We start from the raw sequence: 122,304 nt of genomic DNA, 5'->3' as shown, positions 1-122,304 counted from the left end.
AGGGCATTTGTGCTGACCACCGCTGCCACTGCCTCCCAAGTCGGCCTGGTGACTTTGAGGCCCATCCTGCAGCCAGGGTGGGGGTAGAGCACATCCCGGCGGGCCTCCACGGCATCCAGCAATTGCTTGAGGGACCCGTCATTGAAGTGGGGGCTGCAGTCTTTTTTCCTTTGCTGGCCATGTCTCCTGGGCAGCAGTGGTGAGCTGGTGATGATGAATGCTTTGCTGGTGGTTGCCTTATAAAGATGGCGGCCGGCGTAATGCAAGTGGGGTGATGGCAGGTCGGCAAATGAGAGCCCAGCTGCCATGGAAATGGCGTATTTTGCAAGAGTGAATAAATAATGAGGTGGGCTTGGGACGATATGGTGTGAAAGCCCGCCAGTTTCCTTGGTGGGTTGGACTCCATTTTACTTGCCCGCTACTGCACTTAGGGCAGGATTTTCCCAGAATTGCACTAAGTCTTAGGGAGGGGTCCTACACAATCAATCATAACCCTAGTGAAAGGCTCTTCAAATGTTGGTATTGGGATTAAAGGCGCCGGCTTAATCACTGCTTGTAGTTTCTCTATCACCTGACATGTGTAACGTGTTCTACAGAATTTGACTACAACCCTATGCAATCCTGGCCAATAAAAAATGTTTCTGTACTTTTGCCTGTGTCTTCCTAACTCCTAAATGTCCTCCCATTGGAATTTCATGAGCAATCTTCAGAATCTCATTTCTAAACCCTAATAGGATAACAATCTGATGTACCTCCCTCCAGCTTTCATTTGCTGAAACATGATTCAGACTCCAGTTTCTCATTAAAATATCACCCTTAAGGTATTAACATTCTGGAATACATTTTGCCTCTGTTTCTGATTAAGCTATCTGATATAACTGTTTTAATTGCAAATCCTTTTGCTGCAACTCAATTAACTGCCTTTACTTAAACACTTCAGCTGAATTGTCCTCTCCTGTGCGTTCTGAACAATGTTATCAAACACAGTGCCTGCTAATTGAATTTCAATACCTTCTTCCTGCCTTTGAACTGCCTGGCCTTCTTGTTTTTCTTGCTTCAATCAGTGTGCCTGTGATCTCGTTATCACACAATCTGGAAACATTCCAGGATGCTCCTCTTGTAACACCTCTGTTGAAAACACTTCTACAGGCTGCTCAACTACCATAGGCATCACCAGCATTTGTGATCGAGTTATATCATTATCCAGAATAAATTGAACTGCTGCAATGGGCAATTTTTCCACCACCCCAACAGTTACTTTGCCAGTTTTCCACTTACTTTTTAAATTTACCTTCCTCAAGGGAATAGGTTTAGCATCTCCATGAACCCCACTTATTATCAACTGTTCCTACAATACTCCCTCTAAACAACAAATATCACCATCCCACAACATTACAGATTGACTAGTCCCTGTGTCTCTTAAAATTTTAACATCTTTACCTACTCCACCTGTACCCATGGAAAGACTTTCCTTTCACACACAAAATCTTTAAACCTTTCTGTAACCTGCTCCTCAGAATTCTCTTGGGTAAACTATGAACACATTCCCACTTCTTTACCTATCACTGATTCTCCCTATTTTACTTGTACACAAACAACTGTTTTTTTTTTCCTGTGCCTGAACCTCAGAGCCCACAGTACTTTTATTTCCAGAACTTTTCTGCACCCTGCAATTTTCAGCACACTGACTTTGTATGCTCCACTTTATTACAATGAAAATACCTCAACTTTCGAAAGTCACTTCTACCCTCAGCACCTTCCTTTTTAATCTGAGAAAAAACTGCCTGTGAATTTCCAGCTACTCTTTCTGTTCCCTAATTACCCACCTTCCTTTCACCTTCCCACTTTCTAACCTTTTTGGATTTAAAAGGGTGATGAAGGAAATGTTTAGCTCTATGAACTAACTCATAATCATCAGCTGTCTCTGCTGCTTGCCTTACAGAATCAACCATCTGTTCTTTCACATGAGTTCTCACTACCGAAGGGATTGAATCATTAAGTTCTTCCAAAAGAATTACTTCTCTAAGAGCTGCAAAGGTTGTCTCTATTTTTAATGCCCATATCCACCAGTCAAAATTACAGTGTTTTACTCTCTCAAACTCAATATGAGTTTGCCCAGGCTGTTTTCTCATATTCCTAAATTTCTCCCTGTATGCTTTAGGAACCAACTCATATGCATTCAAAATAGCCTTTTTTACCACGTTATAATTCACTGACATTTCTTCTCATAGTGAAGCATATACCCTGTGCTCTAGCCACCAACCTGCATTGTAACAATAATGTCCAGTTCTCCTGTGGCCATTCCAACTGCTTAGCTATCTTCTCAAATGAAATAAAGAATGCTTCAATATCTTTTTCCTCAAACTTTGGAAGAGCTTGTACAAATTTAAATATCTCCCCATTGGATTCTACTCTGGATATAAGTCCTTCCTCACCTACTGGCATCTGTTTTTTAACTGCCAACATTTTCAGTTGGAATTCTCTCTTTCCTCCTTCTCTATCTTCACAATTTCTAACTCCCTTTCCTGTCTTCTTTCTCCTGCCTTTCTGCCTGTTTCTTTTGGAATGCCCTTTCTCTTTCCTTTTCTTCCAGTTCAATTGTTTTCATTAACAACTGAATTTGAGCCCATTCCAATGAACCGCTCCTTGGAGAGCTCTGTCTCTCAGGTATTCCTCCCAATTTCAAATGCTGTGCTATCACTTCAAGTAACCTAGCCCCCGCAGGTAACCCCAATTGTAATTTATCCGCCAACTCTGTTAACTTATTCTTGGATACTTTCTGTAACCCAATCAGAGTTATATCTTCTACTTCCACACAAGTCTTAGCAATTACTAAAGCTATCTTGCAGTCTCACCACTTAAAAAAAATCTCACCAACAGCTGAATTCAAAGTGCCTCTTCTACTCATAACCTTAGGATTCACCAATCCAAAAAACCAAGGAATTACAAATATATCCTGGATGAACCCCCAATTACTATGACACAGCCAATAGTAAAGGCTGAGTTGTTCAAATCCCAGAGGGATACTTGAAACAACGTTCAAAACCCATTTTTGCAAGTTGTATGTTTCGAGATGTAGGCTTTGAATTCATTAGTAATAAGACCACCGGGTCTCAAGAGGTTTATTATGAAACTAAATTAAACATTTATTAATACAAGGAAGATTGTAAGCACATACATATGTCTACAAAATTACTACTATAATAACTACAAAGTTCCCCTAATTAATCTGACTCTCAATTAGACCCCAGGTAAGGCAACAATAAAACACATATATTTAAACAGACCCCTGGCAAAGCACACCCCGGACAGTAACATTCAAAATGAGTTTCTTTCAGCTCTCGGTCTTTGCAGACAGACTTGAGGCTGACAGGCTGGGGACTTTAGATCTTAGAATCCCTCCTCCTTTTACCAACAGCCTACTTTTCCTTTATACATATTTTCCTTTTTGAATGCAAATTCTCATTGTGACTAGGTTATTTTTGGGCAGAATTTTCGCTTGTCAGGCGGGTGCATGCCTGACCTGACCGAGCGTAAAATGATACGCAATGACGTAGGGCGAGCGTTCTTCCATTAATTAAGAGGCCAGTTAAGGCCCTGGACAACTCAATTGACGGCAATTTAACGCTGCACATGTGATTTTTTTTGCTCATCACACTGGCAAAACAGGCAGGCCAGCAGCCCACAATTTGAAAAACCTCATCCACGGGTGGGATAAAAAAGGCCAGCAGCATTGTCAATGTGAGTAGTGAGGAGTTCTGGAGATAGTTTGCTACTGGTTGCTTCTCGGTACTTGGCAGCTTAATCTCTGATGGGGGCTTCATTCTTAGCGTTTCCACAGGTCATTTCAGGATTCATTGGTGTTTGCAAGGCCCCCTGAGGATTCAAACCTTGTGGACCCTTCCACGTATCAGGCGGCCTTCCAGTACACTGGTAATGGGGATTGTGGTCTCCGTTGGAGGCGCCTCCTCTGAAGAGGAAGAGAGGGGCAGAAGGGAGAGGAGGCCATGTGTCCCAATGCAGTTTCCAGGGGATGGACCTGTGGGAGAAGAGCTGCAGGCACAAGGGGCATGGTGCCAGCAGGTAGTCCAAGGCGGAAGGAGCTGCATAAGATGCCACTATTCTGCTGCCATGGTTTACAGGCGGCGATGCAATTACCTCAATATGTCTGACGTGCAATGCCGAATGAGGCTCCATCTCTCCAGGGAGACCGCGGCCTCCCTTTGTCAGATGATCGGGCCTGAGATCAGCTCCGACTGTGTGGGTGGACACCCCATGCCAGTGGCTCTGAGGGTCACAGTGGCCCTCAATTTCTATGCCTCTGGCCCTTTCCAGGGGTTGTTGGGGAATCTGTGTGGAGTCTCCCAGTCAGTTGTCCACAGTTGCATCAAGCTTGTGACAGAAGCTCTGTTCAGGCGGGTATTGACTTTCCTTCATTTCCGTATGGACAAGGCCAGCCAGGCTGAGCGAGCAGAGGCTTTGCAGAAATTGCTGTGTTCCCCCATATCCAGGGTGCCATCGACTGCACACATGTGGCTATCATGGCGCCAGCGGGTCAGCCGGGTGCCTTCGTTAACAGGAAGGGATTCCATTCTGTGAACATGCAAATAGTGTGTGACCATAGGATGCAGATTCTGCAAGCCTGTGCAAGGTACCCTGGCAGCTCCCATGATGTGTACACCCTGAGACACTCCCAGTTTCTGAGGCTCTTCAGTGCTCCAGCCCGACTGGATGGATGGCTGCTGGGTGACAAGGGCTATCCATTGAAACGGTGGCTCATGACGCCTCTCTGCCACCCAAGAACAGAGGCAGAGCAGCGGTACAACAGGAGCCATGCCTCTACAAGGGCGGTGGTAGAGAGAACCATAGGTCTTCTCAAGATGCGCTTCCGATGCCTGGACTGTTCAGGGGGTGCACTACAATATCCCCCAGAGCTGGTGTCACTGATAGTGATTGCATGTTGCGCTCTCCACAATCTGGCACTGGCAAAGGGGGGACCCACTGGAAGAAGAGGATCTTGACACAACTCTACAGGCCACAGATGATGAATCCAGTAGTGAGTCAAAAGAGGAGCTTGGTGAGGAGAATGCTGAGGGCATGGAGGCAGACCTTGGTAACCTCTAGGGAGGCAAGTACTCCTTGATCAAATGGTCCTTCAGCTAGGCTGCCAAATAAATGCTACCACCTCATGCTAGGGCTGCCACCACCATCCTGGATCTCAGAAATGACACTTTCCTTTGCCCCCAAGATACACTCAGTGCCTGTTCAATAAAGTTTTGAGCCACCCAGATCTTGCAGTACACACTGGTATACCCTGCACCTACAAAACAAATGAAGCACACTCAGGCCAATAACACAAAAGCGAATGTAATAAAATGTTGGCACTCGCAGATTATGAACAGAACAATGTCAGGTGTTGATGGTCACGCCATTGAAAAAAGTTTAAAAAAATGGGAGAACAAAAGATCACCTGTGACCAGTCCCTTTTGTGCTTAAGGTGCTTTAAAGTTATGTTTACGGGTGTTATATCTAGGTGTACCCCTTCGCTAGCACCGGCATTGGAGGCAGCCTGCTGATTCTGCTGCTCTTGTTGGCCTTGATGACCTTGCTGGTCATCCTCTGGCCAGTGGAACCTGTGATGGCCCCACCTGGGAGGAGTGGCCAGTGCCATGACTGACATGTCCCCAGTTGCCGCAGTCTCATCAGATGCCACGGTCACTGTCAGAGGGGTGGAGGAGCTGCTGCCGTCATCCACAGTGCCTTGAGAGGAGCCTGTAGAGACAACAAGTAGCTTGTGCACCAATTTGAGGTCGCTGTGGACCTCCCTGTTCGCCATTGATGGATGGGCACCTAGCAGGGATAATGGATGCATCATCCATCTCACACGCGGACACTGACCACCTGAAGTCAGTGCCTGTATGAGGGCTTGCAGGTCCGATTGCAACCCCAGGAACCCCTGATTCTGTTTCTGGAGCAGTCTCTCCATGAGAGTCGCCACTCTCTCCAGGGAAAAGGCGTAGCACTCGGCCATGAGGGTCAACACAGTGCTGATGCCCCACAGGGACTCCTCCACAACGGAGGCCATGGCATGCATACCCTCATGGATTTCCACCAGATCCTTCTGCACACCCCCCCTGGACATCTGTTGCCTAATGGACAAAGCACCATCCTGGTCTTCAGCAGTCCTCCGACTGGGCACTCTCTACCTCAGCCTGCACCTCAAGTGAGTGTGCAGTGCCATCACCAATGTGCACCGAGATACTAGCCATCGAACTAATGCCCACTGAGGCACTCGTATCTGCGCTGGTGCCTGGTTCAGAGAGTGGGTGTGATTCAGGTGCTTCGGGAGCATGGTAGTCCTCTGGTGTCAGGGGTAGCTCCTGGAGATCCTGCGCTTGGCTGCTTGATGGCAGGTCTAAGGGAGAAGAAGGACATGTCATCAGTTAAAGTCATGAAATTGTCACTGTGCATGCCAGGCACCCTGGTAAGACAATGGAGAGCTCCATCATGGTGACATTGTCTCTCAATGATCAGTGAGGAATCCAGTCTGGTGGCGCCCATCAATGATGAGACTGCACAAAATTGTGTGCAGCATCTAAAACTCTCACCTCAGCGCACTGCATTCTTATCTTCGTCTGACACCTAGCCTCTGCATGGCTGGTTGACCGAGGTGCATGGCATCTCTCGAACTCCAAGGCCTCCTGCTCATATCTGGAGAGGATGAGAAAGTGTGGGGGTTCTCTGCCAGTCCGTGGCTCTCAATATTGTTATGGGATGTCTTCTCCTGATAGGACAGAGGAGCATTGATTACTCTCTACCTTCAGCGCCATTGCAGCCTGGCCAACCCCACCTGAGGAGCACCATGCAGGGCATATCCGGGTTGTGGCCCTCGAGGTGCAAGGCACTCAGTCAAAGTAGCCAGGGCTCACCCCCTTGGCCAGCTCTGGGATCATTGCCATTTGGCACTCAGACTCTAACACCCCTGAGCACCACGGGAGGATGGCCAGCCCAAGACACTTCAAAACACTGACCCATGCCAACATGGTACTCACCCATCCTGAGTGCAGCAGGTGATTAAACCTCTTCTGGCACTGCACCCAGGTGTGCTGCAGCATGTCGTGGCTGCTTACCTGGGCTGTCACTAGCTCCCATGCCCTCTCAGTGAGGTGGCCTCCTTCTCCCATCTCTGGGGACAAGGGTGTCCCTTCTGGCAGCCACCACCTCCAGGATGGCTGCGAGGCACTCATCAGAAAAAGAGACTGCCGAGTGCCCAGCCGACCTCACCTCCCGCCTGGCGTCTACATCTTCATTTGCAGTCATGTCATTGCAGCAACTCCGACATGGGCAGCCTCCCTGGAGCTGTCTGCGTGTTTTTGAACCAGCTGCTGGGTCGCCATTAGACCCGGTGGCCAACAGGCCCCCACCCCCACCCCCACCCCCACCCGCCCCATCTCGAACATTCTGCAGCCGGCATTAATGCTGGGCAGGCCTTAATTGGCCCACCATCGTGAAATCACGTTCATGGCCCGATTACGGGCGGCAGTCGTATTCCCTTCATTCTGCCCCTTTAGTTTTAAATCTTCTAACAGTAAAACCTTTTCATAATACCCACTTTACTAGTAAGCTTTAAAGAATATACCCATTGTTTCTGAGCTTCACCTGGTTAGGTGTAATATTTCACCTGCTCTTTTGCATGGTCTATTTAAAAATACAAATTGCCCTTTTCACACCTCAGCTTCTATTACCCTATGTTTATCTAATTACCATTCCAAACCTACTTCTCTTCTATACATCAAAGCCTCTGGACCAGCTGGTTTTAATCCAATTAAGACACACACACATACACACAAATAGACACAGAGACCACTAAACTCTATTTTAAAATGATTTCCAATAACATCTTCTTGACAATGTATGTGTGGAAATATGAACATCATAGTGATGAAACTCTTTCGAGTTACCAACAGTCATAGATTGCAACTTCTTTCGAGTACAATCACAGTCCTTGGTTTTCCAGGAGTGGGACATGAACCCACAACCCTCTGATTCAAAGGCGAGGGTGCTATGGACTGAGCCACAGCTGACTCCTCATCATAGTGATGAACATGATAGTGGAAAGTCCCTTTAGTAATGGGATTTGTGAAAGACATCATGCAGGAATTGATGAGATGCTTCACAAAATCTTAGCTGACCAAACAAGCTGTAAACTGACACCTGACCTGCTGTGGGCAGTCCATGCAAAGAACTCATTTCAAATTGTTGGGGCTACATTCCCTATCAATTATTTTATGGAAGAAACCCAAAAATACCTTTGGTAATGTGGGATCATCTTCCCAGCCTTGGAAAGGACTACAATTAGTCGAACGTTTTCTGAGCATTTGAATGCCCTGCATGCAGGGAGAAAGTCATTTATCAAGGCTGAGGTTTTGGAGAAAATTTGGCAAGTTTTACGGCAATGCATAAGGCCATCAGAAATACAGATTAATCCAGGGGAGATGGTATATTACAAAAGAGAAGGACTGAAAGAATGGAAAGGACCCGTTAAGATAGAGGCAGTGATGGAAAAACAGTATTTTTAACAACATGGCAATCAAACTGTTAAGGTACATTCCTCGAGTCTAATTGGCACTGATTATACATTTACAGATTTTGAGCAGGCCATAGAAAGTGAAGAGGCACTATACACTTCACATACGCATATGTTGGACAATTACAAGAAGCAGATTATAGCAGATAAAGGGATGACTGAAAATGAACAAAATGACACTGAAGTGCAAGGTAACGCAATTTATCCCAAAGGATAACTACCCAAAGTTGGCACTAGAGTAACATATATGCCAGTAGGGGCCAGTGTGTGGAGAGATGCCACCATTGGTGAGAGCAGGAAAAGCCACTGCCAAATGCAAACATTGGCTGAATAGCAAGATAAGTTGGGAGTGAGCTTGAATCAACAGTCTTATTTGGAAAACATCAATCGCATCCCAATAAATTGGGTTAGGTCCTCACAAAAAAAGGATACTGTGTCCAAGGGAAAAATAGACCAATTACGAAGTTTGATTGCACAGTTGAACTAGTTGTACACTCAGACTACACCTGATGCTAGTTATGATGTCTTGGAACTGAGTATTTTGATGAAACATTCCACAGTTGAGGGAGTTCTGAAAGAAGATAAAACAAGCGAGAAAATAAATTCAGAGAAATGCACACTCAAGTTCCCAGCCTTGGGTGATTCAGAAGATATGAGGTTAGTCATTTTCAGTGATGCCTCACATGCCAATATTCAAGATGGATATTCTAGCACAGCAGAGTTTATCATATTTTTGGTGGGAAAGAATAATAAATGTTGCCCATTGGCCTGGGAAGTGAAGAAAATAAAAAGGGTAGCGAAAAGCACCTTGGTGTTAGTAGAAGCAAGAGATATGGGGTGTACATATGTAATATATTGAAGAAAATACAATACAAGGGACAATATGAGAAAATTTTGCCCATAGAATGCTATGTGGATTACTGTTCTCTTTGGGGCAATGTTCATTCAATGAAGGGCGTCACTGAAAAAAGGTTGAGAATTGATCTTGCTAGCACAAAGGAAATGTTGGAAAGAAGAGAGATTTCCAAAATAAAATGGGTGGTTGCAAGTCACCAGTTGTCAGGCTGTTTTACAAAGAGGAGCTTGCTCCAAGAAATTATTAGATGTACTGGAAGAGGGACACCTTGTGTTATAATGAGGATGTGAAAAACTGATATTTTCTTCGATTGCTTTGTAATTATTTATGTATGGTAAAGAAGAAATTTTTTAAAATTTTCTACACGTGTTCCGGAAGTTAGAGGGTCACCTCAGTGTAAGAAGTCAATGAAAGTTTAAAGAAGGGGGAATGTGGGATCTATTAGTGGTTGGTTATAGTATAACGTGAGACATAGAAGATGGGAAAATACATATAATTTTGTTTCTTTTCAATTAGTTTGAAAGATTGATATTGAGTTTTCAAAAGTTTTAATTTAATAGAGAAAAGGGGCATCTGTCAATGTCTTATTAGTTACATTGTTAAGGTTTAATGGCAATTACATTGTTAAATGGGTGATGGGTATTTGTACACCTATAAATAGGGATAGCTGGGACACTGGGGGGTTGGAGTAGTGTTGATTGTATGAAATAGGTCAATAAACTCTCTCCAGTGAAGAAAATTGATGTATCTTAGTTCAACTACACCAACTGGCCCGGATCCAGTTAATGTCTAAATATCATATCTTTTTGTAGCATCAAGATAACATGGTTCAATTGACTAGCATTAAGGTAAAATGTTCAGTCTTTGTTGTTAAAGGGGAGGTGAGGTGAGAGTGACTGCCCCTGACATCATGGAACAATTTCTGACCAAGTGTAGTATCCAGGAGCCCTAACAAAATATAAGTCAATGGGAATCAGGGGAAAACTCTTCACTGGTTGGAGACCTAGCATATAGGAAGATGGTTTATGTTGTTGGAGACCAATTATCTCAGATCCAGGACATTGCTGCAGGAGTTCCTCAGAGTAGGGTCTGGGTGAGGGGGTACACAAGGTGAAAAATACCAGGGCCTGTGCTCTACAAGGGCCCGGACATTCTCTACCATCACTCCCAGCTCCTCCATTGCTGCTTTTCTCTCTCCCTCCGTGCTTTACACCACTACCTGTCCCACACTGGAAACAGCCCATACTGGCTGCTGGGAATTGTAGTTTCCCAGGGTTAGTTGTCAATTCTGCACGTGTTCTGGAAGTTAGAGGGTCACCTCAGTGTAAGAAATCAATGTTTGAAAGTTTGCACCAGTTAGGTATGCTGACAATTCCACACCATCCTGTTAGATTTACTCCCTTGTTTTATGTGCACAGTACACCTTATGTTTGCTAACAATTCCTCTCCGTTGTCCACATGTAAACATCCCTCCAGTCCAAATTCCAAGAAGCCCTTCTCGAGTGTCAAATCCGGGTTTGTGGAGAAAATTATTGGAGAACATCCTAAGCAGAGGATATCTCTTATGTAAATATGATTTATTTCAAAACTATGATCAATGACCATTTCTAATTATATTGCTTCTTTTACATTTTCAAAAAATTTGTTCAAGATAAGTAAACGGAGAAATGGACAGTGAACAAGGAAGGGAAAGATTCAGAGAGGTAATTGATCAAAGAAATTGGTTTTAAAAAGGGTTTTTTTATTCATTCATGGGATGCGGGCTTTGCTGGCTGGGCCAGCATTTATTGCCCATCCCTAGTTGCCCTTGAGAAGGTGGTGGTGAGCTGCCTTCTTTAACCACGGAAGTCCATGTGGTGTAGGTACACCCACAGTACTATTAGGACGGGAGTTCCAGGATTTTGACCCAGTGACAGTGAAGGAATGGCGATATATTTCCAAGTCAGAATGGTGAATGACTTGGAGGGGAACTTCCAGGTGGTGGTGTTCCCATCCATCTGCTGTCCTAGTCCTTCTAGTCGGTAGTGGTCATGGATTTGGAAGGTGCTGTCTAAGGAGCCTTGAAGTCCTGCAGTACATTTTGTAGATGGTACACATTGCTGCTACTGTGTGTCGGTGGTAGAGAGAATGAATGTTTGTGGATGTGGTGCCAATCAAGTGGGCTGCTTTGTCCTGGATGGTGTCAAGCTTCTAGAGCATTGTGGGAGCAGCACTCATCTAGGCAAGTGGGGAGTATTCCATCATACTCTTGACTTGTGCCTTGTAGATGGTGGACAGGCTTTGGGGAGTCAGGAGGTAAGTTACTTGTCACACGATTCCTAGCCCCTGACCTGCTCTTGTAGCCACAGTATTTATATGGCTAGTCCAATTCAGTTTATGGTCAATGGAGGAGGCCGAGATGGATCATCCACTCGGCACTTCTGGATGAAGGTTATAGCAAATGCTTCAGCCTTATCTTTTGCACTGATGTGCTGGGCTCCTCCATCATTGAGGATGGGGATATTTGTGGATCCTCCTCCAGGGAGTTGTTTAATTGTCCACCACTATTCACGACTAGAAGTGGCAGGACTACAGGGCTTAGATCTGATCTGTTTGTTATGGGATCACTTAGCTCTGTCTATCACTTGCTGCTTATGCTGTTTGCCACATAAAGTAGACCTGTGTTATAGCTTCACCAGGTTGACACCTCATTTTTAGGTATGCCTTGTGCTGCTCCTGGCATGCCCTCCTGCACTCTTCATTTAACCAGGGTTGATCCCTGGCTTAATGGTAATGTTAGAATGGGGGATTTGCCGGGCCATGAGGTTACAGATTGTGTTCAAGTACAATTCTGCTGCTGCTGGTGGCCCACAGGGCCTCATGGATGCCCAGTCTTGAGTTGCTAAATCTGTTCAAAATCTATTCCATTTAGCACGGTGGTAGTGCCACACAACATGATGGAGGGTATCCTCAATGTGAAGGTGGGACTTCGTCTCCATAATGACTGTGTGGTGGTCACTCCTACCTATACTGTCATGGATCTGCGGCAGGCAGGTTGATGAGGATGAGGTCAAGTATGTTTTTCCCTCTTGTTGGTTCCCTCACCACCTGCTGCAGACCCAGCCTAGCAGCTATGTCATTTAGGACTCAGCCAGATCAGTCAGAAGTGGTGCTACCGAGCAACTCTTGATGATGGACATTGATGTCACCCACCTAGAGTACATTCTGCACCTTTGCCAACCTCAGTGCTTCCTCCAAGTGATCTTCAACATGGAGGAGCACTGATTCATCAGCTGAGGAGGGTGGTACGTGGTAATCTGAAGGAGGTTTCCGTGCCCATGTTTGACCTGATGCCATGAGACTTCATAGGATCCAGAGTCAATGTTGAGGACTCCCAGGGTAACTCCCTCCTGACTATATATGTGCTGCCACCTCTGGATTTGTACTGCTATTGGGACAGGACATACCCAGGGATGATGATGGTGGTGTCTGGGACATTATCTGTAAGATATGATTCTGTAAGGATGACTATGTCAGGCTGTTGCTTGACTAGTTTGTGAGACAGTTCTCCCAATTTTGGCACTATCCCCTAGATGTTAGTAAGGAGGACTATGCAGGGTCGACAGGGCTGAGATTACAGTTGTCGTTACAGGTGCCGAGGTTGGTGCCGGGTGGTCTACCTGGTTTTATTTGTTTTTTGTGACTATGTAGCGGTTTGATACAACTGAGTGGCTTGCTTGGCCATTTCAGAGGGCATTTAAGAGTCAACCACATTACTGTGGGTCTGGAGTCACATGTAGGCAAGACCAGATAAGGATGACAGATTTCCTTCCCTAAAGGATATTAGTGAACCAGATGGGTTTTTACAACAATTGACAATGGTTTCATGGTCATCATTAGACTTTTAATTCCAGATTTTTATTGAATTAAAATTCCACCATCTGCCATGGTGGATTCAAACCCAGGTCCCCAGCGACAATGCTACTATGCCATTGCTTCCCCATAAAGAAGAGAGAGCTGGAGAGGCAGAGGGAGGGATTTGGGAAGGAATGCTAGATAATAAGAGGCAAGATTGCATAAATTATCACTGACCAGTGGTGGCCAAACATGACTGGAATAACAATAATTCATGTATTCTTCATTAGAAGGATCTGCAAAACTGTAATGATTTGGATTTTGTGTCTTTGTCAACATATTAAAGATCTTCTTTGTAAATGTGCAAGGAAAGAGAGACAGAGATATGACTATGTTCAGGGGGCACACTCCCAAGTTGGGGAGATAAGGAGCTGGGAACCAGAAGAAACACCAGGGCCCATGATTTCCCTTCCTTGCCTCAGGGTAATGCCCTATGCCCAACCATCTTCAGCTGCTTCATCAATGACCTTCCCTCCATCATTAAGTCAGATGTGGTGATGTTTGCTGGTAATTGTGTTTTGTAGTTTGGTCTCATCGCTTAATCTGTATTGGGAAGGTTTCCCTCTACTCTTGAGTAACTCTGGTATGACTCAGGTAGGTTACTTCAAAACTACCTTATTAACAGTAGAGAATAGGCTAAATAAGTACATGTTTCTTGTGTGCAGACCAATCCATTTTTTTAACAAGTGTCTCTAGCGCATGACTGCTGATATCGCTATTGCATCCATGATACACATCATTATTCTCAGTACAATAACTATTAATCCATCATACTACACCTCCCCCCAAGTATAATGTCATCTTCTTTAAGAACAATGTTAAACTATTTCTTAAACTATTTTCTGAACTTCTGTAACCTCCTTTACTGTTACAGGTTCTATCCAACTCCTATTCCTACTCTTTCCCCGCCCTGAAGTCACTGTTATGAGGGATTCAATCTCCCACAGTGTTCTCAGCTCTCTGGGAGGACATCTTGGATACACGTGGCGTCCATCTTCACCACAATGGTGAAGCAGCTTTCCAGGACTGCTGGAAATTAGACTGATCTCAATGACAGCTAAACTATAAGGATTTTATCTCTACCTTGTAGCCTTTTTCGATTCCTTCACCCCACCCCACCCCATCTAGGGCTATCTGTACCTTGCTTGTCCTGCTTTCTACCCTTAATTAGCACATTCCTTAGATAATATCACCACGTTCAACACCTCTTTGTCCTTTGTCTATGACATCTTTTGGCTATCTCCACCTATCACTGGCCCTCTATCCAGCTCTACTTGTCCCACCCCCCTTAAACTAGCTTATATTTCACCTCTCTTCTATTTTTATTTAGTTCTGTTGAAGAGTCATACGGACTTGAAACGTTAACTGTGTTCCTCTCCGCAGATGCTGCCAGACCTGCTGAGTTTTTCCTAGTATTTTTATTTTTATAAGGATCGTAGGACCTTTTCAAAGAAAGACTGATCCAAGAGAGAAGACTGAAGGACATTGACACTTGCACTTTCTTGAACAGGAAGAGGATAGACTACCATTTGCTCAGGAATCTTCGGATCCCTCTTGGCACATTGGAGAAAGGCCTGAGAAGATGAAGTATCTTCAACTCCATTGAAGAATTGTACAGCTGTATCATTCATTGTTGCATTGAGGATGAAAAGGTATTCAATATCTGAGATTTGAGCAAATCTAGACAACTAGAAGAACAATAAAATTCCTCTAGGCACTGCAGAAGATGAAGAAGATGTGATTTCCTGACAACATTTCAGAAACTACATTCACTTTCTGTGGGCTGTGGCAACGTTGTCACACTTTCTTCAGTGCTCGGCTGTGGGCAATGGGAAGACTGAGTTAGCGTAAGGAGAAAAGACAAGACTATTTTCAGCAACAGAATGAATCTCCAGAATGAAATGGAGACAAAATTCTTGTACAGGACTCTGAAGCTGAAGAAGCTCTGAAGGTTTGGCCTCTGCTTCTGTGCTGAATGATTTTAGTGGAAAGAAGATTTTGAGATTTAAGTGTGGGCATCAACCTACTTTCATTCAAGCTAATAGGCTCTAACAAGGTTCTGGCAGCGTGATCCTCTCTGGAATCAAGCATTTCATTCTCCCTGGACAACTCTCTTTGGTCAGCCAGTAATATATAATACATCTCATTGGTGGGTTCAGTGGGATGAAGATATGAATTCTGCTCTTCCACAGCATACACAGCTCACACCTGAAAAAAACACCAAAGACTTCATATGCTTCAGCAATAGATTCAAGTAGCGTACCAACCTCTAGGACCTCATCTTACAATGGATCACTCAGTTGTACAATGGCTTATTTCTCATAACCTTCTTGAGGAAAGAGCCAACCTAAGTTCGGAAGGTCTTCTTGTGGATGGCCACTGTCTGCTGCAGTGCCTCCTGTGTCCACTTCCTCCAGCCTATCTTCATAAAGAACTGAGATCCACCATCTCAATCTCCTCCCAGAGTCTAGTGGATGAAGAATGAACCACTGCTCAAGGAATAACCCTCACCAGCTGCTGTCGGAGGAAATCCATCAGTTGTGCCCATGACTTTGGAGATACTTCCATGAAAGGCATCCAGTCGTCCTGTTGTAAGTTGTCATCTACTTTTTCCAGAATGCCCAGTTGTACATGTATATTTGCACTCATTAAAGATCTGCTTTGATTGAGCAATCTTTCCATCATTGCTGTTTCTTTACGTCATGGTGCAAGCACCTCAAGATGGCTACTGTAGGGTTTCCTGCCCTTTCACACATTTTGGCAGGCATTTGAGTGGCTTTGTCTCAGGCCTACCCAATTGATGGAGTCATCCAAAATTTCGGTGTCTCAATGGATTAGAGATAGATTTAGTTCCCTGAGTTTGACCTCCCTAGCATATTGAACCGTTTGATCGAATGTTAGGTTGTCTTTCATCTGTAAAACACCTGACAGCTTTTTGTCACAGACTCCGACAATGCAGTTGCGAATAAGTTCATCTTTCAATGCATCGCACCCGCAAGAATTCTAGGCGATATAGGTCAGTAAAAAACAATTCAACGATTCCCCTGGTCTTTAGGTTCTCTGAATCGTGCTTGCTCAAATATGAGGTTTCATTTCAGATTAAAATATGTATTGAACGCTTTTGAAACCGCTTTGTAGTCTGTGGTTGTTTCTTCTACCCTCTGTCTCAAGAGGACATCATCAGTGACAGGTCCGACAGCATAGAGGAATGAGCTAACCTGGTGCTTCTGTTCTTTGGCATGCAGACCCAATACTGCTCGATACCTTAGGAAGTGTTTCTTCCTTAACTCTCAATGTTGGCCTCTCTGTGGATCCTCGGTTTTTGAACGACCATGGAAGGGGCAGTGACTGCTTGACTGGTGCTGACATTACTACCAATTCTAAGTGTGCCTCTCACCAAGGTAAGTTTTCAAATTCTTACCAAGTCTTCTTGCCCTTTCACTCTGTGTTCTATCGATTGCACCAAAACGTTGTTAGATTAGTGTCACCACTGCTGTTACTGTGTTTTGTGGTTTGGTCTCATGGCTTAATCCATACTGGGAAGGTTTCCCTTTGCTCTTGAGTAACTCAGATCTGACTTAGGTAGTTTACTTCAAAACTACTTTATTAACACTAGAGGATAGACTAGAAGGTAAGTGCATCTTGTTTATGTGCAGACCAATCCATCTTTCTAACAGTCTCTAGCACATGACTGCTGATATCACTGTTACTTAATAACACACATCATTATCTTGTTACTATAACTATTAAACCATTATACTATCAATTGCACAATATTCAGTACCATTTGCTATTCCTCAGATACTGAAACAATTCGTGTCCACACAATGTGCAACAAGACCTGGCCAACATTCCAGCTTGGGCTGATAAGTGACAAGTATCATTGATGACACACAAGTGCATCTCCAGCAAGAGAGGATCTAACTATCTCCCCTTGACATTCAATAACATTACCATCATTGATTTTTTTTAAATATTTGTTCTTGGGATGTGGGCGTCACTGGCTAGGTCAGTATTTATTGCCCATCCCTAATTGCCCTCATTCAGAGGGCATTTTTAAGAGTCAACCATATTGCTGTGGGTCTGGAGTCACATGTAGGCCCGACAAGGTAAGGCCGGCAAATTTCCTTCCCCAAAGGGTTTTAGTGAACCAGATGGGTTTTTACGACAATCAACCAATGGTTTCATGGTCATCATCAGATTTTTAATTCCAAATTTTTATTGAATTCGAATTTCACCATCTGCCGTATTGGGAGTCGAACCCGGGTCCCCAGAGCATTAACCTAGGTCTCTGGAATATTAGTCCAGTGACAATACCACAGCCACCACTTCCCCTTAATCTCCTACTATCAAGTTCTCCTACTAGAAATTGAACTGGAACAGCCATATAAATACTGTGGCTACAAGAATAGGTCCGAGGCTGGGAATTCTGCGGACAGTAACTCTCACCTCCTGACTTTCCAAAGCCTGTCCATTATCTACAAGGCACAAGTCAGGTTTGTGATGGAATACTCTCCACGTGTCTGGATGAGTGCGACTCCAGCAACACTCAAGAAGCTCGACACCACACAGCAGCCCATTTAATCAGCAACCCACCCACCAACTTAAACATTCACTGCCTCCACTATCGATGCATGGTGGCAGCAGTGTGTACTATGTACAAGATACACTGCAGTCATTCACCAAGGCCCCTTTGAAAGCACCTTCTAAACCTGCGACCTCTACCACCTAGAAGGACAAGGGCAGCAGATGCATGAGAACAGCAACACCTGCAAATTCCCCTCTAAGTCACATGCCATCCTGACTTGGAACTATATCTCCATTCCTTCACTGTGACTGGGGCAAAATCTTGGAACTCCCTTCTTAACAGCTCTGATGGAATCTGTCCTGTTTGGTTTGTGGATTTTCCAGGTGGAGGTGAGGACTACAATTTCTGGCATGTCTGTGAGTTTTGGAGTGAGCACAGGCATGGCAAGAGGGACAGGCCATGCATATACCAGGTCAACCTGCTCAAAGGGTGCAAAAACCCAACCATAGGACCGAGCTCTTCGAGCACAAATAGGGACCTATGTGATGAGAGGATTCCGAAGCTGAAGATGCAGCTTGCCAACTCCATGCAGATGAAGTGCTGTGATTAACTCCCTGCCGTTGGGGCACAGAGGCCCAGGAGCAGTAGTTGCTCATTGCAGTTGGGGAGATTTGGGCTCAGGGAAGCCCTAAAGCAGTTGGCAGCAATGTGGCTGAGAAGCTGGTACTATGTCTGTGTTTAGGTACTGGAGTGTAGCATGGCTAATGCAGGGGGACGCAGGCTTGGTGGTAGGTCAGCTCAGCTGGAAATGAAGATCTAGAAGGCTGGACCCATGGCCAGGTTTTAGAGAGATCTGTAATAGTGTATCTTTTGGGTGAGGATTGTACCCATAGAGCTTGGGTGGAGTAGAGCTGCTGTTGGCTGGGTGGGGGGTGGGTGGGTGGGTGGTGGAATCAGACTAGCTCTTTGAGGGAGAGGAGCTGAAATTCTTTGAGGAAGACAAAGAATTTAAAGAATTTTTGTGACTCAGTGATGTTGGATATCTGGGTGGATTTCTGAGACCCGTCTTGGGTATGTCTGCCATTCTAATGTGCAGTTTGTGGGGTGCTCAACCACAATTTGCCTGTTAATTCATATTTACCTCATGTTAATTTGGGATGTTGCAGTAAAGATATATAGTATTGACTGTTAACTTTGTTGACTCCTGTAAAATAAAATTTATTTTTTGTTTGTAATCTTGTAGCTTTATTATCTTTGTAAGCAACTGGGATTTCTAATTTTGTCTACTTTAAAACAAAAGTTGCTGACCCCTAACCAAATCGTAACAAAATTTGAGGGCCTGGTCTGGGATCATAACACAGCACTGTAAGTGTCCTGTACCACATGACTGCAGTGGTTCAAGAAGGTGGCTCACCACCACCTTCAAGGGCAATTAAGAATGGGCAACAAGTATTGGCTTTGCCAGCAACACCCACACCCCATGAAAGAATAAAAAAAAATTAGTTCAATATTGTAAACACATTGCAGCTTTGTCATCCAAGTCTGCTACATACATGACAAATTTTGTATTTTGATGTATGTCAAAATTGTTTTCCTCTTTGAATATCTGTGCTATTCATTTTTCAATATTTACTGATAAAAGTCAAAATACAACTCAATAATTTTCCAAAAGACCAAAGCTGCTGTCTCCACACCACTTGCAGCTTAAATCCAGGATATGTACTTCAGCACTGTCAGGCCCTGGGAGCCTTTTAAGTGCTGCAGGGGCTGGATTTAGTCCTGCTGTCGCAGCACTCACCGGTGGGACAAGAAGTCATCAGAGATCTGATGCAGGTCAGTGGGAGTCAGCTGAACTCAATTATATAGTGGCAAACTCATGAATGCAGGCTTGCCACCGGATCACATTGTGGGCAGTGGCTCTGACTTCAGGAAACTCACAACACCTGATGGCTGTGCAGGAGCTGATGTCATATTTGAAGGGCAGCCACCCCCATGTTAGAGAAATCATCTTGCAGGCTGCTCTGCTCTTTAAATCTCCAGCACCTGAATTTCTGTTGCTCCAGCACAAAAAGACCATTCAAGACTCCTCTGATATTGAAGAGGTCCCTGTCCAAATGCAGCCAGACCTGGACAATATCCAGGCTTGGGCTGACAAGTGGCACGTAACATTCGCGCCACACAAGTGTCAGGCAATGACTGCCTCCAACAAGAGAGAATCCAACCATTGCCCCTTGATGTTCAATGGCATTACCATTACTGAATCCCCCACTATCAACATCCTGGGGGTTACCATTGACCAGAAACTGAATTGGATTAGCCATATAAATACTATGGCTACAAGAGCAGGCCAGAGGCTAGCAATCGTGTGACGAGTAACTCACCTCCTGACTCCCCAAAGCCTGTCCACCGTCCACAAGGCACAAGTCAGGAGTATGATGGAATACTCCCCACTTGCCTGGATGAGTGGAGCTTCCACAACACTGAAGAAGTTTGACACCGTCCAGGACAAAGCAGTCCACTTGATTGGCACCACATCCACAAACATTCACTGCCTCCACCACTGACGCGCAGTAGTAGGTGTGTACCATCTACAAGATGCACTGCAGGAATTCACCAAGGCTCCTTAGACAGCACCTTCCAAACCCACGACTACTACCACCTAGAAGGACAAGGGCGGCAGACAGATGGGCACACTACCACCTCAAAGTTCCCCTCCAAGTCAGTCACCATCCTGACTTGGAAATATATCGCCGTTCCTTCACTGTCGCTGGGTCAAAATCCTGGAACTTCCTCCCTAACAGCATTGTGGGTGTATCTACACCACATGGACTGCAGCGGTTCAAGAGGGCAGCTCACCACCACCTTCTCAAGGGCTGGGGATGGACAATGAATGCTAGCCTGGCCAGCAAAGCCCACATCTTGTGAATGAATAAAAAAAAATTTCAAAGTCCAGGGAAAAAATTCCTCTGCGTCATATAGGATCATTCAGTGGCATCATTGGGTTCCACTGAGGTCTGAGATGTCACAGTCCAGCCAGCGCATCCCCTCTAGTTCTTGAGGATGAAAAAGGACAGAGTAGATGATTTCCATACTGCCACTACCTCCCCTTTCCTTGCAGGCAGCCTCCTTTGTGTCCTGTCCTTAGGGACTTAGATATGTGATGCCACCTTAAGGGATGATCCCTCAGCACCTCAGTTTTGCACTGCCCCTTGAAATTTTGGACCCAGTACTTCTGGGTTCTGAACTTCCTGCCTGAGGCTTCGCCCCTCAGTGTCAGCTCAGCATGTTTTACACAGAGAAAATGTCTCCTAGATCAATCCAGTTCACTGTGACTCAGTCTCCTGGAAGTCCAAAAGCAGGATGACCAACTGCCCTGTGTCCCTGTATTCAGACAGCCCATGGGAGGCTAAGCCTGGGAGCCGCCTTTTGCTTTTTTGTGTCCTTTATCGTTTTGTGAGCACCCCCACTGTGGCCATTGGCCACCAGGGGGAGTTTTGGTGATTTGAGTGGCACTCAGTCTGCCGGTCAGCTAGCAGAGAGATGATAATGTTGTGACTCCACACAGTATGTTCGAAGTTTTGTTTGCCTTAAACGTCGCTGCTTGCGCCACTCTTATGGTCATCCGCACCCTACCAGCTCCATACCAGTCCCATGGTCACCTGCATCCACCACCCCTCCCCCACACCCCCACCCCTCAAATTACTTTGTTTCGTAAGAGTTAGGACACTCAGTGAGTCAAGGAAGCCATATATAAGTACCAACTTTTCATTAGGCTTGTTGCTGAAGGCACAAGAGTCACGAGTTTCAGTAAATTGGGGAAGCTGGATTAAATGACATCGAATTTAAAATATATGTAAGTGGTCACTTCAATGATCTTCCCACCACTGACGGGTGAGGTTCTCTTTTTGTTACCTTCCCGCTGCTGACTTAAATGCTTATAGTTTTCCCACATTCGGGAGAATGATACGCAGCCCCCCATGCAATTCTCTGTGCTCGCCCACTCTCTTGTCCGGAACAGTGGATTCCACAAATTCCTACCCCAGGGCTCTGCTGTTCTGCTATGTCCAGGTACCGAAGTGATTTAAAACCCAGAACCCAAAGCATTGTGTGCCAAACCTCAGAACATCCCAGTTCTGAAAGACCTCAGCCTGAAATTGTTTAATGAGAAAACAAATTCAGCTAGGTGGAGCAGGGTGGTGGTGGTGGGTGGGTTATAGTTGGGCTTCCGTTCAAGGAAGAAACAGAGGGCCCTGAGACTACCCTGGTGTGGATGGAGATGTAGAGGGATTGGGCAACCATAGACCGGTTAAGAATTTGAAATTGTTGAAATGATGTTGGCATCAGAAGAGTCACAGATGCAGATGGCAGAAATTGGACAAGAGGAGAAAAAAATAGAGTCTAAGCACCAGAAATGACAATAACACACCCTGTCATGTCGACCCTGCAAAGTCCTCTTTACTAACATCTGGGCTTGTGCCAAAATTGGGAGAGCTGTCTCACAGCCTACACAACAGCCTGACATAGTCATAATCACTAAAACATACCTACAGCCAATATTCCAGACATCACCATTCCACCAGCAGAACAGGCCCATCAGAAATGATAACAGAGTGGTATACAGTCAGGAGGGAGTTGCCCTGGAAGTCCTCATTATTAACTCTGGACCCCATGAAGTCTCATGACATCAGGAAAACATGGGCAAGAAAACCTCCTGCTGATTACCACCTACCATGGTACCATGATGAATCTCCTCCAGTCCAGCAAATTTTCTATGTTTCTATGACAATGGGTTTTTGAAAAAGAGGGATAATGATAGCTGTTTTAAAAGGGAAGAGAACAGTGCCTGAGTTGCTGGTACAGTTTTCAACATTGATTTGCATCGGCACCAGAAGGAGAGGTTTACCAGCAGTTTAGTAGGAATGGGGTTATGTGAATAGGGACTGAATTTTGTGAAGGCATGAGGGGAGGCAAGTGGAACTAAAGAAGATTCAGGTTCAGGTCCAGGACAAAGGAGCATCTAGAGAAAGTCAGAAGAATATATATTGTGCAGTACTGAGGAATGGCATGCTGTGTTCAAGGTGCCGTCTTTCAGATGAGACATTAAACCAAGACCCCATCTGCCTGCTAGGATGGATGTAAAAGATCCCTGGCACTATTTTGAAGAAGAGCAGGGAGATTATCCCTGGCACAAAAGCAAAATACTGCAGATGCTTTAAATCTGAAACAAAAACAGAAAATGCTGGAAAAACTCAGCCGGTCTAACAGCATCTGTGGAGAGAAAAAAAAGTTAATATTTCGAGTCCGTATGAAGAAGTTGAATCTGGAGAAGAGTCGAAACGTTAACTGTTTTTTTTTTCCTCTCCACAGATGCTGTTAGATCTGCTGAGTTTTTCCAGCATTTTCTGTTTTTCTTTCTGATTATCCCTGGCGTCCTGGCTAATATTTATCTCCTAATCAACTTAACAAAAACAGATGATCTGGTCATTATCACACTGCTGTTTATAAGAGCTTGCTGTGCACAAATTGACTGCTGCATTTCCTACATTACAATACTGACTACACTTCAGAAAATAGCTCATTGGCTGTGAAGCACATTGCTGCGTCCAATGGTTATGAAAAGTGCTACATAAATGCAAGTCGTTCTTATTTACCATTTATAATACAAAACCCTTGTAACTACTTTTTCACACATCAAGGCTATTCTTGAGGTGCCAATTTCTTTGAAACTATTGAGCAGTTTTGACTATTTTTCTGAATTGGGGCTATTTACATCTTCATTTCACTTTAAGCAAACAAAAAGACTAATTTTTCAGCCATGTGTTTTGTGGAGCAACAATGAACAAACCACTGGCTATGTTGTGAACAGTAGAAACCATTGCGATGTTTACCAAACATCTGACACTTCAGCTCCCAGATCACTTATACCACTTCCTGTCCCTCAGCCACTCTGCGGAAGTAATGTACCTCGTGGCGCCAATGGCGCATTCCTATTGGCCAGGAGCTGCTCAGGAGATGTCTGACGCTGTGGAGCAACCGAGTCAAACCAAAAAGAGATAAGGATATGGAGCAGTGATCGTCAGTAGTTGCAAGCGGAATGTAGAGAGAATTAAAGGTCTCTTCATCGGATAGGTAATGTAAACTACCAATTATACTATTAATTTATAGTAGTCCGCGCCACCGCGTTGGCAACTAAATCAGGTTCATGAGAATTGTACAAAACGGGGGATTCATTGTTGCCGAGGTCAAACGGTGTGAGAGAACCAACTGACAAGGGGAGCGCGAGCGAGAGAACCAACTGACAAGGGGAGCGCGAGCGAGAGAACCAACCGGCACAAGGGGAGCGCGAGCGAGAGAACCAACTGACAAGGGGAGCGCGAGCGAGAGAACCAACCGGCACAAGGGGAGCGAGACATCAGAGCGTGTAACCAGGAGGAGAGACAGTGGAGGGAGGGAAATGGAACGTGGGCTGTATCTATTTGCAACACAACTGGGATAGACCGGATTTCTGATTCCTCCTCTTGGAGGATGGCACCCTACAGTTTGTTCAGAATGCGTAATTTGATCCTGGCTGCTGTAGAGTAATTCAATGTTCTCTGCCATGTGTAATCTGATTCAACCATTTTCAGGCAGGTTATAGAGTTCAGACAAAGCACATAATTGGAATGAGTCCTTTGGGAGGGCACATGGTGCCCATGATACAGACGTTTGTAGAATACATGGTATTCACCTGCTGAGTTCAGGCAGGAAGGGGATGCCATGGAGGGATTTCAACATGAGGATAAACATTTTAAAATTGTGTTGGCTTGTGATCCACCAGCGTAGCCTAGGGAGCACAGGGGTGCTGGGTGAACAGGACTTGCTGTGAGTTAGGATATGCGCAACAGAGTTTCAAGAACATAAGAAATAGGAGCAGGAGTAGACCATACTCCTGTAGATCTTACAAATAGACCTTGAGCCTGCCCTGCCATTCCGTACGGTCATGACGGATCATCTGCCTCAACTCTACTTTCCTGCCGGCTCCTCATATTCCTCGCTTCCCTGAAAAATCTGTCTTATTTCAAGCTTGAATACACCCATGATAGAGCATAAGAAACAGGAACAGGAGTATACTTGATGAGCTCAAGTTCATTAAGGGCGGAAGATAAGAGGTCAGACAGGATAATATTGGAATAGTTAAGTCTTACAACTATCACGCGTACAATTTCTTGTATACAGGTAGGACCAATATAAGGTACGCTTTCATTTAAAAAAAATATATTCATTGCTGAACGCAGGCAAGGCCAACGTTTATTATCCATCCCTAATTGCCCTTGAGAAGGTGATGGTGAGCTGCTTTCTTGAACTACCTCAGCCTGTGTTCTGTAGGTACATCACAGTGCTGTTAGGTAGGGAGATCCAGGTTTTTGACCCTATCACAATGAAGGAACACAATATATTTCCAAGCCAAGATGTTGTGTCACTTTGGGGGAAAAATTGGAGGTGGTGATGTTCCATGTACCTGCTGCTCTTCTCTTCTAAGTGGTAGAGGTTGAGGGCTTGAGAGGTGCTGTCAAAGAAGTCTTGGCAAGTTGTTGTAATGCATCTTGCTACACATGCCATTGTGAACCAGTGGTGGAAGAAGTGAAAGTTTGGGCTGCTTCGTCCTGGACGTAAATCACCTGGCAAGTGGGGAATATCCCGTCACACTCCTGATTTGTGCCTTGTAGCTTGTGGAAAGGCTTTAGGGAGCCAGGAGATGAGTAACATGCTGGAGAATTCTCAGCTTCTGACCTACTCTTGTAGTCACAGTATTTATGTGGCTAGCCCAGTTAAGTTTCTGGTTAATGACACCCCTTTGACTGTTGATAGTGGGGGATTTGGCCATGGTAATATATTTGAATGTCAAAGGGAAGGTGTTGAGAGTCTTGTTGGAGATGGCCATAACCTGGAAATTATGTGACATGAATTTTTTTGCCACTTAACAGCCTAAGTATGGGTCTAGGCCTTGGTCATCCTGCATGCGGGTATGGGTATTTAGTTATCTGAGATATTGAATGGAATTAAACACTGTGCAACCATCAGCAAACATTCCCAATTCTGACCTTATGATGGAGGGAAGCTATTTGTGCCCAGGGCATTGCCCTGAGGAATTCCTGCAGCAATGTCCTGGGACTGAGATAATTGGGCTTCAACAATAACAACCATCTTCTTTTGAGCCAGTGGAGAGTTTTCCCTGATTCCCAATTTTACTGTGGCTTCTTGGTGTCTAACTCAGTCAAAATGCTGCAGTGATGTCAAGGGCAGTCACTTTCATCTCACCCCTGGAATTCTGCTCTTTTTGTTCATGTTTGGCCAGGGCTGTAATGAGTTCTGAGTGGTGCTGGTGGAACCCAAACTGAGCAGAATATTGGTGAGTAAGTGCTGCTTGATGGCACTTTTGATGACACCTTCTGTTACTTAGCTGCTGATTGAGAGTAGACTGATGGAGCAGTAATTGGCAGATTGGATTTGTCCTGTTCTTTTGTATACAGGACATATCAGAGCAGTTTTCCACTTTACAGGTACTAATGTCTACCTGACACTGTAACAACTTGGATAGAAGTGCAGGTAGTTATGGAGTACATGTTTGCAGCACCACAGCTGAATTGTTGTGGGGGCCTCTAGCCATTGTTGTATTTGCCGTTTCTTGCCATCACGTAGAGTGAATTAAATTGGTTGAAGAATGGCATCTGTAATGGTGTGCACCCCAGAAAGAGGCCGAGATGGATCATCCATTTGGTATTTTTGGCTGAAGATGGTTGTAAATGCTTCAGCCTTGTCTTTGGACTCATGTGCTGGGCCCTGCTCACCTGCGGGGTCCTGCAGTGTCCTGCAGTTGTTGAGGTTTGGAACCTTTCCTCCTGTTAGTTATTTATTTGTCCATCACCATTCATGAGTGGATGTGGCAGGACTGTAGACCTTTGACCTGATCCATTGGTTAGCTCTGTCTATAGCATGTAGCTTCTGTTGTCTAGTCACTAGTCATCTCATCCAAATGGGATGCATCCTAGGTTGATTACGGAAGCTAAGGTGGAGATAGCTTAAGTTCTGACCACAATCTTTAATCCTCCTTGAATATTGGAATGGTGCCAGAGGGCCAGAACGTTGCAAACGTTGTTCAAAATAGGAGCGGGATAAACAGGACAATTGGTCGAACTTCAGTGATGGGAAAACTACTAGAGAGTGGGTGGGGGGAATAAAGGAAGGTGATTCATCTTCCCATCTGGATAATGTTCCCCCTCTTATTCACAACCCCTTTTAAATCTGGATCATATTCTCCTTTTCCCCTAACCCCCACTCCACAGCCCTTCTGATCTCCTCTCTTATCTCCCCTCCCCCTCTTTTTATCCCCTGTTATCTTAGTAATCAGTGACTCACATGGGAGTGGTTGGGACAGAGAGCATGGGTACAATTTCCTCAGGCAATGCGACCTTCTAGAATCTCATTGAAATGGCCATATCTCAGCCGTGGCATTACCTGTCAACAGATTATTTAATCGTGGGGTGGAGTTCTATCAAAGTGAAACCTATTTATATGTGAAACATCCTGCCGAAATAACACTGCTGAATTCAGAGTGTGCTGATGTGTTACAGATCACTGAAGGAGTCCAAGTTGCTGTAGGAACATACACATTTACATGCATGCTGTAGTCTACGAATAGTGATGGTAGAGGCTCCAACTTTTTTCCATCACATGGCTGACCAGGAATCTGTCCTGCTCTTAATGCTTGTCCTTGACATGTGTTGGAAGGATTTGCAGGTTGATGATCAACCTGTTTGGCACGTTATGAATGTACCTTCCTTGGCCATCAAGTCTTCCGGTGGGACTGGAACCTGGAGCTTCTGGCTCAGAGGCAGGAGTGCTTACTCTGCCACAAGACATCCTCCATGAATCTAAAGTAGATGCCCATAAACTGGCCCAAGTGAGAAATTTGCTGACACTACTATATGAATCCGTCTAAGTAGTGTGATGGTTGAGAAATTTGAGGTTTGCACTTAGCTGCCAATGTGTGTTACTTAAGGGGCACAATTCAAAAAGCTGTTATTCTTTTAATTATGCCTACAGGACAAATGAGCTTGGAAATTGGTGCATCAGAAGTTCAGAATGAGTTTTATGGTTCATCTTAAAAGAAAAATGCGTTTAATCTTTTCTGAGAAGCTGAATATAATACTTAGCTCATTATGTCGAACAGGGCTATGATCAGTAACTGCTTTTTTTTAAAAGAGTGAATATGAAATGGATGATTTGCCTAAGCTGGTTGTGTAACAGAATCATAGAAAGATTTACGGCACAGGAGGTCATTCGAACTATCGTGTCCGTGCTGACTGATTAAGAACTATCCAGTCTAATCCCACTTTCTAGCTCTTGGTCCGTAGCCCTGTAGATTACAGCACTCAAGTGCATATTCAAATATTTTTTCAATGCAGTCAGGTTTCAGCATCTAACACCCTTTGAGGCAGTGACCATATTTTAATCCCAATGAGAAACTTGATTTCAGAGAGCCAAGAACTAGGAGCAGTTCTTTAGTTAACCATTCTGTCACTGTCGAGCATTGAAATTGGTTCAAGTGTACAGGTTTTCTCTGAGTTAATAAAAACAGAAGTTGCTGGGAAAACTCAGCAGGTCTGGCAGCATTTGTGGAGAGAGGAACAGAGTTCATGTTTCGAGTTTCAAACTGGTTCTGAAGAAGAGTCATATGGGACTTGAAAGGTTAACTTTGTTTCTCTCTCCACAGATGCAGCCAGATGTGCCGAGTTTTCCCAGCATGTTGTTTTAATTTCAGATCTCCACTCTCCACAGTATTTTGCTTTTATTTTCTTAGTTATGAATAGGGTTAAAACTTCTTGCAATATAAACAGTAGAATCAGCTTAATAATGTCCAGGTAGATTGGATATTTGGTTTATGTTTTTAGTTTTGTGTATTAAGCATTGCTGAAATAAACATACAAAGCTGAGAAATCAAAGGAGAGTAACATTACTGGAATATAAGATCCATAATGCAGGAAATTGACGTAAGCAATGGAATTGTAGCAAGTATATTTGATCGCCGCATAAAGACTGATGTTTGCAGAGTATTATCCATTTTCGATGATTTCTTTTCATTCATGGGATGTAGGCATCACTGATGAGGCCAACATTTATTGCTTTTGACAAGGTGGTTGTGAGCCACCTTCTTGAATACAACTGAGTGGCTTGCTAGAGGGCAGTCACCAACATTATTATGGATCTGGGGTCACATGTATATCAGATCATCTGAGGATAGCAAGTTTCCTTCCCTCTCTCTTCAGGTACCATGCCCTAAGAGGGCATCTTCATTGGTGGTGTGACTTATCCAAGATATCTTCATTATTGGCCTCCAAAACCATAACTCTGAAGCCTCAATTCTTCTCTACATTGCTTCATTGGCCATCCAACACTCGTTCCTGTATGTCAAAATTGGTGTGATGTAGCATTTGAGGATTCTCAGCTTTGTTTTCATGGTTGATTTTGAGTTGATCATAATCTTATTAATTTTTAGAAATGCATCTTTGGCCATTCCAATCTTTCATCTTATTTCTTGATCGCGCTTTCCGTCCGATGTTACCTAGGTAACAAAATTTGCCCAACTGTGTGACTTTTTCATTTTTCACTGTGATCTTACATTCTGCTATGATTTCCTTTTTGGACACTACTAGACATTTTGTTTTCTTCCAATTTATGCTCAACATACTCATCAGTTCTTCGTGTTTCACCTTATCAAACAGCTTTTATAATCAATAAAACACATGATTATGTCTGTTTTTATTCCAATGGCTCTCTCTGATAGCACACATACCATAAAGATAGTATTTCTCGTTCCTCTATAAAACCACATTGAAGAGCTGAAATTTCTGGCTTTACCTTATCCCTGGCCCTGTTCACCAGTACTCGAAGAAGGATCTTAGTAATGTGACTCATCAGACTGATCAGACTTTGTATCTGCCAGATGTACACCCAACTTTTCCTGTGATTTCCCTAATGTCTTTATGCATTGTTCGTGAGTCTGTGTTTTTATTTTTTTTATTCCTTCACAGTTTTTGTTCAGCCAGTTTTCCTTCTTTTCAACACATTTTTGTTTAATCCTTTTATCCAATTCCTGATATTTCCATTGATGTATTTGCTTTACCTGCCATCAGTTCTCCATCAGGTCCAATATTTCATCTGTCATCCATTTTTGTTTCTTTTCTTTAGTTGGAATGGTGATTTTTTTGATGATTCTAGCACTAATGCTTTGAACATTTTCCATGTTGAATGGTTTCCTTGGTCTTCAAGCTGTTTGAAATGGTTTTGAACTTCCACTTTAAATTTTTCTTTAATTGAGCTCTCTGTATTGAGCAGTTCATAATCTAGTCTCTTTAATGTCCCTGTTTTTTTCAACTTCCTCAGCTTTATTTTGATGGTGCAAACTACAGGTGCATGGTTGCTCCTGCAGTCACTGCCTGGGTAGGTCTTTATTTGTTGAACTGCTTTTTGGAATCCACTGTTTATTGTCATGTTGTCAATTTAATTTCTGGTCATGTCACCAGGACTTGCCCAGGTGTATTTCCTTCTTGAACTAGGTATTTAGAATAACCTGATCACTTGCTGTACACCAGTCAATCCACCATTAACCCTGTTTCATTGGGATCACCAACTATATTGCCTTTCCTGATAGAAATAATTTTGTATTTAGATCACCCATTGCAAAAATCAGCTCATTTGTTTTACATTAGTGATTGGATATAACCAGGTCTTCATAGAATTGATCAGAATCCTCTTCTTCACTGTCAGATGTTGGTGCCAGACTTGGATGATGGCAAGATTGAGAGATTGGGCTTTGATTTTTACTAAAATCACTCTGGTTGAGATGGCTCAGTGACCCAGCACATATTTTGAGACTTCTTCATCTAGGAGTATTCTGACACCCCCTCATGCTTTTGACCCCCTGAGTAGATGAATGTGATACCATCTGATGTAAAATTACCTGCATCTTTCCAGCATGTTTCACTCAAACCAAGAATGTCGACTTTCAAACGCCTCACTTCATGCTTGACATTCATCAATTTTCCAGGTTGTAACAGGGTTCTCATATTTTATGTTCCGATGTTAATGCTTTTTGAGTGCTAACAGTAGCATGATGACGATCCAGTGTCAACTGTAGCGCGTGACTAACCGTACCGAGCGAGGCATTCCCTCCTGGATTGAAGGGATCCCCTTGATGCTGTTGTGACTTTTATTTGATTTGTATTGGTCCATGGTTACTGTAGATAACTGTACCGTAGTGGTTGCCGTTGCCTTCTGAAGTCTGCAGTGCTCAACTAACATCAGCTTGAATCGGTTGTTGTTACACCAGCTGAACCAGGTTTCTGCCAGCCATGAAGGTCCACCACCCTGCTTCCACAATGGCTTCACTGTAACCCTGGCATGGGACCCTTCCAGGGACTGTCAGCTGAGCCAGCTGAACCTGGAGCTCACAGAAGGGATGGGTCGACTATACCTTGGGGGCTCTCCAGATACCCTAAAATAAAAGCAAAATACTGTGGATGCTGAAAATCTGAAATAAAAACAGAAAACACTGGGAAAACTCAGCAGTTCTGGCAGCATCCGTGGAGAGAGAAACAGAGTTAACGTTTCGAGTCTGTATGACTCTTCAGAGCTCAATCTAGTAATTTCATCATTTATTCATCATTACTGATACTAGCTTTTTTATTCCAGATTTATTTAATTAACTGAATTTAAAATTCCCAGGTGCTATGGTGAGATTTGGATCATTTCTGGATCATTAAGCCAGGCCTCTAGATTATTAGTCGAGTAACATAACCATGTTACTAGTGCATACCCTGAAATAATTAGAGTTGACCACACAAGTTAATTAGCTTGAAACACCTGTTATGATTCTTGGTCATAGTTATTGGTAAGATCTGGTTAGCGACCAATAACATTTGTTTAAAGTAGGTAAAGTTTGAGATTCAAGACATTTGCTCAGCAAAGAAAGCCACAAGTTTCCACAGGTTTTGAAGAAATAGAAATAAACTTTACTATACAAGGTCAGAAAGATAAAACAATTTGCACTATCTATCTTATTCTCCTAACATTCAGGGTTATAATGAGATACATATGAATTAACAGGCAAACACACCACACTGCACAATAAATGGCAGATGTGACCAAAGCAAATTCCATGTATTTCTTAACAACCCAACCAGACGTCCATAATAGAGAGTCAACTAATTGCACTAAAATACTGTCTCTCCCACGAGGGTTTCCAATCTTCAGCTTTGAAGATCTCGCCTTGGATCGACATCTGGAAAGAATTCCAAAGGGGATGGCTTCAAAGACAGGCCACCTCGCAGGGTTTCAATCTCGTCTCCCGAGATTCCGTTCGCCTGGATTCCTGAATCTACGCTCTGACACCAAACTACAAGTACAACTTCAGCTCTTCGGCTGTGCCGAGCAGAACACTACTGCTCCAGAGGGGTACCTTTGCCCCAATGCCCGCAGCACAAAGTCACCAACCTTTGACTGCCTTCTTGTATCTTCAGGGCTTCTTCGATTACCAACTCTTCTTATGAGCCCACTTCACTTAAAGTCTGCTCCCCATAGCTCTTTCTCTAATTGGAACCTGTTTCTCTGTTCCTATTTTTCTTAACTTAACAGGGACCTGTTTCTGTCCCCTGTTTTTGTCCCTTACCTGGACTTTCTTTTGGGACCTCTCCCTGTCTCCTGCCTCGGACACTAGTCTTTTATCATGCACCACACCTGGTCACTGACCTGGGTGTTTTGCGCCCTTTTTTTCTGTCTATGCGCAGGCATGCGGGGCCTGTCCTGGGCCCAAAGAACATGAAGATGCAGAACTGCGCATGTGCAGCCCACTTGCAGCGTGCATGTGCGCAGAAAGCCTGAGGTCTGTTGGGAGTTGAAGTTCCCGACTTCCGAGCTCAATGCTAAGGTGAGCTTGGGTTCCGTAACAACCCGAGAGCCAGTAAAATGAATTTTTTTTTTTGAGAAGCTTGTACTACAAACGTGATTAGATTTATCTGACCAGTGATCATTCAGACCCATTGATCAACTTCTAATCTATAATGGCAGTGTGGACCAGTAATTTAACAAAGGTTCATTATGTTTATGTTAGTTCATTGTACAAGCTAAATCCTTGTATTGTGTGTGTGTGTGTCTGTGTTAAATTTATTCATTTCAACATTTCCTCTGGGCGTAACTTAATGCAGTCCATTTTCTGAAAATTTGTCTTGGGAAAGGTTAATAAAATTTATTACCCCTATTGACTGGAGCTCATAAATATACATTGCAACCCAAAGACCTGCACCCTGCAGGTTCTTGCCCAATTTTACTCCCAACTTTTTTTGTCTAACTTTTGTACAGTTGTTAGAAAGCACTTAACAACCTGGATAACCAAGTGAGGCATTATTTGGTAATGACTTGTTTGTGAAATAACCTATTCTGACATTTTGGGCTGAATTTCCCCCCCCCCGTCCGGGGCGAAGTTGAAGGGCGGGCGTGCACAGGCGTGCTTCCGATCAGGCGCCATTATACATGGGCGGGCCAATTAAGGCCCGCCCAGCTATGCACTTCCTGTGCGGGCGGGAATCCCAAAATCGAGAGTGCGCTCTTTCGTGTATGCGCACAAAAGAGCGCACTCATCTCCCTGAGGCTAGTGCAGCCTCGGAGATCGGCTCTAAATGTAAAAAAACTAAAAATAGAGAACTAAAATTTCCCTAACATGTTCCCTCATGTGACAACGTCACATGAGTTGGGACATGTCCATAATTTTCACAAAAACTTTATTAAAATTTTAAAAAACCTACATGAAACTTCATCCTGCCCGTGGATGAGGTTTCACGCATCTTCTAATTTGCGCCGGGGCTTCTGGCCTACCCACCAACCTTAAGGTTGGATGAGCAGGTCGTTTAATTACATAATTGACTCAATTGGCCAATGACAGGTCGGCGGGCGCACAGCTGATTTCGCTGCGCGTCCACCTACCTGAAAATTTAAATGGGACGCGGTGACATCGGGAGTTCCCCCTGACGTCACTGCGTGTCATTTTACGTGTCGGCGAGCAGGCCCTGCCCCTGCTCACCGACGTGTAAAATCCTGCCCTTTGTGTGGAGGCTGTCTTGTATATGATAGCGTAACAGACATATAAACAGCAACAATTTCTATTTAAAATGTCCCAAAGTGTTTCACAGGAGCATTATCACAGAAAAAAATGACACTGAGCCACATAAGATATTAGGACATATGGCCAAAAGCTTTATCAAAGAGGTAAGTTTTAAGGAGAATCTAGAAGAAGGATGGAGAGGTAGAGTGTTTAGGGACGAAATTCCAGGGCTAGGGGCCTTGGGAGCGGAAGCACATCCATCAGTGTTGGGGCGATTAAAATTTAGGGTGCTCAAGGCACCTGAGTTGGAGGAGCACAGGTAGTATCTCAGAACATTTTAGGGCTGGAAGAAGTTACAAAAATTAGGAGGGTGAGACCATGGAAGTATTTGAAAATAAGGGTGAGAATTTTAAAATTGAGGCATTGCTTGACTGAGAACCAATATAGATCAGTGTACACAGGGGTAATGGGTGAATGGGTCTTGGTGCAAGTTAGGACTCAGGCAGCAGAGTTTCAGATGACCTCAGGCTTATGAAGCTGGAAGATGGGAGGATGGCCTGGCTTGTGTTAGATTTGTCAAGTCCAGAGGTTAGAAAGGCATGGATGAGCAGTGTACAAACTGAGGTAGGGCTGGAGTCAGGCGATGTTACAGAGGTGGAAATAGATGGTTTTGATAATGGTGCAGATATTGGGTCAGAAGCTTTTCTCAGGATTAGATACGACACCAAGTTTGCAAATGGTCTGGTTGAACCTCAGCAGTTGTCAAGGAAGAGGATGGAGTTGGTAGTTAGGAATGGAGTTTGTGATCGGGACAGAAGATGATGACTTCTGTTTCCCAATATTTAGTTGGATGAAATTTCTGCCTATTCTGTACTGGATGTCAGACAAGCAGTGTGACAATTTGGAGACAACGGAGATGAGATAGAGCTGCTGTCTTCAGCTACATGTGGAAATGGGAGCTGTATATTTGGATGCTGTTGCTGTGGGGCAACATGGAAGTGAGAAATAAGAGGGAGCTAAAAATAGACTTGTGGGACACTAGAAGTAATTGTGTGGAAGCAAGAAGAGAAGCCATTGCTGGTGATTTTTTGGCTGTGACTGGATAGGTGAGATGGAACTAGGCAGGGACAAACTCTCACTGGATGACATGCAGTTACCTGGGTCTATTGTGAAGACGTGATGTGCATTAAAGGTGTAATAAGTGTTAACCTAATAATATAGCACAATTGACTTTCATTCTGCACATAATACAAGAATAGTTTAACAGTTTTGAGTTAGATTTATAATTCGACCAAATGGCCATGGAGTCATGCACTACTTGACTATCAAAAGCTTTAGCAGTGTGTAATTGCTTTATTGCAGAGGACAAACTGGTTTAGGTAAGATATATTTTAATGTACATATATATTAGCAAAAAGGTCTTTAGTGAGCATGCTATTGTCTAACCTGGCTATGATAAACCCAATATAGCACACCCCTACCATTATGTGAGCAACAAATCTTTTGACTCATTCTGAGCACTGTAAAGGAGTCTATTGTAATATATTAAAAATCTTGCCATTTTAAAAAATTATTTTATTCATCACTGGCAAGGCCAATATTTGTTGCCCATCCCTAATTGCCTTTGAACTGAGTGGCTAAGTAGGTCACTTCAGAGGGCAGTTGAGAGTCAACCATATTGCTCTAGGCCTGGAGTCATACGTAGGCCAGACTGGGTAAGGACAGCAGATTTTCTTCCCTAAAGGACATTGATGAACCAGGTGGGTTTTTACAACAATCGATGATAACTTCATGGCCACTATTACTGAGTCTAGCTCTCAATTCCGGATTTATTAATTGAATTTAAATTCCACCAAGCTACCGTGGTAGGATTTGAACCCATGTCCCCAGAGCGATTGGCTTGGGCCTCTGTATTACTAGTCCAGTGACATTACCACTACACTACTGAGACAAATTTCCCATCACTTCTTCTCCATTATGAATTCCAGCATGCACATTTAAAATGGTAACTGCATAGTAAACATTTAGAATGAGAATTTATATAAAAACAGTCTCAATGGGAATCCCTTTGTTAACGGTCCCTATTGCACTGTGTTACTCTCAAGAGGCTGAGTAATCTGAATTAAGCTCCTGATCAAGCAGGAGCTCTGATGAATGGTCGCACCTGAAGCATTTAATCTATCTATTCTTCTTTAGATGCTGAGGCATGTACTGTGTATTTTTTACTTTTATTTGTTTCAGTCAAACTTGGTGTAGTGTCTGTAATTTCTTGATGCTTCTTTTACTTTACTAAAATATATTAATCCATACTTTGGAAAGACCATTTTAACCATTGATATTTAAAGGGCTAATGATACTACCACGACCACTTTTGAATGATTTTTTTAGATATTCTCAGTGCTCCTGAGTTCTTTGATGGCACTAAAGTAATATTTTTTTTTCAGTGGGGCAATATTTAGCAGTGGACCGATAGATTTTAAAAAAAAGTTTGGAACAGCAAACAGTTGAAATTAATAAGCCCATATTGCAGAGGAGGGAATAGGGCTGGAACTTTAAACCTTTTTCAAGTATCAAGAATCAAGTATCACACATTGGAGTATGGCTGCAATTTTATCCCTAGGGTTTGATGAATCCGCATTTGAAATGGAAGCAATGGGCAGAATTTTGCTCTCAGATGACGTGCGGGCCCCACTGAAATGGGGCCCGCCGCCATTTTAAGTGGGTGATCCAATTAAGGCCTGCCCAGTGGCATCCACGACAGGAAGTGCTATGCACTTCCTGTTCTGGGGGGGAGGGATTCCCCATCTGTCAAAGTGCGCGAAAGAGCGCACTGCTCCCTGAGGCAAAGTCCTATCTCAGGGAGAATACTGACAGTGCAAAAAACTTTAAAAATAGAAGCATTAAAAAATTATTAACATGTCCCCCTCATGTGACAACGTCACACGAGATGGGACATGTTAATAAAAACACATAAACTTTATTAATTTTTTACAAAACGGACATGAAACTTCATCCCGCCAGTGGATGAAGTTTCATGAATAATCTGGGGCTCCTGGCCTGCCCGCCAGCCTTAAGGTTGGACGGGCAGGTCTTTAATTACTTTAAATAGCCTGTCAATGGCCTCAGTTGGCCATTGACAGGTCGGCGGGCGGACAGCTGATTTTACTGTCCGCCCGCCTTCCTAAAAATTAAAAGGGACCGGGATGATGTTGGGGATTCCTTCCGACGTCATCCCGCGTCATTTTCCCGTCGGCGAGCGGGCCCCGCCCCCAAATCGCCAAGGGGAAAATCCTGGCTAATGTATGGGGAAGTAGGTAAAACACCCTTTAAGGCAGCTGGCCAAAGTGTAAACAGCAGGACAACATTTCAAATTTCCTTTTCTAGTTGGAGCGAGCAAGAGTGGAGAGTAGTTCGTGACTGGGCCAGATTTAAAGTTTTTTACGTTGGTGTGAACACAGACCATGCCTATTTTGTGCACTTGAGTGTGTTTTTTCCACAGGTACAGCAGCCTGAGTCCATGATGAGGCCATAATTTATATATTTTTTCAAAGTGGGGATCGGGGCTGAATTTCTAAAACACTTTATCCAGAGGTACCAGGACATCAGGACCAGGCTTGGAGAAGAGCGAATTTTTTTGAAGTTTGAAAGATTTTAAGGAAATAGTCGGCAGTGAATGGGCTATAGGATTCAGTGAGAAGGAGCTGAATGGTACTGTGGAGGCCTGAAGTAGGTTTTGTGTGAAGAGGTAACTGATCAAGTGCTGGTCCCCTGGCTGGAAGTAACCTCTTTCTAAAAAGCAGGGTATGGATGGACAGACAGGGCTTAAATAGAATCAGCGTTGGCGGAAAGTGGGTCAGGAGAGAATGGCCAGATGTGTACATTGTTTGGAAGAATACTTACAGGTGAGTGGAATGGGAGATTCCGGGCCAGGGAGCATGACTAATGAAAATAAGCTAATCATATATATTTAAAAGTGATAATGAAGTTAAAATAAAATTTACCTCTGAAATGATGGCAAAAACAAAATGAGAGGAGCTATGCAGCATGGTGCCACTGGTGGTGGGAGGTTTGTAGCTATGTTGTGGTATAGGGACTGTTAAAAAAGGGATTCCCCCATTGAAACTGTTTACATATATATTCCCATTATAAAAGTTTTTGGAAACAGTTTCTATTTTAAATGTGGATGTTAGGATGAATAATGGATAGCTGATGGGTAATTTGTGAAAATGCAAGCTTTTTAATATTACTGTTGATTCCTTTATAGTGTTGCTCAGTGAGGCAAAAGACCTGTTGCTTATAGAAGAGTAGGGGTGTTGTGCCATGCTGGGAGTAACATAGGGTCACTGATTTACGGACAAATTTCATTTTTATATTTTGGTATTTTTATTGATATCTTGGGGTTTGAGTTCCTACTAGTCTTATACTCTTAAAAACAAAAATGCATCAATGGTGTTTATGTTTCATACTGATATCTATGTATTCTATTTTTAACCCATCCCATATTTAAAGTTGAGAGTACATAGCAAGATGATATGCAAGATGAATTCCATGGAAGGAGATATCAGATATTTAGCAGTATTTGTGATAAGAAATAATGTTTAGCAGTAAGGAATTGCTGTATGGTTTGAAAGCTCGCACTGATGGAGTTTGTTTTCATGGAAGCTCCTTTGATCTTGCATCACTGTGGAGGGGAGCCTAAGCTTTGGGAGAAGAAAAGAAATTGAGGTTTTTCTTGATAGATTCTCAGCATGTCTCTGCAGTGAGGCAAGGGGTGGTCACGGAACTCAAAGTAGTGGTTGCCTTTTGGGGAGATTAAGTGTGTGACAACCTTGGTTTATGATTTCTAATGCATCTCCATAAACATTGAATTTGGTGTTTTGTGATTAGTTCCTCAATAGCTGCGTTTGCGTTTTGTCGTTCTTGTTTTTTTCTAGTGTAATGGAAAGGCATGTTGATTACAGGTCCTAGGTTTGATTCCCAGTCTAGGGTGAGAAACCTGATCTCCTATGGGATGCTACATTTAGCTTAACTGCCTCTAGGATAGGTGGGAGGAAAATAAGCAGGGTTCTTGCCACCAATTTCTATCGAGTGATCCCTGTTAGAAAGTGCGTAAAGAATCTGCCATGCCTTCCAAAGGTGCACTAATATGCTGATACTCAAAAAATATGGCAAAGTACCAGTACACCAATTGAGCAGTAATGCAGCAAAAATTGGTGCCTTTGAGAGAGGAGGTTTGGGAATAGAGACTTTTTATAAGGCAATGAATTAAACTCACTCAATAATTTGGATCCCTTCATCACTCTGATGGATAATGTCTGAGATGTTTATATTAAATTCAGTATTTTCTCTTTTCTATGATTAGCAAAAAAGATTGCCCCAATACCAGTGCAGTATTAGCTTGTAATAAGAATGCAGAATAGAAAATTAATCATCTACTCTTCTTAAACAGGTTTTTGAAATCAACTGCATTTCTGAACAAAAAATACACCAGTTATTTTTAAAGAACAACTTGACACCGTTAACAAACTGGAAGGCCCACGCTTAGACGATAACCTAAGCGCAAGCTTAAGGAATCGGAGGGAAGGAGTAAGAAACCCAATGTCATCTCAAGAAAAACAGTGCAGCACTCCAACCTCAGAGTTAAATGACGTGAATCCAATTGTGAAACATGAACCTGACTTGCTCGATGTAAGTATAAAATGTAAATTGATAATATTGTAACTTGGTGTTTTGTTAGTAATATGTATCATTTTATATGACGTTTGACCTATTAAAAAAACATAGAGAATTTCAAATATAACATTATATGGCAGCTTACTTGTTGGTTGGCCAAAGGTTTAGGAATTGCATTATCCTGTGTTGAGTAATTGGTATTTATGAGACCTATTTATCAGTATAGCTTAATATTGGAGCAGTTCAACAAGAGTTTTCTTATCTTATGATTGAAATGTTCTTTTGAAGTTGGGAAATACTGAGCTGACTGACTCAATGTTGCATCCTTTATCAGTTGTTCAGTGATTAAATTTTAAAGCAACAGACAAATCTGTTTACATGAAATTGGGGTTTGTTTCTAATGTGTTCCCAAGTGTAAAATTAGATAATTTAGAATATTTTAATTGAATAAGGAATTATACTAACTGCATACCAAGTACATTGTAGTCCACTGAAAACAAATGATTCCACTTTGTAAGAGAAGTTTGGGTGGAGCTGTACTTTTGGAATACTGTCATTAACAAAGTAACAAGTGAATTTATAAATAAGTATATATTATACATTTATTATAGTGAGAATATTTAAGCTTTTCGTTGAATTGCCGAATTAATTATTTCACAAGATTTTGGCCTGAATTTTACCCTTGGTGGGCGGGCACGATCGGTGGGCCCCCAACCGGTTGGGAAATGAGCTGCTGTCTGCGATTTCACGCTGGCTGGCCAACTAAGGCCTGCCCAGCATGAAACGTGTCTCCCCAATGGCAGGGAAGGGGCGGAGGCCTGTTGGCCACCGGGTCCAATGGCGACCTGGCGGCTGGTTGAAAAACGGCACAGTCAGCTCCTTGAAGGCTGCCAGGGAAGGGCATATCTTCCGTGTTGTCAAAACTGAAGTTATGGCATAAAGTGCGGCTGGAGACACCAGACGGGAAGGCAGGCCGGGTGGGCACTTGCGCCGCCACCCCCCCCCCCCCCCCCCGGCCCAAACTCTGCTTCTGGACGAGTGCCTCGCGATCCTCCTGGAGGAGGTGGCTGCCAGAAGGGATACACTTGTCCCTGGAGATGGAAGGAGGAGGTAGCAAAAGTCAGCAGCCATGACGTTGTGTAGCGCACATGGGTGCAGTGCCACACAAGGTTTAATGACCTGCTGCGCTTGGGAAGGGTGAGTACCATGTTCATATGGATCAGTCTGGCCGTCCCTGCTGTGGTGCTCAAGGGTGTTAGAGTCTGAGTGCCAACTGTCAGTGATGCTGGAGCTGGCCAAGTGGGTGAGCCCTGGCTGCTTGGACTGAGTGCCTTGTGGCTTGAGGGCCGCGACTCAGATGTGCCCTGTGAGGTGTTCCTCAGGTGGGGTTGGCCAGGCTGTAATGGCGCTGCAGATAGAGAGTGGACTGATCCATGCTCCTCTGTCCTTCAGGAGAAGATGACCCATAACAGCATTGAAAGGTCGCGGACATGTGGAGGCTGCCCAAACGTCCTAATCCTATCCAGATTTGAGCAGGACGCCTTGGAGCTGGAGAGGCAATGAAAGACGGTGGCATGATGATGCAGATCTCCATTGTCTCACGAGGGTGCCTGGCATGCACAGTGACAGTGTGATGACTTAAACTAATGACCTGTACTCAATCGCAGGACCCCGAAGAGCCACCCCTGAAGCCAGAGGACAGCCAGGCTTCACATGTACCTGCGTCACACCTGCTCTCTGAACCAGACACCGGCGCATTTACCAGCACCTCGGTGGGCGATAGATCCTCAGCTAGAATGTCGTAGTACAGCACAGCATTCCAGAGGGAGGAAGGAGTGCAGAGAGGGGAGGGTTTCTGGGAGGGAGGAAGGAGTGCAGAGAGGAGAGGGAGTTAGGGGGGAGTAAGAGAGAACTTCACGCTTGCTTGAGGATCAGGCGGAGGCAGAGAGTGCCATAGCGCCGGCAGTCGGAGGACTGCTGGAGACCAGGACGATGCTCAGTTGAAGGCAGATGCTGAGTCCCTGGAATCGTCCATTAGGTGGCAGATGCTGGATGTCCAGTGGGATGTGCAGGAGGATCTGGCGGAGATCCATGAGGACATGCGTGCCATGGTCTCTATTGTGGAGGAGTCCATGTGGAGCATGAGGACTGCTTTGACCCTCATGGCTGAGCACACTGCCTACTCCGTTGACACAGTGGCGGCTCTCATGGAGAGGCAGCTCCAGGAACAGAATCAGGAGTTCCTAGGGCTGCGCTTGGATCTGCAAGCCCTCACACTGACCACAGGTGGTCAGTGCCAGTGTGGGAGATGGATGAGGCACCCAGTATCCCAGCTAGGTGCTCATTCGTCAATGATGAGCAGGGCGGTCCACAGCGACCTCATGTTGGCGCACAAGCTGCTTGTCGTCTCTGCGGGCTCTTCTCAGAGCGCTCTGGATGATGGCAGCAGCTCCTCTGCCTCTCTGCCAGTAACCGTGGCATCTGAGGAGGCTACGATTACTGGGGGCAGCTGTGGCACTGGCTGCTCCCTCCCAGGCAGGGCCAGCAGAGGCTCCACTAACCAGAGGACGACCGCCAAGGTCATCAAGGCCAAAAAGGCACCAGACTCAGCAGGCTGTCTCCAGTGCTGATGAGGAGAGTGGGGTGGTGCACCAAGACGTAGCACTCGCAAATGTAAGTTTAAGGCATCATGAGCACAAGAGGGACTGGCCACAAATGATCTTCTGTTGTGTAATGTTTTGTTTTTGTTTTCTGGTCTGGGAATTAAGACCGGAGAAGGTGATATTAATTTTTTTGGATTGCCAAAATGAGATAAATTTTGTTTTTGCTCTAATGGTCTGAGTATGCTTCACCTTTGTATGTTTTTGGTGCGGGCATGCCAGTATGTAATGCCGGACATGAGTGGCTCTGAACTTTATTGCACAGGCACTGAGTGGACTTTGGTTCAAATGAAAGGGTCATTTCAGACATCCGGGATGGAGGTGACAGATGGAGGTGGAAGCAGATTTTCAGTAGCCTAGCTGAAGGAGCGTTGGATCAAAGCATCCCTGATGTTCCTGCCTCAATGCCAGAGCGTTCTCCTCACTGTGCTCCTCTTCTGAGTCACTACTGGATTCATCCTCTGTGGCCTGTGGAGGTGCCTCAAGATGTTCTTCCTCCAATGGGTCCCCCCTTGCCAGTGCCAGATTGTGGAGAACGCAGTAAGCAATCACTACCAATGACCCCTGAATGGTCTAGGCATTGGAATCTTCAGAAGACTTATAGTCCTTTCTATCACCGCCCTTGTGGAGATATGATCCTATTATAACGCTGCTCTGCCCCTGTTCTTGGGTGGTGGAGAGGTGTCATAAGCCACCTTTTCAACAAATAGCACTTGTCACCCAGCAGCCATCCATCCAGTTGGGCTGGAGCATTGAATAGCGTCGGCACCTGTGAGTGTCTGAGGATATAATTGTCATGGGAGCTGCCAGTGTACCGTGCACAGACTTGCAGCATCTGCGTCCTATGGTCACACACTATCTGGACGTTCATCGAATGCAATTCCTTCCTGTTGACGAAGGCATCCGGCTGACCCGCTGGCACCTTGATGGCCATATGTGTGCAGCCGATTGCACCCTGGATGCAGGGGAACCCAACAATCTGCAAAGCCTCTGGCTCGCTCAGCCTGGCTGGCCTCGTCTGTATGGAAATGAATACATGTTATTACTTGCCTGAACAGAGACTCTGTCACCAGCTTGATGCAACTGTGGACAGCTGATTGGGACACTCCACAAAGATCCCCCACTGATCCCTGGAAGAAGCTGGAGACATAGAAGTTGAGGGCCAATGTGACCTTCAGAACCACTGGCATGGGTTTTCCACCCACACAGTTGGAGGTGATCTCGGGCACAGTTATCTGCTAAATGGAGGTCTCGGCCTCCCTGGAGAGGCGGAGCCTCCTTTAGCATTGCACCTCGGACATAGTGAGGCGTCTTCTGCTGCCCCTTCTGCCTTGGACTACCTTCTGGCTCTGCACCCCTTGTGCCGCTCCCCTGGAAGCTGCATTGGGACATGTGACCTCCTCTCCCTCCTGCGCCTCTCTTTCTCCTCCGAGAAGGTGCCACCAGCGGAGAGCACAGCACCCATTACCAGGTTAACCGAAGGCTGTCTGATACACGGAAAGGTCCACACAGTCAAAATCCTCCGGGGGCCTTGGAGACACCAATGAGTCCTTAGAAAAAAAAGCCTAGAAATGCTAAGAATGATGCCACCAGCAGCAAACTATCACCGGACCTCCTCACTACTCATACTGGCAATGTTGCTGAACCTTTTTATCCCGCCCTTGGATGAGGTTTTGCAAAATGTGGGCTAACTGCCTACCCGTTTTGTCCATGCGACGAGCGAGAAATCGCAAGGGCAACGTAAAATCGGGCTCAGTTGGGTCTTTAATGGCTTTAAGTGGCCTCTTAATTGATGGCAGTGGCGGTTCCGACTCCCGCGCGTGCCTGCCTGCCGAGCTGAAGATTGCAAGCATGCGGGATGATGTCAGGACACTCACCCGAAATCTTCTCGTGCAATCTTATGCCCGATCAGATTGGGCAAGAGCCCGCCCACGAGGGTGTAAAATTCTGCCCTTTGTTTTCATTACTTTTCTTCCCCTTTAAGTCTAGGTGCGTCATTCCTTGCAGAGCAGGTGCTCGCACTGGTGCTGGACTGGCTTGGGGGCCTCGATCTGCTGGTGCCTAGAAAGTAGAAAATAGAATTTTGGTTAATGAGCATGAGCTAGGTAAGACTGCATGTGACTCACTGTGAATATCAGGATTTGATGAAGTGATGGAGCTGTGATCTGTACTAGATTGGTGGGAGAGGCTGATCTCCATAGGAGCGATCCCTGTTCTCCACAGCCAGCTTGGCTGTGGCCTCCTCAAACTCAGAGGGCAATGATATCGGCCATTCCTCTTGTGCCTGTTGTGTGCCAGCTTGGCCTGTATGAAGAAGGAAGAAGGGCATGTGATGAGAAGGAATGGAGCAGAGGTTGGGTGGGATGCATGTCCCCTGTGTGTGGTGAGCCTTCCCCAGGAAGGCCAGTGGATGGAGTGTGAGCAACATGATAGATGTGATGGTGGTGATGTGAAAGTCTTGGTTTGTGAATGAGTGTTGATATGTGCCCTCTGCGAATGGTTGTGTGAGATCTCTGAAGAGAGTAGCCATTTGAGTATATGATGCCATGATGAGAGTTTGATTTTGGAGGGATTTGAAGGATGACTTACCCAGGTGGAGCGGATGAGATCATTCATCCTCTTCCAACACTGAGTGGCATTTCAGGCACGGTTGCCAACCGCGCTGACCTGTTCCATGACTACCTCCCAGGCCGGGGAGGTGAGGCTGCTGTGCTTCCTGCAGCCATCCCTGGGATGGAGTACGTGCATTTGCACCTGCACCCCTGTCGCTGCCTTCAGGCTCTCGATCTTCCTCTTCTAGCTGCCAGACATCTCTGGTGGCTGGAGCGAGTGAGATTGTGTTGGACTGGCCTTTAAGTATGGCGTCTAGACCCTTGAACCTGCCAGCTGACAGCGGGTGGACGAATCGGCTCCAGACCTGCCAGGTGATTCGGACCAATGTGTGCCTTTGCATAATTAATGACCCTCCAAGCGCCAAATTGTGCGTGAGTTCCCTCCATTCCGGACAGTGGGTTGGGCGCTGCCAAAACCGCCTGTTAGTTTCATGAAGGGAAAATTTGCCCATTGTTTTCCACTGAAATCAGGAAAAATCTGCAACCAGCTTAGTAAAATGAGCACTTACCTTGTAGCAACTGCACTAAGGTCATGTAGAAAGGATGAGTTGGAGTGGGACAGCATGTGACCAGTCTTTATTTTAACATGGTGAGGATGCAGGGAGGATGAATGGAATGTATTTGGGGCTTGAGGGAGATGAGAGGAGAGTTTAGATGTTAAATGAGCATAGTAGTTTATTCATACATTTAAAAACAGAAACAAAAATTGTTAAAAATTGGAGGCTGGCAGTAAGAGAAGGATTTGTTTTCAGAGGCCACGCTGCTAGCTCAGTGTATGCTGTACAGTATTAACTTCCAAGCTGCTCAATTGTGCTTCCTTATCAAATAGCACTTGGTGTACAAATCATTTGTTCGCTTTTGCATTTTCATCACCATTTTAGTGTTGGATTTTTAAAAATAAATTCCGTTCCTGTTTTGAACTCTGATCTTATGCCTGAAGAAGCTAAATATAAAATGTTGTTTTGCATAACATACATAGATAACTCTCTGTAATGCCTGTTCATCTGCATCTTGTTTAGTCAGACTTTCTTTGACACAATTGAGACTGAATTGAATGTTCAAGGGCATTGGTTGAAAACTGGAATGTGGTGATATTCTTGCAAGTAGCTGAGCTGAATAGTTACTGTGCATGTTTACATTTTTAAAGCTTAAGAACCAAAGTGCAATATTACAGCATGGATTGTGCATAAAATAAGTTTAAATGGCTAAAGAGGAACGATACTAACTTCTTCCCTCAACAACTCATAACATTATAAATAAGGCAAAGATTTGAATATCTTTGCCTTATCTGGAGAGGCTTTTCTAATAGCTCTGGACACGGGGGAAAAAAGATCATCATCTGATAAGTGTTTTAAGTGTTTGATTCCATTCTACTTTTCATTTGAAATCTTTCTTTGTTGATAAAACTAAAGAATGATAATATTATGTATGGTTAGTACTCCTGTGTACTACTCCTGTGTTCCTCAGCTTCCAGTGTGTCATCATAGATGTGTTTCCCTTTTCCCCGTGTTCATGCTTTGTTAAATTTAGGCTCATTATGCTCCCAAGATGCTTTCTTGCTCTCAGGGCCACAAAGCTATGGAACTCCTCAGCCTTCCCTTAAAATATATGAGCATTTAAAGACGAGACTATGGGACTTAATCACTCATTATTATTATTATTATTATTATTATTATTATTCATATTGTATTTTCATGTTTTTTTTTCATCCTTGGAGTTTCATTTTAGGTCTGACTTTTGCTTAAATTTCACAACTATAGCAATCTTTGAAAATAATTACCAAATGTGCACTTTAAAACTTGATGGATTAAAAAAGACAATAAAGTGAATTTTACAAGGCTGTGTTCCCATTGCTGTGACTTGTCCAGACATTGAATTTCTGAAAATACATGGGTCGTTGTTTGTAGTATTTGACCAGCAGGTCCCCTTAGTCTTCCTCTCGCAGCACCACTTTATCCTTCTCAACCAGTACTGCTTTCTCAAGCTCCACAATTTTCTGTTATTTGTGCAGCTGAGATGGATGCTATGTAGTGCTGTTCAGGGTTACTGGTGGTACTGATGAGCTGAATTTCCTGGTCTACAATGATGTAGATGGGACAAAGATTAGATTGGTGGCTCCTTGATATGGACTAAAACAGAGTTTATATTGCAAGGTGTGGTGCAATATTTGTGTGGATGAATGAATGACTGTGTAAAAGTGACTGAGAAGGGGGACAAAATATTACAGCAGGACAGTACTGTTGCTCCACCTTTCCCGAACTACTTCATGTTTTGATATGCCAAAGCGTGTGTGTGGCTTCTGCCAAGGGAGTTCAGAGCTGCTATTTGTAAGCCTTGTCCCAGTTAGCATAAACTCCTTGAATTTTGTTTCATTTTATTATACAAACATGTGCAATGACAAATGTGGTCAACCTATCTGTTAGAAGTGATCGTACATCATACAACTAGGTTTTGTTATATTGGCCCAGGTCTTCCGGTCTCCGGATCAATCTCTGTACTCCAAGATGCACTGTGGGACTCCTCTGATGTCCTGATGCAACGACTGAGAATTGCCAGGAAAGTTTGAAGTTCTCTCTGCTCCCTGAGCCCCTATGAAAGAGTCGGAGACCTTGGACAGTTCCAACTTACTTACCTGGATAGTTACCCAGGAAATGTTAGATGGAAAAATCCTAGTCTTAACTCCTGGTTAAGTATACAACTGACACCCCTGACCCCGCCGCCGCCCGACTTTTTCACCTGACCCAACCTTGACACCTTACCTCCTTACCCACCCTACCTGCCTACACATTCACTCATTCACTCATACTCTCGTTTAACGCACTGAGAAGCTTTGGACATCTGATTCTTATCAGAATATGGCAGCTAGTGCATAAAAAGGGGGCATGTCTTCAGCGCAGATTCTCTCCACTGCTCCTTTTGAGATATCCTGCCTTGAGTGAGTTTTGCAGGATCCTCCAACAGAAGATTGTCTAGAAAAATCGGAGGGAGGTAAGTGGGTAGTTTTTTTTGTCATTCCGACCCTGCTCTGAAGATTTGGGCAATTGATTTGCAATGTGAAGCTGTTGAAAGATAGCAAACTTTTTAAGTTGTAGGTTGTATTCTAAATTTGCGGTCTAATATTAGGAAGGCTAATGGTATGTTGGCCTTTATCACAAGAGGGTTTGAGTACAGGAGTAGTGAAGTCTTGCTTCAATTGTATAGAACCTTGGTTAGACCGTACCTGGAGTACTATGTGCAGTTTTGGTCCGCTTACCTTAGGAAGGATATTATTGCCACAGAGGGAGAGTGCAACAAAGGTTCACCAGACTTGTTCTTGGGATGTCAGGACTGTCCTATGAAGAGAGATTGAGGAAACTGGGCCTGCATTCTTAAGAGTTTTGAAGAATGAAAAGTCTTCTCATTGAAGCCTATAAAATACTTGAAAGTATAGACTTGGTAGATGCAGGTAAGATGTTTCCCCTGGTTGGGGAGCCAAGAACCAGGGGACACAATTTCAAAATAAGGGGGAAGCCACTTAGGACCGAGATGAGGAGAAATATTTTTACTCGGGGTTGTGAATCTTTGGAATTCTCTACCCCAGAGGGCTGTGAAAGCTCAATCATTGAGTATGTTTAAAGTAGAGATTGGAATTTAGAAATCGGTCAATGACGTAAAGGGATATGGAGATAGTATGAGAAAAAGGCATTGAAATGGATGATCAGCCATGATTATATTGAATGGTGGAGCAGGCTTGATGGGCTGAATGGCCTACTCCTGTTCCTATGTTCACTCATTTATGAAATGGAGATATAGTGGCAGAGGGAAGAACCAGTTGTGGTCCACAAAGGAACCAACGACATACAGCAAAGAATGGCAGGAGGACAATAGTAAGAAATGATCTTGAGTCAGGAGATCAGGAAGTAGAATCAGTATGGGTGAAGATTAGGAATAAGAAGGATCAGAAAATGCATGAAGGAGTAGCTTATACATACTCCAACATTAGTTATACCATTGGGCAGAGCATTGAGCAAGAAATAACTGTAATTTGTAAAAAAGGCAATGTAGTAATTGTGGGGAATTATAATCTTCAGGTAGACTGGACAAATCAAATTGGTAAAGGTAGCCTGGAAGATGAGTTTGTGGAATGCTTTTGCGACAGTTTTCTGGAACAAGAGGTGTGTAATCAACTAGAGATAAAACTATTTTGGATTTAGTAATGTGCAACGAGGCAGGTTCAATTAGTAATCTCGTTGTCAAAAGCCCCCTAGGGGAAAGTATGTTTTGGGGAATATGTTAGGGGAAGAGTTGGCTAAGGTTGACTGGGTGAATAGACTAAACGATATGATAGTAAACAAACAATGGGAAACATTTTTTAAAAATTCAAAATGTTCAGCAAAATACATTCCATTAAAAAGCAAAAAGTCAGTACCAAAGATCCATCCGTGGCTTACTAGACAAGGTAAGGATGATATTAGATTAAAAGAAGTGGTATATAATATTGTGAAGAACCATAGTAAGCCTGAAGCTTGGGAGCATTTTAGAAACCAGCACACGGTGACCAAAAGGTTGATAAAAAGGGAAAAAAATCCAATGCGAGTACACTAGTCAGTAATGTAAAAATGGATTAAGAGTTTAACAAATATAAAAAAAAGAGATAGCTAAAATAAATGTTGGTCCCTTGGAGGCAGAAACAGGAAAAATTATCATGGAAATGAGGAAATGGCAGAGATGTTGAATAAATATTGTGTTTGCCTTCACAGTAGAAGGAACACATATTACATACCAGAAATAGAGAGTAGGAAGGAAATTAAGATAACTAATATCGGTAGGGGGAAAAAAAGTATTGGAGAAACTTGAGAGACTAAAAACCAGATAAAAACCCCCCTAGGACCAGATGATCTACATCCTAGAGGTAACTTCAGAGATATTGGATGTGTTGTTTATTATTTTTCAAAATTCCCTAGATTCTAGAATTGGTCCCAGCTGATTTGAAGTTAGCAAATGTGACACCGCTGTTCAAGAAAGGAGAGAGAGAGAAATGGGAACTACAGACTAGTTAGTCTGACAACAGCCGCTGGAAAAATGCTAGAACCTATTAAAGGTGTCTTAACAATGCACTTAAAATCATATTGACCCTGTTTGATCATGATTTTCTATGAAAGGGAAATTGTGTTTTTCAAATTTATTAGATTTTTTTGAGGATGTAACAAGTCAGGCAGATAAAGGGGAACTAGTAGATGTAGTATACTTGGATTTCCAGAAGGTATTTGACCTGGTGCCATACAAAAAGTTAATGTGTAATATAAGGGCTCATGGAGTTGGGGGTAATATATTGGCATGGATGGAGGATTGGTTAATGGACAGGAGGCAGAGAGTAGGGATGAATGGGGCATGTTCAAGTTGGCAAGCTGTAACTACTGGAGTATTGCAAGGATCAGTGCTGATTATTGTCTAAATTAATGATTTGGGCAAAGAGACCAAGATTTATATATCTATATTTGCTGATGATACAAAGCTAGGTCGAAATGTAAGCTGTGAGGACAAGGAGACTGAAAAGAAGATATAGGTAGTACAAGTGAGTGGGCAACAGGTGTCGGATGGAATATAATGCGGGAAGTGTGAGGTTCTGCACTTTGGTAGTAAGAACAGCAAAACAAAGTAGCTTTTAAAGGTGTGAAAATTTTAAATGCTTATGTTCAGATAGACTTGGGTGTACTCATAAAAGGAGCACAAAGTTAGTATGCAGAAAGGTGCAGAAAATAATTAGCAAGGCAAATGGCATGTTGGTCTTTATTGGCAAGGGTTTGGAGTATAAGATAAGGACGTCTTCCTACAATTGTACAGGGCTTCGGCAAGGCTACACCCGAAGTACTGTGCCCAGTTTTGGTCTCCTACCTTTTAAGGAAAGATATACTTGCCTTGCAGGCAGTGCAGTGAAGGATCACTAGATTGCTTCCTGGGATGAGAGTGTTGTCCTGTGATGAGAGACTGAGTAAATTGTGCCTCTATCCTGTGGAGTTTAGAGGAGTGTGAGGTGATCTCATTGAAACATACAAGACTCTGAAGGGGCTTGACAGAGTAGATACTGAATGCTTGTTTCCCTGGCTGGGGAATTTAGAACGAATGGTCGTTGCCTAGCACTTGTGTGGCACAAATATTTGCCACTGATCAGTCCAAGCCTGAATGTTGTCCAGGCCTTGCTGCTTGTGGGTACAGACTGCTTCAGTACCTGAGGAGTCGTGAATGGTGCTGAATCAGTGAACATCCCCACTTCTGACCTTATAATGGTGGGAAGATCAATGATGAAGCAGCTGAAGATGGTTGAGCCTAGGACACTACCCTGAGGAGCCCCTGCAGAGATACACTGGGACTGAGGTGATTGACTTCCAACAACTACAACCATCTTCCTTTCCTAGGTATGACTCCAACCAGTAAAGAGATTTCTCCCTGATTCCTATTGAATCAAGTTTAGTTAGGGTGCCTTGATGCCATACTCTGATCAAATGCTAAAATAAAAAGCAAAATGCTGCAGAAGCTGGAAATTTGAAATAAAAGTCTTGAAATGGACTTGAAACTTTAACTCTTTTTCTCTCTCCACAGATGCTGCTGAGTTTTCCTAGCATTTTTTGTTTTGGTCAAATGTTGCCTTGATGTCAAGGGCAATGGCTCTCACCTCAACTCTCGAGTTCAGCTCTTTTGTCTATGTTTAGACCAAGGCTGCAATGAGGTCAGCAGCTGAGTGGCCCTGGTGGATCCCAAACTGAACATCATTGACCAGGTTATTGCTGAGTAAGTGCCGCTTGACAGCACTTGCCATCAGCCCTTTCATCACTTGTTGATGATCGAGAGTAGACTGATGGGGCAGTAATTAGAGAGTTGGATTTGTCCTGCTTCTTGTGGACAGGACATACCTAAACAATTTTCCGCACTGTTGAATAGATGCCAGTATTGTAGCTATACTGGAACAGCTTGGCTTGGGCGTGACTAGTTCTGGAGCACTATTGCTAGAATGTTGTCAGGGCCCAAAAACTTTGCGGTATCCACTGACTTCAGCCGTTTCTAGATATCACGTGTGAATCGAATTGTCTGAAGACTGGCATCTGTGATGCTTGGGACCTTAGGGGCTGAGATGGATCATCCACTCGGCGCTTCTAGCTGAGAATGCTTGCTAATGCTTTAGCCTTGTCTTTTGCACTGATGCATTAGGCTACCCCCATCATAGAGGATGGGGATACTTGTGAAACCTCCTCCCCCTATTAGTTATTTAATTGTCCACCCCATTCACAACTGGATGTGGCAGGACTGCCGAGCTTAGATCTGGTCTGTTGGTTGTGGGATCGCTTAGATCTTTTTGTCACATGCTGGGGTATATGCTGGACCATGAGGTTATAGATTGTGGTTTTGTATAATTCTGCTGATGGCCCAGAGTGCCTCATGGATGCACAGTTTTGAGTTGCTGGATCTGCTCGACATTTATCCCATTTAGTACGGTGGTCGTGCCGCACAACACAACAGAGGGCATCCTCAATGTAAAGACAGGTCTTCGGTTTCACAAGGACTGTGAGATGGTCACTCCTACTGATACTGTCGTGGACAGATGCATCTACGACAGATAGCTTGGTGAGGACGAGGTCACGTAGGTTTTTCCTTCTTGGTTCCCTCACCAGTTGCTGCAGTTCTGTTCTTTAGGACCCTGCCTGTTCAGTTAGTAGTGGTGCAGTTGAGCCACTCTTGTTGATGGACATTGTACTTTGAGTGGGGGACTTCAATCTGTGCCCTTGTCATCCTCCGTGCTTCCTCCAAGTTGTGTTCAACATGGAGGAGTGCTGATTCATCAGCTGAGGGTAGGGTGGTTGGTGGTAATCGACAGGAGGTTTCCTTGCCCATGTTTGACCTGATGCCATGAGACTTCATGAGGTACAGAACCGATGTTGAGGACTCCCAGGGCAACTCCCTCCCAACTGTATACCTCCATGCCCCCACCTCTAGTGGATCTGTACTGTCAGTGGGACAGGACATATCCAGGGACGGTAATGATGGTGTCTGGGACATTGTCTGTTAGGTATAATTATGTCAAGCTATTGCTTGACTAGTCTGTGGGACAGCTTTCTGAATTTTGGAACAAGCTCCCAGATGTTAGTAAGGAGGACTTTGTGGGGCCAACAGGGCTGGGTGTGCCATTGGCGTTTCCAGTGTGTCGGTCGATGCTGGGTCCATGCGTTGGTTGATGCTGGGTCTGAAAGATTTCATTCCTTTTAGACTTCATATAACTGAGTGGCTTGCTAGGCCATTTCAGGGGGCATTTAAAAGTCAACCACATTGCTGTGGTTCTGGAATCACATGTACACCAGACCAGGTAAGGACGGCAGATTTCCTTCCCTAAAGGACATTAATGAACCTGATGGGTTCTAAAGGCAATCACCAATTGTTTCACGGTCACTACTGAGACTAGCTTTTAAATCTACATTTATTAATTGAATTTATTGTGGTGGGATTTGAACCCATGTTCCATTAGCCTGGGCCTTTGGATTGCTCGTCCAGTGACATTACCACTATGCCACCGCCTCCACCCTATTCATGTGGTGCAAATGTTATGTTACGATCCTTGTCCATACCCCAGGACGTGGGGAGATGTCCAGTTAGGGACCAGTAACATTTTGTTTAAAGTAGTTAAAGGTTGAGATTAAAGACACAAGATTGGAAATAAGGCACAAGATTTCACGGGATTTGAACAAACACAATAAACTTTACTATACAAAGTTTTTACATGAGCTACACGTGAAATAACAGACAAACTAGGGTGCAAACACACCATGCTACAGAGTAAGTGACAGATGCAACCAAGACAGAGTCCTTTGATTACTCAAGAACCCACTCGGGCATTAGCCAACCAATCTCACAGAAACTTCATCTCTCTCACAAGGGTTTCCAATCTCCATCTTTGAAGACCCTGTCTTGGGAATTCTCTCCACTTCCTCAAATTGACTGAAAAGTTGTTCACTATGAGTTCACTCTTCAAATCTCTGTCTCACACTTTTTGGGGATTTCCAGTCTTCGCTGCAGAATCTAGTCACTGGCACAATTCCAGCTCTTTAGCAGAACACTGAGCAGAGCACTGCTCCTGGGTTTCTCCAAGCTCTGATCCCCTCCAGTTGCACTGAGCAAATGCACTCGTGAGCCTCCCTGGGCTTCTCTGAACTCTAGACCCCTCAGCGACATGGAGCCAACGACCTTCCATTCCTGATGGGCTTCTTCTGAGCCCCGACTGCACAGAGCTAAGACACAGCTTTACTTGGCCCCCAGCTCCTCAGAACTAACAGCACTTCAGCTGTATGGAGCTAGCCACCTTCTTTTTCACCTGCTCCTGACTAACTGACTAAAATTGACCGACCCATGAACTAACCTGGTAAGCTATCAACACATTCCCATAAGTTCCATACTTGTTACTAGGCAGAAACCAATGTAACAGCATTGGAACATGCTGTACCTGTAAATGCTACAACCTCCACAGGGATACTAATCAATGGATTTTCAAACAGTTATTTGTCACTTATCAGCCCAGGCCTGAATGTTCCATGAACACTTTTTATTTAAAGTGAACTCCACACTAGCTGCAGTATAAATAAGACTGACTTTTTTTTATCTAACTGCTATTTTCTGAGCATTTGCATTATACTGCAAGTTTGGTGTCTACACTATGCAAAGCATTAAGGTACTACAATGCCAGATGCGCAGTGTAACTGTGTATAGGAAAGATGTTGAGTGAGAACAGAGAATTTTCCCCATTGCAAAGGAAATTAGTGGTGGCAGCTGGTTGATGAGGGGGACTGCCCAAGATTGAGCATATTGCTGAACGTCCTCTTGGTTTGGAAATATTGTATGGTTCAGTGGGATGTGGGGAACTGTGGTAACTGACAAGGAATGATATGCAGATTTAACTTTATCAGTCTAAAGATGTCCCCTTCATGTTTTATTGTAACAGTTTGCCAGTGTGGCTTTCTTGGTTACCCCCAGTTTCATACCATGACTTCCACCTTTGGTCTGGGTGCAGCAATGTAGTGCCAGTGTTACTGGGTTAGTAATCCAAACCCCTGGACTATATTCAAGAGTACAAGTTGAAATCCCAGTTTTGATACAATTTTTTAAAAAATCTGGAAAAAAATGCAGGTCTTAGTAAAAGTGACCATGAGGCTCTCAAATTGTTGTTAAAACCACACTGGTTTGCTGATGTCTTTCATGGGAGAGAAGCATGCCTTCCTTACTTGGTTTGCCTTATACATGACTTGAATCTTGAACAATCTGATTGATTCTTAATTACCCGTTGAAGTGGATTATTAAGCTACACAGTTGTATCAAGCAATTTTCAGAGCAACTAGGACTGGACAATAAATACTTTTCCAATGACTTCCTCCATCCCAAGAATGAACTAAAACATGTGGGAAATAGCTTGCATGTGATTCTAAACCTCTATCTTATTGGGAATTGAACTTAATGAAATTACTTAATCAGCTCGGATTAAATTGTTGAAGGGTGCTTTTTGAAACACTGCATTTTTTTGTTTAAAAGAATATGGTACTATTTAAAGCTATGCTGGTTTATGCAATCAACATGCCAGATGCAATTTGGCCATTAGCCCTTGCAACTCTGTGAACTCCTGGATAGTCCATTTTTGAGTTTTCAGCATATGCTCTAATGCTGCAACTACCCTGAGTGTTATGCCCATGTTACTCATGTCAGGAGCTGTTTTATTACAGTGCTGAGCATTTGAACTATTTTGTACATTTGTGGCCCCCCCCCCACCCCGCCATTCTCTTCTCGCTCCTAATTTTATTTTTCGCTGATGTTCCTAATTCTGACTAGTTAATGGCTCTGGTTGTTAGCTAGGCTCTGCCTGTACCCTCAGATAGACACAAAGGATTCCACTGTACTTCCAAAGAAGAGCAAGGTAGTTTGCCTAAACTATTGCATAAAAGATAAAAAAAAGCTCAATAGAGCTCGGATTAGAAATTTGTACAAGAAAATGAATCATCTTCTGAACATAAAACATAATTGTTGTGGTTAAAGACAGCATTTTTAAGTGTGCCCCTTGTAGGGGAATCCAGGTTTAAAATTTTAAAATATTCCAAGTCTACTGGGCTATAAATGTTATATATCAACTTGGTAACTAGGTTTATTTATCGACTTTAAATTAAATTGCATGTATAAAGCATTGCAGCTTCAGAAAGTAAATTGTGAAATGTGTTACTTTAGTCTTTTACTGAGTTTATGTTTAATATAATTTACTCTAGTATTTTTTATGCTGTCAAATCATTAACCAGGCTCAAAATAGTACCAGCAATATACTGCAGCCATATTTCATTGATCAAGTATGTGCTTGGAATGGACCTTTACCAACTATGATAAGTTTTAGATAATGACAGACCTTGCTCCAGTCCCATTTGTCAGTGACTTGTTTGCTTTGCACCAACAGTTTCTATTTCCCACTTCAGTGTGTTGATCTTTCCCAATAGTTTACTGAGTTGCGTCATTAAGCCTGTGATGACCTTTATACATAGTGAATTTTGTTTGAAAGAAAGAGTAGTGATGCAATCCATGTTATGTTCAGATAAGCACCAATGATGTGGATTTCATTTTGCATGTATCATTGAAGAATAGTAGCACTCAACTACACCAATGATGTCTTCATGTTCAGAAGATGATTCATTTTCTTGTACAAATTTCTAATCCAAGCTCTATTGAGGTTTTCTTTCTTTTATGAAATAGTTTAGGTGATCTACCTTGCTCTTCTTGGAAGTGCTGTGGAATCCTTTGTGTCTACCTGAGGGCACAGGCAGATCCTTGGTTTATGTCTCATCTATCATGAAGTACTATGGAGGTGCTGCACTATCAAAGGTGTTGTCTTTTGGATCTAGGATACACACTTTTCCTAACCCAATCTTTTTTTTATTCATCCCTTCTTGAGATGTGGAGGTCGCTGGCTAGTATGGCATTTATTGTCCAACCCTAATTTTCCTTGAGTTGAGAAATAATGGTTAGCCGCTGCCTTGAGCCACTGTAGTTTGTGAGGTGAAGGTACTCTCTTAAAGTACTGTTAGATAGGGAGTCCCAGGACTTTAACCCAGCACCAGTAGTAGCTTTATCACTTGAGTCAGATGGTTGCAGGTTCAAACCCTAGTCCAGGCACTTGGGAGCACAATATATGCTGATACTGAGGCCCTGTCTACCCTGTCATTGGGATCCTGTAGCACATAAACTAGCTGTTGTCCATGCCTAGAGTTAAATATAATTTATTGATTGTAAAGCACTTTGAACATCTTGAAGACTTGAAAGACACTTTATAAATTCAGTATTTTTCTTTCTACCATTTAAAGCTGGAACTCAGTGATGGATGCTTGAATATCTAAGCTATCTTGAGGAAAAACATTCTGCTCTGTGGACTCCGCTTTTGTTTACACAGATTGCAGACTAAAATACTTTTGAAGACTAATTTTTAGAGTTGGCAGCAGTAATGACTTGGGGCTGAATGTGACATCGTTGAACAGAAGGGGCCACCTCTAATATTATGTTTTTTAGGGAAATTTTATGACCACCTGTTTACTTGTTGAGGTAAAAACGTGCAGGAACAAGCAGAAGCTGTTTGTCCAGGGAGGAGAGAATTTTCATATCATTGATATAGAAGGATAGAATGTGACAGTGCTTTAAGTACAACTATTTTGTTCAGTGCAAATGCAATGTATTTAATATTATACCCTGCTGTTTCATGGTCAGTTGGAGTTGTGACTTGAACTAGTAGCAAAGTCAGAGAAAGTTGTTTTACTACTATCTGTTTTGGATAGTTTTAAACTGACTAGATAACTAAACGTACACATGCCCAGGATACTGCAGAGGACAGCACTTTCTGAAGGTGTATGTGCTTTTAAAATTACTTCAGGCATAAATAATACAACAAAACAATTTCTGTTCCTATTATGGCTGAGCTGGTCAAAACAGTGGCTGAGCTGTTGAAAATAGTGAGTAGTTGAGCATCCAGAGGAATAGAAGTGCCAGGTTTACCCTTCATTTGTGCATCTTTCTCAGACGTATTGTTGAGGTGTTACAGTTAACCTTCATGTGCTGGGCTAATGACTGGAAAATTGGTCAATGATCATAATTAGAAATGCATGAGTGGACATCAGATGAGTATAGGATTTGTCTCAGCTGTAATACCATCACTGTAATGGAATAACTGAGTGCTCACTGTTGATGGTTTGTTACGAGATCCAAACTTACTCGTTGTAGGGTGGAGGTCGGGAATTACAAGTCCAGACAGGCCCCAGGAGTTGCCACATGACTGGAGCAGGCTGTGCATGTGCAGCCTGGTGTTTGTAGTTCTTTGGGTCAAGGATGCCTGCGTAAAAAGAAATGGCACAACTGGGAGGTGAGGCACCATAATCGGAGAAGAGTCCCGGACAGGGAGAGGTCCCAAAGGGAGTCCCAGGCAGGGGACAGGGAGCGGTCCTTGAAAGAAAGAGAGGAGCAAAGGAAGAGGCTCCATGTTTTAAAAGTGCTGCAGTTGGCAGGCTTCAAGTAGTGAGGGCTCAGGAGAAGCTCTGGAGATCTGAGGGCAGCACAAGGTGGGTGATTCAGTGCTGCGGGCCACTGGGGTAAAGATAACCCTTTAGTGCAGTAATGTTCTGCTCAGCGCGGCCAAAGAGCTGAAGTTGTGCTTGAGTTGGTGCTCGAGCACAGACTCGGAAATCCAGGGGAACGGAGTCTTGGGAGACTAGATTGAAATCTCTAAAGTGTGCATTCATTGAGGTAGTCTGAGTAAGAGCAACCTTTGGAGAGAATTCCAAGGCTAGATCTACGAAGATGAAGACTGGAATCCCTTGTGAGAGAGACAGAGTTTCAATGAGATTGGTTGACTCAGTGTTTACTGATGTCTGGGTGAGCTGCTGGGAAATATGTGGGATCTGCCTTGGTCGCATTTGCTATTTAACGTGTAGTGTAGGTGTTCAACCACAGTTTGCTTGTTAATTCACTTTTACCTCATATTAACCCTGAATGTTTGATAATATAAATTGTTTTATTTTTCTGACCTTGTATAATAAAGTTTATTTTATTTGTTCAAAAATTGTGGAATCTTGTGGCTTTATTCTCTTAGCAAGTACCTTGGATCTTGAACATTGACTACTTTAAACAATAAGCAATTGGCCCCTAATCGGATCGTTCCAAAAACCTGGGGGGTGGGACAGGGGATGCGGTTCTGGCCCGGGATCATAACAGGTTGCACATGAAGAAAAGCTGCATGGGCAAGGGGATGGAAGGCAATAAGATACTAAGGAGTTGTAGTTTAGTGGGGAATTTCCTGTCTGAGTGGATCAAACAATTTTTGACTCAGTTACTTTTTAAAACATTTGTTGCTGCCCTTGAAAAAAGCCTAACTTTGACTCTGGTATATTATATATTTGAGTGTCAACCATGGCTCAGTTGGTTGCACTCTCACCTCTGTCAAGGTGCGAGGTTCAAGTCCCACTCCGGGGCTTGAGTACAAAAATCAAGGGTGATACTCCAGTGCAGTACTGAGGGACTGCTGCACCGTTGGAGGTGCTGTTTTTCGGATGAGATGAAAAACCAAGGCCCAATCTGCAAGTTCTGGTGGATGTAAAAGATCCCAATGCATTATTTTGAAGAGCAGGAGACTTATCCCTGGTGTCCTGGACAATATTTATCCCTCAGTCAACCTCACAAAAAACAGATTATCTGGCCATTATCACATTACTGTTTTTTGGGCGCTTGCCGCATGCATATTTCCTACGTTGTGAAAGTGATGACACTTCAAAAGGCACCTCATTGGTTGTAAAGCAGTTTGGGATGTTCTGTGGTCATGAAAACCACTATATAAATGCAAGTCGTTCTCTCGCTCTTGTATGGACTTCTTGGTCTTTCTTATTGTCATTTCTAGATTGGCTGGAAAAACAAGTATTTTTTCGGTAGAATGTGCTGGGTTTGTAACCTTGAAGTTTGAGAAAGCAGTTTAAATTTATGTTAATACTCTTTTTATACTGTCCGCAATGAAGAATAAAGAAAAGTTATTAACATTCTGTTTTCGTGCAGTACGTCACTTAGACATCAACTGGTTTAAAATTTTAACTTCAAAGTTATAACTTTACACACCCAGAAGGAGAAATTTGCCTTGTGCCTAACATGTGACAAGTTAGCAAGGTTATTGCTCTCCATGCTGGTTCATGCTGGTCTACAACCTTGGCCAAATTTGGCATTGGACCCCATCTGAATATATATGGTGAACTATAGGATCAAATGGATGACCTGATGAGAGTGAGCAGGCTGTTTTTTTTTAAATATATTCATTCACGGGATGTGGGCTTTGCTGACTGGGCCAGCATTTATTGCCCATCCCTAGTTACCCTTGGGAAGGTGGTGGTGAGCTGCCTTCTCGTACCACTGTAGTCCATGTGGTGTAGGTACACCTACAGTGCTGTTAGGAAGGGAATTCCAGGATTTTGACCCAGTGACGGTGAAGGAACAGAGATATATTTCCAAGTCGGATCGTGAGTGACTTGGAGGGGAACTTCCAGTTGGTGGCGTTCCCATCTATCTGCTGCCCTAGTCCTTCGAGATGGTAGTAGTCGTGGGTTTGGAAGGTGCTTTTGAAGGAGCCTTGGTGAATTCCTGCAGTGCATCTTGTAGATGGCACACACTGCTGCTACTGCGTGTTGGCGGAGGGAGTGAATGTTTGTGGATGTGGTGCCAATCAAGCGGGCTGCTTTGTCTTGGATTGTGTCAAGCTTCTTGAGTGTTGTGGGAGCTGCACTCATCCAGGTAATTGGGGAGTATTCCATCACACTCTTGACTTGTGCCTTGTAGATGGTGGACAGGCTTTGGGGAGTCAGGAGGTGAGTTACTCGTCGCATGATTTCTAGCCTCTGACCTGCTCTTGTAGCTACAGTATTTATATGGCTAATCCAGTTCAGTTTCTGGTCATTGGTAACCCCCAGGATGTTGATAGTGGGGGGATTCAGTGATGGTAATGCCATTGAACATGAAGAAGCGATGGTCGGATTCTCTCTTGCTGGAGATGGTCATTGCCTGACACTTGTGTGGTGTGAATGTTCCTTGCCACTTGTCAGCCCAAGCCAAAATATTATATAGGCCTTGCTGCATTTGGACATGAACTGCTTCAGTATCTAAGAAGTCACAAATGGTGCTGAACATTGTGCAATCATCAGCAAACATCCCCACTTCTGACCTTATGATGGAAGGAAGGTCATTGATGAAACAGCTGAAGATGGTTGGGCCGAGGACACTACCTTGAGGAACTCCTGCAGTGATGTCCTGGAGCTGAGATGACTGACTGCCAACAACCACAACCATCTTCCTTTGTGCTAGGTATGACTCAAACCAGTAAAGAGTTTTCCCCCGATTCCCATTGACTCCAGTTTTACTAGGGCTCCTTGATGCCACACTCTGTCAAATACGGCTTTGATGTCTAGGGCAGTCACTCTCACCTCACCTCTGGAGTTCAGCTCTTTTGTCCATGTTTAACCAAGGCTATAATGAGGTCAGGAGCTGAGTGGTCCTGGTGGAACCCAAATTGAGCGTCAGTGAGCAGGTTATTGCTAAGCAAATGCGGCTTGATAGTACTGTTGATGACCCCTTCTATTATTTTGCTGATGATCGAGAGTAGACAAATGGGGCGGTAATTGGCCGGGTTAGATTTGTCCTGCTTTTTGTGGACAGGACATAGCTGGGCAATTTTCCACATTGCTGGGTAGATGCCAGTCTTGTAGCTGTACTGTAACAGCTTGGCTAGGGGCGCCGCCAGTTCTGGAATACAAGTCTTCAGTATTATTGCCGGAATATTGTCAGGGCCTTCAGCCGTTTCTTGACATCATGTGGAGTGAATCAGATTGGCTGAAGACTAGCATCTGTGATGCTGGGGACCTCCGAAGGAGGCGAGATGGATCATCCACTTGGCACTTCTGGCTGAAGATTGTAGCAAATGCTTCAGCCTCATCTTTTGCACTGATATGCTGGGCTACTCCATCATTGAGGATGAGGATATTTGTGGAGCATCCTCCTCCAGTAAGTTGTTTAATTATCCACCACCATTCATTTTGTCCATTTACAGACTCATCACAAGGACCTTGGGTTGCACTGAATTCTGTCTGGCTCCCTGTAGGTAGGTCCTTGGAAAGGTGAGGGAAGTCCAAGGGAGTGGGCCCAGGCCACCAACAAACCATTACACTTTTGCAGAACAAAAGGAGCACTCTTGAAATGAACCATTCCCTTCGATGATTCAAACCAATCTAGATCATCACATCGTGACTGTCCACTTGCTTTTTCCATGATGCAATCTCTGTTCCAGCCAAGAACTGGCCCAGCTTCCTCTTTAAGGCTTGTTCAATTCTGCATTCTTTAGATTTGCGAAAGCCTAACCAAGACCAAATGAGAAATATTGCAAGCAAGAGCTCTGGAAGTAGTCTTGGGAGTTTAGCAAATGAGTGATATTTTGGAGAATGAAAGTCCAAGGATGGACAGTTGGGACTTTGAAGATGCAATTGTATGTGACCTGAAAGATTTTTCTTTTCTTGGGTTGGGTTCAGAAGGAAATTAGGTTGAAAGAATGTAAGAGAATGAGGATGATGACAAATACAAGGAAGTGATTGAATAGGCCTTGTTGCTGGTAGAAATCACAGTGGTAATGAGAGGAGAGTTGTGAATATGGGTAGGAAAGTTTGTGCAATAAGTTTGGGTTTATATTTGTTTTTTTTATTTGTTCATGAGAGGGGGACGTCCCTGGCTAGGCCAGCATTTATTGCCCACCCCTAATTGCCCTTGAGAACTGAATGGCTTGCTAGGTTATTTCAGAGGACATTTAAGAGTCGACCACGTTGCTGTGAGTTTGGAGTTACGTGTAGGCCAGACCAGGTAAGCATGGCAGATTTCCTTCCCTAAAGGACATTAGCAAACCAGATGGCTTTTTACGACAATCCACAATGGTTTCATGGTCATCATTAATTATTCTATATTATTGAATTCAAATTTCACCATCTGCCATGGTGGGATTCAAACCCAGGTCCCCAGAGCTTTACCCTGAGTCTCTGGATTACCAGTCCATTGACAATACCACTACACCACCGTCTTTCCTGTATTTTGATTACCAGTGCACCTAAATACTTGATTTCCCCAAGGCTGCCTGTGATAGCTTTTGGCTTGCGATTGGCCCACTGGTTTGCCGCCTTGTATTATAAAAGAAACAACTTCGCTCCAAGAGCCAAGAGTTCATAAATAGAGGAGATTATTGTAGAAATTCCTAGATTAACTATTGCCAAGAAACAACGTTTATAGACAAGCTTATGTTCTCTTATTTCACACCTGGAATATTTCAACATCTTTTAGATGTGATCATCTTTTGTGAAGCAAAATCTCTACTTTATTTTGGAGGAAAAATTGTTGCACTCAAAAGAAGAAGTTTATTTGAATAATCAGCAAAATTATTACTAGCAAAATATTGGCTGGTTGCAATGTATTTGATTAAATTTCTCATTAATTTGAAAAGATCTTTCTGAAGCTTTCAACTACATTGCTTCATGTCATGGCTGAGGGTGACAGCTCTCACCTTGAAATGAAACTTACCGTAACTCCACAAATTCCCATTTAGTATTATGGAAATGTTTCCATAATATTATTCTGTTCACCTTATTTACATTGCAGGGCTGCTTTGGCAACAGCTGAACAAGTGTGCATAAACACCTTGAATTGCTGAGAGGTCACAAATGGACATGTGCCATTACATATGTTCTACAAATCAAAAATTAAACTTTCCTATTATCAAACTGAAATATGATTAGAATCCTATGATTGGCTGTAGAAATTGTTATATGCCAACCATGTAGTATTTCAGTTGGAAACCACAGCTTGAAAAATTATGGAACGTTAATTGTCTTTGAAGGCCCAAAGTTGCCTGTACATTTGGGTTTGTGTTTGGCCAAAATCCACATTGGTGATTTGGGAAAATGTTATCAGGTTGCAACACTCGATGTATGTACAGGGGAGAAGAAGTAGTTACTTACAGGAATGTTTTTAAAATGCGGTCTTGTGCTATAGATTTCATACCTTTAAAATCTTATTTCTTTTGCTATTTTAAAAGGAAAATGCTGTTCCTTTTCCATTCACGCCGTAGTTTTAGAACACTGATCACTGACTGTAGTTTACATTCATTTTGCTCTTTCCTAGTTATATTTCTTTCCTTGCCCTATCCTGTTTCTCTTCTTTTCCCCTCACCCTCAAACAAAAAATGGCTGTTAAACCAAATATTGCCTTTTCAGATTTGCAGTCAAAATATTTTAAAGGTTTCTAGAGTGAGAGGAAATCCTACTTTAGTTCTGTATTTTTTCACTTCTTTAGTAGAATGCTTAGACACTTGTGCTTACCAGCATTATGAATTTTAAATACTTATGAGCTAGTGTTGTAATGAACATTTAAGTGTGTGCATTTTCTCTTCTCCACCTTTTCAGTAGGTAAATTTCACCTTTCAAAAGGGCAACACCTAGTAGGGGAACATAATGATAGGACGCTGAAGAGTTGAGACATTTAAAAAAAAAAAGACCTGGGTCAGAATGTTCACGCAGACGGAGAGACCCTCCGTCTTTGAGAATGTGATGACGGAGGGCCAGATCTGGAAGTCCTGCCCCTGAACCTGGTCTCTGCCATTTTTGCGGTGAGTGGGGGAGGGAGGAGTTGCGGCGGACTGAGGCAACTGCACATGTTAAAGGGCAGCTGCCTCGGTCAGGTTTGATTTTGGCTAGTGGGATGTCCAGGTGGTAGAAGGCCTAAAGCAGCCAGAGTTCTTTGGAGAGGCAGGGAACCCTTTTGGAGAGGTAAGATAATCTTTTGGATATGGTCCTGGGATACCTTTGGGAGAGGACCAGTGCCCCTTTGGGAGAGGTAAGGTGCCTTTTGGGATTGTTAAAATTATTCATGAGTGTGTGTAAAAGGTACATAAACCGATTGGACTTGTCAAGGCATTTAAATGTCCTGTCCTTTAATATTAGAAAAAACTCTCCAGTGTTTTTTAAAAAGTGCTTGCTATTTCACTCTGTTGACATCAGCATGTCGATTATCATTATAGGATTAGTGCTGCATGACTGATTTCACAACATTTCATTATCACAATGGGGTGCCTGTCAGTTTAGTTTGATTGACAGCTCAAATGGCTATAAACACTTTGAATTGGGATAATGAATACAAATGCTTGTTTTCATAAGTGATAAAATAAGTTAAATGCAGTGAATGGGTTTTTAATCAATGTCTTTTTTTGAAATTGTGAATTCAGCAATAGACACAAACTTAATTTAATCTCAGCATGGGTCCTGAGGTCTGCCCATAGGGACAATTTACTAGACACTTCAAAGACTGAATCTATTTGGTTAGAATTATGAAATAAAAAAAGTAGCTACATTGCTGGGTTTACTACTTACATTTACTATGGACCGTCAAATATTGAGAAAGAGATCGTGGACTGAATCTGTAGGCAAGTTTCAAAGAAATGGAAAACTAATAGAACAGTTGGAGTAGGATACTGCAAGTACCCTAATATAGACTGGGAAAAACTTGGTAATGAACAAGGAAGGTGAAAATTTCCTAAAATGTATACAGAGCTTTCTTAATCAGTATGTTTCTAGCTCAGTGAGAATGTAAACAGTGCTGGACCTAGGTCTAGGAATAAAGTAGGGCAAATGAAATAAGTTTAAGTGAAAGAACATCTGGGTAATAATGATCATAATCTAATCAGGTTTAAGGAAGCTATGGAAAGGGACCAAGATAAGTCACTGGTGAAAATGCTCAACTGAAAGAAGCTAATGTTGGAAATTTGAGAAGGAATCTAGCACAACTGGACTGTCCAACAACTTGTATTCATATCGTGCTCTTAATGTAATAAAATGTCCCAAGGCACTTCACAGGAGCATTATACAGCAAGATTAGACACTGAGCCCCATAAGGTGATATTAGGGCAGGTGGCCAATGGCTTGTTTAAAGTAGGTTTTAAGGACTATCTTAAAGGAAGAAAAAGAGGTTTAGGGAGGGAATTCCAGAGCTTGGGGTCTATACATCTACAGGTATGGCCCCTAATGGTGACGCAATTAAAATCAAGGTTGTTAAAGAGGCCAGAATGAGATGAGCTCTGATATATGGGGCTGGAGAAGATTACAGAAATACTGAGGGGTGAGGCTATAAAAAGATTTGAAAGTAAGGATGAAAATTTTAAAGTTGCATTGTTGCTTGACTAGAAGCTAATGATAGGTGACTGGGACTTGGTGTGAGTTAGGACTCAGGCAGCAGAGATTAGGATGGCTGCAACTTTATGGGGGTTCAAATATGTGAGGCCATCCAGGAGTGCATTGGAATAGCCAAGTCTAGAGGTAATAAAGGCATGAATGAGGGTTTTACCGTGTCTCTTTTTTTAAGTTAACTCATGGGATGTGGGCTTCTCTGGCTGGGCCCTCATTTATTACCCATCCCTAGTTGCCCTTGAGAAGGTGGTGGTGAGCTGCTTTTTTGAACTGCTGTAGTCCATGCGCTGTAGGTACATCCACAGCGCTGTTAGAGAGTAAGTTCCAGGATTTTGACCCAGCAACATTGAAGGAAATTAGGTATATTTCCAAATCAGGATGGTGAGTGAATTGGAGGGGCACTTCCAGGTGGTGGTGTTCCCATCTTTCTAATGCCCTTGTCCTTTTAGATGGTAGTGATCATGGGTTTGAAGGGAGCTGTCTAAGGAGCCTTGGTGAATTGCATCTTGTAGATGGTACACACTGCTGCTATTGTGCATCAGTTGTGGAGGGAGTGAATGTTTGTGGATGTGGTACCAATCAAACGGGCTGCTTTGTCCTGGATGGTGTCAAGCCTCTTGAGTGTTGTGGGAGCTGCACTCATCCAACCAAGTGGGAAGTATTCCACCACACTCCTGACTTGCACCTTGTAGATGGCGGGCAGCTTTGGGGAATCAGGAGGTTAGTTACTCGTCGCATGATTCCTAACCTCTGACCTGGTCTGGTAGCCACTGAATTTATAAGGCTAGCCCAGTTCAGTTTCTGGTCAGTGGTAACCCCCAGGACGTTGATAGTGGGGGATTCAGTGGTGGTAATGCCATTGAACGTCAAGGGGCAATGGTTAGATACTCTCTCTCTTTGGAGATGTTCATTGCCTGGCACTTGTGTGGCACAAATGTTCCTCGCCACTTGTGAGCCCAAGCCTGGATATTGTCCAGGTCATACTGCATTTGGACATGGGCTGCTTCAGTATCTGAGGAATCGCGAATGATGCTAAACATTGTGTAATCATTAACGAACATCCCCACTTCTGATCTTACGATAGAAGGAAGGTCATTGATGAAGTAGCAGAAGATGGTTGGGCTGAGGACATATGCTGCTGAATGTCGCCCGATATTGTGGAGCTGGAAATAAGCGGTCTTAGGATGCATGGTTAGAAGCTCATCTTGGGGTTAAATATGATGCTGCGGTTCTGAACAGACTGGTTTCGTCTTGGACGGTTGCTAGGGAGATGGATGGAGTTGGTAGCTACAAAACAGGGTTTAAAGTGTGAACTGAAGGCAATGGCTTCAATCTTTCCAATGTTTAATTGCGGGAAATTTCTGCTTATCCACTACTGGGTGTCAACCCCAGCTTTTCCAGTGCATTCACATAACGGGTTCCTGGGATGATGAATTACAAACAATACTCCAACTGGAAGGAAAGGGAAGATTTGCATCTATACAGCGACCCAGCCAGTGCTGCATAGCACCCCTGAAAGACAGTCACTGCTGCTATGCATGAAACACACAGCAGGCACCCTATGCCTGGCTATGGGGAAAAAGCTGGGGTGTGGGAGTAAGTTGGACAGTTCTTTCCAAAGAACTGGCACAGGCACAATAGGCCAAATTGCACTGTAAGATTCTGTGAGCCAGGCTGACATTCACTGCTGCTGTGGGAGGTTAATCTTTAAACTAAGACCACTTCTGTCCACTTCTGTCTGCTATGGTAGATGATAAAGCTTTCATGACGCTGTTTGAAGATGATCAAGAAGTTTTTCTGTTTTTTATTTGTTCGTTCATGGGATGTGGGTATCACTGGCTAGGCCAACATTTATTGCCCATCCCTAATTGCCCTTGTTCAGAGGGCATTTTAAGAGTCAACCACACCTGGAGTCACATGATGGCAGATTTCCATCCCTAAAGGACATTATTGAACCAGATGGGTTTTTACAACAATCAACAATGGTTAATTCCAGATTTTTATTGAATTCACCATCTGCCGTGGCGGGATTTGAACCTGGGTCCCCAGAGCATTACCTTGGGTCTCTGGAATGCCAGTCCAGTGGCAATACCACTACACCACTGCCTTCCCCTTAATTTGCCAATGTTCAGTCTCCCCAACTAGCACCATCAAAAATAAATGAATTAGTCATTCAGCTTATTGTTTTGTGTGAGATGTCCAAAATGGCTGCCAGATTTGCCACATAGTAGTGACAGAGCTCTGACGAGAGGTCATGTTTCTCTCTCCACAAATGCTGTCAGACCTGCTGAGCGTTTCTGGCATTTTTTGCTTTTTACTTTAAATTTTCAGCATCAGCAGTATTTTGCTCTTGTACTAATATGGTTTGTTCCTGACACTCAGCAGCCTTATAAAATGGATAAAATGTTGGTATTCAGTGAGAGTAATTTGCCTGACTATTTTATTTGCCTTGTTATTGACACACCAACATTGTTGTGAGCTCTGTGCTCTTGCTCTTCAGAGATAAAATAATTACTTCCAATAGTTACTTGTGAAGGACTCTTTTCCCATCCATTTTAGCTTCATAACAAATCAGATTTATCAAATTTATCTCCTTTCGAAGCAACAGAAACTTTATAACTGAACTCTGAAAAGTTTACCAGGAAGCCATAATACATGTTAGTTATTTTTAATTATGAAACTAATTATATGACAGGCAGCATAAATAAGTTGCTGCAATTCAAACGTATTTCTGGAAAGGTTCAGTGTTTCAGTAATTAATAGCCTAGTTTCCACCACAAAATAAATTTGGGTAATGAAGGTCTTTCCAGAATAGTAACCCTCCTGTCTATAGTAAAATTAACACAGTTGGAGGTACAGAACCCACGAGTAGCTTTCCTGAAGTACTGTGGCCTAGAGTGTTACATTTCGTCTGACTGAGTCATTGAAATAATGGTGTACATTCCATTAATTATGAAATATACCTCCTTTGCTTTGAATGAAATCTTGCTGAACAGCTTTATTGTTTCACTTTCCCCATGTTATTCTGTGCTACTTAGAGTGTGAAAGAAACAGCAAAGCATCATAGCGTTTTGAGGCCTGGTTAATATTCTATGTTGCTGAGGGAGCATTTTATATTAAAAAAAATCAGAGTCCTTAATGAGCTGGGCCTCCAATGTGTGTTGGAATGTGTCCTTCAGTAACAACGTTTGCGGTAAAAGTATAAAATATCCAGGTTTGATAAGACAACCGATTAATTGGGAACTATGATCACATAAAACAATTTTGCTAAGAACAAGATCCGAACTTCCAAGACAGGGCCATATTAACTAAAGGGTAGTTAGGAGCAACATTCTCTTTAATTTTTTGTTGTTGTGCACGGCCATATAATTTAAGTGCACATACTCTTTAAATTGTTTTGTGTGACTTATGTGGCTGTGCACTGCAGTAACTTAAAGGAGCTGACTTCTGTGGGAACTTCCGGGATGCTTCGTGGCTGTGCAGCTTAGAGCATGGGTTCCCAAACTGTAGGTAGCAACCCAAAGGTCATGTTTGGGATTGTGAACTCCTCCTCCTCCAATGCAGTAATGATGACTGTGGGGAGATGACGACCTATTCTGGAGGCTCTGGCAGGCAGCACCTGGATGCACTGGATTGATGCTGTCAAACAGCATTGGGTGGATGGTGAAGCCAAAGTGCTTTTTAACTTCCGAAACCACTTTTAGTGGCGAAGTTGAGTGGATCTGGGATGTTTGTGCACCAACTTGGCGCCGGCAGAGGCTGGCAAGTGTAACTCAGCCATTGACTGAGTGTGGGGGGAAAACTGGGAGGTCTTGCGGCTGAGCCAGGAAGTTGAGTGGTGGCTTCAGACTTTGCTGCATTTCCACTCCTGTCTGCCTGTTGTACAGGCTCCTTACCCCAGGATAGCGACACTGTTTTGCAGGCACCAGCAACTGGGCCAAAACGGGGGCAGGGGCTGGTGAGCATGTGTGGCAGGGGGGAGGGTGCTAAGAAAAGGGGCCACTGAGTGAGTGTCTGGTGGGCAGGGGGATTGTGAAGAGGGGCTGCTCAGTGAGTTTGGGAGGTAGGGGGTTTGGAAAGAGGGGCATGTGTGTGTTTGGTGAGGGAGAGGGACTGATTACAATGTGTGTGGGGGGAAGAGGGGCTTCACTGAGTCTTCTGTCACCATGGGATATTGAGAGCTTGGTTGAAACCTACATGAGCACATAAAATAAAACTTTTGCAAAGTACTTTTAAAAACTCTGATTTTCATATTTATATGATGTATTTTTTATCTATAATATGTGAACTTGAATTATATATTGAATGTTTCTATGCTGCTTCTTTTGCTCTTTTGTTTTTACTGGTATTTGGGGTCACATTAATTTTCAAGTCTTAAAATGGGAAACATTGAAAAGTGGTTTGGTAAGCAGTGGCTTAGAGGAAACATTGGTTACAAGGTAACATTTAAGCCATGCAACTAAGGAATTTGACCCAAAGAGTGAGGAGAAGTACTTCTTCAGTTGAAAATTCCATCAAAATAATATTAGTAATAGATTCACATTTTTATTGTTTTTAAAGTTACTGCTTTTCACCTTCCTTTCAACACTGCTTTCTTTTGCCATTTCTTAGAGCACAGTATTTGTGGCTTGATCATAAGCATCATGAGGTAGCTTCAAACAATCTTTTGTTTCCTGAACACATTGCAATGAGGGTTCACTAAACTAATTCCTGTGATTAGACAATTGTCCTATGTAAGGAGTTTGAGTAGACTAGGCCTATGTTCCCTAGAATTTAGAAAGATGAGAGGTGATTTAATTGAAACATATAATTTTTAAGCACTTAACAGGGCAGATGAGAGGACTATACCTGAGGCATCAAGAATGAGGGGTCACAGACTGAGAATAAGGCATTGGCTATTTAGGACTGATATAAGAAGAAGGTTTTTCACTCAAAGGATTGTAAATCTTTGGGATTTTCTACCCCAGGGAGCTGTGAATGCTCAGTCGTTGAGTATGTTCAAGACAGAGGTTGATAGATTTTGGATATTAGAGTATGGGGATAGTGCAGGAAGGTGGAGTTGAGATAGAAGATCAACCATGTTGGAAACATAGACAATAGGGTGACATCGTCCCAGATTTGCACTAAATGCGGTAGCGGGCGGGTAAAATGACGTTTTACCCACCAGCCGCAATGGTGGCTTCTCATGTTGTATTGTCTCAAACCCACCACAGTAATTATGCATTCCTGGGAAACACGCCGTTTCCATGGCAGGTGGCTCTGATTCGCCCGCTGTGCCGTCACCTCGCTGCTTCATCAAGCTGGCGCCACATTTAAAGTACAGCTGCGTGCACAGCTCTGTGCTTCCAGCCCAAGACTGCTGCGAATAAGACATGGCCCTGAAAGGCAAGAAGACTGCAGCCCCCAGGTTTCGTGAAGCGTCCCTTGTGCGCCTTTTGGACGCCATGGAGGCCTGCCATGATGTCCTCTACACCCACTCTGGCCGCAGGAGGGGCAGCAACATTGCCACTCTGGCTTGGTAGGCGATGGCAGTGGTGATCAGTGCCAATGCTGCACAGAAGAGTTGGCCATCTAATGCAAATAGAGGATGAATGATCTCATCCAGGATAAGGCAACCATCTCATCACTCTAAACTCACACACTCAACCCCGTCATACATTCATTGGCATCTCACTCACTGCCAGCTCAAGGGACATCACCACTCACTCATTCACACACACCCTTGCATCTCCATCTGGCCTCATCTGACCTGGAGACTGCCTCCTCATTGCTCACCATCTTGAAGCCACTTGCACAGATCAACTTGTGCCCCACACAAATCCTTCCGCCCCCCCCTTCCCCAGTACAGCCCTCACCCTGCAGTTTGCCCACCCCAATTACCTCACACTTTACTTGATTGAATTCTATTTGCCACTTTTCTGCCCACTCACCCAAACCATTGATATCATTCTGGTGTCCACAGCTATCCTCTTCACTATCAACTACATGGCTGATTTTTGTGTCATCTACAAATCTCCTAATCATGCCTCCCACATTTAAGTTTACTTATATTAATTTTACTTGGCCTTAACTCAATAAACCTTACAACTATTAATAAACCTTACTAGTACTTATAAATCCAGCTAATACTTAACACATTTATTTGCAATAAACCTTACTTAAAGCACCTCTCTCCCCCATGCTCCAAATTCACATGTGAATCTAATTCGCTTCTCATTCAGGCATAGTTTCCTTGTCTCCTTGTGTGTCCCTTACTGATCATGTGGTTTGAAAAGCCTGACTCTTATCTAGCCCCTGCAAGCCACCAGCTGGTTTAGCTTCCTGCTACAGTAATCAACACCAACTGAACCAACTACTTTGAGCTGATTGACAGATAACTGCCACTACCAGGCAGTTTAACAAGGTAGTCTAACTTACTTCAAGTTTGTTAGTTCTATGTCAGAGCTTGACTCTTAATCTATATTTAAACCTGAACTTACCATGCAAACCTAATTCGCAGTTCACTCGGTCTCCGTCTCACTCAGGCATTGTCTCCTCGTGTGCCCCTTACTGATCCTTGTGTACATTAAACTTAATTAGAACATTGGTTAGACCGTGCTTGGAGTCCATAAATAATTTTGTTCTCCATATTATAAAAATGATATAGAAGCACTGGAGAAGATGCAACAGATATTTGCTAGAATTATACCATAACTGACAGGATATGCTTGTCAGGAAAAGTTATACAGGCTGGGGCTCTTTGCTCTGGGGAAGAGAAAACTGAGGGGTGACCTGACAGAGGTCTTTAAGGTTATAAAGGGTTTGATAGGTTAAATGTAAAGGAGACATTGTCACTTGTGAACAAGACCAGAATTAGAGGCCATAAATTTAAGATTGTCATTAATAATAAATTCAGCAGGAAATTTAAGAGAAATCTCTTTACACAGAGAGTGGTTAGCATCTGGAACTTGTTACCACAAGGAGTAGTTCAGGCAAATCACAGAGATTTGTTTAAGGAAAAGTTAGATAAGCACATGAGGGAGGAAAGAATAGAGGATTCGTTCCTGGGACGAAGGGATTATTTTTGTGAAGAAAGATTGAACAAGTCGGGCCTAGCAGAGAGGTCAATTACCAGGGGGCACAGATTTAAGGTGATTGGTTAAAGGATTAGAGGGGACATAAGGAAAAACATCTTCACCTAGAGGGTGGTGGTGTTTGGTGGTGGAGGCAGAAACCCTCAACTCATTTAAAAGGCAACTGCATCTGCATCTAAAGTGTTGTAACCTGCAAGGCTACGGATCAGGTGCTGGAAGGTGGGATTAGAATAGGCAGCTAGTTTTTTAAAAAATGTTTTCTTTCTCAACTGGAGCAGTCACAATGGACTGAATGCCTCTTTCTGTGCTGTAACTTTGCTATGGTTCTATACCTATTGACGTTTAGAAGAATGAAAGATGATCTAGTTGAAACATATAAAATCATGAGGGGACTTGATAGGGTGGAGATCAGGAAGATGTTTCCTCTTGTGGGGGAGACTAGAACTAGCGGGCAGAGTTTAAGAATAAAGAAGTCTCCCTTTTAAGATGGAGATAAGAATTTAACAGGATATGGAATTAGTCTATGGAATTCTCTTCTCCAGAAAGCAGTAGAGGCTGGGTCCTTAAATATTTCTAAGGCTGAGTTGGATAGATTTTTGATCGACATGGATTGGAGTCGAGGGTTGTGGGGGGCAGACAGGAAAGTGGAGTTGAGACCACATTCAGATCAGGCATGATCTTATTGAATTGCGGAACAGGCTCAAAGGGCTGAATGGCCAACTCCTGCTCCTAAGTCCTATGTTCCTAGGTTAGCTTCATGAGGTTAGATGTGGAAGCTTGTGTAGATCATTAACTCTGGCATGTACCTGTTTTGTTGAATGGCCTGTTTTAATATGTTGTAATGTTTGGAGAGATTGAAGAAGATATATTGTTTAGGTCGCAAGGGGATTTTGTTGAATACTCCTGGGTCCGGATGATATAATGCAGTGTAAGTCAGTGATTATAAAAGGAAGATGCTTATGGGAGTGACTAATACCACTGAACCCCAGAAAAATCTATCTCAGATTCTTATTTGTAATTGTGGTATTTGTTGTCGTGTCACATACACTGTGATCTTTAAATCATCTGTACAACAGCTGGTAAACTTGATTTAACGTGTTTAATTTCAAACTTTGACATGGTTTAGAGTAACTTATTAAAAACTGTTTATTAAGCATTATTTTATGTAAACTTCTTGCTGGTGTGTAAGTTTTAGCATTGAAAGGAAATCTCTTACCTGTTTATGAATCCTTATGACGCCAGATATAATATTGAGCATGTAGGATAAATATATTCCTTAATACAACAGTTCCAGTGAAATAAATACAACCCTAAATGGATTAACGAATGGGAAAAATGACTTGTATAAAGTGTGAAGGGAAAAATGGACTGGGACTTGCAGAAACACTTAAAAGGGTAATCAGAAAGGCAGAGTGTGACATGGCAAAGGACGTAGCTGCTGAAGCTAATCATAATTGACAGAGGAACCAAAGGTAACATGAGGAAATACATTTTTAAGCGGTGAGCTATGATGACTTGGAATGCACTATCTGAATCGTTGATAAAAGCAGATGCAGTAATAACTTTCAAAAGGGAATCGGATAAATAGGGGAAAAATACAGGGCTGTGAGGAAAGAACAGGGAAGTGGGACTTATTGGACATCTCTTTCAGAGAGCTCCTTCTGTGCTACGTCATTCTGTGATAACAGAAAAAAGAAATTATTCAGCACTACAACAGCAAGAGGGCAGTTAGAGGAAGAGGTGAAAACTGTAAAAGATGAAAATGGGCTTGAAGCTGAAGCTAAGCATAAAATAATGACTGACTGCTTCCTCTGAGTGTTCACAAGGGAATACATGAGTAACATGTCTTCTCTAAAAAAAAATTCCCTTGTATAATCAGTGAATTCACCATTAATGACATGCAAGTCTCAGACAGGTTAAATGGACTCCAAATAAACAAAGAGATAAAAGCAAAAAAACTGCGGATGCTGGAAATCCAAAACAAAAACAGAAACAGAAATAACTGGAAAAACTCAGCAGGTCTGGCAGCATCAAAGTTCTGTTGAAGGGTCATGAGGTTTCGAAACGTCAACTGTGCTCTTCTCCGCCAATGCTGCCAGACCTGCTGAGTTTTTCCAGGTATTTCTGTTTCTGTTTTTGTTCCAAATAAACAAATACTTGAGGATTGATGGTATCTATCCCAAAGTTGACATTCTAGGGAGGAGTTCCTTTGATATGTTGTTTATGAGGGATTTAATGGAACCTTGGACTGTACCAGTAGATTGTAAATTGGCTAATGTGTTGGCTTAGGGGTGGGGACTACAGACCATTCCTGTAAAGTAATAGAATTGAATATCAGGGATAAATATGATAATCATCTGCATCAGTAACCAAATGGATTGTGGGAAGCTTAATGTGATGTGATGTACCTCGACTTCCAAAAGGCTTTTGATAAAGTTCCAGACAAATATTTTGTAAATTCAAAAGCTGTGAGGATCTAGGATGAATGCTGGGAATGGATAAGAAACTGGCTGAAAGATTATCAGAAATATTGATTAGAGGAGTTTGTTAAAAGGTAGGGGCAAAATTGCTGAATGGGCTGCCTCTTCTCTATACTGGAACTACAACTATTTCTAATTTCAAAAAAATTGTAGACCAAACTAGAGGGGCAGTGAAAGCGACACTGGAGTTGGAAGAAGCAACGAATACAAAATAGAGTGTACAGAATATGTACCCGGTAGCTAACCAAAACGATGGCAGCTGTAATTTAATATGGGCGGATGTAAAGTGCCGTGTATCTTGGAATGCCTCTCAACAATTAGTGCAATGGGATTGTCCAATTCCGTCTGCATTTTAAAAAATTCATTTACGGGATGTGGGCGTCGCTGACTAGGCCAGCATTTATTGGCCCATCTCTAATTGCCTTTGAGAAGGTGATAGTGAACTGTCTTTTTGAACCACTGCAGTCCCTGTTATGTAGGTACACCCACAGTGCTGTTAGAGGGGGAGTTCCAGGATTTTCACCCAGTGACAGTTAAGGATGATCTTATGAAGCCAATTCCAGATAACCAAAAGCACTTGGTCCAACTATTTCCTTTGCAAGAAAACTATCCTTGGTTCAGGCTGTTGTGCAAATTTGTCTTTTCTAGGTTGAGCTCAATGATTTTGAATGATTTGACCAAAAAAAAGCAGACCTCTAGCAGCAGGTGCAGTGAGGAATTCACTGCAAGTCAGTCAGAGAATTGTACAACCAGCATTCCAAGAAAGATGCCCCGGCCAAGCAGCATTCTGTGTTGTTTTGGCCTGGCAGAAACTATAAGAATTTGGGTGATATTAATTGTTCACAAAGCCAAATAGGGTAATTATTTCACATCTGAAGATTTGAAAGTAATTGCAGTACCTATAACTTTTACAAGCTCACTATTAACAATTAATGCTATTTGATACTTTCACTTTTTTCAAGCAATATCCTGTATGTTTGACTATACATTGCTGTGAATGTCTTGCCTTGAGTCCATAGTTGGGACAAATGTTCTTGGTGAAAAACAGTTGAAGTAGAAGTTTTGACTGTACAAACAGGAGCCTTCATTGTCAATTTGAGAAACAATGAAGAGATTTTGAAGGATTGGGGAAATCCCTGTTTTGCCTAATAGGCTGAACTATGCATAAGTAGGGTTTAACCAACAGCAGGGTTTAACAAAGCCCTAACTAAAAACTAGGATTTTGGTAGCATTTTTGAAAGTATGCTGTTATCTTTCAGAATAACATGGAACCTGAAGAAAGTGAAACAGTTGAAGAAGAGGGATTCATGAGCATTGCTCCACTGCTACAAGCCCATCATGCCATGGAAAAGATGGAAGAGTTTGTTCATAAGGTGAGTTAATCTAAAGGCATTTACATTCTATCATTCTGAAAGAATAATTATCATTTCTTTTGTAATTACTGTCATGAAATGTTCTTGTTGGCTCTTCTAATAAACCTATTATTAAGCCTATTCTAAATTTACCTGTCATTGGTATTATCTTCTTAAAATATTTCTGTCACTTTACATTCTTGTGTACTCTTAACAGTAAATTTGATGTTATACAAAGTAAAATATTAATGTATCTAATTCTACTTTACAATATGATGCTGTGAATGTTTTCAGAAAAATTAATTTTGCAGATGATAGATGAAAGAAAGTTTCATGTATTTTGTCACTGATACAATGTCATGACTTGTCCATGACTTGATGTTGGACAAGCAGTCTGCGGCAGTCGAAAAGTTTAGAAAAATGGTGGAGAGGTAGAATTTAGGTATCACCAGCACACAGGCTGTCTAGTCCATCCATGTGAATAATGTTGCCAAAGAAAGCATAGATTAAAATAGATCCTTGCAGGATATCAGAGGTGATATTTGCAGGGTAAGAAGAGAAGTAATTGCTGGAAATGTGACAGCTGTGCTCAGATAAGGAGGAAGGGAACGATACAAGGATAGTCCCATGGAGCTGGGCAGCTAAGGATACATTTGGGAGGAGGATGGGATGGTAAACTATATGGAACACTGTAGAAAGGTGGAGAAGAATGAGGGCGGGTAGATCACCAGAGCATGTTGCCTGTGATTTTGGCTGTTTTGGTGCAGTGAGAAGGTCAGTAATAGGCTGAACAGATTCGAAAGCAAAGTTTCAGGAGGCATGGGCACAGAGATAGGAAGCACTGATCTGTTTGAAGACTTTAGAGAGGAAGGGGAGTTGTAAACAGGGCAGTGGTTAGAGCGGGGTTAAGAGTGTGATACTGCCAAATGTTTTGAAGGAGAGGCCAACTGTGCCTGAAAAGAGTTAACTACATCAGTTTAGCATAGGGACCAGAAAGGGAAGTTGAGTGGAGAAAAAATTGAGGGAGGAGATGTTTCATATGAACAAAATGAACTTGGAAAGATGGGGGGTAGGTAGGTGGAATATGGGTAAGAAGCTAAACAAGAGTATTGATCTGTGTGTGTAAGCCTGACAGTGGTTGGAGTTTGGGAAATGGAGGAAGTGATAGAGGCATCATATGAATGGCTTTAATGAAGGTAGCTACACACAGATCAGAGGCCACTTGGTAGCCTGATGATGGGAATCCAGAGTCTGGTTGAAAAGGGAAGTTGATCAAGTGGCTGTAGTTGAGGTGTTGCTGGGAAGTCAATCTAGCTGGTGGTGCGAGGCCAGGGGCTTCTTTGTCAGTTTGGGCTCTGAGATTGCTGAGGTGAATGGTGACAAACTGCATAATAAAATATTTTTAGATGTGTGTATTTGGCTGTTTCAATTTCTGTTCCTCCTAATTTGACTAGGTTCCACACAGCTGTTCAATTCTGTTCCATACTTACAGCAGCCTATTAAATTTTTCATGGATCCAATCAAACTAAAGAAAAATTTCAGCCATTTCAAACTTTTTCAGCTCAGCCTCTTTTCCAGAATGCCTGCCAAGATGATGTCACACAATCATTTGATCCTAAATTCACATGGTTGCATTTTGTTCCAACTGTACCAAAGGAAACATTATTTTGGATAGGCAGAGAAAGCAAGAGCAGCTACTTCAAATTTGGTCTGTGGTCAGGGACAGGAGGGTGCGACTACTAGTGAGACAGGTATGGAGATCCAGAAGGTAGAATTGGGGGAGCCTCAGCCCTTGCATGTCCAAGCTACGAGGTTCTTATAACCTATGCGGATAAGCGCAGGGACTGCAAGGAGGATGAGTAAACTAACCACATCACCTCGGTACAAGTGGTGAATCAAGGTGGGGGAATAAAAAGGAATATAGTAGTGGCAGGGGAAAGTATAATTAGGAGGATAGGTACTGTTTTTTGCAACTGAGAGCGTGAGTTCTGAAGGAAGTGTTGCCTGCACAGTGCCAGGGTTAAGGACGTCTTGGGGTGGGAGAGGAATTTGGAGTGGGAGGGGAGAAATCCAGTTGTCATAGTCCACACAGTCCTGCCTCTGTTGTCGGTACATAAGAAATAGGTTCTGCTGAGGGAGTATGATCAGCTAGGGGCTAAATTTAAAAAGCAGAACCTCAAAAGGTAATCTGAAGTAATCTTAATTGCTACCTGAGCCATGAGCAAATTTTTACAGGGTCATAAGATCTGAGAGTTGAATGCATGGCTCAAAGATTTGTCTGGGAGAAATGGGTTTCAGTCTTGACCACTGGCACCTGTACTGGGGAAAGAGGAAGCTGTTCTGTTAGGAAAGCATTCATGGGAATTCTGCTGGGACCAGTCTCTTGGCGAATCATAACTAGGGCAGTGGATAAGGCTTTAAATTAAAAGTGAGGGGGATGGGGGGGGGGTTCAGGTGAAGGAAACTTAAAAATTAAAGAGAAAAGGTAAGGCAAAAATGCAGGGTAGCAATATGGGTAATGGTAATCAGAAAGAGACAGAACATGCAAACATTTGAATGCACAAGCAAATGGGGTCAGAGCAGGAGAAAAGGATAAAAAGACATAACGGCTGTGTATCGGAATCCATGCAGCAGTCATACATGATAGATGAATTGATGGCACAAATAGAAAGAAATGGGTATGATCCGATAGCCTTTACAGAGATGTGATTGCAAGGTAATCAAGGATGGGAACTGAATATTCAGGAGTTCTTGACATTTTGAAAAGATAGGAAGAAAGGAAATGTCGATGGGGTAACTCTGTTAGTAAAGGCTGGGATCATTACAGTAGTGAGAAATGAGCTTGGCTCAGAAGACCAAGATGTCAAATCAGTTTGGGTGACGATAAAAAGCAGCAAGGGAAAGAAGCCCTTGGAGAAATGATCTGTAGGCCCCCTAACAGTAGCTACATTGTAGAACAGAGTTTATATTGAGAAATAATGGGGGCTTTTAAATAGTGTACTGCAATAATCGTGGGTGACTTTAATCTTCCTTTAGATTGGACAGATCAAATTAGCAAAAGTAACGTTGAAGGTGAGTTCATAGTGTGCTTAGGACAGTTTTTTTAAAACAATACATTGTGGAATTAACCAGGGAACAGGCTATTTTGGACCTGGTAATGTATAATAATACATGTTGAATTGGTGATCTCAGAGTAAAGGATTCTCTAGGAAAGAGTGATCATAACATGAAATTTATTATTTAGTTTGAGGTGAGGAACTTGGGTCTGAAACTAGTGTCTTACCCTTGTAATTGCCTTTAGCCAACTCAGTCTTCATAAACTTAAAGTAGACTGCGGGTAAGATGGTAGATGAGCAGTGGCAGACATTTAAGGAGATATATCCGAATTCTCAACAAAAGTATATTCCATTGAGAATGAAAGGCTTTACAACAAGGATGCACCATCTGTTGCTAACTAAGGGAGTTAAGGATAGTACCAGATTGAAAGAAAAGGCATGAAATGCAATGTTGCAAAGATTAGTGTTGGGCCAGAAGATTGGGGAAATTTTAGAAACCAGCAAAGGATGACTAAAAAATAGTAGAAGGAGCAATCAGGTTGAGAGTAAACTAGAAAATATAAAACAGCTTCGACAAGAATATAAAAAGGAAGAGAGGAGCTAAAGAAAACATTCATCCTTAGAGGATGAGACTTGGAGGGGAACCTGTAGATGTGGGGTGCATGGATTTCCAAAGGCATTTGATAAGGGGCCACATCAAAGATTACTACACAAAATAAGAGCTCATGGTGTAGGGAGTAACATATTAGCATGGATAAAGGATTGGTTAGCTAACAGGAAGCAGAGAGTATGGATAGAGTATGGATGGGTCATTTTTAGGTTGGCAAGCTGTAACTAATGGAGTGCCACAGGGATCAGTGCTGGGGTCCCAACTATTTACAATTTATATCAATTACTTAATGGGGAGACCAAATGTATGGAAGCTAAATTTGCCAATGATACCAAGATAGATAGGCAAGTAAGTTGTCAAGAGGAGGTAAGGAATCTACAAAGGGATGTGATGGGTTAAGTGAGTGGACAAAAATTTGGCAGATGGAGTATAATGTAGGAAAATGTAAACTTGTCCACTTTGGCAGGAAGAATAGAAAAGCAGTATACTATTTAAACGAAGAAATTGAAGAACTTGGTGGTACAGAGGGATCTGGGTGTCCTGGTACAGGAATTACAGAAGTTAGTATGCAGGTACAAGAAGTAATTTGGAAGGCAAATGGAATGTTGGTGTTTATTGCAAGGGGAATGGAATATATAAGTAGGGAAGTTTTACTGCAGCTGTACAGGGCACTGGGGAGACCATATCTGGAGTACTGTGCATAGTCATGAATGGTGGTGCACAATTAAACAACTCACTGGGGGAGGAGGCTCCACAAATATCCCCATCCTCAATGATGGGGGAGCCCGGCACATCAGTGGAAAAGATGAGACTGAATCATTTGAAACAATCTAGCACAAAGGAAGATGGCTGTGATTGTTGGATGTCAATCATCTCAGTCCAAGGACATAGCTGTAGCAGTCCTTAGGGTAGTGCCTAGACCCAACCACCTTCAGCTGCTTCATCAATGACCTTCCTTCCAATGTTAGGTCAGAAGTGGGGATGTTCGCTTATGATTGCACAGTGTTCAGCACCATTTGTGACTCCTCAGACACTGAAGCAGTCCATGTCCAAATAAGCATGACCTAGACAATATCCACGCTTAGGCTGAAAAGTGGCAAGGAACATTTGTGCCACACAAGTGCCAGGCAATAACCATCTCCAACAAGGCACAACCTAACCATCGCCTCTTGACATTCAGTGGCATTATCATCGTTGAATCCCCCACTACCAACATCCTGGGGGGGTTACCATTGACCAGAAACTGCACTGGACTAGCCATATAAATACTGTGGCTACAAGAGCAGATTAGAGGCTAGGAATTCTGCGGCAAGTAACTCTTCTCCTGACTCCTCAAAGCTTGCCCACCATCTACAAGGCACAGGTCAAGAGTGTGATGGAATATTCTCTGCTTGCCTAGATGAGTGCAGCTCCAACAACATTCAGGACAAAGCAGCCCGCTTGATTGGCACCCCATCCACAAACATTCAATCCCACCACCACCGACACAGAGTGGCAGCAGTGTATACCATCTACAAAATGCACTGTCGGAACTGGCCAAGCCTCCTTAGATAGCACCGTCCAAACCATGACCACTACCATCTAGAAGGACAAGGACGGCAGACACATAGGAACATCACCACCTGGAATTTCACCTCCCAGCCACTCACCATCCTAACTTGGAAATATAATGTTCCTTCACTGTTGCTGGGTCAAAATCCTGCAACTCACTCCCTGACAGCACTTTAGGTCTACCTGCAGCACATGGACTGCAGCGGTTCAAGAAGGCAGCTCACCTTCACTTTCTCGTGGGCAATTAGGGATGGCCAACCAATGCTGACCCAGCCAGTGATGCCCACATCCTGTAAATGAATTTAAAAAAAACAATGTTAGAATGCAAGGCCAGCAATAATTAGGAAGGCAAATTGTGCTTATTGCAAAGGGGATGAAGTATAAAAGTAGAGAAGTCTTGCTGAAGTTGTACAGGGTGTTGTTGAGACTACCCCTAGAGTACTGTGTACAGCTTTGTTCTCATCATTTAGGGAGGGAGTGCTTGCATTGGAGGCAGTTTGGAGATGGTCCACTAAATTGATTCCTGGGATGAAAGGGGAGGGTTTGACTTATGGGGAAGCGATGGTGTAGTGGTAATGTCACTAGACAAGCAATCCAGAAGTTCAGGCTAATGCTCTGGGGGCACAGCTTCAAATCCCATCACAACAGCTGGTGGAGTTTAAATTCAATTAATAAATTTGGAATTAAAAATAAGCTAGTCTCGGTAATAGTGAATACAAAACCATTGTCGATTGTTGCAAAAACCCATCTGGTTCACTAATGCCCTTTAGGCAGTGAAACACCCTTACCTGGCCTGGCAAACACGTGACTCCAGAACCACAGCAATGTGGTTAAATCTGAAATGGCCTAGCAATCCACTCAGTCTTGTCAAACTGCTACAAAGCCTAAAAGGAATGAAACCAGGCGGACCACCTAGCATCAGCTAGGCACCGGAAATGACAATAGCACACCTAGCTCTGTCCACCCTGAAAAGTCCTCCTTACTAACATCTGGGGGTTCGTGCCAAAATTGGGAAAGCAGTCCACAGACTAGTCAAGCAACAGTCTGACATAGTCATACTTGAGGAATCATACCTTAAAATGTCCCAGGCATCACCACCACCCCCATCCCTGGGTATGTCTTGTCATACCGACAGAACAGGTACACCAGAGGTGATGACACAGTGGTATAAAGCCGGGAGGCAGTTGCCCTGGAAGTCCTCAACATCAACTCTGGACCTAATGAAGTCACATGGCATCAGGTCAAACAGGGACAAGGAAACCCCCTGCTTGTTACCACCTATTACACCTCTCCAGCTGATGAATCAGTACTCCTCCATGTTGAACACCACTTGGAAGTAGCACTGAGGGTGGCAAGGGCACAGAATGTACACTGGGTGGGGGACTTCAATGTCCATCGCCAAGAGTGACTCAGTAGCACCACTTATGACCGAGCTGGCTGAATCCTAAATGACATAGGTGCAAGACTTGGTCTGCAGTGAGTGGTGAGGGAACCAAAAGAAGGAAAAACCTACTTGACATTGTCCTCACCAATTTACCTGTTGCAAATGCATCAGTCCATGACAGTATTGGTAGGGGTGATCACTGCAGAGCCCTTGCGGAGATGAAGCCCCGTCTTTACATTGAGGATACCCTCCAATATGTGGCACTACCACCCTACCAAATGGGATAGATTTCAAACAGATCTAGCAACTCAAAACTGGGCATCTGTGAGGCGCTGTGAGCCATCAGCAGCAGTGGAATTGTATATAACCACAATCTGTAACTTCATGGCCCAGCATATCCCCCACTCTGCCATTACCATCAAGCCAGGGGATCAACCATGAAGATTGGAGGAGGACATGCAAGGAGCAGCAGCAGGCATGCCTAAAAATGAGCTGTCAACTTGGTGAAGCTGTAACACAGGACTATTTGCATGCTAAGCAACATGCGATAAACAGAGCTGAGCGATTCTACAACCAATGGATCAGATCTAAGCTCTGCAGTCCTGCCACATCCGTTCATGAATGGTGGTGGACAATTAAACAACTAACTGGAGGAGGAGGAGGTTCCATAAATATCTCGATAAAAACAAAAAACTGCGGATGCTGGGAATCCAAAACAAAAACAGAAATACCTGGAAAAACTCAGCAGGTCTGGCAGCATCGGCGGAGAAGAACAAAATTGACGTTTCGAGTCCTCATGATCCTTCAACAGAACTAAGTAAAAATAGGAGAGGGGTGAAATATAAGCTTATATTTCACCCCTCTCCTATTTTTACTTAGTTCTGTTGAAGGGTCATGAGGACTCGAAACGTCAACTATGTTCTTCTCCGCCGATGCTGCCAGACCTGCTGAGTTTTTCCAGGTATTTCTGTTTTTGTTTTCCATAAATATCTCCACCCTCAATGATGGGGAGCCTAGCATATCAGTGCAAAAGAGAAGGCTGAAACGTTTGGAACCATCCTTAGGCAGAAGTGCAGAGCAGAAGATGCATCTCGGCCTCCTCCTGAGCTCCCCAACATCACAGATGCCAGTCTTTAGCCAATTCAATTCACTCCATGTGATATCAAGAAATGGCTGAAGCCACTGGATTCTGTAAAGGCTATGGGCCTAACAACATTCCAGTAGCAATACTAAGATTTATGCTCCTGGACTAGCCATACGATTAGCCAAGCTACAACGCTGGCATCTGTCCTGCAATGTGGAAAATTGCCCAGGTATGTCCTGTCCACAAAAAGCAGGACCAATACAACCTGGCCATTTACCGCCCCATCAGTTTACTCTCATTCATCAGCAAAGTGATGGAAGAGTTTGGCGACAGTGATATCAAGCAGCGTTTAATCAGCGATAACCTGCTCACTGACGCTCAGTTTGGGTTCCCAAAGGACCACCCAGCTCCTGACTTGAGTACAGCCTTGGTCTAAACATGAACAAAACAGCTGAACTCGAGGTGAGGTGAGAGTGACTGCCCTTGACTTCAAGGCAGCATTTGACCAAGTATGGCATCAAGGAGCCCCAGCAAAACTGGAGTCAATGGTTATAATGGGGAAAAGTCTTCACTGGTTGGAGTCATACCAAGCGCAAAGGAAGATGGTGCAATTGTTGGAGGTCAATATTCTCACTCCCAGGGCATCACTTCAGGAATTCCTCAGGATTGTGTCCTTGTACCAACCATCTTCAGCTGCTTCATCAATGGCCTTCCTTTAATCATAGGTCAGAAGTGAGGATGTTCGCTGATGACTGTGCAATGTTCAGCACCATTCACGACTCCTCAGATACTGAAGCAGTCTATGTCCATATGCAGCAAGAACTAGACAGCATTCAGGCTTGGGCTGAAAAGCGGCAAGTAACATTTGTGCCACATAAGTGCCCGGCAATGACTATCTCCATCAAGAGAGAATCCAACTATCTCCCCTTGACACTCAATGGCATTGCCAACGCTGAATCCCCACTTTCAACATCCTGGGGGTTAACATTGACCAGAAACTGAACGGGGCCAGCCATATAAATACTGTGGTTGTAATTTCATGGCGGGCAACTCACCTCTTGATTCCCTAAAGTCTGCCCATCATCTACAAGGCACAAGTCAGGAATGTGATGGAATATTCTCCACTAGTCTGGATGAGCGCAGCTCCATCAACACTTGAGAAGCACGACAAAATTCTGGACAACGCAGCCCTCTTGATTGGTGCCCCATACACCACCTTCAGCATTCGCTCCCTCCACCACTAACGTACGCTGGCAGCAGTGTATACCATCTACAAGATGCACTGCATCAATTCACCAGGGTTCCTTCGACAGCACCTTCCAAACCAACAACCACTACCATCTAGATGGACAAGAGCAGAAAGACACATGGGAACCCCACCACCTGGAAGCATCCCCTCCAAGCCACTCACCATCCTGACTTGGAACTATATCGACATCCCTTCACTGTCACTGGGTCAAAATCCTGGAACTCCCTTCCTAACAGCACTGTGGGTGTACCTGCACCACATGGACTGCAGCGGTTCTAGAAGATGGCTTACCACCACCTTTTCACCGGCAATTAGGGATGGGCAATAAATGCTGGCCCAGCCAGCGATGCCCACACCCTGTGAAAGAATAAAAAAAATTAGGAAAGATTGAGCTGGTTGGGCCCACAATCGAAGTTTAAAGGAATGTGTGGTGACCTTAAAGAAACATGTAGGATTATTTAAGCAGTTGACAGGATTGGTGAGGAGGTTCCCTTTGGGGTTGCCCATTTAATAATAAAATGAGGAATCTCTTCTCTCACAGCGTCATGAATCTTTGGAATTCTCTAACCCAGAGAGCTGTGGAGTCATTGAATATATTTGAGGCTGAAATAGACAGGTTATTGAACTGTAGGGAAGTCGAGGATCATGGGGAACAGGAAGGGAAGTGAAGTTGAGTCCAAAATCAGATTGGCTATGATCTTATTGAATGACAAGAGGTCAAATGGCCTACTGCTCCTATTTCTTCTTATTCATTGTTTACAACAGATCACATTAAATTGCATCACCAATTGAATTTCCTGTGTCTGCATTTCCATGAGCAAGCTTTTCTTGTGAGTAGTCGCAATGATTATTCACTCTGCTAAGTAGAATTTGATTGCCAATTCATAAGCATTTTATTAAAAGTTGCAATCAATGTGTAAATTGTTCCTATAGTCCCAATAGTTTTTCTGTTTAGAAATGAATTTGCGTCCAATTGTTGCTTTTCATTTTATAACAATGCAGTATTATGATCAGTTTATGATCAATAATTTGTACAGGCTAGTAGTCGGCTCGTAGTAGTAAACTTAGTGAAATGTATAAATTACTTGCCCTTAGGCTTGCAGCAAGTTTGGTGGTGGTGGTGTCAATTTCCTCCTTGTACTGCAGTGGTCTCAAGTTCACTCAACAGTCACAGCAAAATGAGTCTAATTACATTCAGTTTCTCTATACTTAAATCACTGGTTCCAAAGTAAAATAGCCTGTTCTTGGTTTTATGAGTCTTGCAGGAGTACATACTGAAACGTACCAAAATAACTCTTATTTACACTATTAGGTATGAACTATTTATTTAAAATTGAGAGGAGTAGCATGCATAAAGTTAAAAGAACCACCAAATGAATTTGTTCTCCATTTTTGTGTAATCCCAACTTTTGTAACTAAATCTCCATGTGCTAGTTTTCTGGTTTGTGCACCGTACAAGTGTTCTTAAATATTTGGACTTGTTTTGGCATGTCCAGTAAATAGACACAACAATGTCACAGTACCAGGAAGGAACTGATGAGTTGATTACAAGCTCAAGGTCAAATAATTCGTACCTCTCTCAAGATTTATTACTTGTAGTATGTATTACTTTTGTTACTTTTCCCAATAGAAATGAGTAAAGTCAAGGCTCCTTATCTAAAATGGGATAGAATTATTGATGAATTTTATTTTGAGTTGCTCAACTGTGCCATAACCATGTAACCAAATATAAGTGGCGCTTAAATCTAAACACTACATTAAATACCAAATATGTCATTCTATTAAAGTAAAACTGGGTGTGGGAGTAATTTTAATTTGGGTTGCCACATTATAGGCTTGATTCCTAGGAGGCACTGTAATTAATAATACTATTTTTAAAAAAAAGGTCCTGAAACAATTTCAAGAGAATGCATCAGCAGTATTGGCCCTTATAGAATTCATTTTTAAAGCAAAAAAAAAGTGTTGATAATAATTGATAAATTTGAATAGATTAACAGCAGTTTAAGGCTCACATTGAGACTGGGGACTGGCACAAAGCAGTTTGTTTCATGTTAGGGGCCCACTATCTACTTCTCCTTCTTCAACTAGATCATTCATCATGCTAAGGCCAGAAGTGAATGGCCCAATACAGAGACCTTCGAATTGCTCATATAGACTACAGATAGATATGCAGGAAAGAACTCCAGTTTCCTATTCAAGAAGTAGAAAGTTGCATTTGTTCTGAGAAGTGCAAATCTACACTGGCAAAAGAGAACACAAATAGCTTGGAATAGTCCTAGAGTAAGTATCCAAACATCTGACGTACTTTTAGTGAAATTGAACACCAACTGTTTAACGTAAGCTAACTCAACTGACTACACAGGCAACAACTTGTGAAGATGTGCTGGAAAGGTTCTACAAAGTAAAGTTGGTACTGAAAATGGTAATAAGCAGGTAATTATAAAAAAAGACTAAAAAAATCAATGAAGTGCAAATAAGCAATGAAAATGGAGGAGGGATAAGTTAGGAAAATATTTACAAAACTGAGTCCATGTTCTTATTTTATGCTGTAACTCAGCCCACAACCCAGAAATTACAGGAAAAAAAGATTAAACTTAAGATTGCCAACCAGAGCACAACTTTGCTAAGGATTGGCTTGGCTTTAAAGATGATTAGAATGTTCAGAGATACACTGTAGAAATGACTAAGAGGCTTAAGGTGTTTAGATACAGGAAGAGAAATAGAAGAAAATATTATGCAATTTTAAAACTGAATTAATTAAAGTGGTTAGAATTTTGTGGGCCTGGAGTTATGCAAAGGACTGATTTTAATGTTGTTGCCCCTTTGGATAAATTCTAAATCAGAGCACTAAAATCTGTTAACATCAAGCTGAAATAATTGGAAACTAATTGAAACACAGGGCTACGTATAACTTTTAAATCTAAGGCACCCAAGTACATGTCTATCTGACTCTCAAAGACAAAAGCTTGGACACAATTTTTCAACACCTTGGTACAAATGTTCTGCTTCAGGACAAGGGGGGCATGTCTTCCTTTTATCCACTCTCCACTTAACTGAGACGATTCCTGGACAGCTGCACTTTTTTCACCCGGCCTGAGTCAGAAGGTCGGTCGAAGAAGGTGCAGCTGTATTTTATTGTAATAGGAGCAGATTAGCAATCCATCTGTGATTGACACTCCATGGAAGTTATGGCCCTTTGTGTCTATCTTAAATGTAGCAATTATTAGTCTCAGCACTGAACTCTTGAGTCAAACTCTGCTTAATCATTTTTAGTAGGAAGGGAAAAAACGCTGCCTACAAGAACATAAAGAATACCAGCAGGAGTAAATCATATGGCCCCTAGGGCCTATTCTGCCATTCAGTACATTTGTGGCTGATCTTCTGCCTCAAGTCCACTTTCCAGCCCGGTCCCCATATCTATGATTCCCTGAAAAATTAAAACTCTGTCTTTCACCTTTAAATTTACTCAACGATGGAGCATCCATGACCATCTTGATGAAGAAATTTCTCCTCACCTCAGTCCTAAATGATTGACACCTTATCCTGAGATTGTGCCTCTGTGCTGTAAATTCCCAAGCCAGGGAAAGCAACCTCTGTGGAAATCCTGTCAAACTCCTGCAGAATCTTGTATGTTTCAATGAAATCAACTCTCATTCTTCTAAACTCTAGAGAGTATAGGCCCAATTTACTCAGCCTCTCATCATAGGACAACCCTCTTATCTCAGGAACTAGCCTGGTGAACCTTTGCTGCACCACCTCTAATCTGCATGCAGTCCTCCAGACCTGGTCTCACCAAAGCCCTATAGTTTTTTTTATTCATTCATGGTATGTGGCATTGCTGGCTAGGCCAGCATTTATTGGCCATCCCTAATTATCCTTGGGAAGGTGGTGGTGAGCTGCCTTCTTGAACTGTTTCAGTCTTTGTGGTGTAGGCACACCAACAGTGCTGTTAGGAAGGGAGTTCCAGGATTTTGACCCAGCAACAGTGAAGGGATATTGATATAGTTCCAGGTAAGGATGATGAGTGGCTTGGTGGTGGGGAGCTTCCATTCCAGGTGGTGGTGTTCCCATGTGTCTACTGCCCTTGTCCTTCTAGATGGCAGTGGCCATGGGTTTGGAAGGTGCTCTTTAAGGAGGCTTGATGAGTTCCTGCAGTGCATCTTGTAGATGGTACACAATGCTGCCACTGTGTGTCGGTGGTGGAAGGAGTGAATGTTTGTGGATGGGGTGCCAATCATACGGGCTGCTTTGTCTAGGAAGGTGCCAAGCTTCTTGAGTGTTGTTGGAGCTGCACTCATCTAGGCAAGTGGAGAGTATTCCATCACATTCCTGACTTGTGCCTTGTAGATGGTGGACAGGCTTTGGGGAATCAGGAGATGAGATACTCACTGCAGGATTCCTAGCCTCTGACCTGCTCTTGTAGCCACAATGTGATATGGCTTGTCCAGTTCATTTTCTGGTCAATGGTAACCCCCAGGATGTTTATAGTTGGGGATCCAGTGATGGTAATGCCATTGAATGTCAAGAGGCAATGGTTAATTCTCTCTTGTTGGAAATGGTCATTGCCTGTCACTTGTGTGGCACGAATGTTACTTGTCAGCCCAAGCCTGGCTATTGCCCAGGTCTTGCTGAATTTGGACATGGACTGCTGCAGTATCTGAGGGGTCATGAATGGTGCTGAACATTATGCAATCATCAGCGAACATCCCCACTTCTGACCCTATGATGGAAGGAAAGTCATTGATGAAGCAAGCTGAATGTGGTTGGGCCTAGGACAGAACCCTGAGGAACTCCTGCAGTGATGTCTTGGAATTGAGATGATTGACTTCCAACAACCATAACCGTCTTCCTTTTGTGGCTAGGTATGATTCCAACCTGTGGAGAGTTTCCCCCCTGATTCCTGTTGACTCCAGTTTTGCTGGAGCTCCTTGATGCCACACTCGGTCAAATGCTATCTTGATTTCGAGGGTAGTCTCTCGCCTCGTCTCTGGAGTTCATATATACAATTGTATCTACTAGAATACAATGTGAGATCCCTTTAAGATTAAACTCTGCTGACACTATTGTCCAAGACCTTATAGCCTTTTATAGCTTAGCACTGCCTTTTGCAGCTTGAGGTTGATTAACCTCCTACATTTCTAAATGCTCACTAATTTTAGCAAATTTGATTGGCAAAAACTGATAGACTAACTGATCTGTAAATTCTGTGATTTATCATTCTCTCCTTACTTGAACAAGTTTGTTGCATTGCTGCTCCCCAGTCAGAATAACATAATTTGCATATTTAAAGAGGATTGAAAAATTGTGGCAAGAGCCTTTACAATCTCCTTTCTGATTATCAATGGCCTAGGATGGATGCCATCAGGGTCCTGTGACTTATCTACCTTGAGAGTCAACTCCTTCCGCCTATCTCAAATAGTTGCTCTATATTCCCATCTGGTACATACACATTCTCTCACTGACTATCAGATAAAGCTCAATTTCTGTAATGCACAGGAATAATAATAATAATAGCAAGAAACCAGAACTGCAGCATTGGGAAGAGTCTGAACGTTTTCATTCCTTGGATCTTCAGCTAATGTGTGCAAGCTCATATATTTCACCTTTTAAGAAATGAGCTCTCAAGTTTCTTCAAAGCAGCTACTGAGATGTTTGAACATAACTATGTTTTACATAAATGTATTACACTTTATTTTTGCACATTTCTCTGATTTGTGCAGAAAATGCTGTTTATTTGGTTGATGGTAATGAGGTCGGCGTTTCTTCAGTAGGTAAAATTTTGTTTCCTATCAGTTTATCTGTGTTTTGCTTAAAATATAGAGTAGAGTTTGCAACTTACAAAGTTCATGATTTAAGGTTCATGACTTAAGGTTCATGACTGATCCGGCAATCAATGAGAAAACATTGCTTTTTGACACAGGTAACATTCAACTTTGCCACCTGATGGCAAATCAAATTAGATGGCAGCCTGGTGGAGGAGATCACCTGTCTGATTTTCATGCCTGAGTTTAGCTCCAATAAAATCAAAGGAAAGTTCTACAACAGATGGGCTACCTGCTCCACCAGTTTAGTTAAAAATTACCCTCAATCTCAGATTTAGAACTGGGAAGTAGGCTGGGAAATGTACTGTTGGGAATGTATAGTGCTGCTTATTAAAACTGCTCCTGTTACAGGTATGGGAGGGACGATGGCGTGTCATCCCCCATGATGTGCTTCCTGATTGGCTGAAGGATAATGACTACCTCCTGCATGGCCACAGGCCACCAATGCCATCTTTTCGTGCCTGTTTAAGAAGTATCTTTAGGATCCACACGGAAACCTTAAACATTTGGACACATCTCATAGGTACAGTATACAGCAAAGCAGGTGACTCAGCACTAACCTACTAACCACTGGTGCATAATCTTAGAAGTGGCAGAATATAATGAATGGTTGTTGCCATAGTTCGTTGGATTTGGTGTGTTTTGGGGTTAGTGACTTAATCTTATACAGGAGGAGTTTCAGATTTTTATAGAGGAATATTGGGTGCTGCTACCCTCCCTACAGGGAGCCACTCAGCTGATACAAATGCAACAGCATGAGCAAATGGCTCTATAAAGATGGAACTCTAGACATCATGCCAGTTTAGAGGCAACTGAGGAGGAATTTTCAATACTGGCTGTGTTGTGCACTGGAGAAAAAGATTAAGCCCAAAGATGCATTTTCTGAGCTAAATAAATTTGTACAAATCAACGTTAGATCACAGTTAAGGGTACTGTACAGTTTTGGGCACCTCTTTATAGAAAGAAAATTAAAGCTATAGAGAGAGTACAGCATAAATTTAATAGGATGGGAAACTATAGTTGAGGACAAATTTGATATATTAGATAATTGCCAGTGGAGCAGAGAAGACAAAGTAGATTTTACGGAATTTTTTTTTAGAATTCTAAGGCTTTTAATGTGAATAGGGCAAGACTATTTATGATGCTTGGGCAGTTGATTTACAAAAAGGGTGTTGGGAGCATAGATTGCTATGTCACAGAGCAATTGAGGCAGAGACTATTAGGGGCAGGATTTTACGGCCCCTTCTGCCTGGCAGGATATTGGGTCCTGCTGAACTGAATGGAGATTTAAATGGCTCGCCACATCCGGCGGGGGGAGATGTGCCGCGCGCGGCTGGGCCGTAAAATCCTGGCCTAGATCTTTTAATTGGAAATTAGTTAAACATTTGAAGCATATGAAAATGCAAGACTGTGAGGAGAAAGTGCGTTAATGGGATTAGTTTTGCTGGCTACATTGAAGAGTGGGCATAGACACAATGGGCTGAATGGCCTCATTTGCTGCTGTAAACTACTATGGCTCTTAAATTGTCAGCTTGGTTCAATGATAGCAATTTCACCTCCAGAAAGTTTTGAGTTGAAGCCATATGCTGGGCTTGATAATGTTATAGAGTCATTATGACACAGAAGGTGGCCATTTGGCCCATCAAGCCCATACCAGCTCTCTATGGAGCAATCCAATCAGTACCATTTGTCTGCTTTATCCCTGTGGCTCTGCAAGCTTATTTCCTTCAAGTGTCCATTCAATTTCCTTTTGATATCTTCCATCACCCATGTCGGAATCAAGTTCCAGACCATTACCACTTGCTGCATAAATAAGTTCTTCATATCCCCTCTGCATCTCTTGTCCAAAACCTTGGGGGATTTGTGTCCTCTAGTCCCTATACCGTCGGCTAATGAGAACAGCTTTTCTTTATCTACTCTACAAAAACTCATAATCTTGCAGACCTCTATCAAATCGCTCCTCATTTGCTCCAAGACGAATAATCCCAGCTTCTCCAATCTAACCTTGTAGCTAAAATCACTCTTCCTGGATCCATTCTGGTAAATCCCTTTGCACCCTCTCATGGACTCTCACATCTTCCTAAAGTGTAGTGACCAAACCTGGATTCAATATTCTTGTTGCGTCCTAACCAGAGCTTTAGAAAGGTTCAGCATAACTTCATTGCTTTTGTACTCGATGCCTCTAATTTATGAAGATGTATCCAAATTTATTGTGTAAGCAAGGCTGATACTTTACCACAATACTGAGGGAGTTCGGCATTGTTGGAAGTCCTGTGTTTTGCCCCTTGGCACTGCTCAAAAAGGAGCAGGGGAGTTTGACTTGTGTCCTGACTAATGTCTCTCAACCGACACAAATAAAAACTGATTAACTGGCTATTTATAATGTTGTTTATGGCACATTTTTACTTGTGAACAAAGTGGCTGCCATGTTTGTTTACAGAATAACAGTGCTACCCTTCAAAGGTTATTCATTGACTATGAAGCATTTGGTAATCATCTGAGAGTGTGCAAACCACTCTAACTTCAAGTTCCTTTTTTTTTAATGACGTATCCATCCCTGTTATTCCCAAGGCCTACATACAGGCATTTGTCAATGACCAGTGCTCTCCCTGAACTGCCTGCTAGGAGAGATCCAGCAATGTCTTGGGAACTGTTTTATCATCCTTGCCATTCTCATTATCATCTCCAATCTAATTTGCACATTCCCCATGCTCAATAAGGCTGAGATCTGAGTGAGCTGTAGAAGGAGATCAAGTTTATTTTTATTTTTCACTGAACTAAATGAGTCTTTCGAAGCTCATTCATTAATTGAATTGTAAGGCTAATAAAACAATTCTCTCAAACTTGAGTGAGCAAGAGAAGAAAAATTAAAACTTCGCTCACTGGACTGTACCTTGATCCTCTTCCGAGGTCATTGACTATGGATCGTTTTGCTCTCTAGTGCCTTGCCTTAATGAATTTAGACATTAGGCTTACTGTCAAGTCCACTGTTGTCCACATACAGCAGTTGGGGGGGGAAAATGAGAAATGGGTTAGGAGAGCAAATCGGCTCCCACCACCACCTCTCACCAGATGTCAACACCCATCCACTTCCAGTTGGATAGGAGCAGGAGCCCTGATTTCTCCTTTCCTTCCCCTTCTCTCCACACCCCAAAAATCTCCAAAGGCTCTGAGCCATTTGCAGATGTAATACTGTGCAGAATCTTCTGCTCTCTCTAGTGGTGAGCTTGGATCCAGGAAAAGCATTTAATTAGGCACTCTGAACGAGGGACTGGACATTGGGAAGGAGGGAGTCTACTGAGAGCCAATGCCCTGCCTTTGCTACTGACCCCCCTGCGCCCCTCTGCCCACAACCCCCACCCCGCAAAGTCACCCCACATTAATTGTGGCCTGGGTTGATCCGTGATCCTGGAACTCTGGTGCCTGTCCTTCCAACAACCGCCACTGCTTCTCCAGTAATGCTGCTGAGCGCAAGAACTGCTGCCCTCTGATTGGCTGGCAGCTCTCATTAGGCAAGACTTCTGCCCCTGGGGTCTTGATTCCAGGGGGGAAGGCTCACTGCTGGCCTTGTCACTGCCTGATTGGCTTGTGATTCGGTGGGCCTTCCCAAAAAGAGGCAGTGCAGGTCTCTCACCGGCTCTCCAGTCAGCAGGCAAAACCTCCATGCTTCAACAAGATTCCACCCTCTGTCTCAGCTGAGATAGCTAACTCAGCATTACGCCTAGGATCAGACTGTTATGCAAGAGTCATCTATTATTTGGATAAACTTGCTGAGCCATTGATAGAAGGTAATAAAATTGTACTCAATTAACTGAGCAAGAAACTTTTAGACAAGGTAATTTGGGCATAGTTTTTGGGAGATATGGTTTGTTCCATTATGAAATGTTGTAGCTAACACATTCATTGCAAGGCACCTGGATTTAGCACTTATGGAACCAGTTATTGTTGCTGACACTGCTACTTTTTCATTGTTATTTTCCCCTCTTACTCTGTCATGGTTTTGTTATCCTAGTATTCATTTTTAGGCATATTTAGAGGTGGAACATGCAGTAGATGCAACACTCTAACACCTGCATTACTGTAACTGCATCTATGGCTGTGCAGTAGGTGCCCCCCTTCATGTTGTGGCACAAATAAACGCAGCTGATAGTTAAATGGTTGAAGTGATTAAAGACATTTAAGAGACACAAAGAACATCAAATAGCAGGTGCATGCAATAGATCTGACCTCCTGAATATTTCCAGCAGTTTTTTTTATTTCGGATTTCCAGCATCTGCAGTATTTGCTTGTGTTGGGAGGTAAGGAAGGTCTGAAATGGAAACAGGAAAAGCTAGTAAATTGGAATGGAATCAGCAGCTCAAGAAGAGAAAAAGACAGGCTGACCCCAAAGGTGCAGACAACCCTGTCAGCATGGTGTTCCATTGTAGGATCCTATCCAAACTGAAGTGATTTGGGGAAAAATAGAGTCAAGAGGCCTAGTGACAAAAGGAACTGATGGTATAGCAGGCAAGGCAGGAATCAAACAGTTAAATATCTCTTGTCTCTAAAGATCTTTACAGGTCAATCTGTTTCCTCTCTTGTATGCTTTCCCCCCTCGCCTTCCGTCCAATCTGTTTCTTTATAAATACCTTCATCTGTAATTTTTTTCCAATTCTGGTGATGAGTTGTACCTGAAACATTAACTTGTCTGTTCTCTGCACAGATACTGACTGACCAGCATTTTTCTGCCTTTGTTTCAGATTTCCAGCAATTGCAGTTTTTTGATTTTTATTGAACTTGGTTTTATTTTGCTTTGTGCTTTCAGGAGCCTTGTGAATTAACTTCACTATGAACTTAGCTTAGGTTACTTTCCACTCCATATTCTTCTCCTTTTCATTTGTGCTCACCTTTCTGTCATGTTAAGGACCAAACTTTTTGTCTGATGTGATTGAGGGGGGCTGTATAAATAACATAATTCCTGAACTTTGTTTATAACAATTTGAGAGACTCTGCCTAATTACCACTTTTATTTTTCCGGTATGCTCATAAATCCATGTCACCATCTCTAATTTCAGTAACCAGGTTGTTAGCTCCAATAAAATTAGATTTGGTTCCAAAAGTTTTTTTAGTGTACCATGAAATATTAACTAAATAATTTCTTTATGAAGTATTCATTGTTATATGATGCCACTCATTGTTTATTTCTGAGTGTTTTTGATCAAATCTATTTGCTATACATATTGATCTTTTCTTTCTCAGGTTGTCTTTTCTTCCTGGGTCTCGGAATTTTCTACATGTTTAGGCCGAACATATCCTTTGTGGCTCCGGTGCAGGAAAAAGTAGTATTTGGGGCGTTCTTCCTGGGGGCTATACTCTGCCTTTCTTTCTCTTGGTTGTTTCATACATTCTACTGCCATTCAGAAAATGTTTCACGTGTATTTTCCAAGTAAGTAACCATTTGTAAAATGGGAATTTTGAAATAAACCAATAACCCAGCATTCATCATTTGGAATTGCATTTTTGAACTGTACTATTGAGGGATATTTATTCTGGATATTTTGAACAGGTAAGGATCATTTCTCTTTTTCTGAAATGCACCTTGAATTGAAAGTGGAACATTTGGCTGTGATTGACAGAACAAAAGTTGCACACTGATCTGTGGTCTTCCCTTACTTTTTCCCCTCCTCTTTCCCCCCCCCTCCATTATCAAGAAAAAAATTGTTTAGGGAACGAACACTTGTCATCTTACAGTTTCATTTAATCAAGCCTGGCAACAGAAACTAGATGTCCATGAACAATGCCCTGTTGGGTTATAACTCTAGGTATTTGGATGTTACACCATCTTTCAGTGCAGCTCTCCAACGTTAACTTTGAACCATTAACGTACTGACTTGTAAATGCTGCATGCAGAGTAAATCCCCTTTTTGGGTGTGCATACATAATGAGCTAAGTGTTAATTAAACTTTAAAAACTTTTGATTTTGCTTTTTTTTTGAAGTTTATCACTGTTCTAGTTGTTCTGCTTATGTTAAAATAATCGGTTGAACTGTAGACCCTGCCAACATCAAAATGGTTTTTATTAGTCTTTGCTGTCACTGTTCTGTGACCTATTCTGCAGTAAAAGGCACAAATTTGACCATAGTCTTGCCTGTTACCATTATCTCCTGTCTTAATGCCTTAGTAAGGCAAACTTCACTTAAGGTTTGTCAATTCTTTTAAATTGAAGTCGGTGAGGTAGGACTCGTTGCATAGTGCTGCATCCTGATCTCCCATTGCCAGTGTAATTTTTGTTTTCATTGATTCATGGAAAAGAGCTGACTAACTTTGATTTGTTTGTCATTGTGTTATTTAATGAGCTTACTAGTTTTGATTGTGTTTCACAGTAGCTACTTTTATCCCAGAGCCAGTGCACATCATCTAGGTGATTTCTGTTAGGTGATTGGCAAAAGCCAATTCTTTCTGCAGCTACCAGCAGTCAAAGCACAATTAATCTATTAATAACTGCAGAATATTGGTGACAAATAACTGTATCAATGGTACTAGGGTAGAGATAGGATTAAAACATTGTTGAGCTGTCTGTGCAACTTCTATAATGGACACAGCTTGCTGTTTTTAACCACATTTTTACAGTGGAGTGATTGATGCTTGTAGTATGCGTTGACTTGCAATTTGAGAGCTTCACAAACATTTGCTCCTTATTAAAAATATGGTGAAATGGTAGCTAGAAATTTTAACAGTTTTTTAAAAAAAAACTGAATTAGATCCATGTATGTTTAATTTTCGGCCAACTAAATGTTGATTTTTTTTTTTCATTTGTATCAATTTAATCTTGAAACCGTTGCCATTGAGTAGCTGAGGCAGGTCCCATTGTATTTTGTTAGCCAAAGGCATTTAAATATTTAATGCTATGCTATGGGGAAAGAAAAAGGAGTGGATTAGTTTTGGATCGCTGCAACAAAAAGATTAAAGAACCTCGGACTGAATGGCTGCCTCCTGTGCTATAAACTCCTATAATTCCATAGCAGTTTTTATAAGTTGTGAACTAAACAAAGTCTGTTGGTAACTTTAAGTACCCCTGTCTCCTGTATGTCCAGTTTACACGCTCTGATATATGCCTTCCACAAGTAAGTAGTTTTTGTCCAGTTTCTCACTCGTTTTGTAGGAAGACAATCAAAAGAACACTTTGGAGCTTTTGTTCAATCCAATTTGCAACAAGATTGTAAAACCAATTTCCTTGCTTGCTTTTTCGCTAATGGACAACCCACTTTAAGATGGTGGAGATAACTTACATGGTATGGGAATGAAGGATGTGTAATATAATAACAGACCTCAGTGAAGAACCAGGGAACAAATTGTAAATCAGTAACAAGCAGTAGCTTCCATTACCTATATATTAGACAATTAATTTTCGGTCCTGTTCAAACTCACTGAATCCAAAAATACCTTCTGCAGCCTTTGCTTCCAGTTGTTCTTGACTGCAAAATTTTAGCAACCAGCCAAAACTACTGGTTTAGCTATCTCTTAACAGAAGCATGGCAGTAGCCAAGCACCTCTGTAGGAATAGGGAAACTGGATGGGCAATCTTCCCTCAGCTACTCTGACCCCCTTGGTGCCTGATGACAGGTGACCTGCCACTCTGCACCTTCATGTAAGAAGTGGTGATAAGTGTGGAGGATATACTTAAGGGCAAACAAAAGGAGATAACCCATGCCCTCAAAAGAATATACTGAAAACTGGATCATTGTGAATTTCCTTTTTCTGTTTGAGCAGCTCGTAACTTTGGCTGGATGTTTTTCAATTGTTTTGTACTGATGATTAGATGCTTTGGAAAGTTTGTTAGCAAACGTTTTAATTTCCGGTTGTATGCTGCAAGTCGATGTTACTGATATCCCATGCCGTTCAACATTGTTTTTCATTTGGAGAGGTCATCATTTTTTGGTTGTGTAAAATTTTGTGTTGGGGCGGTGGGGTGGGGGAGAGTTTGGAGAAGGATAGAATGGGGATGACATCAAAATCTCGCATTATATAATAGGCCCTATTGCTCCTTTTGTGAGAAATAGTGCATATCTTAGTTTTCCTCCTTGCCTACATTCCAGTAGCTGTTACTGATCTACTGTGCTGACATAAGGCTGTAATGTGGCAAGTTGAAACATCCAATCTGAAATTTGCTTTTTTTTCCTGCTGTGCAAATAAAATGAGTTAGCATTAGAAACTAGATGATTTAGAAGTATTTGCTGCAAAATGTTATTGCTGAATCTGGAGTTTCTTTCTCTTGGGATGACTTTTTTGTGTTTGCTTCTCATTTACATGTAAATTTATGTAATACCTATGAGAGTTTTACATTACTACAATTAACCTAATATATGCCCCTCTCTTATTTCCTCAGATTGGACTATTCTGGTATAGCACTTCTAATCATGGGCAGTTTTGTGCCATGGTTGTATTACTCCTTTTACTGTAACCCCCAGCCATGTTTCATTTACTTGCTTGTGGTCTGTGTACTCGGCATCGCAGCAATTATAGTTTCCCAATGGGACTATTTTGCAACACCACAGTACAGAGGTGTACGAGCTGGTAAGTTAATCAGAATTTCATTCTACTTTTTGTAACACTGTTTGCTGATGTAACCTTGATGATTACTTATCTTTGTCACTTCTGAATATGAATATGTAAGGTTTTTTTTTGGCAGGCACTGTTAGTTTCTTTGCCTAGTTTCAAAATGCTAGACCATATATTTTTTCAAAGAAAGCATTTAGATTGTTCAAGAGTGCTCATTAATGCATGATGTAATCTTGAAATGCGTAAGCAAATTTAATGTATCAAAGTCCCTTACAATTTTTTGAACCACCTCCCATTAGGTCATTTCAGGAGTATGGTAGCTTGTTGATCATGTAACTGGACTAGTAGTTCAGAGGCCTGGACAAATGATCCATAGGCACAAGTTTAAATCCCACCATGGCAGCTGAGGAATTTAAATTCAATTGATTAAATAAAATCTGAAATAGAAAGCTAATATCGGTAATGGTGACCATTAAACTAGGGGATTGTTGTAAAAATTCACCTGGTTCACTAATGTCCTGCAGGAAAGGAAGTCTGCCACCTTGCCTGGCCTGTATGTGACTCCAAACCCACAGTAATGTGGTTGACTCTTAACTGCCCTCTGAAATAGCCTAGCAAGCTACTAAGTGGTATTAAAGAAGGTGGCTGGCCACCACCTTCTCAAGGGCAATTAATGATGGGCAATAAGTGCCAGTTTTATTGGTGACATTCAGGTCCCATGAATTAATTTTTAAAATGCTTGTGTTTTATCTTGTGCAGTTATCTGTGATAATGTTTTAGCATATTATATACTATAATAGGAGCAGAAATGATGTAAGCACTCAGCTGCACCTTGTACTTCTGTGCCACGACTCACCACATAACATATTGGTATATTGAATTTTTTTAAATGTTAATACGTATAACTTTATCACTAATACCTGCCTCACCTTCACTAAAGAGCTGTTGTGTAAATGAAATTTCTCTGCTGCCAATGTCTCATGCTCCAACTTTACAATATTACTTCAACAAATGCTGATTAACTGGTTGCCTTGAGGTAGCAGTGCACCTCATGGCAAGTGTAACCAGCTGTCACTGGCAGTATATGTTTTCTCTTCCTTTGCTGCTAGACCTAGACTACCCCACAGGCACGGAGTAAGATTCTCTCATTTCTGGTTTATGCTTTCCCCATCCATCTGGAAAGGTTCAGAGGCTAGAAATGAAACATTTGATTTTTCAAAAAAAAACTTACATACTTGCATATAGAATAAAGAAGAACCCTGTACGCTTAATGGTATCTGCCAGCCTTGTTCTATATTATGCTTTATAATTTCTCATTGCAATGTAACTATGATGTAGGATTCCCTCTGAAGTACAATTCACATGGAATTTTGGAATAAAGTCGGTGTGTCCCATTGTGCTTTCTCTTGTGAATTTTTTTTTTTCACTCATTCATGGGATGTGGGCATTGCTGGCTTGGCTAACATTTATTGCCCATCCCTAATTGCCCTTGAGAAGGTGATGGTAAGATTCATGAACCGTTGCAGTCCATGTGGTGTAGGTACACCCACAGTGCTGCTAGGGAGGGAGTTCCAGGATTTTGACCCAGTGGCAGTGAAAGAATGATGATATCTTTCCAAGTCAGGATGGTAAGTGGTTTGAAGGGAACTTCCAGGCATTGGTATTCCCATGTGTCTGCTGCCCTTGTCCTTTTAGATGGCAGTGGTCATGGGTTTGGAAGGTACTGTCTGAGGAGGCTTGGTGAGCTCCTCAGACAACTTGTAGATGTTACACACTACTGCTGCTGTGTATCGGTAATGGAGGGAGTGAATGTTTGTGGATGGGGTGCCAATCAAGTGGGCTGCTTTGTCCTGAATGGTGTCAAGCTTTTTGAATGTTGTTAGAGCTGTACTCATCCAGGCAAATGGAGAGTATTCTATCACACTCCTGATTTGTGCCTTTAGATGGTGGACAGGCTTTGGGGGGGTCAGGAGGTGACTTACCCGCACAAGGATTCCTAGCCTCTGACCTGCTCTTGTAGTCACAGTATTTATATGGCTAGTCCAGTTCAGTTTCTGGCCAATGGTAACCCCCAGGATGTTGATAGTGGGGGATTTAGTGATGGTAATGCCATTGAATGTCAAGAAGAGATGGTTAGATTCTCTCTTGTTAGAGATGGTCACTGCCTTACATTTGTGTGGTGCGATTTTACTGCCACTTGTCAGCCCAAGCCAGGATATTGCCCAGGTCTTGCTGCGTTTGGGCATGGACTGCTTTAGTATCTCAAGAGTTATGACTGCTGCTGAACATGTGCAATCATTAGCGAATATCCTCACTTCTGACCTGATGATGAAAGGAAGGTCATTGAAGCAGCTGGAGATGGTTGGGCTTAGGACACTACCCTGAGAACTCCTGCAGTGACATCCTTAAACTGAGGTGATTGACCTCCAACAACCAGAACCACCATCTTGTGCCAGGTATGATTCCAACCAGTGGAGAGGTTTCCCTCTTGTTCCCATTGACTCCAGTTTTGCTCGGGCTCTTGATGCCACACTTGGTCAAATGCTGCCTTGATGTCAAGGGCAGATGCTCTCAGCTCTCTTGTCCAAATTTGAACCAAGGCTGTAATGAGGTCAGGAGCTGTGTGGCCCCAGCGGTACCCAAACTGGGCATCAGTGAGCAGGTTATTGCTAAGCATGTGCTGCTTCATAGCACTGTTAATGACCTCTTCCATCCCTTTAGTATTGAGTGAGAGTGATGGGGCAGTAATTGGCTGGGTTGGATTTGTTCTGCTTTTTTTAATATAGGACATAACTGGGCAATTTTCCACATTGCTGCGTAGATGCTAGTGTTGTAGCTGTACTGGAATAGCTTGGCCGGGGGCACGGCAAATTCTGGAGCACAAGTCTTCAGCACATTTGCCGGAATATTGTCAGGGCCCCTTCCTTTTGCAGTATCTAGTGCCTTCAGATGTTTCTTGATATCACGTGGAATGGATTGAATTGGTTGAAGACTGGCACCTGTGATACTGGGCACCTCAGGAGGAGGCCGAGATGGATCATCCACTCTGCACTTCTGACTGAATATTGTTGCAAGTGCTTCACCCTTATCTTTTGCAATAATGTGCTGGGCTCCCCCATCATGGAGAATGGGGATATTTGAGGAGCCTCATCATCCACTTAGCTGTTTAATCGTTCACCACCATTCACGACTGGATGTGGCAGTAGTGCAGAGCTTAAATTTGATCCGTTGGTTCTCGAATCATTTAGCTCTGTCAGTTGCATGCTGCTTTCACTGTTTGGCATGTGAGTAGTCCTGTGTTGTAGCTTCACCAGGCTGACACCTCATTTTTAGGTATGCCTGCTGCTGCTCTTTGCATGTCCTCCTGGCTCATTGAACCAGGGTTGATCCCCTGGCTTGGTGGTAATGGTAGAGTGGGGGATATGCCGGGCCATGAGGTTACAGATTGTGGTTGTGATACAATTCTGCTGCTGCTGATGGCCCACAGCGCCTCGTGGTTGCCCAGTCTTGTGTTGCTAGATCTGTTAGAACCCTATCCCACTTAGCAAGGTGGTAGTGCCACACAACATGTTGGAGGGTATCCTCAATGTGAAAGCAGGACCTCATCTCCACAAGGACTGTCTGGTGCTCACTCCTACTAATACTGTCATGGACAGTTGCATCTGTAGCCGGCAGGTTGGTCAGGATGAGGTCAAGTATGTTTTTCCCTCTTGTTGGTTCCCTCACCTGCCGCAGACCCAGTCTAGCAGCTTTGTCCTTTAGGACTCGGCCAGCTTGGTCTGTAGTGTTGCTACTCAGCCACTCTTGGTGATGGACCCAGAGTGCATTCTGCGCCCTTGCCACCCTCTAGGCTTCCTCCAAGTGGTTTTCAATATGGAGGAGTACTGATTCATCAGCTGAGTGGGGGAGGTACATGTTAATCAGCAGGAAGTTTCCTTGCCCACGTTTGACCTGTTGCCTTGAGGCTTCATGAAGTAAAGACAAGTGATCATTTGCAGAAAGTAATAGTTTCAGATGAAATTGAGCTGATTTCTAAATTCAGCTATGCTTTTCAAGAGTATTACAAAATATTTACACGCATATTCAACAGATCATCCTCTACCATTCCTGAAACCTCCTCCAGCGTAATGCCACCCCCACACACACCTTCTAGTCCCCTCCTCTTTCAGGATCCAAAGGCACTGTGCCCTCAGTGCCTGCCATGTTAGCTTTTGCCTTCCCATTGCCCAGGGCCCCAAACACTCCTCTCAGGCAAAGCAAGTTGCTTGTACTTCTTTCTATTTAGTAAACTATACACAATGCTGTGCCCTCTGCACTGGGGACACCGAACACAGGTTAAACGACCGCTTTCTGGAACACATCCGATTAGTCTGCAAGCATGACTTTGAGCTCCCGGTCACCTGTTATTTTAATTCTGTCCACCCCCACCCCTCACGACCTCTTCTGTCCTTGGCCTTCTGTACTGACTATACTGATCCAGTGATACTCCACATGCGCTCAAGGTACAACATCTCAACCTTTACAATTAAGCACTTTAATCATAACCTCGGCCCCATTTTTTGGAAAGTAGTTGTTGATCATACTTATGCTATTTCCTAATCGTCACCAACAGCTGCCATCTGAAAAAAAATGAGGGCAGAAGTTATGATCTGAAATTGTTGAACTCTACGTTGAGTCTGGAAGGCTTAAAGTCCTTAACTGAAAAAGTTGAAGTGTTGTGCCTCAATGTTGGTGATGATTCTGCTATTTCCATTACATTATCTGTATATCTTTTATTTTTTATTTACCATTACCACTTCCTTTAACCTTGCACCATCATCCCTTTTGTCATTTAATCTCTCTTGCCTTCTCCCTCTATCACACATTCCCTGTTGTTCTCTTTCCTCTGCCTCACTCCCCAACACCTTCTCTGTACTTACATAAAATCTGTGACATCTCTAACTTTGGCATTTTGCTTTTGTAACAAAATTATTCAGTATCAGTTTGGTAATTGCCACAGTGGCATTGCCATGAATCTGTTTTATTTACTGTATTGGGGCGTGAAGCTAAATCTCACTGTCATGTTGTTTGGATACTACCTTCATCCTATATTGAGTTCTCAACATTTGGTAAAGGGGAGCTCTTTCCGTACCCAAAACTGACTCTTAACAGGGCGCCATCAACAGTTTTCAGATGAGTTAACTTGGACACCAGCCCAATGAAGCCTTCCTTTGCTACAGAGCCACGTGAAACAGAAAGTGATTTTATAATATGTTGAGACTGCTAATGATGTGGTGTTGAGCCCACTTATATTATGCTGCCAGCAGTGACGCAGCAGGTCCTGTGTGTGGTTTTTAACATTTATTTTACTACTTTAAAGTCATCAGATGATTGCGAAGGTCTTCACCATTGTGAAAACCGCATAGCTAACCTGTTTTGAGTAGGATAAAATATCATGCAAACCCAATGACGCTTGTTTCCATTTGGCACCAGATATACTGTCATCTGTAGAAGACAAGCTAAATGCAATCTTTTGAGGTAGTGTTCCATGCTTAGTATATCTAGCCAATTGTAATACATAAACATTTGATCAATTAGGTATCACCCCTATAAGCCATAATCCAATTCTAGTTGTCAGACCAGCTACTGTTTAATGGATTTAAATCTATACAGCTTAAAGTTGAGTTTGATCAGATTATCCCTGTAATATCTAGGGATAATTTTGTTTCCAGTTGCTTCCCTGGTTTCTTACTAGAATTCAAGTTGTCTAACATTGTAGCTATTGAGGCCGATTATAAATACTGATCCTATTTTTAAGTGACATGTCTAACCAGCAGAATATGTTAGTCTTTTTTGGTGACAGTTGATCACCAGTTTGCTAACATCTGTTGTTCATCTGTATCTCTGGATTCAAAGATATCTTAACATCTCAGAAGTGTAGATCCAATACATACATACATTATCTTGATAATATATATATTATATATATGTGTGTGTTGCTTAGAATTGTAATCCAATGCAATTTTCCATTTATAGGAACACAGGAACAGGAGTAGCCAATTCCGCCCCCCTTGAGCCTCTTCCAACATTCACTGAGACCATGGCTAACCTGTATCTTAACTCCTTCCTTCTCTTGGCTCCATATCCCTTAGGACCCTTGGCTAGAAAAAAATCTATTGACGTCTTTTTTAATTTAGTTGAGCTGGCATCTCCTGCTTTTTTGTGGGAGAGTTTGGCACACTTTGACTACCCTTCGTCTGAAGATATCTTTCTTGAATAGCTTTTAAGGTTATGTCCCCATTTCCTGGACTCCCCCATTCTCCCTCTACTCTATGAAATCCTTTCAAAACCTTAAGCACCTCAATCAAATCAACCCATAATCATCTATGATCAGGGAATACAAACCAGTTTATGCAAACTCTCCTCATGTTTAACTCTTGAAGCCCTGGTAACATTCTGGTGAATCTTTGCTGCGTTCCTTTCAAGGCTGATATATTCTTTCTGATGTGTGATGCCCAGAATTACACACAGTGCTCTAGATGTGTTCTAACCAAGCTATAGCAAAACTTCTTTCCATCTATATTCTAGCCCTCTATTTATTAAGGTTAATATTCCATTAGCCATTTTGATTTTTTTGTGCCTGATTACTACATTTTAGTAATCTGTATACATGAACCCATCGATCTCTTTGGTTTTCCAATGTTCCCAGCTTTACACTATTTAAATAATACATCTCTCACACACATGCACATACACACACTTAATTGCATTGAAATTCATCTGCCAGTTTCACCCACTCACTTAATCTAGCAATGTCTCTTTGTAATTTTAAGCTCCTGTCTAAACTACTTACTATATCACTAATCTTTCATTCATTGGCAAACATAGATATATGACCCTCTATTACATTATCTTAAGTCGTTAATAGATTAAATGAATAGTTGAAGCCCCAGCACAGAACTTTGTTGGACACTATTAGACACTTCCTTCCAATTCGAGCACATACCCATCATCCCTAACCTCTCTATTCTACCACCTAAGTAGGTCAATAATTTGCCTTCAATTTCATGAAGCTATCACTGGGGATATCGTAAAAGCAGCAAGCTTGAGTTCAAATTGACTTAACTGCCACATTTTCAAAATGATTTCTCTAATCAACATATTTCAGTTCTTGCTTCAATTAATGTGCACCTATAGACTGATCACTTTTGTCCTTATCATGAAAAATTTATCCGGTCATAATTCACATTCAGTATCAATGTGATTAAGCTTACGTTAAAACAGGTAGTCTGATTTGAAAGAAGAGATTAATTTTAAGATTATGTATTTAGTACACTTTGTGGTAGAGGCAGCAAGATGGGCCAGGAGGAATGAACAAAGATTGACCCTTTGTAAAATGCGGAATGGAGGCTGTAACATTGAAGCCCAACTGTTCATCCAAAACTGGGATTTGATCTCTAGTTTCTTACCTTAGCATTGTCACTGTTGTATCCCCAGCATATTTTCTACAATGTTTTCATGTTTCTATAATAATGATTTGTTAAATACAAATAAAACACTTAATTCAAATTAAGTAACACTGCTGGAATAGTTTCCAGGCACTTGATATTGATGGTACTTGAGTAAGTAACAGGAAGTGAATGGTTTGCAATGAAGCTGTTCTAATTTTATGTTTTTGCATTTAAACAGTGACTCATTGTCTGTCTTCTGTTTACCTCTAGGAGTATTTGTAGGTTTGGGGTTGAGTGGAGTTGTGCCTACCCTGCACTTTATGATAACTGAAGGATTTTTCAGGGCTGCTACAATTGGACAGATTGGCTGGTTATTCCTGATGGCAGCATTGTATATCACAGGAGCTGCCTTATATGCTGCCCGTATTCCTGAGCGTTTCTTCCCTGGGAAATGTGATATTTGGGTGAGTAATTAGTGATTACTCTTCTTGGCCTTCTGCTCAATTTCTCTTTATAAATCCTTGGAATACTGGAGAACTTGCTGCTAAAACGTAATGGGTAGGCAACATGCAGAAAGAAAATTATATAATTCCAGAAAACATTTTTAAACTGTTCAACATTTTTTATTGTTAGCTCTAAGCAATAAAATCTGAGCTCCCCTCCTTGTTTTGAATATTTTCTTTAAGTAGCATCTCTCCTTTACAGAATGACCGGAAACTTAAGGGAGCTCTGTGTATCAGTCACAATTCATTATCTAACTAACGAGACAAAATAGTTGTTCTTTACTTTTATCAGTTTTGATAAATTAGCAATAGCTATAGATATAGTAGTTTATATAAAAATTCAGATAGCTGCTCTTCCTTTTAAGATGTTTGGAAACTAACTTTTAGTAGAAAAGTTGCAGATTTAAAATTGGTGCACTGGCTAATCAGCTAGAGATTGTAACATTGGAAGCCCAACTGTCCTTCCAAAACTGGGATTTGATCTCTGGTTTCTTACCTTAGCATTGTCACTGTTGTATCCCCAGCATATTTTCTATAATGTTTTCATGTTTTTATTAATACCTTGTTTATGCTCTTGAATCTTAACTTTTGATTCTGCTTTTGTTTCCACAGTTCCATTCTCATCAGTTATTCCATGTTCTGGTTGTGGCTGGTGCATTTGTCCACCTTCATGGAGTCTCTAACCTTCAGGAAATTCGTCATGGTGTTGGTGGTGGATGCACTGATAATGACTTGCTATGAAACTGATCTCTGATTAGATTTGCGATAAAACTATGATCAATGGAATTGGTGATAGAATAACTGAAAGACCTGTTCTGATAATTCTTACCACAGTTGTAATTTGGGTCAATCAGTCCAATATTGCGTGTTTCACGACTAGTGATCAATTTTCTCACCTATTTTGGATGACGCTGTAATGTCCATCTATGCCTAGAAACTAATGGTAATCAGATGAACAGGAACCAACTGGAAGGATGAATAACTGGTTTGAGCTTCATCGGGAGTACAGGACTACAGCTGCATCAGAAAGGTGTTTTTCCACGGTGATCATGGGTGGTAAAAGGAAGTTACGCTGATAGAGAAGGACAAAGCCACTATGCTTGAAGTCAGCAAACAGGGTTACCCATGCAATCGTCCAACTAGTTGTAAAATCCCAATTAAAATATGTAAATTATAAATTATAAGCTAGTATGTAATTTACATAATTGCTGAATCTGAAGCAAAGTTCTGCTTTTACTGAATACCATATTTATTTCTATGAAAAGATATAAAGTGGAAGAAGAATTTGAAGGAATTAATACTTCTGAGCAGGGTCTGCTGCTTATAAGATAAAGGTCCTTGTAAATAAGATTTCTAACTTTCAGTTAATTAGAAGATTTATATTATAAAAGACTTTTGTACAGAAAGCATTTGCAAGAGTACCACACACTGTTAACTTACATTGCACAAATATTGGTAGACATCACTTCAGGTAGTAGAAAGATGCTAGCATAAGAAGCAATGCAAAAAAGCCTTCCTTGTGATGGCTTGCCCATTAAGTGTGCTCTGAGGCCTGGTAATTTTATTTCTATTCAGTCGTATGCTATGCTAATAGATAGCAGTGACCGGTGAAATCAACTTGAAGCAGGCGTGCGCAAATTTCTACTGATTGTGCACCCAGTTCAACTTGCAAGGAATTATGCCTATATATGTATACATATGTTCTAATGACATATTCATGCATATATGAGCAATTTTATTTTTATTGTCGTGATGTTCTGTGCATGGGTTGGGGGTAGTAGGACTTGTCACTACATTTGTTGGTTAGTTTGTAAATGGTTAGTGTAAAGTGATGTAACTGGACTGATGCAATTTGCTTTCAGGATCAGTTAGAATTGGAAATCATCAGCTTTAAAACATATTTTCAGTTTATTTTGTCATTGTGGTTATTCCAGAAAATCCTAAATTACAGAAATAGGCAGGTCTTTTTATGGTTGGAGGACTATGGTGCAAAATTGCTTCTTTCCTCATTTCTGACCACAGAAATAGTGAGGAATCTAAGCACCAAGGTTTCCATTTCAGATAGATGTTTTTGAACAAATAAGTCTACCCACTTTGTATCATTTAACTCATTCACTGCACTCCAGTTGCATTTGGGTGTGACAGCTTCTGTTATCGACACAGCTGTAAATGATGACAGTTACTTTTTTATGGCTGGAAGTTTTCAGTGGAAATGGTGGTGAAATTTTTTACTCTGACAAAGGATAGTCGTATTACTCAGTATTAATTAGTGCTTGCTTTGGCACTGGATTACCATGGATAATTTTATCTTCTCTTCCCCCTCTTCCTAAATTATTAAAGTTGCCCTGGTGTTTGGATTGGTTCAAGCTGGACTGCTGATTGAAGTGCTTACCATGGAGGAGGAAAGACAAACCTAGTTTCTGTTTGCTGAGCATGAAGTAATATTGACTGCCGTTATGAAGAAGCTTGCAATACTAACTAAAGTGATGCATTATGGGCAAAAGGGGAGAAAAAAGATAGTGAAGAACTAAAGTCTTAGCTCAGTAGCTCCAACAATATAAAGTACTCAACTCTGAGATACTTGTATCCAGCTCCCACCATTTAAAGGTATAGGGTTCATAAATCTAAAATAAGAGGATATAGTCCTCTTTAGGGGGAATTTATCTTGATTATTCTAACATTTAATATTGCTTGATCTTTGTTTCCTTCCCCTCCACCCCACCTTAAAAAAAAAGACCAGTATATCATCCTGCCATGCAGCTAGATTGACTGCTGGTGGAAGTATCAAACTTGGAATGTAGTCTTTAAACCTTGCCCTAAAGGGAGAAAAGTTGTCAGGTCTTGGCAAGAGAAGATATGATATGAACCCAAGCATTAAATCAATCAATAGATCAATTTCTTATGTTGTACATAATTGATTTGAAATGAGTTATTCAGAGATATCTTGAGAGATGGATAAAAATGTTCACAATCTGCTCAAGAGTCACTCGCATGCACACAAAAAAATGGCACCTTTATCCCCTGTGAATTACCTGAGAAGAGGTAGCATCTGGCTATTTCAAATCTAGATTTTTGGTGTGTTGGAATGTTGTCATGCTGTTTCCATGAGTGCATCTGAATGATTGGAATCCTGCGGGATTCTAATTTTTCTTTTTTGTCAAATACTACCTGAAAAAAATACACATGCAAATGAACACATCTGGTCTGGAAATGAAATACCTAAATTACCAAAATGAGAAATCTTTTAAAAACAAAATCCTACTGTACTTGGTTTTCTTGTATTACTTACACAGCATTTGCTGCTTAGCTCAGATATGAGTTCCCAACAGTTTGCCCTATGCCTTACTTGGATCAGTTTTTTGCTTGCTGTGAGGAGTGTTTTATAGTCAATAATATTTCATTTTCAAATAAAAGGAGGCCTTGTTTATTTTATTTTCCACTGCTTTACTTCGAATGTCTCTAGATTATATATTGGCTGAGGGTGCATAATTGGATTTTTACTTGATGTAACATTTAATTCATCTAATAAAAAAAATATAATTTTTTTGTCTGGTTTTGTGGCATCAATTTGACTTCATAGCTACCAATATTAATATATCTGATAATTATTTAACTTATTTATTGTCCTAGCTGTTCTCTTTCTCCTTTCCCCTCCAGCAAATTCCAGAATATATAGCTATGAGCTCAAGCAAGAAATTACTTTCCAGGTCCCAATGCTGCAGAGGAGGAGGAGGGAGTAGTGACATTAGATAGGATAAAAATAGATCAAAAGGAATAGGTTGACATTTCTCAAAGTTATTAAATCACCCAGTCCACACGGGATGCAACTTAGGTTGCAAAGGGAAGCTACAATAGACATGCCAGAAGCTCTGACAACAATTGTTCAATCTTCTTTGGATATGGGACTGGTGCCAAAGGACTTGGAGGATTGCAAATGTTTACATGTCTGCTCATAAAAAAGGGAGAGGGATAAACCTGGTACCTCCAGGCCACTTCAGTCTAAAAACAGGGCAGGAAAAGAGAATATTGTCAAGGACCAAATTAATTCTCACTTGAAAGGCATAGGTTAGTATAAGGGATAGCCAGCATGGATTTGTGAAGGGCATATTGTGGCTGATAAACGTGATTGAATGCTATGAATTGACAGTGGATCGCTGTGGCAGGTATGTATCAAAGGGATGGTTGTAACTTGGTATGTTATTAGCTATGGGATAGGAGGCAGAGAGCAGAGGTGCTGGATGTTTTTCTGACTGAGAAGTATACTGTGGAGCCTGCCAAGGTTTGGTATTTATAGGTCTGGACTTGGGTATAGGAGCACAATTTCAAAGTTTGCATATGATGCAAAACTTGGCAAAGTATTAAGTGGTGTGGAGGATAGTATTGGACTTCAGAGAACTGGTGAAATGGGAGGACAAATGGCAAATACAATTTAATGTTGGTAAGTGTGATGTGATGCATTTTGGGAAGAACAGCATGGAGCGGCAGTGTAATCTAAATGGTACTATTCTGACTGCATGCAACATCAAAGGGAGTTGGGCATGTGTTATTTGAAAATTTTTGAAGGTGGCAGGGCAAGTAGATAAGATGCTAAAAAGCATAAGGGATACTTGGCACTTTCAAAAGGAAGTCGCAAAGGCACAGATTGTGCTGAGGGATGGATTATTAATACTGGCCTTGCTAGCGAATACTGCATCCTGAGAATTATTTTTTAATAAACAGATATCTAAGTTGGCTGCTCTAGTATTTTTGAATTTCTTTGAATCATGGAACCATACAGCATAGAAGAAGGTTGTTTGGCTCACTGTGCCCATACTGGCCATTTAAGAAAGCTATCCAATTCACTTCACTCTTCTGTTATCCTATTGCCCTCCTGGTTAGTGACGAAAAATAATGCCACTCAGTGTTCCCACTCTTTTTTTCCTTTTTGGGCATAACTAGAAATGGGAATAAATGCAATCTTGCCGGTGTTGCCAACTACCTGAGAACAAGTTTAATACCTTACAATATTATTTTGAAAGAGACACCTTCAATAAAACGTAGTAAACTAGCCAAACATTTTATGATGTTACGACTGGGATGGGAGGAGTGCTTGTATGATCCAGCCCCACTACTCCACAGGCTGTACCATTAATTAAAAAGTTTAATTTTCTCACCAAAATAGCCAATCATCTATTTCCCCTACTGGTACACAGAATAAAAGGATCTTCAACCAGGCTTCTTTCAATAAACTCAGAACAATTGTTTATTATAAAACAAAACTTCTTTTTAACAAGTTGCAAGTACTGGTTAACACATAATTGTAATTGGAAAGTATAACTATCTAGCTCTTCCTAAAGAATTCCCCAGCACGCATACACAAAGGACAAACAGCTAGAGTCCCTCTGCAGAGATTGGCTTTAGAGGATGGGCATTATAAAGGATAAAGTTTGCAGGGTCTCGACACTGTCGACCTGGAGTTCCCTTGTGTGAAGACGTGCTGCTGGTCCCTGTGGACATCTGGAAGTTTTCACCACAACAAAAACAGAATTACCTGGAAAAACTCAGCAGGTCTGGCAGCATCGGCGGAGAAGAATAAAGTTTCCGTTTCGAGTCCTCATGACCCTTTAATAGAACTGAGTAATATTAGGAGAGGGGTGAAATATAAGCTGGTTTAAGGTGGGGGGAGTTGGGGGAGAGAAGTGGGGGGGGGGGGGGTGGTTGTAGGGACAAGCAAGCAGTGATAGGAGCAGATAATTAAAAGATGTCACAGACAAAAGAACAAAGAGGTGTTGAAGGTGGTGATATCTAAACGAATGTGCTAATTAAGAATGGATGGCAGGACACACAAGGTACAGCTCTAGTGGGGGTGGGGTGGAAAGACTAACAGGGCATAAAAGGTATAGATTTAAAAATAATGGAAATAGGTGGGAAAAGAAAAATCTATGTAAATTATTGGAAAAACAAAAGGAAGGGGGAAGAAACGGAAAGGGGGTGGGGATGGAAGAGGGAGTTCAAGATCTAAAGTTGTTGAATTCAATATTCAGTCCGGAAGGCTGTAAAGTGCCTAGTCGGAAGATGAGGTGCTGTTCCTCCAGTTTGTGTTGGGCTTCACTGGAACAATGCAGCAAGCCAAGGACAGACATGTGGGCAAGAGAGCAGGGTGGAGTGTTAAAATGGCAAGCGACAGGGAGGTTTGGGTCTTTCTTGCGGACAAACCGCAGGTGTTCTGCAAAGCGGTCGCCCAGTTTGCATTTGGTCTCTCCAATGTAGAGGCCGCATTGGGAGCAACGAATGCAGTAGACTAAGTTGGGGGAAATGCAAGTGAAAGGCTGCTTCACTTGAAAGGAGTGTTTGGGCCCTTGGACAGTGAGGAGAGAGGAAGTGAAGGAGCAAGTGTTGCATCTTTTGCGTTTGCATGGGGAGGTGCCGTAGGTGGGGGTTGAGGAGTAGGGGGTGATGGAGGAGTGGACCGGGTGCCCCGGAGGGAACGATCCCTACGGAATGCTGCCGGCGGGGGGTGAAGGGAAGATGTGTTTGGTGGTGGCATCATGCTGGAGTTGGCGGAAATGATGGAGGATGATCCTTTGAATGCGGAGGCTGGTGGGATGATAAGTGTCATCCATGTTTCTGTCTATCATGTTTCTGGGAGGGAGGAGAAGGCGTGAGGGCGGATGCGCGGGAGATGGGCTGGACACGGTTGAGGGCCCTGTCAACCACCGTGGGTGGAAAACCTCGGTTAAGGAAGAAGGAGGACATGTCAGAGGAACTGTTTTTGAAGGTAGCATCATCAGAACAGATGTGACGGAGGCGAAGGAACTGAGAGAATGGGATGGAGTCCTTACAGGAAGCGGGCTGTGAGGAGCTGTAGTCGAGGTAGCTGTGGGAGTCGGTAGGCTTGTAATGGATATTGGTGGACAGTCTATCACCAGAAATTGAGACAGAGAGGTCAAGGAAGGGAAGGGAAGTGTCAGAGATGGACCATGTGAAAATGATGGAGGGGTGGAGATTGGAAGCAAAATTAATAAATTTTTCCAGGTCCCGACGAGAGCATGAAGCAGCACCGAAGTAATCATGGATGTACCGGAGAAAGAGTTGTGGGAGGGGGCCGGAGTAGGACTGGAACAAGGAATGTTCCACATACCCCATAAAGAGACAGGCATAGCTGCGGGTACCCATAGCCACACCTTTTATTTGGAGGAAGTGAGAGGAGTTAAAGGAGAAATTGTTCAGTGTGAGAACAAGTTCAGCCAGACGGAGGAGAGTAGTGGTGGATGGGGATTGTTCGGGCCTCTGTTCAAGGAAGAAGCTAAGGGCCCTCAGACCATCCTGGTAGGGGTTGGAGGTGTAGAGGGATTGGACACCCATGGTGAAGAGGAGGTGGTTGGGGCCAGGGAACTGGAAATTGTTGATGTGACGTAAGGTGGCAGAGGAATCACGGATTATGGAAGTTTTCACCGACTGGTCTCGGCTTTGCAGGTCCAATTGTAGACCAATTACGCAGCTGAGGGTTCTTTGGCTACAGGTGCATAGTCACACAGAATTTTAGGCAAGGTAGAGAGAGAGAGAAACAGCCAATTCAGGTAGCCTTCCTTCCTCAGCTTGTTGCCCAACAGGACTGTCTTCAAAACCAGCAGGATCAAAACTTAGCTTATTCCTCTCTGCTATGTGATTTCCAAAAAGTTGCTAGCCTTTGCTTTTCTTCAGATTTTTCCTCCCTGTCAATTAAAGTGCCACAGTTCAAAACAAACAACCAGATCTTCAAGTACCATAAAGGTCAGGTGATTTCTTGAACCAGGCCTCCTTGTTGTCAGTTCCCAGGTGAACTTATGACCTTTTAAATAAAACCCAGGTCAGCATCCAAATGTACAGGTAATGCCAAGAACTTCCATTTTGTAAACTAAAAATTCAGTCTTGAGAGATATGATTCCAACAGTTGTCAATCTTGCTTCTTCACTAAATTTATTCCAGACTTTGGTTTTGCAAACTATGATGTGTCAACGTGTTACTTGTCTATCAGTATGAGAGAGATCAGGAGTAAATGGTCCCACGCTGTTCCCAGAACAAGATTACAATTCAGCACGTCATATTGGGGTTGTGGAGATAGAGAACAATAAACTTATATTATAGGTGGAGATTGTAGTGTCATGCTACCCTGATTACATATCAGTTCACGAGTGGTGCCTGGTGCAGTGATGGTACAACATGCCTCATTCGTGACCAGCAATTTATATTTGTTGGTTGTTCAAAGGAAGAATGCAAGGGGGTCATAGAATTAGCATGTTAGCTGGCAACAAATCAAGAACAGCAAATGGTGCAGCAATGTCACTTGCCCAAAGGGCAAACCCAGACAATGCGGTGCCAGTAAGATAACACCTACAAGTCTTATGCCCATATGACAAAGACTATAACAGAAGTAATGTGCAAATCAACACGTGATATGACGTTTCCCAGTTCCAGCATTATTTGCTGTAACATCGGAGCAGGTGTCGGCCATTAAGCCCTTTCAGCCTGCTCCATCATTCAATAAGGTCAAGGCTGATCTGTATGTGGTCTCAGCTCAACTTTCCTGCCTACCCCTCCCCCCATGACCTTTGACTCCTTTGCCTATCGAAAATCTATTAAACTCAGCCTTAAATAAATTCAATGACCCAGCCTCTGCTGCTTTCTGGGGAAGAGAATTCTACAGATTAAAAAGCCTCTGAGAGAAAACATTTCTCTTCTGTTTAAAAGGGAGACCTTTTATTCTTAAACCGTGTTCCCTGTTTCTAGTCTCCATCCTCCCGGTATCCACCCTATCAAGTCCTCTCAGAATCTTATATGTTTCAATAAGATCAATTCTCATTCTCCTCAACTGCAATGGGTATAGGCCCACCCTATTCAATCTTTCTTAATAAGATAAGTCCTTCATCCCAGGAATGAGTCGAGTGAACCTTCTCTGAACTGCTCTAATGCACTTATATATTATTTCCAATAAGGAGAACAAAACTATACACAATACTCCAGATGTGGTCTCCCCAGCACCCTGTTTAGCTGCAGTAGGACTTCCCTACTTTTATATTCCATTCCCCTTGCAATAAACACTAACATTTTATTTGCCTTTCTAATCACTTGCTGTCCCCGCATACTAACCTTTTGTGATTCATGTACCAGGACACCCAGATCCCTCTGTACCGGGTTCTGCAACCTCTCTCTATTTAAATAGCATACTGTGTTCTATTCTTCCTGCCAAAGTGGTCAAATTCACATTTTCCCACATTATACTCCATCTACCAAATTTTTGCCCACTCAATTAATCTATCTTTAATCTCTATGTAGACTCTTTACCTCCTCTTGACAACTTACTTTCCAACCTATCTTGGTGTCATCGACAAATTTAGTTCCATATGTTCAGTTCCTTCAACCAAGTAACTGATAGAAATTGTAAATAGTTGAAGCCCCAGCACTGATCTCTGTCACACTCTACTAATTACAGATTTCCAACCCAGAAAAGACCCATTTATCCCTACTCTTTGCTTCCTGTTAACTAACCAATCCTTTATCCATGCTGATACGTTACCCCCTACACCATGCGCTCTGATTTTGTGTGGTATCCTTCGATGCAGCACCTATCAAATGGCTTTTGGAATCCAAGTACACCACATCTAAAGATTCTGTTTTATCCACCTTGCTAGTTATTTCCTCAAAGAATTCAAATAAATTAGTTAAACACGATTTCCCTTTCACAAAGCCATGTTGACTCTACCTGATCAAATTATGATTTTCTAAGTGTTCTGCTATAACCTCCTAAATAATGGATTCTAGCAATTTCCCTATGACAAATTTTAGGCTTTGGTTCCTGCTTTCTGTTTCCCTCATTTCTTGAATGAAGATTTTACAATTGCCATATTCTAATCTGCTATGACCCTTCCAGAATCTAAGGATTTTTGGAAGATTATAATCAATGCTCTACTATCTCTGTAGCCACTTCTTTTAAGACCCTAGGATGCAGGTCACCAGGTCTTGGGGACTTGCCAGCCTTTAGTTCCAATAGTTTTCCCAGTACCTTTTCCCTGGTAATGGTAATTGTTTTAGGTTCCTCCCCTTCTTTCACCTCTTGATTTTTAAGTATCTTTGGAAAGTTTTCTAAGCCTTCTACAGTGAAGACAGACACAAAATATCTGTTTGACATTTCCGCTATTTCCTTATTTTCCATTATTAATCCCCCAGACTCATTCTCCAGAGGACCAATTCGCTTTAATTACCCTTTTCCTAGCGTCATGAAGCAACGTCCCTTTATTTTTGCAAACATGACTTTTAAATTTTCAACTGACTAGGAATTTTACAATTTGAAATGAGACAGAACGAACTATTTAAAAATGCAAGGTCACCTTCCATGGTGAAGGTGGAAAAACAAACAAACCTTCAGAGACCCACTGAAACTCATCACTGTCTAAGGAAGAGACATTAAATTGCAAAATGCTGGTTATTGAAACAATGGCTGCCATAGACAGGTCCACCCAAAACCCCTTGGAAATAGAAAGATTGCAAGTGACACAGGTAGTGTTAAGAAAGCTTTCCACAGAGGAAACAGGCCGGACAGCTACGGTCTCTCCCTCTCTCTCTCTTTTGCAGCAAGTGTATTAACAGCTTCAAAAGTCAACTTTACTAGAAATTTACCGGCAAACCAAGATCTTGTATTAATTGCAACATCTTCTACATCTGACCGCATCTAAGAAACTAGCTAACCTAAATCAGCCGCAACGTTTAAAACCTATGCCTCAAGGAAAACCAAAGGACACTTAACCGTATATTCTTTTACCTTTTTTTTATTGGACTCCAACTGCCCTTATTTCTGTTATTATACTATACCTGTGCTGTGTTTTTATTATTTTCTTTCTCGGGTTTAGTAATTAATAAATTTGCTGTTTCTTTAACAAAAGAAAATCTTGTTTAATTGCCTCCTTATTGCTCACTGCGTAATGAGTTAAATGCATTCTGATTCAGAAAAGGCATATCCTCATGAAAAAGAAACGTAAGCCTTTGTTGCGACCAACCAAGGAGGTTGAATTGAGGGGAGCCAGCTCACTCCTTATCACCTGGTCATAACACCATTTTAATGCTTGTAGAAACTCTTACTATCTGTTTTCATATTTCTAGCTAGCTTTCTCTCATAGTCTAATTTATCCCTCTAGTTTTTTTTGTCATTCTTTGCTGGTCTTAACATCTGTCCAATCTTTTGACCTACCACTAATCTTTGCTGATTTGTTCAATGTTTCTTTCAATTTAATACTATCCTTAACTTCCTTATTTAGCCATAGTGGATGAAACCTACTCAGTCTTTCTTTCTCACTGGGATAAATCTTTGCTGAGAGTTATCAAATATCTCCTTAAAAGTCTCCTACTGAATCTCTACTGTCCTATATTTTAAACTAGGTTCCTAGTTCATTTTAGCTAGCTCTACCTTCATACCCTTATAATTATCTTTATTTAGGTTTAAAACACAAATCTTATGCCCATACTTCTCACCTTCAAACTGTATGTTGTCGCCTAGAGGCTCATTTACCAAGAGATTATTGATTAATCATGTCTCATTGCAGATTACCAGGACTAGAATAACCTGCTCCCTGGTTGGTGATAGAATGCACTGCTCCAAGAAATTGTCCCAAATACACTCTATGTATTTACAGGCTACCTTTGACAATGTGATTCTTCCAAACTACATGTAGATTAAAGTCACCCATGACTATATAAGAATCTCCATTTTTGGGTGCTGGAGGGCATCACAACTGTTAGTTTTGTGTTAAAATGTGTGACTACTTGTGGGAGCAACTTGTCAAATTGCATTATGTACTATTTGAATCAGGATATCACCATCAATCAGGTCTAGCAGCTTTTGTGGAGAGAGAAACAGAGGTAATCTTTCAGGCCTGTGACTTTTCAAAGTAACAGACTTGAAACATTAACACTGATTCTCTTTCCACAGATGCTGCAAGACTTGCTGAGCATTTCCAGTATTTTCTGTTTTTATTTCAGATTTTCAGCATCCGCATTATTTTGTTTCTATGCTAACATAAATCTCAAATATTGTATAATGTGACATTGGGTCCCTTCTTAGTTGCTTTTAATTACATTTGAGCAAATAGGTAAGAATGGGAGTAGTTCTGTGAAATGAATATTAAAAACAGAATTATGGGAACAAAAAAGGTGCTATTACATTGCTTGGTGTAGTCTATAGGCCACCAACTAGAGGGAAAGATGGAAAGGATTTGCAAGGAAATTACAGAGAGGTGCAAGAATTATAGGGTAGTTATAATAGGGGGCTTTAATTATCTGAATGTAGACTGAGATAGTAGTGTGAACAGCAGAGAGGGGCTAGAGTTCCTAGAGTGTGCTCAGGAGAATTTTCTGCAGCAGTATGTTTCCACTCCAACTAGAAAGGAGACACTGTGAGAGCTGGTTCTTACGAATGAGGTGGACCAAGTAGATCAAGTGTCAGTCGGGGAACATTTAGGGGACAGTGATCATTGTATCATAATGTTTAGGCTGACTATGGAGAAGGACAAGGAACAATCCAGAGTAAGAATAATTAACTGGGAGAACGCCAACTTCAATGGGGTAAGAATGGATCTGGCCCAGATAAATTGGAGTCGAAGGCTGGCAGGCAAAGCTGTAAATGAAGAATGGACTTGTTTTTGAAGAAGAGATAGTTCAGGCAAAAATCAATGTACAATCCCATGAAAGGGAAAGGTGGGGAAAGCAAATCCAAGGCCAGAATCTTCCGTTCGGCGTGCGGGTGCAAGCCCTGCACGCTTATGTGTACAATGACGGGCGGTGACGTCAGGTGTGTGTCCCAACGCCACCACGCGTCATTCAGATCTTCAGTTCAACGGACACACACCACTCCGGCTGTGCACCTGCCAAACTGTCAAAGGCCTGTCAAGGCCATTAATTAACTAATTAAACTGATTGTCAGGGCTGCCTGTCCAACCTTAAGGTTGGCGGGCAGGCGAAGAGCCCAGGCGGCCTTCACATTTTTCATGAAACCTCATCCACGGGCGGGATGAGGTTTCATGAAATGTTTATTAGTTAAATAAAATATCTTCTGGAAATTCATAAACGCGTCCCAGTTCATGTGACAATGTCACATGAGGGGACACATCTGAGCAATTTTATTTTTCCTTTTTTACAATGTTTTATTATTAAATTAATCTCCCTGAGGCAGCTTCGTTAAGGCCCCAACTCTCCCTCCTCCGCCCCCCCGCCCGCACAGGTAGCGCTGAGCGCTTCTGGGTGCGTGTCATGCTGGGTGGGCCTTAATTGGCCCATCCGTGCAAAATGGCAGTGCGCAGGCAGTGATTGGCTCCGCGCCCGCCTATGCCTGTTCCTGAACCGCCCGCCGGACAGGGAGAAAATTCTCCCCCAGAGCTCCCTGGATGGCAAAAAGAGATAGAGATAACAATGAAGAAGGAAAAGTATGCTTTTTTCTTATTCTTTCTTGGGATGTGGGCGTCACTGGCTAGGCCACCATTTTTATTGCCCTAATTGCTCTTCTTGAACCACTGCAGTCCCTGTGGTGTAGGTACAGCCACAGTGCTGTTAGGGAGGGAGTTTTAGGATTTTGACCCAGCGACAGTGAAGGAATGGCGATTTAGTTCCAAGCCAAGATGGTGTGTGGCTTAGAGGGGAACTTGCAGGTGGTGGTGTTTCCATGCATCTGCTGCCCTGTCCTTCTCGGCGGTAAATGTTGAGGGTTTGGAAGGTGCTGTTAAAGGAGCCTTGATGAGTTGCTGCAGTATATTTTGTAGATTGTACACACCACTGCCATTGTGTGTGGTGGTGGAGGCAGTGAATGTTTAACTGGTGGATGTGGTGCCAATCAAGTGGGCTGCTTTTCCTGGATGGTGTCTTGAGTGTTGTTGGTTTGCACTCATCCAGGCAAGTGGAGAGTATTCCATCAAACTCCTGACTTGTGCCTTGTAGATGGTGGACAGGTTT

The 122,304-nt window shown here is 42.5% G+C and overlaps 1 protein-coding gene across 2 annotated transcripts; it reads left to right on the top strand.

The window, feature by feature from the left end:
* The first annotated feature begins 23,871 nt into the window (after positions 1 to 23,871).
* LOC144696683 (adiponectin receptor protein 2-like) lies at positions 23,872 to 111,895 on the top strand. Of its 2 annotated transcripts, none has more exons than XM_078568262.1 (8): positions 23,872 to 23,994; positions 39,504 to 39,688; positions 77,033 to 77,146; positions 92,233 to 92,404; positions 97,120 to 97,306; positions 100,246 to 100,433; positions 108,119 to 108,312; positions 108,964 to 111,895. In XM_078568262.1, exons 2-8 carry the CDS (start codon positions 39,599 to 39,601, stop codon positions 109,090 to 109,092), a joined length of 1,074 nt encoding a protein of 357 aa, XP_078424388.1. In that variant the 5' UTR covers positions 23,872 to 23,994; positions 39,504 to 39,598; the 3' UTR covers positions 109,093 to 111,895. The 2 variants fall into 2 exon arrangements, with proteins under 2 accessions (XP_078424388.1, XP_078424387.1); XM_078568261.1 differs by having other exon boundaries at positions 23,876 to 23,994; positions 39,450 to 39,688.
* Positions 111,896 to 122,304: the final 10,409 nt, after the last annotated feature.

This window comes from Cetorhinus maximus, chromosome 22 (assembly GCF_964194155.1).
Source record: "Cetorhinus maximus chromosome 22, sCetMax3.hap1.1, whole genome shotgun sequence".
NCBI lineage: Eukaryota > Metazoa > Chordata > Chondrichthyes > Lamniformes > Cetorhinidae > Cetorhinus > Cetorhinus maximus.
This window is presented reverse-complemented; position numbering and strand designations above follow the sequence as displayed.

Coding starts and splice junctions, on each gene's coding strand:
- LOC144696683 (XM_078568262.1), top strand. CDS start 39,599: ATGTCATCTCAAGAAAAACAGTGCAGCACTCCAACCTCAGAGTTAAAT. Junction 77,147..92,232: donor TGGAAGAGTTTGTTCATAAG/GTGAGTTAATCT, acceptor CTCCTGTTACAG/GTATGGGAGGGACGATGGCG. Junction 108,313..108,963: donor CTGGGAAATGTGATATTTGG/GTGAGTAATTAG, acceptor TTGTTTCCACAG/TTCCATTCTCATCAGTTATT.